Here is a 144,179-nt window from a genome sequence, read left to right on the forward strand (position 1 = left end):
TTCATTAACACAAAAAAAGAGCAGCTTCTCTGGTACCTAGGTAGTTCAATTTGGTTTTAGTAAAGATGTTAGGGAGGGTAGCATGTAAGTCAGGACTAGTCTGTACTCCAAATGCCAGTTAAGAAGTTTAGGCTTTAATTTTTCCTCTAAGTTCGAAGTTACACTTTCTAAAACTCAGTTGACTGAGAAAGCTATCCAATTTTGGACAAGCTTAAATGTGTGTTTTTACTCAAGAAAATTATCCACCCCTTGATGCAAAAACCAAAGGGATATTTTAAGAGTTTGTTTATTTTGCTATTTCACTGGATACCAAAGAAGATAATGTGAGTTGGAGCTTCTCTAAAATATTTTCTTATGACCAACAAACACCTGCTGTGAGATTGTGTTTATTTTTTATGTCTTTTCAGTCTGTTTACCAGTTTGCAGTTAGAAAACATAGCAACTAAAGCCATGTTGAGGCTGGAAGCACCGTAATCCTCACCTCCCTTTTAGATCAATATTGCTTCTACTGAACACACATATTTGCTTTGTTTTTGTTTTTGTTTTTATCCCATTCAAGAAAGGGATAAAAACCTTATTTATAAAACTTTCGTTAATGATCTGAAATACCACTACAGAGACTGGGTTTTTTGGTTTGGTTTTTTTTTTTTTTTTTACACTTATTGAGACAATCAATTTTTACTTGCAATGTAGGTATGTGGAATTGAGAATAGAAAATAATGGACATGTACTATTAACAGTTACATTGTGAGCCAGTAGATGTTAAAGCTCAAACTGAATCTCATCATATCAAACTAGAAAGTACCTGAAAGGGTGGATTTTTGACTGCCTTCCAGAACTGAAATAATCAAAGTAAAATCTCTTCACTGAGAAGTTCTAACACTACAAAGTGTTACCCACTCTATGCCTGAATGCTTATGTGAAGAGTGAACATGTAATTTATTAGGCAAAGAGGCATGGTTTTAACAGGAAAAAAAGGGGGATATTAATAATGATGGCAGGACAACCAATGTACACATGAACCAAACAATCTGGAATACACTGTCACCTGATATATGTGGAGATCCAAAGAAGCTAGGGAATCAAGTGTACATACCTGACCCATTGTCAACTTTAGCAGGGAGTGTGGCTTCTAACTTCTTCCAATTCCCTAGACTCTGATAAAATATCCTGGGTAGGGCTTGCTGATGGCAAAGTAGTTTGTGAGCTCCCCAAATTCTTATTCTGGTCACAACTTACACTGGTCTAGGGAGATATTTGAATTTCATGGATAGATACCTTTTCCTTAGAACTCAAACTCAAGGATAATATGATATTATTGTTCCAGATAATGAAAGACAGCAAGAAAGAAGGAATTTTATAAAATTCCCTATCTTGAACACTTTGTTTAAGAAATATGTTGATTTTGACTTCAAATATGGAAGTGACTCATCTCCACTCCTGCTTTAGGGTATTTATATGATTTATGAGGAACATGTTTTTGTTAATAATAGAGGAAAGATACTTCTTAGGAAATGCATCAGTGTTGGTATCTCTCTGCCCCTTAATATTTGGAATCTCAGGATGGAAGCACAGTATGATGGAAAGATGTTTTGGATAGGCAAATTGTATTTCAATTCTAGTGCTGCACTTACTAGCCAAGTGATTCTGAATTAAATACTTGAACTATCTGGATCTTAATTTTTTCTTCACCTCATAACATGCCCTGTGAGTCAAGCATTCTGACAAGCACTTTATATGATTCATCACATTCTAACTTGTCATAGCAGCTCTTTGAGGTAGGCATTATTAATAATCCATTTGCAGGTAATAAAACTGGCTACTCTCTAACCTCTTTCCATACTTTATTTGTTTTTATTGTTTATAGCATTTTCATTTATGTGTTTATATTTTTAAGTGGTGTGTAATTTCCAAAGGACAGAAATTGTGCCATTTTTGATCACCCAAGAAACATAATTTGACGTTCGATAAATATATGTTGAAAGAAAAAAAAATAGGAAGAAAGAAAAAAAAGGAACAGGGGAGGGAATGACAGAGGGAAGAAGGAAGGAAGGAAGGAAGGAAGGAAGGAAGGAAGGAAGGAAGGAAAGGAAAGGAAGAAGCTAAATAAAGATGATGTAAATATTCAGATGTGAATTAGGAGTTGAACCCAAATAATCTGAACCCACACTCCAGGTGCTTCACTACTCTATACTGTCTTCCCAGCTCATAGTGCCACTGTGAAAATTAAATGAGAAATTTCCTATAGTAGGAGCTCAATGAGTATGAATTCACTCCCTTTTCTTCATCTTAGATCTGTGATTCTTAGGTATACTAGATAATCACGTGTTAAAAAATAGAGATACATTGCCTTGCCCAACTCTCAAGGGACTCATTCTTACCAGAGAGCTCATTTAATGATTTAGAATGGATGAATATCTTTTTCCTTGGCAGAAAATCTATTTAAAAAAAATTAAGATCAGTTACTTGATGCATTTATGGGACCCGATCCAGGAAAGCCCATAAAAGAATTGCTTTGTCAGAGTCACTCTCCTTCAACAGTCTAAGGTACTTTTTCAACCTTTCTGATTAGAGCAGACCCTTGATGTATATTAATACTATTATCATTATCATTACTATTAATGAAAATAACATTAGCACTTTCAGAGAAGCATAAATGAGTAATGATATATAATTTGTAATATTTCCAAAGTGTGAATTTGAATCTTGCATGACAGGAGACTGGTATTCATGGTAAGAGTTTTAGCTATTAAAAAATGAGCAACATGAAAATGTGGAGAAATGGGAACCCTGTACGTTGCTGGTAGGAAAGTACAATGGTAAAACTACTGTGGAAACCATCTGAAAGTGCCATAAAAAGCTAAACACAGACCCAACAATATGACCCAACAATTCCAGTCCTAGGTATATATAACCAAAAGAATTAAAAACCAGGACTGAAACAGATGCTTGTATGCCAATGTTCATTGAAGCATTATTCAGTATAATGTTACTGAGTGTCTGCTTGGGGTCATGAAAAAGTTTTGGAAATAGATAATGGTGATGTTGCACAATATTGTGAATGTAATTGATTTCACTTAATTGTACATTTAAAAGTGGTTAAAATGGCATATTTTATGTTTTACGTATTTTTACCACAGTAAAATATAGAAAAAACAGGAATGTGTCTTTTCACTATCTTTTCATGCCAAATGTATTAATTCTCATAAAGTACCAACTTTATCTCAGAAGGAACCAGAACTTAAATTTTAGACAGTAAGGTCATCTGAAACTAGGCTCATCCTGGAACATCTGTTCCCACCTACTCTTTTTTTTTTTCTTTCCATTCACAAAGTAGAAAATGCTTGTGCTTATCCCCTGAGTGTGTATATTGCATTTCTAGTACATTCAGAAGCTGCCTCTTAACACTATTCACTATTTCCAAGGAAAGATAATCTGATTGGTCCATTTTGGGTCAGGTAGGATCCATCCCTGACTGAAGTATGGAGGGGATGTTTGGGCTCATACAGTGAAATGTATGGAGAGGGAAGATTTCAAAGATGTCAGATTAACAGATATAATTGCTTCAGGCTAATTGCTCTTCCCAAATTTGGTTACATGAACCAATAAATTATCCAATCCTTAACCAACCATTTAAAAAAATTGCTTATATTTACATTATTTATCCATTACTAAAAAAGGGAACTGTATTAGACATGGTAGGTCAGAAAAAGTAAAGAAGTTTCCTTAGCTATAGGGCTTGAAAGAGGTTTTTTTATGTACTAATACGTGTTTTGTTTCTTCAAGAGGGGTTATATCAGATACAGATATTCCCTGACTTATTTTTGTTACAGAATCCATCTCTGATTAGTGCTTTGTAAAACACGCTTTGGAATAGTCTGCTCTCTATGTAGCTTATGGCTTTTGTGTGTCTTCTGTCATGGGGGGTGGGACTGCAGCTCCATGCAACCCAAATCAATGTTGACACATGAATTCAAAATACTAAACAGAGATGTGTGTTCTGACCATTCTAAGTGACTTCATGAGGACATAATTTACCAATATTCATTTTCATTATTTGGAGAAGTCATGAAAGATAATGAAATTCTAACAGGAACATATGAGATTAGTGACCAGAAGGCTGATCCCATAGTTCTCTGAAGCTCCAGATGTGTACCTTACCTACTCTGCTCTTAACATCCACATGAAAAATGGTATTTTCAAGGATTTGTGTAACTTCACAAATGTATTACTATATTTAGACGGTATCTTTTATTTTTATTTTACTTTTTTTAATGTTTATTTTTGAGAAGGAGAGATAGAATGCAATAGGGGAGGGGCAGAGAGAGAGGAAGACACAGAATCTGAAGCAGACTCCAGGCTCTGAGATGTCAGCACAGAGCCCGATGCAGGGGTCGAAACCTCAAACCATGAGCTCAAGACCTGAGTTGAAGTCGGACACTTAACAGACTGAGCCATCTAGGTGTCCCATAGGGGATGTCTTCTGTAATATGAGTCTATAATCCACCCAGAAATTCTCTGAAATCTTCCCTCTCCATACATTTCACTGTGTGAGCCCAAACATCCCCTCCATACTTCAGTCAGGGATGGATCCTACCTGACCCAAAATGGACCAATCAGATTATCTTTCCTTGGAAATAGTGAATAGTGTTAAGAGGCAGCTTCTGAATGTACTAGAAATGCAATATACACACTCAGGGGATAAGCACAAGCATTTTCTACTTTGTGAATGGAAAGAAAAAAAAAAAGAGTAGGTGGGAACAGATGTTCCAGGATGAGCCTAGTTTCAGATGACCTTACTGTCTAAAATTTAAGTTCTGGTTCCTTCTGAGATAAAGTTGTATCAATTGACACTAGAAAAAATAAAACACAAATAGAGCCTTACAATTTTTTCTTCTTGTTTTTTCAGCTAGCATAAATGGGTTTCTAGCATTTCAAAGCACCTAAATGAAAACACTGAGAAAGCTCTAGAGAAAAAGTTGAATTTCTGAAAACATACAGAAATACAGTTGAAAATACTGATTTTGTTGCTTTTTGAAAAATATATTAATTATTTGAAATACAAAAATAGCAATCATTTGGTATGCATACTTCGGTACATTACTGAACCTCACTTTTCATCAATTTCCTCATCTATAAAAAAGTAGGAGTGATGAGATTAGTATCTATATCACAAAATTATACTGAGGATTAAATAAGTTGATACATATGCAGTACTTAGATAAGTATAAGGGATATACTAAATTTTCAGTATGTGTATTATTAATCGTATTTTCCGCAGGTCTGTGGAAAGCTTGAATATCATTTGTTTTGGGGTTTATTGAGTTTTCCATTCTGTGAGTTTAAAATTTTCATTAAATTTGGGAACATTTTGGCCATTAAACTTCAAATATACCATCCACTTGTTCTACATTATTTTTCTTCTTGGGCTTTCATTACAGGTATGTTGAACCAATTGATATTTTCCAATAGATACTAAGGTTTTCTTCATGTTTTTCAATCTTTTTCTTGTTTCTCTTTGTACTTGAGTTTTGATAGCTACTATTTTTCTATTTTCAGGTTCAATAATTTTTTTTTTCTGCAGTCTCTCACTTGAGGTTAATCTTATCCAATGACTTTTCCATTTCAGATATTGCATTTTTACTTCTAGAATTTCCCTCAGTTCTGTCACCTTTATATTTATGATGTCCTCTGTATTATTGAACATATTGTTATAGCTCTTTTGATATCCTACTCTGTCAAATCCACTACCACAAACATTTCTGGATCTATTTTTATTTACTATTTATTCTTCTGGATTGGGTCACATTTTCCTGCTGCTTGAAATGCTTAGTAATTTTTTATTCATGGCAGGAAGAATCATCCCATTCCAATGCATTACATCATTGTTTTATAGCATGGTTCTAAAGAATGTTGAGCTTTGTTCTATCAGGTAGTTAAGTTACTTACCTATTGGCTCAATCCTTTCTGAACTTGTTTTTAAGTTTTTAAAGGTATTCTAGTCCAGTCTTTACTTTAGACTTAGCCACAGCACTAAGACATGGTATTACTAGGCTCTCTCCCAAACCCTCTCCATATTCAACAAGGATTGTCCATTTGGGGAGGTTGGAAGTCAGATATTTTCAAGTTCTGTTTGAGCTCTCAGAATTGTTTGGTTTACTATTTTTTGATTATTTTTTGCCCAGCCTCATGGAGATTTACAGTCAAAGCTCCAAGAAACTCCTGTATAGGTTGTTTTCTGCATAACTCCTCATTTTCTAAAGATCTTTTCTATAAATTCCAGCTAGGTCATATTCTCTGAACTCTTATCTCTGTCTCTGCAACTCACGGAGACTGTCATTTTCCACTTACAAGCTCTCTCATGGAATCATGGTCCAGAAATTGCTTCCAGGCAAAAATCTGTTGCAAATTTATGGCTCTTGTTTACTTTTCCACTCTCAGGGAGTACAATTTGTGCTGACATCCACTGTCTGAAATTTTTTTTAATATATAATATTTTCTGTTTTTAGAATTTTTTACAGTCAATCCAGCTTATTGAATCAATGCTGGGAATTCCAGCATTTTTTATTGCTGCTTTTATAAGTGACAAGAATGGAAATACACTTTGTTCTGGTTGTTTTAACAGTCAACCCCACCAATATTGTTTCTGATACTGTCCTACTGCTGTTATTACTCTTGGAATACTAAGTAGTTTAGTGATTCCATTATCTTTTCTGGACAAAACTTTGTGTTTATCAGTAAATTACCTTTGTCATAAATTAAATCAGAGATACATGGGCTCAAAATAAACTTTCCTTCATAGACTCATATTGATATTAGTTACTTTGTTAGGTGCCTACTCTGTGCCACATTTTATATAAATGATCTTTAATTTATCTGATAGAGTGTATATAAAGTAGGTGTTATTTTTTCCCTGTAGATATGGAAAATTTTTATTTAAAACATTTAACGTACATAGCTTACATAGCTAATAAGGTTAAGGGCTTTCTATCTACTTATTCTACATTAGTTTTCTGCATCATTATCTAGTGCAAGAGAAAGAAGAGAAGCTAAGGAACTAAAGGTCCCACTCATGTGTCTTCAAATGATACTCAAAATGTGGTCTGTAAAGTGCTTCTCTTTGAGGCTGTTAATCCTCCATTATGAAATGAGACTCTAGCTTCTAACATGAACAAATTAAGCCACTAAACAGAGTGTTACAATACTACTGATTGTTTCCATAGCAAAACTCTCTCAAGGAAGGAAGCTATGAATTATTATTTTTTAACATTCTGTTGCAAGCTTATATAATCATAAAATAGTAAACTGTTCATGTGCTGGCAAACGGAACAGCACAGTATTTCACCCTCTGGCTTCATAGCATTGTATGACTCATGTAACTTTTCCCAACTGATAATAAGAGATTTGAACAAGAATAACTTGAACATCTTTTCTTGCTCTTAGCATCATTTAATGATGACAGACTATTTAGGAATAAACATATATAAGCAAATTAGTAAATGTGCCTTTTATTTTTCACATGAAAGCACTGAGAAGTATCTGAAAAAAATATTTAATATTTCTTATGGATATTTGAAGCAGTAGACAACTGAATCTCTAGATAGCACGGTGTTTAAAACACAGGTTCTTTTACCAGATCAATCTAACTTCACATCCTCTTTGCCATTTACTATCTATGTGGTCTTGAGCAATTTCTTTAATCTCTGATATTTAGTTTAAATTATTTGAAAAAGGGAGGTATTGATGCCCAGGTGAAAGAATTTTTGTGACTATTAAATAAGTACGTGAACATAAAGGGGTTAGTTCAGTGCCTGTTATGGTATAACTGATGAACAAATGTTATTGATCATTAAATAAATTAGCTGTATGTATATTCTGCTGGAATTATGTGACCCTTTTACTTTGCCTATCTTTCATTGCTCATATATCCTCAGCTTATGTACACTTATTTAGTTATGTTTAGCCTTAGAATTATATTATAAACTCCTTCAGACCAGGTGACATGGCTTAGACATATATATGCTAATAGATGATGTACAATTATTATGATTGAATAAATAAATAAATTAGTCAACACCCTAAATTTATAACCGTATACTAAGTTTTGCTGAGCTGCACAATAGTGTCACTCTCGAGGTAATTGCTTATCACCTAAGCACAGCACATTGACTTAGAGAATAATTGGAACACTTGATACAAAAACCTCGGGGTTTTTTTTTTTGTTTTTTTTTTTTTTTACTTTTTTTCCACCTGTATTAGTTTGCTAGGCCTGCCATAACAAAATCCCCCATACAGGATGGCTTACACAGCAGAAATGTATTTTCCCATAGTTCTGGAGGCTGGAAGTCCACGATCAAGGTGTTGGCAGGTTTGATTTTTCCTGAGGCCTTGCTCCTTGGTTTGGAGATAGCCATCTTGTGGTGTTCTCATGGTTTTTCTTCTCTGTGTATATCCTTGGTATCTCTCTGTATGTCCAAACTTTCTCTTCTTATAAGGACACCCATCATATTGAATAAGGCCCACCCTACCAACTGATCTTAATTTAATTGCCCCATTAATGACCTTATCTTCAAATATAGGTATATTCTGAAGTACTAAGAGTTAGAACTTCAACATATGAATTTCAGTGGGGAGATACAATTCAGCTCATAATATTGCCTTTTCCCCCTCTGCCTTGATTAAGTTTCTTAATTAACTTTAGCAATCTGAATGAATAACTTGCTGGCCATATCTTTCTGTGTTGTGTGCTTGTATGTGCACCTGTGGGAGTGAGCATGTGTAAAACAAACACCTAAGGACAAGTGACATAAAAAATTGAAAAATGAGGAAGATATGCAAGACTATTACATTTTCATCAAGTCACTAGAATATTCCTTCAGACTTCTGACAAGCTGCATTGCATGCTTTGGGAAGGGGATTTGCACTGAAGGTACCAAAAAATCAGTATTCAATGGGGAATGCTTAAAAACTTTAGGATGGTATCCATTTTACACTTGAAAATTTATGTCAAGAAATTTAGCTTCTCTCGAAGGAGCAAATCTCAAGTGATAGTAACAGTTAAGGTACCTTCAATCCTTTAGTTTTTTGCCTTGAGGGTGCACTGTCTTTCCAGCTGACAGACCTTTATGTCTCTTCTTTGGAATTGGATTTCACACAACCCCCTGAATCACCACAGAGAATCACCATGATTAATCAATGAAGGCCAAAGAAATGAGAGAATAACCACTTATCTGTGCTCAGCTTCCTTTGGTGCAATACATACAGTGAGCTTAAGTTTTATGGGTTTGAAAGCTAAATTTGATTATAAGCTGAACTTTTTTATATTAGGAGCTGCTTTATCTTTGCATTTAGAGCTCTAGTTACAAAGAAATTTGTTTAAAGTATATGGTAAGAACTAATCAGAATTAATGATGGAACTATAAAAATTTATTTTAAGAGGGACATGTGGCATTAGTACAGATACTCACTTATTTTATGGAGTGTTTAGTGAGTGGAAATATTGACTAACATTTTGAAGGTACCAGAATATGGTATCCCAGAATATATCTTTTTGGCTTATGGATTTTTTTGAGCTAGGCCTTTGAGAACCAGCAGATGCAGGAAAAGCTATAAAAATAGGTCACATGTTTTCCTTTTGTAAAGGGAAATTTACATTTATTAAGGAAATTTACATTTGTAAAGATGTATCCTCTCACACCAGAAAGAGGAGGGCTCTTAATAACTTAATCGGTGGAGAAGACACCAATTGAAATCTGCATAACAAACCTATTAAAAAACCCTTCTTTACCATACTTTTCTTGGTCATTCTCCCACAACCTGCCTCCTCTCTGCAGAAGCTCCAAAACCCTCTTTCCTTTGTTTAGCCCCAAATGATATATAAGCCTAAATTCTAACCACCATTTTGCGTTACTCATTTCCAGGTGTTCCAGGGTATACATGCATGATGCACATGTTAATAAATTTAGGTTTGCTTCTCTTGTTAATCTGTCTTTTGTTAGTCTAATTTACAGTCTAATCTCCAGCTGGAGAACTTAAGATGGGTAGAGGAAAAGGATTTTTTTTCCCTTCCTTTACAATGTTATGACCATCTCAATGACAGAAGCTCAACTGTTGGTGCTTTGTGATTTTAGTAAATTAAATAACATGCTTGCTGACTTCTGAAATGTTCAAACATATTTCTCATCCCAGTAAATGGAGTCTTTATGACATAGCAATACTTAAAATTCTCTTTCTGAATTTCCCAGAATAACTGGAAGAGCTTTCAGCAGTCACAGGGGAGAGAGAAAGAGACACCGAGAGACCGAGAGAGACAGAGACATACCATTAGAAGGGGTTCAGAAAGAGCCTCCACAAAATGTACCACTTTGTTATATGGATTATTTTGAGCTGAAGACAAGGCACAAAAGAGTCAGGAAAACTTTTTACCTCCCTCCTTAATTGCTTCTAAAATTATAGATGGAGGACCTGGCCCAAGAAGAGCGCTGTCATCAGAGATCAGTAAAAAGAATGGGCCATGTGTGGTAAACTGGGAGTAGGGGGAAGCTCATCAGGGTCTGTTTATTCAGATTTCTCTCTTTGTCCTTACTGTCTTTGCATGACATGATAAGCATTTATTTAACAAGCATTTGCTCTTCCTATCTTCCTTTTGAAGCCCTGGAACCCTACTCCCTTCTTAGCTCAGGGTGGCATGCAAGCCTCAATTACCTGTCATTGACCCTTTCATGTCTTTGTGGGGCTCCTGTATGTTTGAAATTAAATTTGTTTTTCTCTTGTTAATCTGTTTAATGACAGTGTAATTAATAGACTGGCTAATAGAATCTAGAAGGGTAGAGGAAGGGTAGAGGAAAAAATTTTCTCCCCTACACACTGTACATAGTTTATTTGTGATGGTCTTTTATATAGTTGTTACCCATCTTTAGATGCTATCTGAATCCCTCTACGTAAGTAATAGTAGTAGCTTTTCTAGAGTACTTATCAGAGTTTTATTAATAGATTTTGATGAAATCTGAGGAAAAAAATTTTTTAAACCTTTTACTTCATCAAAGGTGTCCTAACATTACCAAGTCTGAGTACAGTTTGAACTGTAATCTTTCAGCTTCTTTGGGTCAAGTGTTCTTCCATACTTGTTTCAAGAGTGTGTCCTCCATTAACTTCTCAAATTGTGATACAATGCAATTCCGTAGAAATGTTGAAATAGGATTTCTTCAGTTTTAACTGAGTGAGAAACCATTTGGAGAACCCTAAAATCTTGTGACACTCTCTGGGGAAATGCATATAGGTATTTACATGCATGCTTTTGCACACAAGTTAAGGGTAATGATTATTTGATGCCCTTTCAATGATTTCAAATTTAAAAAAAAATGCTTCATGATAAATTAATTTGGCCCTAAGAATTTCCTGGAATCAATTCTTAGGTGTGGTTTGTGAAATTCCAATGGATAGATATATCTCTGTTTAGTTTTTGTTAAAAAGTAACAACATCTACCCATAATACTGGACAAACTAATCTATGTTTTAAGCCTAGTACAAAGTATTTTTGTTTGAAATCATTGATATAAAAGCCCTAGACTCAGATCATCAGGTCTAGTGTCATCAAGGAAGTGGATTGTAAAAATAAGCACATGAAAAACTGAATACTGTCAGCATGCACGCAGAATAAAGGTATATAACTTTCCATTTAGATCCTTATATTCTGGCAAGTTGTGATCCATAGACTGACACACCTTACGGCATGGCAGTAATGGTAATTAGATAATTATTTATCACCATATATCAAATGCCTATTTTATATCAAGGGCTGATCCCGTTATTGGCAAAAGTAAATATGTATTTGACATGATCTAAGGATTATGGGTATTACATCAAGGCCATAAGTAAATTAGAGAATAATTACATATATCAAGTTGTGGAGTAATTAGAATAATCTTTTTGAAAAGGGACGTCATAGGTAGAATATTTTTGTAGAGATTACATTTGGATAAGTAAAGAGAAGAAAACATTTTCTGGTTTGGGTTATCCTAATATCTCACTGAAACAGATAAGGGGCCAAATTAAATGTGTTAATCATTCAAAAACCACCACGTCTGCAGCCTGGATGGCATACATGTGAAAGAAATTTGTTTGCTCACATGCCAAGATCAAGGTGCCAGCAGGTTTGGTTTTGTTAAAATCCCACCACTTGGTCATGTGCCCACTACTTTATGCCCACATTGAGAGAATGAACTTGGACACCAATCATATCAGATCACAACCCCACCCTTAAGACCTCTGTTAACCTTAATTACTTCCTTAGAGGTCCCATATCTAAATACAGCCACACTGTGAGTTAGTGCTTCAATATAAGACTTTTGCAGGGGGTTAAGAACATTCTGTCTATAAAGCTGCTTTTAAGTAAGTGAAGCCATAAGAGATAAAGAAAAGAAAGAGATTTAAAAAAATGTATAGAAACATTCAAAGACCTAGAGAATAGTAGATGTGTAAAACTTTTCTTTCCCCAAAAGTAGAGAAGCAAAATGCTACTTGGAGGGAGGTACTATTTAAAGGAACAATGCCCGAGAATATTCCTGAATTATTTTTTAAAGGTAAAACGCCAGGCCCCCTGGGTGTTTCAGTGGGTTAAACATCTGACTCTTGATTTCAGCTCAGGTCATGATTCTCCCTCTCTCTGCCCCTCTCCCTGCTCAGGCTCTCTCTTTCTCAAAATAAATAAATAAACTTATAAAATAAATAAATAAATAATAAAAGTAAAACACAAAATTTGTACATTCTCAGTGAATATCATACGGAATAGGTTAAAAACACATCATCAAATGAGAGCAGAACTAGATAAAGTAAAAATCTTAATAAAATACATAAACAATAAGTGAAGATTTGAAAAAACTCCAGGAAGAAGAAGCAGATTAGATATCCAAAAACAAGCAAAAGGCTAACATCAGCTTTATCATCAGCTACAGAACTGCAAGAAGAAAATGAAGTAAAAATTTTCAACTATTGAAAAAAAAAACAAAGAAATTTGAACACAGAATTATATATCCACCTAAATTAGCATTTTGATGTGCAAATGAAATATTAAATATTATCAAACATACAGGCCTTCAAAATTTTGCCACCTAGAAATGTTCTTTGAGGGGCGCCTGGGTGGCACAGTCGGTTAAGCGTCCGACTTCAGCCAGGTCACGATCTCGCGGTCCGGGAGTTCGAGCCCCGCATCAGGCTCTGGGCTGATGGCTCAGAGCCTGGAGGCTGTTTCCGATTCTGTGTCTCCCTCTCTCTCTGCCCCTCCCCCGTTCATGCTCTGTCTCTCTCTGTCCCAAAAATAAATAAAAAACGTTGAAAAAAAATTAAAAAAAAAAAAAGAAATGTTCTTTGAAATTATTCTCAGATGAAGTAATCCAGGCATCTATAAATGTTTTCTATGAAGTACAAGATACTAAATATTTTCAGCTTTGTAGGTCACTAAGTTCTCGGTGCATATTCTTCTTTGTTTATTTGTTTTTGCAACACTCAAATTATATAAAAATTATATTCTTTTTTTTTTAATGTTTATTTTTGAGAGACAGAGACTGAGAGAGACAGAGCATGAGTTGGGGAGAGGCAGAGAGAGAGGGAGGCACAGAATCCACACCAGGCTCCAGGATCTGAGCTGTCAGAATAGAGTCTGATGTGGGGCTTGAACTCGTGAATGGCAAGATTGTGACCTGAGCCGAATTTGGACACTTAACTGACTGAGCCACTCAGGTGCCACTAAGAAATATATTCTTAACTTGGATGTATACCAAAATAGGCTACAAACTGAATTTGGCCCATGGAATAGATAGTATAGTTTGAAGACTCCTGAAGGAATCAAATGAAAAGAGAAAAACAACCTAGGAAATATGAAAATATCAAATATCAAATAACTTAATAAAAAATTACCATAGAAACTTAGAACATAGAACTGAAATGATCCAAACTTCCTCGCATTATGGCACATGTTAGAAATAATTTAAATGTCTTTGAATGACATGCAAGGATAAATGGATGGGTATTAGTAGGCTGTCCCAATCACCAGAAGAATTTAATATTAAATATATACATTTTGTATCATTAAATTAAGAAATAAATCTTTATAAAGAAAGATAGAAAGGGAAAAAGGAAAATGTGGTAAAGAGAAGATGTGAAATAAGATGGGAAAATGTCCTAATTATACATTTGCGATTAAAAAGATCAACATGATAAGTAATTATTACCGTATATGTTAGTAATAATGTAGTCTCCTAATGTGTATTACAATGACTAATAAACCTGGGATGTAGGTAAGAAATTGAAAAATCAATTTTTTAATAAGCTGTTTTAGTAAATTCTCTCAGAAATGAATAAAGCACTAAGAAAATAAAATCCAGACTGTTTGAATAATGTGATTAATAAGATTTCCTTCTGTCTTTACCAAATAGTCCACAAACACTGTCTTAAAACAGGGAATAGAATCAACACAATGACCTTATGATCTCTGACAAAATGAAATATATATTATATTTGGAAATGCTAAAAATCTAAAACTAAATAACTTTTGGATTAAGGAAGAAATCGTAACTAAAATATAAAACATTTGGAATTGAGAGGAATATAAATAGTAACCAACAATGTTCAACTTAAGTAGTAAACAGAGAGATGCCAAAAATATAGAAATTTATAAATCTGAAGCTTCAACACGTAGGTGATACTAACAATGGTTATCCATGATGCTTTGGATATGCAAAACATTGGCATGGCCCCCAAGCCTTCTCAACATAAAATATAACTTTATGCTTATATAACAGGTCAAAATTAGAAAGTTAGATAATTCTAAGTGCAAGAACATAGGTAAATAGAAAAGTAAAAATTGGTACAAAAATTCTGTAGATCAATAGGGTGAAACTTTATGTACCCAATGGCAAGGAAATTGCCACTTGTGAAAATATATCCACTCCCATCACACAGATTACAAAAGATAGGTAGAAGCTAGAGCATCTTGGTGTTGATTTTGATGGTGGACATTGTAGGTACCTCACATATTTTTTTGTAAAGGAAATAAATAAGTAAAATGAGATGGATACATACCATGGGTATTTATATAAAAGTCATGAGCAACAAATTAGGTGTGCATTAATCGATATAAATATACCTTTAAAACATGAGACCTAGGGGCGCCTGGGTGGCACAGTCGGTTAAGCGTCCGGCTTCAGCCAGGTCACGATCTCGTGGACCATGAGTTTGAGCCCCGCGTCAGGCTCTGGGCTGATGGCTCGGAGCCTGGAGCCTGTTTCCGATTCTGTGTCTCCCTCTCTCTCTGCCCCTCCCCCGTTCATGCTCTGTCTCTCTCTGTCCCAAAAATAAATTTAAAAAGTTGAAAAAAGATTAAAAAAAAAATGAGACCTATATAACATAATATTTTTATGTAAATCAAAAACATGTGCATAAATTAATAACTTATTTCTTAAAAGACACATATTAAGCATATTATAATAAATGCTGGTGGATAGGAGAAGGAATGATATATAGAGGAAAAAAAGATATATATAATAGAACAGACCAAAACATCTCTGAACTCTAGGTCTAAGAATTTTAAAAGGAAATGAAATTGTAGGCTTATAATTAATTTTAGAAGAGTTAAATTTGCTTTCTGACAAATAAAAATATTGAAGATTAGCTAAAGGAATAATGATCTGAAATACAGAGGTGAAAAAACAGATACCTGGGAAATAGTTTGAAGTTTTGCCTTAAAGTTACTTCTGAGAGTAAATTTTGGTAGACAGGGCAGAATTAGGGGTTTTAAGAATGGAAAGACAATAAGCAAATAGAAAAACATCCAACATTATAATTTACTTGACAGAAAGAATGCATAATTAGTTAGGTATATAAGATTTTGTGCCTTTCTCCAGTACAACTCTACAGCCCCATGACAGGAGCAGAAAAAGCAGATAGGTGAGATAATTCAGAGACATAGGTAAGATTTCTAAAATATTCATAAGGTAAAATGTTCTTGGTTCTAGAGATATAAGTCATAGGTGAGGAGGAAGGCCTGTATTGCAGAGTAGATTAAGAGTTGTAGAGAAATAGGAGGGAAAGAAATGATTTAAAAATTTGCTAATACTTCCAATTAAACAGTTTTAAAATATCTTTCTGAAAATCAATTTAAAAACTATTCCATATTTTAAGTGTGATTTGTGATTTTGTCAGTCAGGTTTTGCTAAGTTATGCAGCAGTAACACTGTTAAAATCTCATTGGCTTACAAAAAAAAACCAGTCTATTTCTTGTTCTTGTTACATGGCAGTTGCTCCAGATCAGCTGTAGCTCTTCTCTCCTGTATGGGTTGTCTTTATTCCAAGATTCAGACTGAAGAAGCAGCCCCTATTTAAGATATGAATTTTTTGTAGCAGAAAGAAAGAGCAAAATGGCTGTCTCTTAAATCTTCACTGGTTCTTAAAGCTTGTGCTCAGTCATGCCTATGCTGTATCCAATCACATGCCAGTGTCAAACTAAGACACATAGATCAAGTCCAACATCAGTAGGATGGGGGATGTATATTCCTCCCAGTGGAGTCCAGTAAATCTCACAGCATCAGGGGAAAGTTCTTCAAGCCCAGAATCATCTTTTATAAAGAAAAGGTGGGAAGACAAAGCAAGACCTTTGATTCAACTTTTATTAAAAAGAAGGCTCTCTCCTTGGTATCTGTGATGATGCCTACTTATCAATTATGAATCCTTTCCCCTTTCTTCTCTGGGAATCTATTAGAAACTAGGAATGACAGACCAAGTAAGTAGCAGCATGCTGGTAAATTCACAAATAATTCATGAATGAATATAGCTAAACACAGGAAGTAAAGTGGTGGGAAATAGTAGGGGCTGGATGGTTATTGCAAAAGTACAGAAATAAAAGAATCTGGCATGTTCTTCACTGGTAGCTGTGTTGGCCCTGTTAAGCAAGACACCAATCTCATTGAATTATGAAGGATTCTACCTCAGTCTGGCAGTTGATATGATCTGACTTTTTTCTTTCAATTTTTGGTTGGCATACAGAACATTATATTACCAAGACTTTTCATTTCATTGTATTGCTACCAATGACAATAATGCTATTAACAACAATAACAAAATTAAGATTGGTATATTATCTCATTTAAAAACACTCTCCTAGGGGCGCCTGGGTGGCGCAGTCGGTTAAGCATCCGACTTCAGCCAGGTCACGATCTCGCGGTCTGTGAGTTCGAGCCCCGCGTCAGGCTCTGGGCTGATGGCTCAGAGCCTGAAGCCTGTTTCCGATTCTGTGTCTCCCTCTCTCTCTGCCCCTCCCCCGTTCATGCTCTGTCTCTCTCTGTCCCTAAAATAAATAAACGTTGAAAAAAAAAATTAAAAAAAAAAAAAAAAAACACTCTCCTATAATCCAATTTTTTTCTCAAATGAATCCTGTGTGATAGAATTGTTGGTTATTCTTATTTTACTCTTCTACTCCATCCACTGTTCCCCTTTCTGTGCCAGTCTGTGCTTTGCCTACCATGATATAGGCTGATTTATATAGATTGTTTTATCTGGACTCTGTGGCCTCAGATTAATAGTTGTGTTTGGCCAAAGAGAGAAGAAGAGGGAGGTCACATGGCCATGGAAAAAAGTTTGACCTTTATCAAGGGAGGTTTGTTTTTTGGGTTTTTTTTGTTTTTTGTTTTTTTTTTTAATTCCACAAACATCACAAGAAGTGGGCAGAGGGCAGAGCACTTTTCCATACATCAAAAAGAGGACCTGTAAGAGAGGAGTTATAATCTAACCCCCTCCTTGAGCCAGACAGGGAAAAAAAAAAATCATTGGGATAAATAGATAAGAAGGATTCTTCTGCCTCTGCTCTTCAGAGATTGTGCATTCTCTATTGAGAAAGAAAGAAACACCTAAAAAAGTATTTTATGAGGCCTCAAATGATAAAATCTCTATTCCCAGTTGCTTTGGGTAGGATTTTTTCCCTACATCCTTGCTGTACTGTCACCATCACTATCATTATCAATGTCATCGGCATGTGGCATGCTCTAAAGGGATGTTGTGAATTGTTTCAGTTTTTTGCAACATAAAAACTTATAAATCTGAAACCTCAACATGTAGGTGATACTCACAATGGTTATCCATGATGCTTTGGATATACAACACATTGGCATGGGCCCCAAACCTTCTCCACATACCCCAGCTGCCTTTTTAACCGTCTTATAGATGACCATGTCAGAGTCCTAGGGTGGGTCTGTTCAGGTCAGCCAAGGTCTACCCAGATCATTGCTTGGCTTTATCTTAAATTAATATCCTAATAGAACCCATGCTGTGGAATTTGCAACAACTTATTTGGGGAGGGAAGAGGAGGGTTACTTATGACAGCCTTCTACTCTTTTATGCCAACCAAAACATTGCAATATAAATTAGCCTGTCTAAACTGCTTACCCCCCCGTAATTATCTCTGCTCTAGGAATAGCTGTTTTATAACTGTTGCAAATCAAAGTACTATGCCACTGAAGTATTCACTTGCCAGGAGACCGTGACATCTCATCCATTAAAGGGATGATGTTTAGGATGATGTTTAAAAGCACCCTCTTCTTTTCTTTTTGAAAGATTGTTTCACTGAATGGACCTTGCCTTGAGTTGTATGGAGAGAAATGGGACTTGAATCAGCAGCACTGGTACAATGTACATAACTCCCCTGTTGCTCTCCTCCCAGGTGCTTTGGAATTTGCCTGGCTTAGCAGGCTGGAGCCTGCACTGATAGAACTCAGAGTGGGCTGACAGCACTGGAACGTCTAAGATTGTACTCGGCTCATAGTCTCCATTTTTCAGAATTTACCTCTTAAGAGGCAGACAGTGCTTTTGAGGACAAGGCTAATAGTTCCTAATTCCTTGGGTGTTCATTGTGAAATGCTATTATCCATGCTAAGGTAATTTGCTATTAATATGGATGTAATACACAATGCTATCAAAATTTTCACTGTAATGCAGTCTTCATAAACGTCTATTACCGTTTCAACAGCTCCTGATTCCACAGTTTGAATTAACCCCCTTGAAGAAGAGTGAAAGTTATTTTGCACAGTGCAGCAGTATATATAGTTAGTTGCAAATGGCGTGGGGGCCGAGAGCAGGGAGCATCGGTTACTCACATAGACTGCAACTTCCTCCCATGGGTGTATGATTCATGCCTGGACAGTATGCATCACACAAAATATGTCTCCTCATTATGAGAAATTCAATAGCAGAATAAAACTCATGCCTCTAAAAACTTGCTCATTATTTACTTCAAGTTAATGCTATCAATGTAATGTGTTGAGTATATCAGTTAGATGTTTCTGCTTTTTATGCCTGTAATGAGAGTAGCTTTATTTTGTCCCATCAGTTGTTACAATCAGGAGTTAAGAAATTTTCTGTACTTGAGACACAAGATAATGTTAATGATAAATTGCTGTTAACAAATTTGAGGGATTTTAACATGGGGATTTGGAAGAGAAGAATTAATCTTTGAATAAACACAATTTCAAAATGCAGATAATTAAAATTTTATCTTTGATTTTGCAAATAGCTTTGCAGAAGCAGGAGGTCCATGAAAAAAAAGCAGTCACTCTTGGCAAATGGCTCTTTTCCCCCCATTTCTTACTTGTTCAAATCCCATTCTTCATATTCATCCTGCACAGCTGATTTTTGTTCTTGCTATACAGGGGTCCATGATCAACTCCCTTATTGGACTGTGAGCTCAAGGTAAGAAAGTAAGTTCCATTCAACTCTATACCCCCTTCAGTGCTTAGCATATTTTGCAGAGTAAGTATTTAAAAGCTGTTTGTTGAATGGAAATACGATGTAAGTGGTGGTGGTTTGCCTTGGTTCAATATAATCCACAGTCTTCAAACAAACCAGTAAACATATTCTGATTTTTTTTTCTTAACAGATCCCCTACTCTATTTACTTTGGACCTCTCCTAATTTCTTAATGTGCATTTTCACCAGTGTTAGGATGCCTGCCCATATTAGGTAGCTCTGGTGCCTCTTTGCCTCATATTTATCATTCAAAGAAGGTTGCATAAAATTTCCTGTGCCAACCAAGCCTGCAAAAGTTGGTTAATAAACCAGATGATACTTTGCACACATAAATCCAATATACCAGCATCATGCAATTTTCAATATGCAGAATATACTCACACCCCATTTTTTTTTTTTGAGAAAAAAATAATTCTTGGTCTGCAAAGCAATGCAAATAGATGTCCTAAATTTGCAAATATTTGCCTGGCACTGACACTAGATTTATTTAATGCCATGACTTAAACATATTTTAATAGATTCTCAACATAAAAAAGACAGTGAAAGAGTTTGGCCTGCTCAAATAAAATGATGAATAAATAAATATAGCAGCTAATAATAGAAAGAAATATGACACAAATTACGGTAAGCTGGAAAGTAATTGTAGAAGTTTATGGTTATTGGGCTGAATCTAATATGATGTTAAATTTCTACTGGCATTTCAAGAGCTGTCCTAATTAATCAATTGGTAATTGCCGCTATGATTACTGGCTGTGATGATGATTAATTGCCAATTTTGATTGATCCTCCAATAATTCTGGCATGTTCTTCAATATAGAATCTCTGCTGCATTAAGTAGGATTTTGGAGGCAGAGTTATTAAAAGCAAATAATCAAACCCTTCACTCTCATTATGGATCTGTCCTCAGGGGACAAGATTTGTGATGGTAGAATCATGGATAGATTCACAGTAGGGGAAAGCCAAGAGAGGACAACATTATGCCAGAGATTATTTTAATAAAATAGACTCATTGTGGAGATGGAGTGTACATTTTATAATGATTCATTCACTTCAGGCTTACATTCATTACACCCCCTACTAGTTGAGCCTCCTTCATTATAACAGTATGATCTCTTCAGCCCAGTCCAATCACTGCTACCTTTTTCAATCCTATGGGGAGTGGAAATAAATATCTCTGTGCTTTTCCAACTGTCACATAAAAAGTGGTTCATTATCCAGTTCCTTAGGCAAGTACCATGAGCCTAAAGTCACAAACAGAGGAAATATTTCTGGGATTACATCATAAATAAGAAAGCCTTGAAAGTCATCTTGTCTAATATGTTATTAACCTGGTGCAGGAGGGGCTCCGCAACCATTTTAACAGGGAGCAGTCTAAAAAAGCAGCTTGGTACCGGGAGAGTCACCGCCCCCCTGCCCCAAAACCATAAATACAATTTCTCTTTGAAGAGCCTCATACTTCAGGCTAAAGCAGGGACTTCAGAAAGGTGAATTCGGGCGCCTGGGTGGCTCAGTCGATTAAACGTCCAATTTCGATTCAGGTCAGGATCTCGTGGTCTGTGAATTCAAGACCACATCAGGCTCTGTGCTGACAACTCAGAGCCTGGAGCCTGCTTTGGATTCTCAGTCCCTCTCTCTCTCTCTCTCTCTCTCTGCCCCTCCCCTGCTTGCACTCTGTCTCTCTCAAAAATAAATAAACATTTAAAAAGCATTTTAAAAAAGGGTGAGTTCATTGAAAATACTGAAACTCAGACTCATTTTCAATGAATAGGGAAAAGAAATCAGAATACATGTACCACAAGGGCAGAGTACATATTTTTAATGCTCTGCCGCAAACTGAGTACTTTTAAAGTACCCATACCAGGTAGAAATCCAAAAAATAACTAATGAATAAATGAAAAAATGAACATTTGTACATACTCCCAAGGGTAGAGACTTGCCATGTATTGAGAATTGACTCAATATACACATTTATATATTGTTTACATATATTTTATATGTAACATGTATTGAACGCACATATATTACATAATACATTACATTGCCTTACATACATTTAATCCCCCTAACAACCCTGTGAAGGAGGTATTATTACTCTTATTTAGAACTGTGAAAACTTAACATTAGAAAGGTAAATAACGCAGTTAAATCCATATAATGAATAGTTGGCAGTTGAACAAAGGACTTGAACTAAGCTCACTACAGCTCCAAAGCTCATGCTTTTAACTATTATGTTATTCGTCCCAATTTTCAGAAAAATCTAGAGGGCCAATTGCTTTGTCCCCATCTTATAAAACAATGGTTAGCAGAGTTTATAGAAGAGTTTGGACTTGATCCAGCAGTCTGTTGATGCAACACTGTCCTCCACCCACTGTCTCCCCCTCATCTTTACTTTCTGTGTGTTTGCTTCCCCAAGGAGCTATGCTCAGAGGGGCTGATCTTCCAGCTCTGAATGAAGCCACCCTCATTCCTAATTCTGTGGTTGGTATATAGACTTGTACCAGTTTCCTATTGCTATTGGGACAACTTACCACAAACTCAGTGACTTAAAACACCACACATTTATTGTTTTACCTTTCTAGACGTTCTAAGTCCAAAATCAGTCTCACTTAGCTAAAGTAAATATGTCAACAAGGTGGGCTCCATCTGAGGCTCTTGGGAAGGGTCTGTTTCCTTGCCTTTCCCTTCTAGGGGCCATGTACATTCTCTGGCTTATGTGCCTTTACTCCATCTCAAAGCCAGCAGCATAGTGTTCTTACATCCTGTCTTCTTTATCAACTTGCGTCTGTCTCCACATCATCTTCTCTGATTCTGACTCCCTTGCCTCCCTTTTATAAGGAGATTTATGATTATTATGTTGAGGCCACCCAGGCATCCAGGATAATCTAAAATAATCTTCCCATCTCAAGATCTTTAATTTAATCACATCTTCATAGTCTCTTTGGCCATGTAGGCTAACATTTTGAGGATCTAAGGATTAGGGCACAGACGTCTTTGGGGAGTTGTTACTCATCTGCTGTAGACCTATATGTAAACGCATCTAGAATGTCTTGCCCTTCAATTTACCCAAAGCACACCAATTTTCCTGCTCCTGGGTTTGGATTAATAATATATCCATCATCTAAAAAAGACTGAGAACCACAGTTCAGATGTGACCATGACAGTATTAGTTATTCTTGGCAAATCTTGGAAGCCATATCACTATCATTTATTAATGACTATTAGTTCTTGAAATAATGATGAACACAGTGCTGGAAGATGAAGACTTGTTTATATTGTAATTTAAAGAGGCATGATACAAGATAGTGTCAGCCTTGTAACATTTATGTATTCAAATAAGTCTAGAAGAAAATATAGGAATTTGAATTTAATTTATGGGAAATTATTTTATTTACCTTTCTGTAGCATTGTTATCTTATTTTCAGAGTGTCATCTCCTCCATGTTATTTCCATTACACACAGCCTTCACTGACTTTCTATCTTTCCTAAATTATGCCTTATAAAGTGCACCTGAAAATGCAGTTTACGTATAGTATTGTATGCTACAATCATTTCTACCCAGCTTGATTGTATGTTTTGGATTCCCAAATCACTTACATGTAACTGAACATTCAATAAAATATCTATAAATTATGTCAAACTCAACAAATATTTGTGTTTTAAATGTATACTATGCATTGTTACCAGGTGTCCTACTTTGGACTAGAACAATTTATGTTGGTCTTCCTGTAGTAATTAGTAAGACGGCCTCTTTCATTCACAAAAGTATCCTGATTTGAATGATAGATTATGTAATTACCCTAAATATATAGCAAGTGTTATGAGTTGGTCTTAGTAATAACAGTAAACTCCGAATCTCAACAAATGAGCCCTCGGCAACTTGAGACAGCATAGCGGGTAGAATAATGGTCCCTCCCCAAATGCCTACATCTTAGTCCTGTGAGCCTGTGAACATGTTACACTATATAGCATAGAGGAATTAAGGTTGCAGATACGATTAAAGTTGCTGTTCAGTTGACCTTAGAATAAGGGGATTATCCTGGATTATCTGGATGTGCTGAATACAATCACAAGGATCCTTAAATGGGGAAGACAGGGGTGGAAAAGAATAAGAGGGAGACGTGACTATGGAGGAAAGACACAGAAAGATGAAACATTGCTAACTTTGAAGGTGGAGGAAGGGTACCATAAGCCAAGTAATACAGGCCACCTCTAGAAACTGGAGAAGACAAGGGAGCAGATTCCCCCCTAGAGCCTCTGTAGGAAATGCAGCCCTTGCCATCACTTTAATTTTAGCCCAGTGATACCCAGGATAGACTTCTAGAATTGCAGGATAATACATTTGTGCTGTTTTAAGCCACTAAATTAGTTAGAATTTGTTATAGCAGCAATAGAAAATTAGTACATTTTTACAATTCCGCCTAGACTGGAGTAGAGGGGTGAAAAAGTGCGGTAGTCCTGGGGAGAGCAACCAGCCTGTGTTGAGGAGTGGGCTTATGAACAGCTCCTGACGTGCTGAGGGTGAGCCTGGAGCACAGTGGATGGTGAAGCTGCAGGCCGGCGGCAAGGCTGAACAAGCAGGCTGGGCCAGTATGCCAGGTTCACTGACCACAGGGTAGATTCCTTGTCTTTGCCTATTCCTTCATTGCTTTAAAATGACAAAATGGTTGGGACGCCTGGGTAGCTCAGTGAGTTAAACGCCTGACTTTGGCTCAGGTCATGATCTTAACGGTTTGTGAGTTTGAGCCCCATGTCTGGCTCTGTGCTGACAGCTCAGAGCCTGGAGCCTGCTTCAGATTCTGTGTCTCCTTCTCTGTCCCTCTCCTGTTTGCTCTCTGTCTCTCTGTCAAAAATAAATATTAAAAAAAAAGTTTTTTAATGATAAAATGGTCAATCAATTTTTTAAAAATTCTCCCTATTTCCTTTCTCAACAAGATAACTGGCACTAATGGGGACCAACTCTCCTGGTCTACCCAGGACTAAGGGATTCCCTGGGATGAGACACTTTCAGTGCTAAAATGAGGACAGTCCCGGGGAGACTAGAATTGTCATTCACCTTAAATATGGCACTATATTCCATTCACTCCAAAAAGATCTTTAGGTGAGAATGTTTAGCATAAAAAGCCATAAAAAGAAAATAGAAATAAGCAAAAGCAGCCTTTGACTATTACAGTTTTAAAACTTTGGTTCATGACTTCAAAGTATACAAAGGAATACTGTTAGATGTTCCTATAAAAACAGAAACTATATAAACTCAATCTTGACAAATAATGCCACATTTAAAATTTTGTGGGCTGTCTTAATCTAATAGAAGACACAGAAGGAAATGAGCCAAATTGGCTTAAAAAAATTTTTTTTTAAATCTTGGAGTCATGGAACTGTATATTTGAAGGGACTATAAATTTGTCAAAATGTGTTTCTGATAGGCCCTAGGGGCTGTGGGATACTTCAGAGACTATAGTCAGGAACAGGAAGAGGACCAAATGAGGCTTTCCCCCTCCACTCCTGCCTAGACTAGAGCTAACTACAGTCTTTATTTCACATTATCATTTGCAAAAGCATTCTTTGATCGGAATATGAGAGAGGCCACTGTTTTCTTCCAAACCTGTTTTTTGTCCCAAGTGAGGAAACGAAATCCCAGAGAGAGAAATGATTAGTCCAAAGTCATATAAGTTCAACTTAAGGCTCCTGACCCGACCCTATTTCCTTGCTACAGGCACCTAGAATTGTCTTAGGAATACATGTAAATGTGGTTTTTTTTTTGAAAATATCTTGCCTGATCATAAGACAGATACCAGCTACCTAATGATCTGGAAGGTCAGAACTTTTATAATGTTTTTTATTGTATGAAATCATAACATCATTAAATGTTAGAGCCAAAAGAAATCATTTTCCAGTTCTCTCCTTTTAGTTAGGATACAAGGAGGTTAAGTGAGACTTTCTGAGGTCATTTCAACTAATGGATGGCAGCATCAGTACTGAAATTCCCAGGAAATTTCATGATACCACACTTCTTTTGGTGTCAGTCGTCGCTACTGTTCTTTTATTTGCTTAAATGAACATCTGTGTATTCAAGTCCAGCCTTTTCTTTTGAAAATAACTATAATAAATATTGCCAGGATAAAATATTCAAGTAGTAAACCTTTAATTGCTGACTAAGAACTGAAAAAGGGAAAATAAGGACTAAATTTACTTATCAAGTCAAGTCAATCTGCAAGAGTCCTCAGACATATGATGATTTCATAAAGAACTGGTCTAATCCAAAGGCTGCTTTGACTTAGTCCAGCCATTTCTCTGAATAGAAACAGCACTGAGTGTAGTTTACTTCCTGAATAAATAAAAGCTATGCTATTCGGGATTCCAGGAGAGATGTTGTATGTACCACGTGTCTGATCAAAGTGCTGAACTCAGGTACAATTGTGGCTGAAAACTAAACTTGAGATTGCTGCTTCTTGAGGTGACAGAAGTGAAGTGGAGGAAGGAACTCCCACTCTGTATAGCCTCTTCTTGAAACTTTTCCAGATTTGACAACAGCCTTCTCCTTGAGTGAAGGGTTCTGGAGTCTTTGATCTCCATCCAACGAGATAGGTCAACCGCTTTCTCAGTGAAATTGTTCAGTAGTGAGAAGGAATGAGTGCTTCAAATAAGGAAAAGAAAGAGAGGAACATTTGGAAGGTCATGGGCTAGATACATGATATATCACATCTCAGTCAACACACAACACCCTAAGGAATATTTTTGCATTAGAATTCTTTCTATTGCAGTGAAAGAGTCATAATGCAAACCATGGTAAGCATATATGGGATTTGAGGGTCTCATGCAGCTGAGAATTCTAGGAGCTTTGGACCTTAAGAAATGGGAGCCTCAGATACTTTCCTTTCTCTCTCTTTCTACTTCTTTCTTCTCTCTTTCTCTTCCTAGTAGAGCATTATGCCATGCACAGCAGGATGGACTAGGCAATTGGGACTTCTGGGTTTAAATCACTTGAGTAACTCAGAGGATTCTGGTTAGACTTGCATGGGTCATGCGACCATCCTTGAGCCAATCTTCATAGCTAACGAGATGGATATTAAGACTGGTCAAATCTACATTACATGAGCAACCCTGTAACAAAGGAGGGGGTAGAAATGACTGAAATGGACAGACCCACAGAGGCCATGTTAAATGGGGGGAGGGGCAGTTTCCCAAAAAAAGAAGATTTATGCTAACAGAAGAGGCTACTGAATTAGCAAATGTGAAGAAGTGTTGATTAGAGTGTACTTTTCCTGATGTAGAAATGAGTAAACAAAGTATCAGAAAGGTTTCATTGTTCTTTTAAAGTTTGTAGGACTAATTCATAAATGATAGATGAGAACCAGACCATTTTATTGGACCCTGAAGTCTGTACTATGTCTGCTGTGCCCTGTGCCACTGCAATATTCATAGACGTTGAAAGGGATAGCTTTTTTAAACATTAAAATCACCATATTCAATTTAATAATAGAACTAAAAATTGTGCTATTGAGTTGTAAAAATGATTATTTGGGGGGAATATAAATGTTTCTCTGGAAATTGTTTAGCAAGGAGCTTGGCTTTCACTGTGTTCTAAAATGTTTTAAATGGGACATCATGATCTCTTAAGACCTCATTAGAGGAGTCTTTTAGTGGCTTAAAATGTTTTTTTTACATGATTCAAAGACTTTCCTCACCCATACAGCTCATCATCAAAAAATTACTATCTTAACTGTTCAAATGGGGTAAGACAAATCTTTCATTCCTAGACAATGCTAATAGGATTTCAAATTGGTTCACTTTTTTTGGCATGGGGAAATTTGGCCACAGAAATCAAAATCCTAAAAAAAAGATTTTTTAAATTAATTTAAAAAAAAAGAAAAAGAATCCTGCACTTTGGAATTCACTTTAAATGATTTCTCCTACAGAGGTACCTGGGTGGCTCAGTCGGTTAAGTGTCCGACTTTGGCTCAGGTCACGATTTCACTGTCTGTGGGTTCAAGCCCCCACATCAGGCTCTGTGCCAACAGCTCACAGCCTGAAGCCTGCTTCGGATTCTGTGTCTCAGTCTCTGCCCCTCCCACGCTCATCCTTTGTCTCTCTCTCAAAAAAGTAAAATGAAAACATACAAAAAATTTAAATGATTTATCCTACAGAAATAATCAGACAAGTACATAAGTTTGATTTCACAAGGAAACTCCAAAGTGTTAGAGATAATAGAGAACATGGAAACAACCCAAACATGTAGAGGACTAGCTAAGTAAATCGTGCAATAATGTCCAGTGTTTACTGAACCCAAGCAATGTGCTAAATATTGTATATAATATTCAAGTAACTTATTTATTTCATTTCATTTCTGACAATCAATGGTTTACAAATTAGATATTATCTCCCTTTTCTTCTTCAGTTAAAATAATAGAACAGGAGGAGAGGGAAGATGGCGGCGTAGGAGGACGCTGGGCTCACCGCGTGTCCTGCTGATCACTTAGATTCCACCTACACCTGCCTAAATAACCCAGAAAACCGCCAGAGGATTAGCAGAACGGAGTCGCCGGAGCCAAGCGCAGACGAGAGGCCCACGGAAGAGGGTAGGAAGGGCGGCGAGGCGGTGCGCACTCCACGGACTGGCGGGAGGCAGCCGGGGCGGAGGGGCGGCTCGCCGGCCAAGCAGAGCCCCCGATTCTGGCTTGCAAAAAGCGGAGGGGCCTGACGGACTGTGTTCCGACAGCAAGCGCGACTTAACGTCTGGGAGGTCATAAGTTAACAGCTCTGCTCAGAAAGCGGGAAGGCTGGAGGACAAAGGGAAGGAGAGCTGCTGAGCCCCCGGACGACAGAGCTCAGTTTGGTGGGGAACAAAGGTGCTCGCCAGCGCCATCTCCCCCGCCCATCCCCCAGCCAAAATCCCAAAGGGAACCAGTTCCTGCCAGGGAACTTGCTCGCTCCGCGCAAACACCCAACTCTGCGCTTCTGCAGAACCAAACCTCCGGCAGCAGATCTGACTCCCTCCTGCTGCCACAGGGCCCCTCCTGAAGTGGATCACCTAAGGAGAAGCAAGCTAAGCCTGCCCCTCCTGCCCCCGTGCACCTTGCCTACCCACCCCAGCTAAGGCGCCAGATCCCCAGCATCACAAGCCTGGCTGTGTGCAAGTAGCCCAGACAGGCCACCCCACCCCACAGTGAATCCTGCCCCTAGGAGAGGGGAAGAGAAGGCACGCACCAGTCTGACTGTGGCCCCAGCGGTGGGCTGGGGGCAGACATCAGGTCTGACTGTGGCTCCGCCCACCAACTCCAGTTATACACCACAGCACAGGGGAAGTGCCCTGCAGGTCCTCACCACGCCAGGGACTATCCAAAATGACCAAGCGGAAGAATTCCCCTCAGAAGAATCTCCAGGAAATAACAACAGCTAATGAGCTGATCAAAAAGGATTTAAATAATATAACAGAAAGTGAATTTAGAATAATAGTCATAAAATTAATCACTGGGCTTGAAAACAGTATAGCTGACAGCAGAGAATCTCTTGCTACAGAGATCAAGGGACTAAGGAACAGTCACGAGGAGCTGAAAAACGCTTTAAACGAAATGCATAACAAAATGGAAACCACCACGGCTCGGATTGAAGAGGCAGAGGAGAGAATAGGTGAACTAGAAGATAAAGTTATGGAAAAAGAGGAAGCTGAGAAAAAGAGAGATAAAAAAATCCAGGAGTATGAGGGGAAAATTAGAGAACTAAGTGATGCACTAAAAAGAAATAATCTACGCATAATTGGTATCCCAGAGGAGGAAGAGAGAGGGAAAGGTGCTGAAGGGGTACTTGAAGAAATAATAGCTGAGAACTTCCCTGAACTGGGGAAGGAAAAAGGCATTGAAATCCAAGAGGCACAGAGAACTCCCTTCAGACGTAACTTGAATCGATCTTCTGCACGACATATCATAGTGAAACTGGCAAAATACAAGGATAAAGAGAAAATTCTGAAAGCAGCAAGGGGTAAACGTGCCCTCACATATAAAGGGAGACCTATAAGACTCGTGACTGATCTCTCTTTTGAAACTTGGCAGGCCAGAAAGAATTGGCACGAGATGTTCAGTGTGCTAGACAGAAAAAATATGCAGCTGAGAATCCTTTATCCAGCAAGTCTGTCATTTAGAATAGAAGGAGAGATAAAGGTCTTCCCAAACAAACAAAAACTGAAGGAATTTGTCACCACTAAACCAGCCCTCCAAGAGATCCTAAGGGGGACCCTGTGAGACAAAGTACCAGAGACATCACTACAAGCATAAAACATACAGACATCACAATGACTCTAAACCCATATCTTTCTATAATAACACTGAATGTAAATGGATTAAATGCGCCAACCAAAAGACATAGGGTATCAGATTGGATAAAAAAACAAGACCCATCTATTTGCTGTCTACAAGAGACTCACTTTAGACCTGAGGACACCTTTAGATTGAGAGTGAGGGGATGGAGATCTATTTATCATGCTACTGGAAGCCAAAAGAAAGCTGGAGTAGCCATACTTCTATCAGACAAACTAGACTTTAAATTAAAGGCTGTAACAAGAGATGAAGAAGGACATTATATAATAGTGACAGGGTCTATCCATCAGGAAGAGCTAACAATTATAAATGTCTATGCGCCGAATACCGGAGCGCCCAAATATATAAAACAATTACTCATAAACATAAGCAACCTTATTGAGAAGAATGTGGTAATTGCAGGGGACTTTAACACCCCACTTACAGAAATGGATAGATCATCTAGACACACGGTCAATAAAGAAACAAGGGCCCTGAATGAGACATTGGATCAGATGGACTTGACAGATATATTTAGAACTCTGCATCCCAAAGCAACAGAATATACTTTCTTCTCGAGTGCACATGGAACATTCTCCAAGATAGATCATATACTGGGTCACAAAACAGCCCTTCATAAGTTTACAAGAATTGAAATCATACCATGCATACTTTCAGACCACAACGCTATGAAGCTTGAAATCAACCACAGAAAAAAGTCTGGAAAACCTCCAAAAGCATGGAGGTTAAAGAACACCCTACTAACGAATGAGTGGGTCAACCAGGCAATTAGAGAAGAAATTAAAAAATATATGGAAACAAACGAAAATGAAAATACAACAATCCAAACGCTTTGGGACACAGCGAAGGCAGTCCTGAGAGGAAAATACATTGCAATCCAGGCCTATCTCAAGAAACAAGAAAAATCCCAAATACAAAATCTAACAGCCCACCTAAAGGAAATAGAAGCAGAACAGCAAAGGCAGCCTAAACCCAGCAGAAGAAGAGAAATCATAAAGATCAGAGCAGAAATAAACAATATAGAATCTAAAAAAACTGTAGAGCACATCAACGAAACCAAGAGTTGGTTTTTTGAAAAAATAAACAAAATTGACAAACCTCTAGCCAGGCTTCTCAAAAAGAAAAGGGAGATGACCCAAATAGATAAAATCATGAATGAAAATGGAATTATTACAACCAATCCCTCAGAGATACAAACAATTATCAGGGAATACTATGAAAAATTATATGCCAACAAATTGGTCAACCTGGAAGAAATGGACAAATTCCTGAACACCCACACTCTTCCAAAACTCAATCAGGAGGAAATAGAAAGCTTGAACAGACCCATAAGCAGCGAAGAAATTGAATCGGTTATCAAACATCTCCCAACAAATAAGAGTCCAGGACCAGATGGCTTCCCAGGGGAGTTCTACCAGACGTTTAAAGCAGAGATAATACCTATCCTCCTCAAGCTATTCCAAGAAATAGAAAGGGAAGGAAAACTTCCAGACTCATTCTATGAAGCCAGTATTACTTTGATTCCTAAACCAGACAGAGACCCAGTAAAAAAAGAGAACTACAGGCCAATATCCCTGATGAATATGGATGCAAAAATTCTCAATAAGATACTAGCAAATCGAATTCAACGGCATATAAAAAGAATTATTCACCATGATCAAGTGGGATTCATTCCTGGGATGCAGGGCTGGTTCAACATTCGCAAATCAATCAACGTGATACATCACATTAACAAAAAAAAAAGAGAAAAACCATATGATCCTGTCAATCGATGCAGAGAAGGCCTTTGACAAAATCCAGCACCCTTTCTTAATAAAAACCCTTGAGAAAGTCGGGATAGAAGGAACATACTTAAAGATCATGAAAGCCATTTATGAAAAGCCCACAGCTAACATCATCCTCAACGGGGAAAAACTGAGAGCTTTTTCCCTGAGATCAGGAACACGACAGGGATGCCCACTCTCACCGCTGTTGTTTAACATAGTGCTGGAAGTTCTAGCATCAGCAATCAGACAACAAAAGGAAATCAAAGGCATCAAAATTGGCAAAGATGAAGTCAAGCTTTCGCTTTTTGCAGATGACATGATATTATACATGGAAAATCCGATAGACTCCACCAAAAGTCTGCTAGAACTGATACATGAATTCAGCAAAGTTGCAGGATACAAAATCAATGTACAGAAATCAGTTGCATTCTTATACACTAACAATGAAGCAACAGAAAGACAAATAAAGAAACTGATCCCATTCACAATTGCACCAAGAAGCATAAAATACCTAGGAATAAATCTAACCAAAGATGTAAAGGATCTGTATGCTGAAAACTATAGAAAGCTTATGAAGGTAATTGAAGAAGATTTAAAGAAATGGAAAGACATTCCCTGCTCATGGATTGGAAGAATAAATATTGTCAAAATGTCAATACTACCCAAAGCTATCTACACATTCAATGCAATCCCAATCAAAATTGCACCAGCATTCTTCTCGAAACTAGAACAAGCAATCCTAAAATTCATATGGCACCACAAAAGGCCCCGAATAGCCAAAGTAATTTTGAAGAAGAAGACCAAAGCAGGAGGCATCACAATCCCAGACTTTAGCCTCTACTACAAAGCTGTCATCATCAAGACAGCATGGTATTGGCACAAAAACAGACACATAGACCAATGGAATAGAATAGAAACCCCAGAACTAGACCCACAAACGTATGGCCAACTCATCTTTGACAAAGCAGGAAAGAACATCCAATGGAAAAAAGACAGTCTCTTTAACAAATGGTGCTGGGAGAACTGGACAGCAACATGCAGAAGGTTGAAACTATACCACTTTCTCATACCATTCACAAAAATAAACTCAAAATGGATAAAGGACCTGAATGTGAGACAGGAAACCATCAAAACCTTAGAGGAAAAAGCAGGAAAAGACCTCTCTGACCTCAGCTGTAGCAATCTCTTACTCGACATGTCCCCAAAGGCAAGGAAATTAAAAGCAAAAGTGAATTACTGGGACCTTATGAAGATAAAAAGCTTCTGCACAGCAAAGGAAACAAGCAACAAAACTAAAAGGCAACCAACGGAATGGGAAAAGATATTTGCAAATGACATATCGGACAAAGGGCTAGTTTCCAAAATCTATAAAGAGCTCACCAAACTCCACACCCGAAAAGCAAATAACCCAGTGAAGAAATGGGCAGAAAACATGAATAGACACTTCTCTAAAGAAGACATCCGGATGGCCAACAGGCACATGAAAAGATGTTCAGCGTCGCTCCTTATCAGGGAAATACAAATCAAAACCACACTCAGGTATCACCTCACGCCAGTCAGAGTGGCCAAAATGAACAAATCAGAAGACTATAGATGCTGGAGAGGATGTGGAGAAATGGGAACCCTCTTGCACTGTTGGTGGGAATGCAAATTGGTGCAGCCGCTCTGGAAAGCAGTGTGGAGGTCCCTCAGAAAATTAAAAATAGACCTACCCTATGACCCAGCAATAGCACTGCTAGGAATTTATCCAAGGGACACAGGAGTACTGATGCATAGGGGCACTTGTACCCCAATGTTCATAGCAGCACTCTCAACAATAGCCAAATTATGGAAAGAGCCTAAATGTCCATCAACTGATGAATGGATAAAGAAATTGTGGTTTATATACACAATGGAATACTACGTGGCAATGAGAAAAAATGAAATATGGCCTTTTGTAGCAACGTGGATGGAACTGGAGAGTGTGATGCTAAGTGAAATAAGCCATACAGAGAAAGACAGATACCATATGGTTTCACTCTTATGTGGATCCTGAGAAACTTAACAGGAACCCATGGGGGAGGGGAAGGGAAAAAAAAAAAAAAAAGAGGTTAGAGTGGGAGAGAGCCAAAGCATAAGAGACTGTTGAGAACTGAGAACAAACTAAGGGTTGATGGTGGGTGGGAGGGAGGAGAGGGTGGGTGATGGGTATTGAGGAGGGCACCTTTTGGGATGAGCACTGGGTGTTGTATGGAAACCAATTTGACAATAAATTTCATATATAAATAAAATAAAATAAAATAAAATAAAATAAAATAAAATAAAATAAAATAAAATAATAGAACAAACAAACTATGATTTGGAGAGAGCAAATTAAAGGTCAAGAATACTTATTTTTTAATTAGCTGAGAGCCTGGACTCAAGTTCAGGTTTATCTGACTCTAAAACCCTTGCTCTTAATTATTATACAATATTCTTATTTATCTATTCAATGGAAGAATATCCTGTGATTTAAAAAAAATAGTATATTTATCTATGTAAACATGAGAAGTATTTATGAATATTATTAGGTTAAAAAAAGCAGGTAACAACTGAGAATACATATTGGGTCCCAATAGTTATTTAAATTCATATTTACTTTATGCATGTAGATACACTAACTTGTTAAGCATGATTATCTTTGGGTAATGAATACAGGCCATTTTTACATTCCTGATTTTATTTTTCTATAATGAATTAATTATTTATAATAAGCATGAGATACTTTCCTAATTGTAAGAGTATATTAATTACTTCCATCTTGGAAAAGAAAAAAAGTATTTTGCCCATCATTTCTCAGCTCATTCCATCTAACTTGGTAATTCACCTTGTCAGATACTCTAGTCAGTGTGATTTAGATAATTTGCTATTTGTATCCAAACCTTCCCAACAGCAAAGTTTTGATATGTAGGATACTGGGTACCTGATTAACAGCATAACAAAATTGAATTCCTGGGGCAGAAGACTCCAGCTTATAACTGAATCTTTATGCTTCTACTTGGGAAACATCAGCAAGGGCTAAAAATAATTTTTAAAAAATGAGTTCATCAAATATTTTCAACCTCCAGAAAGATTCAGGACTCATTCGACTCTGGGAAATGATTAGGCTTTCTGTTTAATCCCCTGCTGAATTCATATCTTGCTAATCCTGTGCTGTTCTGTGAATGATTACAAAGCTCTGACTCACTAATGCTCCAATATAAAAAAAATAATCATTATTATTCCCTTGACCAAAAGGACTTTTGAAAACTGCAAAATATTCCTCTGCATTTGAAAAATGGAGCAAAAACTATAAAACTAAAGTTGTTTAAAAAATAAGACATGGCTTTAATTGAATAATTTACTTAACGATGAGACAATTTTGAAGGGTTTCCTGTCTTTTGTGTTTCTGAAATTATAAGCAGAAGTTCTGAATTGTTTCTGGCCTCCTTTCTTTCAATTGCAGCAATACTAGGAAGACAAAACAAGGCTTAGAATCACATCCAAATTCAACACCTTCCATTGACAGACAACTAATGGATAGGAAACATGTTTTTTTCATGATGTAAGAAAGCTTTCAAACAGGATGTCAAAATGAAGATGGGTCTTGGATTTCACAGTGACATACCACAACACCAGTCCCTTATGACTTCAGTCCATTTTTCTCCTTCTGATATTACAAGTCCACAGGGATTCTTGCCCCAAATCTGTGAATAACAAAATAGCTTTTAAAATACTCTTGAAGTTTTTGGCCTAATTGTTAAATCTGCTGCCATCATATGGTGACAAGTGAAAAGAATAAGGGCACTTATAGCTCTTAAAGCTAAGGTCCTAATTATATTTATGAAGGGACAGAAAACCCCCCTCTGCTTTTTCTCTAACATTGGTACAATTCCCCAATACCAGTAAACAGACTATACATCGTTTCTTTTACAGAAATATAAGTGCTCCCACCAGAAAACCAACAGAACAAATCCTATTCTACTCTGAGCTTCACAGTCAAATTCAAGATATGTTGAGAAAAGCGATGCAGGATAGACTGAACTGACAACTTCTGATAAGACAGAGGTAAAGTACAACTACTTTCTCCCAATCATTGATAAATTCGGGACTACAAACAGCATCTCCTGATCATCAGTCCTGCCACCCTCTTTTGTCTACTTGTCCAGCTGTGGCTAACCATTGATATAATGATATGTGTTATATATCGGTTTAACGATTTGCAAATCAAAACTAAATACAACTAGCACCCAGTTAAGCCCAATCTTTGTGTAGAGTCAATCCAAAGGAAAAAGAATCCAGCAGAAAACTATTACCAAAACAATTTTAATATTTACCTCATCTCTGGAGAAAATGGTAAAAGGTAGATGGCTGTGGGGGTTGGGGGTAGGGACAGTAATGAGCAGGGAAAAGGGAAGAAGACATTTTAATTTAAGCAGTGGTTCTCCATTTGGCCCCTCAGAGAATATTTAGCATTGACTGTAGACACTTTTGTTTGTTACAACTGAGGGCTGCTACTGGCTTCTAGTATAGGAAGTAGAGGATGCTTCCAGGCATCCTTACAATGCATATGACATTCCTCCACAGCAAAGAATTATCTAGTCCAAAATGTAAACAATGCAGAATTTGAGAAAATCTGTTCTTAGGTATATCTTTGAAAACTAATTTCCATCCGTATCAACTGTTGGCCTACCCCACCTTTTCTTCCCATCACTTTCAGTTTCTGTCACTGATTCTCCTAATGCTGAAAAGAACTCTTTTGTCTTATAGCTCTTTCTTTTAGCTTTCTATGCATTTTGATTTGAATCTTTGTCTTCATGTTCCATATCTGCAATTTCCTTCCTTTCTCAATATAACCCCTCCTTAACCATAGTACAAAACGCAGAAATCCTCTTGGAAAGACAAAGATAGGATTCTTGTCAGTAGGCAAAAGGGAGATTTACACACATCATCATACACATCTTAAATGATCCGACTGTGAGAAATCTCTATATTTTTATATTTCAACTCGTGTAATTGCAGACTAATTCCAGAATTTCCCAGCATAGAAGAAAGGAGTTTTCTCTTTGTATGTGGCAGAAACCAGAATGTGAAAAAAAGCAAGTGAGGGAGGCAGGGATTTACAGGAGACTTCAGACTGAGTGTAAGGACAAGCTGTCCAAGACTGTAAACTGTGGGAAATTCCACTGGTTCATAAGGGACCTTCACTGAGCTAGTTCCATTCCCAGCTCCATTTGGATTAGGATCAAAAGTTATTATCTGCAGGAATAATAAACTCCTTGATCCTATATTCTCATATAATATGAGAATAGATAAAGGGAATTTTATGAATTGATGCAAATGGACAATTGGAGGGAGAAATAAAAATTTGTTTGTAGAAGACAGGTATGTATTCTTTGCTTTTATCAATTGCAATACAAAACACTATGACACAAAGATCTTAAAATGTTTATGAACCATATGGGCCTACCAATAGGCAAGCGTTTTATGTGACCATTTTGCTATTTTATGAAAAATATGCTAGAGAAAATTTCATTTACCCAGAAAAATGATAGTCCAGGGAAAAGAATAAAAATAAGCCCATTTTTAAACCTGCTAACTTTTTGATATGTAGAAGATTCCAAAATGTATATTCATGTTCTATCTATACAATTCTAGATGTCAGGGCTTCTTGTTTTCTCTTCTTCTTTTTTTTTAAAATGTTTGTTTATTTATTTATTTTGAGAGAGACAGAGACAGCGAGCAGGGGTGGTGCAGAGAGACAGGGAAAGAGAGAAACTCCCAATCAGGCTCCAGCTGGCTGTCAGCGTGGAGCCCAATGCGGGACTCGAACTCACAAACCACGAGATCATGGCCTGAGCAGAAACCAAGAGTCGGACGCTCAAACGACTGAGCCACCCAGGTGCCCTACCTCTTATTAATCTTAATGGAAACTTTGTAATCAAGAATTTTAGAATAAATTATGGATTATTTGAATGTGAATATATAAGTACAGAAACTTACTTTTAACGAGCCCTTCATAAAGAAACTACAGATTAGATTATACCAAAATGTTTAATAAGCCATTACACATATATTTAACTGATTATTTTGCAGACACTAAAAAAATAACATTTTTAAGTATTTTAAAGAACATAGGAAAAAAGGCATATACAAATTATCTCATTCTTATTTTATTAAAAATAAACTTACATTTTTTTTTTAGAAAGAGAACTTCTATAAAAATTCGAAAATGGTGATTTTATCATTACTTCCATGATTGTGAACAATTTTTACTTTTTTCTTTATTTCTATGCTTCCAAAATTTGTTTCTGCAGTGAAAAGATTTTACTCTTTATAAATAAGGGGAGAAAATGAATGCTATTTTTAAATGGGTCCTACAGGGAAATTTTTCTTTTTCTTTATCTAATGCATTGCTAAAACCATTTCCATATCAGTTCCATCCACTGATCTTGGAAAACATGGAAGAAAATGTATCGGTAATAAACGAAGGCAGCAAACAACAAAATGTGGCCAAATCTATAAATCCCTTTGCTTAGCAAAGCAATTTTTTGCGGCTGCAACAGGTGGAATCTATTACTGTAGACTTTAATATCATAATGTCGAGAGTCTTAACTTCTGGAGTTGGAGCATGAGAAAGAATCTCTTGCACTGGGCAGAGGGGCTAAGAAAAAAAGACCAATTTGATCAAAAATGACTTCATTTCACGAATCGTTATGCTATTACCCTGTGCTTGAAGATAAGCTGTTTAGGTGGGGTCATGATTTAGCAGTCTCTTGAGACCCTGCTGTCTAATTAGCACGGCTCTGGAAAAACTGAGCTCAGTTCATTTCTCATTGGGCCGGTAGGAAAGGAAGGCGTGTTTTTCTCTACAGTCAGCATTATGCTAGTTTATTAGTCCTGGGTTATATGTGTTACAAATGGGAATTTATTTTTGACTCAGTAAAACTCAATGGGCAGAATTCAGCCAAGACAATATCTCCAAAAGAGTCAAGAAAAGCACAACTTTCTAATGCTCAGGACCCACGAACAGACCATGTCTGCTGCTTTAGTTTTGCAAACATTGATTTGCGTTGCTTTTGCAAAGCCTGTCAGCAAATCGTCAGAATCGTCATTGCAAAGGTCACCTGGTCATTTGAACTTTGAGAAATGTTGCTGCTAATAGTGATTGTCATATCATTCTTTGGGCCTAGGTAAAATTAGGCCAAAAAGCCTACAAAAAACTGCTTATAATGAACCAATCCATGTATGTGACCAGGACAGCAGTGCAGAGGTCTCTTTTAATCTAAAAGCTCTTATGTGGCGGCCTACTAGAAATCTCCATTTGAATGCCTCATGCACAAGTCAAATTAACATGCTAAACATTGAACACTGTTTTTCTTCTTTGTTCTTTCTCTTTTTCATTTTATTGTGGTAGAACACTTAAGATCTATCTTCTCAACAAAATTTTAAGAGCCTTTACAGTCTTGTTAACTACAAGCACAATGTTGTACAACAGATCTTGAGAATTTACTCATCTTGCATAACTAAAACTTTATGCCCTTTGGCAAGCAACTCCTTATTGAACTCTGGATCTCCTAATCTGGTATTTCACCCATCCCAATGAAAGCTCTTTATTATTCCTGAAGCAAGAAACTTTATAATTCTTGACAACTTCCCTTTTGTTAGCACCACATCTCACTTGCCAGCAAGTCTTTTTGATTCTATCTCCTAGATTCTACCTCTGAGATTACACCTTCTTTGATTCTGATCTAGTGGCTGTGCACTTCTCTCTGTCTCCACTTTCATTTCTTGGTTTGCGCCACTACTCTAGCCTTTCTAGGCACATAGGTGGACCTTCATTCTTCCCCCCTTCTACTCATTCCTCATACAGCAGCCAAAATGCTCCTGACACTTCCTAGAAAAGATTCAAGCACTCCTTTGGCCACAGCCTATCAACATGTCCTCTTTATAGGTAGATTAAAACTCAGCTCTTGAATACATGGCCTATCGTCACTTGCTTTTGGTCCTTTAAAAATTTCCCTGCTGCTACTTCCCTGTCTTACATGTCACACTCCAGTCACCATCAAATACAGCAATGTTTTCCAACATTAAGGCTCTTCTCCATGTAAGTTTACACCCCTTAGTTTTTCCTGGCTAAATATCTGCCTGTTCTTTAAATCACAGCCAAAATGTTGCTTTCTAGACACAGCCCAGCCTGAGTGCATAAGTGAATACTTCTCCGAGTTGCAGACTGTGGAGCGCTAACTTGGCATGGGGCTACAGAGGAGATTCCTCATAGATCTGCAGGAGCAAAATCAGGGTCTGAAACTCACACTTGAAGACTCTCTTGAGTGCCTGCGTGAGCTCACCCAGCTTCCTCTACTGCAACACCAGAGGTTTGGCCCTGATGAGTTCTTGGACTCATTTACCCTACCAGTATAGTTCCAATATGACTCCTCTTGCAGTTAGTAATCATTGAAAGCTCTTAATACACCATAAATCAAATCTGGATGCTCAAGAAAAGTATAAACTTTGGATACAAAGTATGGGTTATTTTTATAGGGTCCTTATTTTTTTCAAAATTGGGGCAGAGTGTTGTTTAATGGCTCACCTCCTACATTTAACCATAGGAATAAATATAAATTCTGCCTTAGCACCTGCTAAAATCCAGGCCATGATGTTACCTAATATTTGATTCACCATCATTAGTCGTCCTCATCGAAGAAGCTGCTTTGAGTTATACAACCTGCAGAGACTTATGCAGGCAGTGCTATAGACACAAACATATTTTTATAGTGTGTTTCCCTTCTGTATTATTTCAACTCCTACACTACTTACATATTTATAGAAGCCTCTGGTGATTCTTAATGATGTTGTTCAGTTTAGTTTCTTAATAATTTCCTTGGTTTTATGCTAACATTCCTGCTGTTGATTGTTCTTTTATTTTAATTATGCCGCATTCTAAGCAGTGCTTCTGGGAGTGGGTTGGGGTTTACGCTGCAGTACATTACAGGTGAAAATAACTTTTAAAATCCCATTAGGATGAAATCCCCTCACACTTTGGCAGGGGTAGGTGGGTAGGGCCCCATCAATGCTAAAAAGTTATACTGCTTGACTGTAAGGGGTGACAGGCAGCTCTAGTAAGTTAGCAACTACAAATGATGGTAGTTAACACATATTGGACACATATTACCTGCGGAGCCTGGGCTAGGTGCTCTATGTTCATTTTATCCTTTAATCCTCACCATAACCCTGTAAGGCATATGTTAATACGCCCATTTGCCTCCCATGGAACAGAAGCCTAGAGAATCTCAGCACTTTGTCCAAAGACACACAGAGCCAAGCAGTGGTAAGAAAGGAAGCCTTATCTGACTCCACAGCCCCTGCTTTCAACCACTCTGCTGCCCTACTGTTCAAGTAAAAGTAAACCTTAGCCCATCATAAAAGTTGGAAGGAAAAAACACACCTCTTAATCCAAACTTTTCCTTGCTTACAAGCACCAAGGATTTTAAAAACTGGGACACCTGGGTGACTCAGTCGGTTAAGCATCTGACTTGGTTCAGATGCATGAGATCATGGTTCGTGGGTTCGAACCCCGCATCGGGCTCTGTGCTGACAGCTCAGGGCCTGGAGCCTGCTTCAGATTCTGTCTGTCTGTCTGTCTGTCTGTCTCTCTCTCTCTCTCTGTACCTCCCTGCTTGTCCTCTGTCTGTCTCTCTCTCTCTCTCAAAAATAAACATTAAAAAAAACATTGTCTTACTGTGAGGGGTTAATCATTTAAGAAGAGGTAGTTGCAGTGTTCAAGGCGAAAAGAAATCAAGTCATTTTTATTCAAACTTGGATCAAATATCATGTTCAAAAGAATGTAACGTTGGAATCACAGAGTACTGATTTTGCATGCTGTATTGCTGTATACTCTCAATAACGTTGGGCAGTGACTTAAACTGTCAAGTCCTACCTCTGCAGGTAGAAATAATAATAATAATAATAATTACATAGATAACTTTGTAGGAGTGCTAACAGCACTGACCCCATCTTTGGCCCTCCATCTTGTTTATGCCTGTGCCATGACCTCCCTGAGGCTTTGATTTCTAGGCCCCTTGGAGGTTAATGTATGTCCCGACCAGAATGTAGGAAGGCTTGTTTTGATCTCTAAAGTGGCCTACAGAATGCGCCACTATAGATGACAAGTAGTGCTACCTGATGTACAGGTGGGGTCACTTTAGAGAACTAGTAGCAATGACTGCCACACAGGTGGCACCACTTTAGGTAACTACCCTTTGACCTCACCGCACTGCCTCTCACTCTATAAAAGCTGTGGGTTAAAGTCCTAGGTTGAGTCGGGGTACAGTTGCATAGTACCTAGATTGTTCATCTGCCTGATCCCCCCCGTCAGTAAGTTACCCTGAATACATCTCTGTAAACAGTATGGAGGGGCTTGATTTGTCTTTGTCTCAGTATGCCTTGTCAGTTTGGGGGATCCTTTACCCTCTCTCCTCCACCTTCTGACATAGCTGATGGGTAGATATCTAGAACCAAATGAGGTAATCTATAGAGGATGCCACACATAGTGTCTGTCACGTATTTGCCTAATCAATATGATTCTCCCTTGTCCTCTATTTCATCTATAGAGCAATAAATAATTCCATATTTTTGTCTTATAGATGTCACTTAGGAGGAATAGATGCCCAGGGGGTGGTCTGCCAATCACTTTACTGGCCCTTCAGGGCCTTTACAGGGTCTTCAGCTCTGCTGTCCCCGTTGCCACTTCTTTACCACATCAGGCACATCTCACTGTTGGGCCTCTTGCACTGGCTCTTTCTTCTGCCTGGAATGGTCTTCCCTAGACATCCACCTGAGTTACTGCCTCATTGTCTCCAAGTCATAGCTTAAAGATTGCCTTCTCAGTGGAGGCTTTTCTGACCATTTTATTTAAAATTGCACATATATACCTCTCCACCTTATTGCCTTCTGGGCTTGATTCCCTTGAACATATAATTTATGTTTTGTATTTATTATATGTGTCCTCCACCCCCTGTAATGTAAACTACATAAGGATAGAAATGTTTGCCCTTTTCCCCCCTACTGGCTTATTTTTATTATCTAGGACAATATGTGGTTTATAGTAGACGCCTTTTAAATATGTGTTGAATAAATTAATGAATAAATGGATGGTTTTCAAAATGAATGCTTTCAATAGAAAATTCAAAGAAGGTAAATATCACTGTGGAATGTGTTGAACTGAACATTCCATGGGATTGGATGGAAGATTGAAATATTACTATGAGTAGTGGTATCCTATTAGGATAGCTTAGTTTTCTGGACGGCAGTGGGAAAGCAGTGTAGCATGATTTTAAAAAAGCAAAACAGGGGCGTCTGGGTGGCGCAGTCGGTTAAGCGTCCGATTTCAGCCAGGTCACGATCTCGCGGTCCGTGAGTTCGAGCCCCGCGTCGGGCTCTGGGCTGATGGCTCAGAGCCTGGAGCCTGTTTCCGATTCTATGTCTCCCTCTCTCTCTGCCCCTCCCCCGTTCATGCTGTGTCTCTCTCTGTTCCAAAAATAAATAAACGTTGAAAAAAAAATTTAAATAAATAAATAAATAAAAAATAAAAAAGCAAAACAAAACAAAAAAACACCAATTATACCCATGATAGATAAATCGAAATGAATTTCAAAAGAAAAGGACTTGGACATCCAGTGATGTATCTACTCGTTGAAATCCCATAGCATTTTCTGTGACTACACTTAAAAAAGTGTAATGACTTATGCCTTGTTTTTTCCCCATTTCTATTTGTGTCGCATACAAACATATGGTATTGATTTAAGAACTTGAGCTCAGAATTCAAATAAAACTCAATTAGACTGAATCCAAATCTTGGCACCTCCACTTTCTTAAGTCCTGAAACTTGGAAAAGTTAGCAAACTTCATAGGTTCCTCTTTTGTAAATAGGGATAATGTCAGTACCTACCTCATAGAGTCATCGTGATGGATTAAAGTGGTAAACCTGTGTGAAGGGTTTAGAACAGGTACCTGCCCCACAATATGTGCTCAGCTGGTGAGCTATTACAAATTTTATTGTTCTTACTCCCTGGTAGACTATAAGCTGCAGGAAAAAAAAAAAATATACACACACACACACACACACACACACACACACACACACACATGCATGCGTCTATATGTGTACATATAGTATTAAATACATATATTTGATTTCTCTGTTCACAGATATTTTCCCATTGTGAAACTTGTTTGAGAGGGATTGAAAAGGGGTAGAATCTTCCTAGAGGATTCATCCATTAGTCTTAACACATAACATGAAGTGAAATGGATTTCTTAGATTACAATAATAAGGACTACTTTTCATTTGACAGCCTTGCAGGGCGTGAATGAAAACTGCTGTTTTAAAGTGGTTATGTTCTATGGATGAAACTGGTCTTATTGAATGCACTGATGAGTGTTTTATGGTTTTATTACAGATTTAATCATAAATCATTTTTATGAATTAATGAAAAATAGTATTTGTAAAGGTTAATAAATTTCTTGACAAAAAATGTATATATATATATATATATATTCAATATAATTATTGAATAAATGAATATAGCAGACACTACAATGGGAGGTAAGCCAGAAAAAACAAGGAGATGTTGTCAGTACTCAAGGAAATTAACAATATCACAAGGTAGAGAGGAAGTGATATGAAGAGGTAGGGAACATCTCAGTTTAAGGAGAGCCATTAAAAGTGGCATTCTAAGGGGCACCTGGGTGGCTCAATTGGTTGAGCATCTGCCTCTTGATTTCGGCTCAGGTCATGATCTCACAGTTAGGGAGTTTGAGCTACAAGTTGGGCTATGTGCTGACAGCATGGACCCTGCTTGAGACTCTCTTTCTCTCTCTCTCTGCCCCTCGCTTGCATTCTCTCTCTCTCTCTCTCTCTCACACACACACACACACACACACACACAAATAAATAAATAAGCATTAAGAAAAGTGGTGTCATAAAACAAAGAGTGATGAGATGAAATGGCTTTAGATCTCCAAAAAATCATCTAAGGATCCCTCCCGATCTACTAACCTATAAATTAGCATTTATAGGCATGGTGATTTTAAAATATGTACACAAATTCTTTGATATCTCCATTTGAAGAAGCAGAACATATTCTTTCTTGGATCTAGTGAGTTGCTTTTGATAAATAGAATAAAGTGGAAGTGATGATTTCCAGCTATTGAGACAAGGTCATAAAAGGCATTGGGACAAAAAAAAAAAAAAAAAAAAAAAAAAAAAAAACTACTGTTCTCAATCTAATCTTTAAAAACAAAATGATCCCTCTTTTCACATATTCATGTTTTTTTCACCTCCTAAACCCTAAATTCCTTGAAATGATAGCCCTTGCCCAGATCTTCTGTGTATGCCTTAGAATCTAGCGCATAGGTTAACCTGGCTGACTAAGCCCTAAGTCAGAGTATATTTGATTGGCTATCATCTCCATATTTTTATGAGGCTCTTCTTGATTAGAAAAATAACTTCATTATTTGAAATAATTATTTTTTTTAATCATTGTGCAGAATTTTACCGGGCTAAAAATAGAGATCCGAAGAAGAATGGCAGAGAACTCCTATGGGATTCTGAAGGCTCCATCTCTAGATGTGACCATGTTCTGATCAGTTCGACATTGAAAGAATCATCCAGCTGGTTCATGGTAAGTCCATGAGCTTGGTGGTACTGATCATATGATCTGAATCTCAGTTTCTTTTCCTGTTATGTGTGAATGATAAAAATAGGGTTATCTCGAGGAAACAGTAAGATAATCTCTGTAGAGTCCTTAATAAGTGTCAACAACTATTTTTATTTTTACCTTTCCCTTTTGTCCCATTTCCTCCACTAAAGGACATGTATTGACTTAGATGTTGCTTTAGACTTTTTTTAGTATTTCTTAACCATGGAAGACCTTTTGATACGTGGAGAGGGCCTTAAATATATGCTATGTAAGGAAGAAAAGAACAGGGATAAAGGTATTCATATCAGCCCTACATAAAATCTGAAACAATGCAACCAGGAAGATGATATTTAATGTATTTCAAAGCCATAACCAGTGACTGGAACAGACCAAGATGATACCAAGAGAAGACATGATAACACATGGAGAGAAATTTCAGAGGAAAAAAAAAATCTTGCCCAAGGTTCTTATTCATGCAAAGTTGTAATCCCCTGGTCACCAGCATCTCAGAGGGATACAAGTAAACATGCAGCATACTATAGGGATATTTGCATTTTTGTATGAACAATGTTTTAATGATGTCACTGAGAAATGTTAACTAATTGCATTTTTAATTAGTTTTAGGGTATAGAAGAATTAAAAGTGGTTATATTTAGAACTTATTTAATTAAAATGGATAAACTATATTTCACGTGCATAACATAGATAATCTCACTAGGTTCTACTCCTGGCTATACTACTGATTTAATTAATTGGGAGAACTGCAGCATATTAATGAGAAGAAAATAGAAACCATTGCCTTCTTCCTTTATTGTGATTGCAAGCCATTCCAGGTTCTGGATAAGTGGATAGTTGATATTGAAGGCAGGAAATGTTTATTATTCAGTGCAGCAGGCTGTGGTGACATTTCTTATCATTTCAGCATAACTGTGCTGGAGGGTCTGTAAATAGTATTTGCCAAAGGCAATTTTACACATTCATAATATTCTTTGATGTCTGGGCTGGGCCCAACTGACAGAGCCCCCGAGGCTATCTTTCTCCTCCTCCTCCTGCAGGCTGATAAACCAGTGTGTGGGTTTACAGAGAAACAAAACAAACTCAAGAAATTTCATTTAGTAATTTCTGAAATAAATTCACCTTAAGGAAGCCAACGCCTAGCAGATAGTGGCCGTTTAATAAGTAGTTATTGAGTGAGGGGTGGTCCACTTGCATCCAGGTTATGGAGAATCATTTCAAGAGGGAAAATTTACCTGCAGGAAACATTCTGGGTAAATTTGATTTTATGCTGCTTCTGCATAGGAAAGAGAAGATGAGAAAATGTGAAACCCTCATTCTCAGCAATATGAATAATAGTTAATAATGAATTAACATTTATTGCATTCTTACTCTGTTCACCAGTTGAGGAAACTTTTGTACATTTACTCATTTATCATAGCAGTAGACTTATATAAGATTGATGAGAAAACTGAGTCACAGATTAGCCAAGAGCACACAGCTAGTAAGTAATAGCACATTAAAAAAATAAAACACTAGGGGCACCTGGGTGACTGAGTTGGTCAAGCATCCAACTCTTGGTTTCGGCTTAGGTCATGATCTCTTGGTTCCTGAGTCAAGCCCCACATAGGGCTCTGCCCTGACAGGGTAGAGCCCACTTGGGATTCTCTCTCCCTCTCTCTCTGGCCCTCCCCTGCTCCTGCTCTTTCACTCTCTCTCTCAAAATAAATAAATAAACTTTAAAAAAAAATCATAGTCTATTAAAAAAAAATTAAATAGGGCTCCTAGGTGTGTCAGTTGGTTAAGCTTCTGACTTTGGCTCAGGTCATGATCTTGCAGTTTGTGAGTTCCAGCCCCACGTGGGGCTCTGTGCTGACATCTCAGAGCCTGCTTCAGATTCTGTGCCTCTTTCTCTCTCTCCCCACCCCCTGCTCACATTCTGTCTCTCTCTCTCTCAAAAATAAAGATTTAATAGGGGCGCCTGGGTGGCTCAGTCGGTTGAGCGGCCGACTTCACCTCAGGTCATGATCTCACGGTCCGTGAGTTCGAGCCCCGTGTTGGGCTCTGTACTGACCGCTCAGAGCCTGGAGCCTGTTTCAGATTCTGTGTCTCCCTCTCTCTCTGCCCCTCCCCTGTTCATGCTCTGTCTCTCTCTGTCCCAAAAATAAATAAACGTTAAAAAAAAATAAAAAAAATAAAGATTTAATAAGTAAATAAATAAGACACTAGACATATTTCCTATCATTTACAATACCACTATTTGTTCAGGCTCTAAATAACCCTATCTACCACCTCTGACCCAGGAAATACCCATAAAATTACCCTGTACATTTTCTTTCTAAAACATACAGTTTTCTGAAATTATTATACTTATATAATTATGTTTTTTGTTGTTTTTCCATTTATGTTTATTATTTGTCTCTATCAGTTAGGATATAGGTGATTTGCATTCTCATCTTCTGCACTTATTTATTCCATATCCCTCTGCGAGTTTAATTTTTAAAAGTCTGACATCCATAATGAGATAATAGTTCTGCTTTTTTTTTTTTTTTTTGAATGATGTCCAGTCTCTTCAACCTGGCACGCAAGGCAATCTGTCATGTGATACCTTTTTATCTTTTCAAACCTGCCTCCTTCTAGTGCAAAACATCCTTGCTGTCTCCCTGTTGATTAGTATATCCTCTGCCTCCTTCATCCATGGTGTGCACAGTCTTCTCTCTTTTGGCACCAACAGCCCTATTCCCACCTGCATGTTTGAACATAATTCTGCTTTCAAAGATGCAACCATAGCCAAGCTCTCATTCCTGTTGATTTCATTAATATTCGTCACCATCTTCTCCCTGAGCCTGTGGTTCCAAGTTTCTTTCCCTTCAGCCATCACTTTGTAGCTTCATGCCTTGTACTTTGGTAGTGCCACATGAGTAAATTTAAGTCTCAAACAAAATATCCTGTACCAGTTAGGTTTTCACTCCACTGTATCTCTTGCAGTGTTGGACATAGACTATGTTACAAGTAAATAATAGACTGATAGCTACCTATACTGCTCATGCAGTCCATTGCTAGGTAATGAAAAATTATTATTCCAATTAATATAAAGGATGTTGTGCTGTCCTGCCTGGACTTCGTGTCAGGAATGATGATTTTTTCTCCCAGCTGCTAAGAATGCAGTGGGAAGAGAACTTTGACTACTGGCCCATTTCAGAGATTGCCTCTACTGAAGAGACCCCACCCTGCCTGATCCTCTGTGCCCCTTCCTGGGATGCCAATATCCATGACTGCTTTACATGGGAGTATAAAAGCCGGACACCATCGCTCCACTGAGAACAACTCTGAAGCGTCATTCATGCTTCAGAGCTCCCCATAGAGTGACCTACAGCTACCACTGAGGCTGCATGGCAGCCCAAGTTCTTCTGTCAAATTCTGCTTCCTCCCCTTCTGCAGATTTTCCCAAGCCCACTCCTGAAAGAACTTCCTACATTTTAAACCTCTCAGAGTCCAGGGGGGGCACGTGGGTGGCTCAATTAGTTGAGCATCTGACTTTGGCTCAGGTTATGATCTCATAGTTTGAGTTCAAGCCCTACACTCACAGAGCCCACTTCAGATCCTCTGTCCCCTGTCTCTGCCCCTCCTCTGTTTTCACTCTCAGAAAAAAAAAATTATATATATATACACATACATATATATATATATATATATATATATATATATATATATATATGTATGTGTATATATATGGCTCTTCAGAGTCTGTTTTGCAGAGAACCCAAGTAGTAATACTCACTAATCATACATTCCATGATGACACATTTTTTTTTTCTAATAAAGATTAGGGGATATAGATGAAAAGTAGTAAGAGAGAGAATCAAAAAAGACAGGGGGAATCAGTGAACTTCTCTTTGCATATCGTGGAGAGTTTCTGTTTCATTTTCCTTACTCATTGGATCGTTTGCCTTAGACAATTTTGCTCTGCTTTCTAAAAATTATTATCCCTATATGTGTAGATGATGAACATTGTCTTTAGAAAATGATGCATAGGAATATATGAGAGGAAGAAAATTAAAAGGACAATTTAGGTTGAACTGCACAGTTGTGGTGAATGAAATGGGGACACAGTGCCAGGCCACTCAATCTCTAGCCTCAAGGAGAGCTGATTCTGTCTTTTATTTTATCCAAGAAAAAGTAGGGAACATACTAGAATCGCCTGAGAATGCTCCCTTTATTTATGTATTTTCAAAAGCCTAAAGTTGAACACTCAGAATGCCCTAAAATAGGAAGAGTATGTCATTCCTTTATCTGAGACCCAAATACCAGCTGTTTAGAAGGCTCCAGCAGCATACATCATCATGCATTTGCCCCCTCAGTGAAATCAGCTGTGTGCAGTCACTCTCACAGCCCCGACTAATTGGCTCCGTCCTGCCAATAAGGGCCTTTGCCAATGGTGCCACTCTTCAATTTTATAAACATTCAAAATATTAAGTCAAGTTGGCCAGCTTCTTAGCAACCATCCCTGCAAAAATGAACACCTTTGATGGTGAGAACAAGCATTTCAACCCCTTGAAAATAACAGTGAGGTGTTTTTTTTTTTTTTCCTACTCTCTCTCCCCAATGAATATTAAGCCTCTTTTTCTTGAAAAGAAAGAACAAATCAAGCACAGAATTTTCATTCCTCAACTTCATGTCAGTGACAATGGCGCATTGGTGTGTCTTTGGGGGCTGCCTTGATGCTTATTTTTTCCTTCTGAGCAAAACTGCATTAGACCAAAAAAAATGCCCCTGAGATTTAATTATCTTTCTATATTATTTTTCACTACAAAGACACTCTTTTATTGTGTTGCTATGTTGGAAAAAAAAAGTCTTTAATAGATGCAATTTTTTTTCTAATGGTAAAGGCAGTATCACTTCAAAGATGGAGAGCTTGCCTTTTTTGTGTTTGACAAAAGGAGCTTAGTGCTTTGAATAATTTCAAGGTGACATGAAAGTTGGTGGTCAAGATGGCTATAGAAAATAAAGGAGTCAGGAATTTGGGGTATTGTCCCTTCAGATGCCTCATAATTTTGCCTGTTTTTAGGTCTATAATGATTGCTGGTAACACAAACTGTATGTATTTAAGTTATTCAAAAGAGCTCTTTTCTATAAAAGTAATAAATTGTTTTCATGGACCTACAGGACAGGGATAACAATGGACATCAGAAAGAGATAGAAGCCAAGGACTGTAACATGACAGGGACCCGAGGAAATCCTCTTCTGGATCTTTGATCTCTGCTTCTCTTTGTACATCTGTTGTTGTTTTCATTTCTCTTTCTTACCAGGTTTCCCAGTGTACCTGGTGGGGTATAACTGCCATCAAACATGGCTAGGTTTATGATTTCACCACTCAGCCAGACTGATACTCTCCTATTCCTTCAGTTTTAAATTTTCAGGGAAGACTTTTGCTTGATCCCATCTAGAGTGTCTATTGTCTTCCTGTTGTCCAGAAATTATATCAGAGTCTGTCATGCTGGAAAATCATGGCTGGTCCCTTCTCAATCATGTGGATAAAGAGAAGGGGACATATTCAAACAAGTAACCAGGACAGTTACCTGAAAAGTAGCGGTTGTATTCGTGTTACTGTTTGTAGCATGATGGTCAACTATGAATCTGAAAATAGGAAAGACATAGGAAGAAATGTTTGAGGCAAAGGCTAAATGGCTCAATTTTTTAGTTTGAGCAATATATGTTTGAATTTGGCATTAGCCTATCAGGGGAAGCATCTGGATACTTAATTGTTAATTAATTCACTTTGTGTTCCCCTGTTTATTCATTCATGTATCTATTCACATGCTGAAAGTTCTTTTGTGTGTTTATTGAAGGGATACAGAATTAGAAGTGTATCGGAGCATTTACATAAGAAATACATCCAGAAAAAATCTCAAGGATAGTGAGTATGTTGGGCAGAGTATGCTGGCTACTAACGCAGACACATACGCACACACAGTCACAATGGCTCAACACAAAAACTCTTTATTAAAGATGGGGAGGCGTTTTCTTTATGCTGATACTTAGAGACTCAGGCTCCTTCTCATGGGTAGGCCATTCCTTAGACTGCCAGAATGTTCTGCTGGTCCTCTGCATCTGATCAGCTGATGAATGAAGACAGACAATGGGAGGATTTCATGAAAATCTTTAAGGACCAGACCTAGAAATGGCATGCTTTACCCCTTGCCACATTCCTTAAATAGCTGGACCTAAGTCCTAAGGGGTCTTTGATATGGAATCACACAGGAAGAAAAAAGATGAGTTCTGCATTTAGTCCCTGAGCAAGGGAGTCTCCTGCTCTGGGCCAGGCCTTTTATTCTTCTTCTTATTTTTTAAATATTTGTTTATTTATTTTTGAGGCAGAGAGAATGAGCAAGGGGGGGGGGCGTGGAGGGGTGGAGAGAGAGGGAAAGAAAATCCCAAGGAGGCTCTGCTCTGTCAGCACAGAGCCCAACATGGGTCTTGAACTCAAGAATTGTGAGATATGACCTGAGCCAAAACCAAGAGTCAGAGACTTAACCAACTGAGCCACCCAAGTGCTCCTGGGCCAGGCCTTTTAGACAGATAGTCTCAGGATTTCCTCCAGTTGCACCACCCGCTCTGGGAAATGAGACTAAAGGGCCAAGATCCATGGGTGCCTGGGAAGTCGGAGTTCTCAGGAAACAAATCCTTGTAATTATTTCCAGGTGCAGCTTGGTTGCTCTTCTCTGAGTTCACCTTCCAAAGGTCCCATCTACACATCCTTAGGTGTCAGGCATAGCCAAGTACTGGCCATTTGTGAGGCATTTGGACAAAACTTGCATGAGCAGAAATGGGTGTGCATGATGCCTCTTGTAGTGCAGGATGAAGCTTGGGCCGGCTGGAAAGGGGGAGGCGATGGTAGAGGGATGAGGGCCTGGGCCTAGGTCTTCCCATGTGTTTCTAGCATGAAACTCTGAGGAATTCCAGAAGTCTAAATTCAAACCTACCTTTCCATGTTTTTATGAATGTACTTGATAATGCAGGAAGCTAGAATATATTTTACTTGGCAGGTTGTCAGCTTGGTTTATAACGTTTAAACACTGAGATGTGTGGTATGTGGGCCTCCACTATGTTCTTGTCCCCAGCCTGGACAGTATTAAGGATGCTCCTTTGGTGAGCTGTGGCAGCCTCTGACACGGTGCATGACCAGGGTGATTTCATGCTCCGCTTTGTATGTTTCTCAAAGGAAGGAGAAACTTAAAATAGTTCACTTCTATTAGACAAAAATAAAAATTTAATTGCTGTGTTTCACCAAGTCTTATTCAATGGACCATTTCTGCCTGTATTACCCTAAGCACTAATAAACTCTAGAAAGTGACTAATAAACACTCTGGTTTCATTTAATAATAGCTACCCTTTTTTTCCCCTCAACTCCTGGTATGTGCTGGACACTGCTATTAATGTGTTATCTCATTTTATTCTAACAGCTTTTTTAGTTATTATCCCTATTTGACAGATCAGGAAACATAAGCTGAGAAAGGACCTCACAGATTTAAAATTCAAATCAGGTTGGCTTTCATGAAAAGTTTGCCTTCTTGGGGTACTTGGGTGGCTCAGTTGGTTGAGCGCCCGACTTCGGCTCTGGTCATGATCTCACAGTCTGTGGGTTTGAGCCCCACGTTGGGCTCTATGCTGACAGCATGGAGTCTGTTTCAGATTCTGTGTCTCCCTCTCTCTCTGCCCCTCCCCTGCTCATTCTCTCTCTCTCTCTCTCTCTCTCTCTCTCTCTCTCTCTCTCTCAAAGATAAACATTAAAGAAAATGTTAAAAAAAAAAAAAAGTTTGCCTTCTTTCCAGCAATGGCACACAAATGTTTCAAATTAGAATGCATCGCAGGTATGAGAAAGGCCAGTCCCCTCCATGCCCATTTTGATTCTTGGATCGTCTCTGTCACAGTCCAAAAATACTTGACCTGTCTGGATAGAGACAGTTCTGGTGACATGTTTCTTTATATATTAATAATTAATTAAATAAACACTAGGACCATTAGCATAGTAAAGCAATTTTTATTTTTATTTTTTTTATTTTAATCTTTTTATTTATTTTTGAGAGAGAGAGAGAGACAGAGAGACAGAGCATGAGCAGGGGAGGGCCAAAGAGAGAGGGAGACACAGAATCTGAAGGAGGCTCCAGGCTCTAAGCTGTCAGCACAGAGCCAGATGCAGGGCTGGAACTTAGAAACCGTGAGATCATGACCTGAGCTGAAGTGGGCCACTTAACCGACTGAGCCATCCAGGTGTCCCTAAAGCATTTTTTAACTTACAAGTTGGGATGCATTTATGTGTTTTTTTACAGTAAGAAAAAAAAATGCAGCTAAACCAATGGGACTTCTATGTAAATCACAGTTCATCTTATTTTTATTCCATGTAAAATTTTGAATATCCCAAGGCCAGTGGGTCATGCACATGAATGTCCATTTGGGAAAAATAACTGTATTCAAAATTTAAAGATCTAAACTTGGTAAATTGTGTTTGTGTTTCCTTTGTTTTCCTGGGTGAGTAGAGAGATTGAGGAGACAGTTGGGCAGAACATGGAGATTTTTTTTTTCCACATGCAGCCTTAAACCAGTCCTCTCTGGAAACGGGTGTGTGTGTATATGTGTGTGTTTGTGTGTGTGTTGTTACTATAAGTAGCAGAATCTTTTAATTTATTATCCAGACTAGGACACTTTTGAGAATGAAATGGGGTGCTATTGATAATTATGCATAAACTGAAATAATCCCGGGAAAATGGAGTCCTGGTCCATCCTAGTCATAAATAAAAATGAATGGGCCAGGTTGCTTATTTATAGGACATTCTCAAGAAGCCCAAATAAAGGGAGACACACAGATGAATAGCTGGCAGAGACAGAAGGTGGAGTGAATGGGCACAAAGGAATGTTTGGAGATGATGGGATTGTTCTATATCTTGATTGTGATCATGTGTTCATAACTGTATGTACTTTTCAGAACTCACAGAACTATGCACCAAAAGGGGGATTTTACTCTCTGTATAATTATACCTCAGTTACAAAAAGATAGCAGAGTGGGGCAGCTGGGTGGCTTATTCGGATGAGTATCTGACTTCAGTTCAGGTCATGATCTCACAGTTTGTGAGTTCAAGCCCCACATTGGGCTGGCTTCTGTAGCCTGTCAGCACAGAGCCTGCTTTGGATCCCCTGTCCCCTCTCTCTGCCCCTTCCCTGCTTGCACTCTCACAAATAAATACTAAACAAAAAGTAGAGTTAAGAGATCTATAAAAAGAATGGCAGAAACCTGAATTTAGAAAGATCCTTTCTTTTTTACTTTTGACTATAAAAAGAAAAAGAGCATATGCCCTCTCAAGAAGAAACAAAATAAATGTAATAGTTATAAGCTCTGCTTTATGGCAAAGTTAAAGAATTAGCACCACTCAAATCATTCTACAAGAGTAAAATCTGAAAAAAACAAAAACAAAAACAAAAGAGGTTTCTTCCTCTATGACCACACACCACCACGTGGTGGCCAGGGGACATCATGGACTAACAGAGTCACCCTTGCGCTGTTGTACTCTGTGATGGGACAGAAGTGAGGTGGTCCTAGAGAGATAGGAAGGACCGAGGCATATCTGAGAAACGTGGCAGGTGGATATGGTGAAACTCAAGAATAAATAGTGGGAAAGAGTGCTCAGTGAAATATCTGGACAATTCTGATTTGTCCATGAGAAATATTTCAGACATGCCCTGAGTAAAAGTGTGAATAGTTGGGAGGACTGTTTTTACAGATGACTAAGGAAGCAGGATAAGAGTAGTTCAACACAGGCTTTACATTAACGTGAAGGCATTGATATCCACAGATTGGTGAAGTCAGCAATGCTTGACTTCTGTAACACAGTACGTCAGGGAAGAGCATTTTAATTGTAGGACATCTTTCTAATAGCAGATATCATTTTCATGTTGGCAATAACACCACTACTCAATTTAAATAACAATAAGCTCCCTGATCCTTAAAAGAATGCTGTGTGTAATTAGCATTAGTTCAATTGTGACCCACAATTGCTTTATGCTATATTTTGTCCTATTTTTCTACTTCAAAAGAACCATGTCATTAATTTTCCTGTGGTGCACTGAGATCTCTGAGACCCATTACAGCTCTAAAATTCAAAGATGCTACAACTGAATTTGTATTTAAAAGTCCAAACCAACTTGGTGCCACCTACTGACATTAATGGAAGGCAACACATGTGGTATTGGAAGAGCTTTAAGTTCTAGCCCTACCTCTTACTATGGGAACTTAAGCCCCATTTCCACATGTGGAAATCCCTGGTATTTGCTTACTCTCCACATCTATTTTTTTAAAAAGAGGAAATCCCTGGTATTTTCCTACATGCGTAGGGGTGTTGTAGAGATAAAATGCAGAGATGAAATACTTATACTAGCCTTGGGTACATGGTGGATATTCAGTTGGTGTTGACTATATGGTGTAAGGCCAGAAATAAAGATTCAGTATTATATGTGGCCTTGATATCTGAAACCACGAGGGTATGTATGACTAATCAACTGCTGTTGACCACATCTTTCCAGCTTTAGGTGTTGGTGTGTGTGGTAAAGAAGAGGCAGTCAAATCAAACTTGTTACGGTTAAGTAACTGTACAGACTACAACAGGATACTGATCAATACAACTCCCTCTGGACTTGTGCTTCAAAACTTTACACTTTGATGATTTAGATTTCTACCTAAGAGGTTAGCTAAACATTATGGTTTACACGGAACTGTTTACGCCATGAGAACAAACTTTAACAGATTCACTGTGGGATACATTAGTCATTCCCAAAGATTATTTTGGGGAGCCTAACATACAGCTGCAGCTTCTCCCTAAATTTTGAGGACTTTGGGAATATTTATGAGGATTTTAGTAAGTTTATAGAAACTACTTAGGGATTTTTGCACATCCACTACCCACACGAAACTGAGTGGAGATTGAAATGATAATCGCTGGAGATCAATAAAGATGGGGGGAGATTGCTGTGCCCCCAATGACTTACACAAAATCCAGATATCCCCAAGCCACATCAGCTATGAGTGCTAATAATGTTCTGTACTCACACACGTAAATCATTGTACACTGTTGTGGCCCCCACCTGATTAACTCAGGTCCATCACAAAATCCCCAGTGAATTGATGGCTTAAGGATTCTCTGGGATTATGTGACATGATTTTATCCTTCTCTGCTATCATTTCGTAACTTTTCTTGGCCATTTAATATGTGATTGCTGCCACTGCTATTTCTGTCATTTTTTGCCTTGTTAATGCAAATTTCAAGGTTAGTAACTTCCAGTGTTTCAAACCCTTATTGTATGGATTTGAAACAGGCCTCCTTTCCCTTCTTTCTCTGGTGAAGTCCTACTAACTTGTGCAGGAAGACAATTTTGTTTTTTCCTCCCCCTCACTTTTTGCTTGTGTCCATCAGGCAAAAAGCACCTCAACAGCTCTCTGAGGCCCTTCTGACCACAGGTCTGGGCACCATCATGCTCTGCCCTTCGTTGTTTCTCCTTTCTTGGCAAGAATTGATAGTCATTTTCTTGTCACACTGACAAAAGTGTCCTAAGAAAACCAAATCCTCGATGTCAATCTATGCATTTTACCAAATGCACACAGACATGTCTAAAATTTCAATTAGTCTCAGGCCAGGATCTTTAATTTATAAGATTGGGGTGGGGAAGAGAGAGAGAGCTCTGCAGCCTATGTGTTCATTCCAATATTCATTTCATTCATTCATTCATTCATTCATTCATTCCGTCAGTAAATACATATTGAGACCCTTCTTTGTAAGTTCTTTGTTAGGCACTAGAACATATTGGTAAACACAAATAGATCCCTATGTAATTTATGGTCCAGGGCAGTGGTTCTGGAATGAACCAGTGAATGGCTGCAACAGGGTCAAGTAAAGTATTGGCCAAAAATGTGTATTCCTGGACCAATCCCTGACATACTGAATAAAAATCTCTCTCGTATGGGCAGGACAGGATCTGGGAAGTAGGGTTTCCTTATTGAAAACAGAAGACTAATTAGAAAAATATCACAATTAGAATAGTTATGGAGCTCTTGGACAGAAAAGCTAAGAAGATTAGAATAAATAGCAGAAGTGAGGAGTTAAAGAGGAGATTTGAATCAGCCAAGCATGTTAACCACAGGAGGCTAATGAATAAATGGGGTCCTTCAGAAATTTCCCAGCAGAATCTGAGATATTCACTGATCTCAAGGTGGAGCAGGCCTTGCTGAGGCTTGGCAGTTTTAGTCCAATAATCTGGTGCCTGCATCCTAAGAAGTGGGCTTTGGGAAGAGGTCTTGAGATCAGGCTTGTTAAAGCACAGAGCATCGCCTGCCGTAGTGACTCTATCAGATCTATGACCTTCCTGTTTAGGCCAAAGGAAGGAATAGAAGTTCTAGGGAATGTATTCTGAGAGCCATCACTGATGCTTCTCCCCTCACCAGCTTGCAGCCCTGGCTGCCTCTCAGGCAAGACACCTGACTGATTTTTCTATCACTCTTTAATAGTTAATCCCCACCTTGTCAGTTAAAATATTTCAGTAACTCCCTTAGGCCAGATAAATCCAACTAAGTTTAAATTAGATGCCTCAGCAACATCAGTCATTGAAAAAGCTTCCAGATAGAGTAAGCCACACCATCTCCCTCATTATAGACAGAGGGTCTTGAATGAAACCCCTTAATGGGCCTTCATCATGGCTCTGGGGCAGAATGGGATACATTTGTATTACACTTCAGTCAGGATTTTTTTGATAACCCTTGGGAAGGATACATTTTACATTAACATGAAGCCTCAACATTTCTCAACACAGCTGTAAAATTCTGCTTTTAGCAGAATGCTGTTAGCAATGCAGAAATCTGATCATGTCACGCCTCTGCTAAAACACTTTCAAGGACTCTCACCACCTACTGAATTGTGTCCTACCTCCTCTGGCTAGAATAGAAAACCTACTGTAATTTAGTAAGACACTACTTTGCCAGTGTCACCTCCCCTTCACACCCCAAGCACTTTTACACCTGCAGCCAAACAGCTCCGTGTACTACTTTCGAGGACCTGCTTTCCTGAATCCTCTTCCCTGCTGGGCTCCAGTCTGCCTTCTGTTCTTCCAATTCTGTTTACCCACCCTTCCGAATCTTTTTCAAGTACCAGCTTCTCCATTTTGCCTTTCCATACCTGAATGTCTCCAACCTATAAATTCTCATAATATCCTTTACTTCCATTATCTGATCGTAAGTACACAAATTGCAATTGAACAAAGCCTTCCTTCTTGGTCCTGATCATATTCATCTTTGTATCGATCAGCTGTGTCTAGATCAATGCCTTTCATTTACTGTCTTCTCAATAATACACTCTCATTTCATTGGATATAATTTGCCTTGTTCTTGCCTTTTTTGTCTCTTTCATATAGTGACTATTAAGTCCACTTGAGGTCCAATGAGAAAAGTGATCTTCAAACAAACGCCAAACCCTACTGTAAACTTTAGGGGAATAAAGTTTGCTTTTGGCTAGGAGGATTAGAGAATATTTGTAAAGCACTTGGGAAGGGAAAATCTCTATGCTCCTGTTAATTGCTGTTATTATTAGTGATTTCCAAGTTGCAGGAAGTCTTAGAGGCTTAACTAACACTCACAAGGGAGTCTGCATGGTGCACTCACAAATTTAGCTCGTGGGAACTGGTGAGGAAGTTTTAAATGGCAGAGTCTCCTTGAGTTTTGAGCTTAACCCTAAGGATAATGAATTTCCATTGTGGAAACCTGGTCAATGGCAGTGGCATCTGCTTTGAGGAAGAGGAAAACTTGTTATTACTAGTTCCTATCTGGGCTCAATTTTTGCTTGCTTTCACAAAAATTAAAGCATTTAACTATGCTTTATGTTAGTGGATTTTCTGTTTCCAAGTTTAACCACCTTTTGGTGCTTAATAGACACTTTATGTTTGCTAAAGCCAGCTTTCAAAAATGCATGATGATAAATGCATGATGCGAAAATCTTACCTCTACCTTGAGACCTATTTGTAAGTGGCCTCGGGGGGCCATTTTCTGAAATTGTGCAGTGAGTGTTGATTTGCAAACTGCATAGCCTCCCTTCCAAGGGAGTCAGTGCTAAAAAAGGGTTGAAGGCCCTTATTTATCTTCTACAAAGATAGTTAAACAGTAGGCATCAAGATGTAGAAAATGAGACTAGAGTGACCATGAAAACGTGCTTTCAATTCCTTTAGTCTAACTCAGGAGATTTCAACAGTTGAAAACATAGTAATAATTTTTCTCAAAATATAATTTCTGTCAGCATCTATTTTGCAGAAACTTAAGAGTGTACACAAGTAAAATCATAACACTTTGGGGACAACGGGAATCCAAACAGTGGAAAAAGTTATAAAGAAATTCATATGTACACTTGTATGAGTACCTGCATCCAAAATATTTTTGTAATTATTTTTAATTTTGTTTAAGGGTGGAGAATTTTAAGTAGGCTCTATGTGCAGCGTAGAGACCAATGTGGGGTTCAGTCCCACAACCCTGGAATCACGACCTGAGTCAAAACCAAGTGTCGGACACTCAACTGACTGAGCCACACAGGTGCCCCTAAAATACTTTGGTTTGTGATTAAACAGGGCCCAAAAATATATTTTTTATAATTAGGACTTTTTTTTTATAGTAAATGTGTCTAGAGTATTAGGTAATTATGAATCTCTTTAAGCAGAAATTTCCCCTTCCCAATTTCTAAAACTGTATCAATTTTTATAGAGTACATTGTACTTACAGTACAAAAATACATTTCAGATGAGAGCAAATTTAATAAGCTGCATTTTACATTTAAAGAGCTCAACCTAAATTAGTTTGTATATTAACTTATGTATTTAATTATGTTAATTCATTAACTTATTTAACAAACACACTGTAAGCAATGTGCTGGGTACTCAGATTGCCAAAAGAAAGAAAAAACCTACTATATCTTGACCTCAAAGGATTCATCCTATCTCTAATCTTAAATCCAACCCTTACTCTACACATACCCTATCACACACAAACTGTTAAGTCACATGTCACCACAATAATGTTCATGGTAGAAGGAAAAATGAGATATAAAATGACACAAAGGAATGAATGCCTTATGGGAGTTTGTATATTATCTACTAAAACAGTGGAGGAGTCCAAAGTGGAGTGAGCCAGCCACAGAGGCTGGCTTATATTTTAGGAAAACTACTTGGTGACCATGCGGAGAGTAAATGCAGGGAACTGAAAAACGGACAAAGATGTAGCTGAAAGATGATGCATTTCTGAGCTGAAGTAGAAGATTGACATGAAATGCGTCGCGGAGAATGAATGAGTAGGAATTAACATAATATGAGGCATGAGGGAAGAAGATGTCTGGAGAGACTCTGCCTCCCAGTTTCAAAGTTGGGTGCTAGAATAAATGATACATCATTAATGGAGATACTTAATACAAGAAAGGATTGGAGCTGATTTAAAATAAGAAGAAGCAGGAGTTCAGTTTAGCATTTGAGTTGGAGATGTGTGGGGGACATCTTTCTAAGTAGAAATGCTCAGGTAGCAGCTGAATAATTAGGTATTTTACTGAAGAGGGACCAGATGGTGACCAGATTTATGAGTGCTTTTAAACATAGATGCTAGTAGAGTTGTTTATCTTTTATAGGAGGAGGCCAATTTTAGATTTCTTGGAAGTACTTAAAACCTTTTGCATGGATAGAATAAATAGTTCCATAGTATCATTTCTTCGTGCCAGAAGTTAGTTTTTTTTTTTTCTGAAACAAATTATTTGTTGTATAGGCCTATATGCTGTTTTAAAATCTTAAAGGTAGGAATCTTGGGGTATACACATTTGAAAGAATGAACAAGATGGCCTAGCCATTTGGATGGCTGCAGCAATCCAAACAGAGCCAAATATAATTGTAAGATTACAGCCAGGCCCAGGGATAGAATAGCATTATGAAGGGTCTGCATTGAACTGGGATCATGATAAAGATTTAAGGCCAAGAAAAATCTGAGAGATATATCTAAACAAGGAGAGAAAAGGGACAGGCTTTCAACTTACGTGTCCTGTCTTCTCTGTACTGCCCACAGTTTGCTATGGCATGGGTTTTGATTACTGTTGATGTAATGAAAGCTGAAAGAATTACACACAGGAGAAAATGACATAATACCAAATGAGAAGCCAGTTTGTTGTGAACATTATTAATTGATGATCATTGGATTTTGAATCACAGAGTCATGTCTGTTACATCCTTCCCCTCTTGTAACTAAACGTTACATTGAGGGAGTGCTATAGCAGATTCCAGTAGCTATTAAAAACTTTTTCAAACAATTAATCTCCCAGGGCTGATGAGTATCAGTGTATTTGTATGGCACATCCTGGGCCTGTGTGTATGCATGTATGTGTCTGTAGTGGTAAACATTTTGAGAATGCGTAAATATGTGTGTGTTTGTGTGTGTGTGTGTGTGTGTATATACATATGTGTGTACACATATATTTTAATGGGATCACACAAATTTAAACTAACAAGTAGAATTTAATCTAACATGTAGTCATAATGTATCATTCGCCAATTTTTTCAATATATTTCTCATTTTTATTTTTATTTATTTTTTTAACGTTTATTTATTTTTGAGACAGAGAGACAGAGCATGAACAGGGGAGGGGCAGAGAGAGAGGGAGACACAGAATCTGAAACAGGCTCCAGGCTCTGAGCCACCAGCACAGAGCCCGACGCGGGGCTCGAACTCACGGACCGTGAGATCATGACCTGAGCCGAAGTCGGATGCTTAACCGACCAAGCCACCCAGGCGCCCCTATATTTCTCATTTTTAAAAGGTGCATAGTATTCCACACTAAGGGTATTATAATTTGCAAAACAGAGGCCCTTTATGTATGTCTCCAGTTCATTCACTATGATAAACAATGTTTTAGTGACCCAAGGGGTAGTGTTAAAATTATAACTTCCCAAGAGGTAAAGTCTATTATATGAAAAATACTTATTTAAATATATAACCATCAACATAAAACACTTCTAGTATGAGAGGAATCCACATACTAAAATCATCTGGGGGAAGAGAATATTATAACTGCCATCTCATGTTCATTCTGAGCAGGCAGAATCACCTGAAAATTTTATATTTTATTTACAAAATGTGTATGTGCATAAGCATGTGTCTATGAGTGTATGTATGTCTATGTGCCAATAATTGGATTTGTAGAAGTCAAATACATGGATGCATGTCTGATATGACTACTAAGCCTTAATTACCCAGAACTATGAGTTGGGGTAGGATACAATCATGTTGTCTGAACAACACCTAAGCTCAAGAAACTTAAGTTTGGAAAACACTTGATATTTTTCAGATGTTTTCTTTGCTGCCATTAACAACTAAACAAACTATCTTAAGCTATAAATATAGACTATAGACTTTAGAAATGACTTTTAGTGAGAGCCAGATTCTGATATTTAAGTAATGTTATCAGGCTTTGATTTTCTTTTAGTTTTCATCTCATGGAGACTTTCCTTGTGAGGGATGCAGAGCTTGGTTGCAAGTATTCTTTGGAAAAGTGAGTGGTGGTGAACTGTATTATACTCAGAAATAAAGAAGACCATTCTTTTTGCCAACATTGTAGAAAAATCCCATAATTGAGCCCCATAGCTTGAGTGTGGGTCACTGATCTATCATTGCACCAACTTTGTGGCCACAGACGGGCCAGGTATCAGTCTCTGAGATATACAGAGAAGGATACAATTTGGCCAAACACATCTGTATTGTAAAGCACAGATTTATGACTGGTAGTCTACTAGATGTTCTAAAAGATCTCAAGATGTGTATTATATCTTCTCTGTCTTAGAAGAATTCAACACCTAGTAAAGAAAGTAACAACTCAGACATGTACTGGTAAATTTGATATTATCTATCCCTTCTATTTCAAGAAACTTCTAACTAGTACACATCATATAATCTGCAAATTAAACCATATAACTCTGTCAAAATACTTTATCAAATTATTATTATAAAAAATAAAATGGCATTCAACAGTAAAGTGTTTTTATAATAAGTTCATGCATTTTGTTTTCTAGATTAAAAAAATTATGTTTATTTTTTGAGAGAGAGAACGGGACAGAGTGTGAGTAGGGGAGGGGCAGAGAAAGAGGGAGACACAGAATCTGAAGCAGCCTCCAGGCTCTGAGTTGTCAGCGCAGAGCCCGACACGGGGCTCAAACTCATGAACCATTAGCCAAAGTCGGCTGCTTAACCAACTGAGCCAACCAGGCACCCCTGTTTTCTAGATTAATCATTACTACATTTCTGTAAACTTCTCCAAAGGAAATTTATCCCAAATATCTAATATTGTTTATTTATCCAGAAGAAAATACAAACTTTAAAAAGTCTATTTTTTTTTTGGAGGATGTAAAAATAACACTGCAATGAGATACTTGAGTCAAAGCTGTGATCATGCACAGAGAACCATGTTATAGTTTATTCTTCATGGTGAGGCCATATGTTCTGACTTTACTAAGAGTTACAAGTTATAACTCACTCTTGAGGCCAAATGCACGCAGTTACTTGGAAAGCCAAATGGAACTTGGTTGCTTATCCTATCAACTTTTCCATCAGTTAAGGTCTTGGCTTAGGACGTTTTACTGATGATGCAAGAAGAATGTAGCATGGTTTGTCAGCAACTGGAATGAATGGAAATGATGTTTTGTCTATCATCAGAGTTTTTGTACTGAGAGGATTAAAGCTTCTAAATTGACCCATATGAAATTTCCCTTTTTTAAGCTCAAAACTGCCAAATATTGGGGCACCTGGGTGGCTCAGTCAGTTAAGCATCTGACTTCAGCTCAGGTCATGATCTCATAGTTTGTGGGTTCAAGCCCTGCGTCGGGATCTGTGCTGACAGCTCAGAGCCTGGAGCCTGCTTCAGATTTGCCTCTCTCTGACCCTCCCCCTCTCAAAAATAAACATTAAAAAATTTTTTGAATGCCAAATATCAACATATGATTCCATCTAATATGTACATGAATAGAGAGGACATGGTAAAAATAGATTCAACTCATTTCCCCTTTGTTGTTTATATTTCTGTGTAGGTTAGCCAACCCTTCACTGATAGTTCAAGCACAGCTATAGTATCACAAATATTTAATTAGTGTGGCCTAAATTAATGAGATTGAGGTTCTGCTGTATTGCCTTGTTAAACTCACATACATTGACTTCTTACGGGAGGGGAGCCTCACACAAGTATTTCTCCACCTCCACCCAGTACTCCAAATTCAAATAATACTGGCTTTAGCATCTCATCATGGGAAATTGACATAATTAAGCACTCTTCAAAGAAAAATAGACTCTGCTGCCTCTAATGCTATTAAATATTTACTATGCACATCATTGCAGTAAATTTCCTGACAGAAAGTGATTCTACCAAAGTAGATCAAATGAGAACATCACATCGCCTTGTAGCAACTGTATCCAGCTTTATAAATTATTAAACAATATATATCTATATGCATAAAATATAAATGTGGTAGCCGCATAGTGTGAGGCTGAAGAGTCTATAAAAGTATGTCTGGAATATGTTTCCCTGTACACCCAATTCTTAGTTCAGTCATGAGGCTTACTATGCTTATGTCTGTAGGCAGGGATTCCCTCATACTGAATGTTGGCCCCACGCTGCAATTAGAATCAAAGAGAATATAGTAACAATTGTAATAGTGCAGTTCCTTGTGAAAAAAAATAGGAACAAAGGAATTAAAAAAAGCTTACTGAATTAGAAAACCCACCCAAGTTATGTCAGGTCCAAAATTGGCCTTTTCTGATGTGAAAATCAAATAGGCACAGAAGAGAAAAATATCTGGCTGATGTGTGTTAATATGTTTTCACACTGTCCAGAAAGACTGGGGTCATCAGGAAGACAGACCTAATGAAAATGGCAAAGCTATCTTTTGTTACAATGCCATTAAATTGTAACCTTTGAGTGTCTCTGGCTTCCAGATGGGAGAACAGAGGTGCTAGACATTTTTCACAGTGACTTGATTAAAACAATAATTTGAAAAACCTAAGACATTTGGTAAAGACTAAAAGGAGAATTTGTAGTGAGTTAGTTTGAACACCTATAAACTATATTCTAATTACTTAACTGGATAAATATTACCCCAGCCATTCTCAAAGAAAACATACTGGTTATAAAGTTAATTAGTCACTGGCATCACATTTCAAAAAGAATTTCTTCAAAACACCAGATAAATACAAACAGACGTGGAAGGGAGAATTGAAATATGATTATTGACCAAACATGAACTGGATACAATCATAGTGCTTGCCTGCCTTACAATTTTTAATCAGCAAGAGGAATTTGAAGTAAGTAATAATACAATCACTTTCTAAATGAGCAACTGAGGTTTATACAGGGAGAATATTTCAGGCCTTGAATTCAAATCCAGATCTGATTCAAAGATTCATGCTCTCATTCATACATAACGTTGCTTCTCTAAAAATAAATTGAGACAGAATATAATTAAGTGACAAAATGGTGTATTGCAGAGTTCAGATAGAGAGATACAAAAATAAAATAATAAAAGCAGGAGTTTGTAGGATTTTTTTCCAAGAGATCTCTTACTAGGATATACCATACCTTTCTTTTCCATACTATCAGCTCCATTACATGAAGCAGGCAGAATTAGAGGTAAAACCGAGTCAATAAAGTCAAGATACTCTGTTTCGTTTGTTTATTGTTTCATTTTTTTTTTTTTTTTTTTTTTTATTTCTTGAACTCTAATTTCAAAATAGACCGAGCATTTTCTACTGATTATGGTAGATCGGCTCTGTTGTATTTTTTTCAATATAATCATGATATGACTGGTTCTATAAATTTCACTCTTAATAAATAGAAAGCACTTAATAATAATGATTCTTAAACATTCTAAGAAATCTCCAGGGATCTGAAAGCTTTATGAAATTCTTTATGAGATAGCTATATTTTTCTTTAGCTTACTCTAACTTTTATGATAAACTTTTTTTTTAATTTCAAAAAGAAAAATTCCAAAAAATTTCAAAAAAATATTTAAAAAATGGTTTACAGACAGAAGATAATTCCCTAAACCAGTTAAAAATCATTTGCTTAGATAATTGTTTACTCCTTTACTAGTTATCAAATAAATGAATGTAAGCATGTATACATATCAGATAGAACAAGAAAATCACCCATAAAATAATTGTTAGCATTTTGGTATGCTTATTTCTTATTCTTTCTATATTTACCTTTGTAAACTTAATTTTATATATATCCATATATAGATAGATACCCACACAAATTGTTTATCTAGCATTTTAATTAAATGTTTTAAGAATTTTTCTCACATCACTATAAATTTTTCATAAGCATAATAATTCAAGTTTCATTAATGTTTAAATTCTCAACCTGCAAATTATCACCCAACAGTCAGGTGGGTTTTGTTTGTTTGTTTCTTTGTTTACCTACTAAATAATACTTTGATCAATATCTTTTGACAAAATTATTTGTCCACACTTTTAATGATTGCTATATAGTTGCTTCCCAGAAGGGAACTAGTGAAATTAAAGGATGTGAAATTTATTTTATTTAATTTAACTTTTAAAGTTAAACTAACTTGGGGCGCCTGGGTGGCGCAGTCGGTTAAGCGTCCGACTTCAGCCAGGTCACGATCTCGCTGTCCGTGAGTTCGAGCCCCACGTCAGGCTCTGGGCTGACAGCTCAGAGCCTGGAGCCTGTTTCGGATTCTGTGTCTCCCTCTCTCTCTGCCCCTCCCCCGTTCATGCTCTGTCTCTCTCTGTCCCAAAAGTAAAAATAAAAAACGTTGGAAAAAAAAAAAAAAGTTAAACTAACTTAACAGCAGTTTAATTTTTTTAAATTTTATGTATTTATTTTCAAGAGTGAGAGAGAGCAAGGAGGGGCAGAGAGAGAGGGAGAGAGAGAGAATCCCAGGCAAGCCCCCCCACCAACCTCCCTGTCAGCAAAGAGCCTGACCTGGGGCTTGATCTTACAAACTGTGAGATCATAACCTGAGTCAAAATCAAGAGTTGGTCATTTGACTGAGTCACCCATGTGCCCCAGATTGTGAAATTTAAAAAGAAATCAGACTTTCATTCTGAAATTTTTCAAAAAGATGTAAGGGTAAAGAGCATAACGTAATAAACCATCAACTATCCCTTCATCCGTACACCACAGCTAACAATATTTTTTCCCCTTAGGTTTGATCTATTTCTTTTCTCTCTCTCTCTCTCTTTTTTTTTTTTGTTTTTATCTTTTAATCAGTTTTGCAGAAGCATTTTAAATCCCAAACTATCATTATATTTCACCACCAAGTTTTTCATTATGCATTTCTAAAACATAAAAAAGAAAAGAACACTTTACATAATGGCTGAATCATTATTGTACCTAAAAATTCATAGCTAGTTTTTGAAAATTAACCATGATTGCTTTATGTCATCAAGTACTTAATCCATATTCAAGTTAAGAAAGAAAAAAAAAAGAGGCCTGTTATCCAGTTGGTCAGTTGAAACCATGATCCATCAAGTCTCATCGATTGCACTTGTCATCCTCTATTGTTTCTTACATCTCATAATTTATGAGTGTCTGCTTTTCCATTTTACTTTCTGTGCCAGTAATTGTTTTAAGGAAACAAGTTGGTTTCTGAGTAGAGCTTCCCACATTTAGGATTCATTTGATTGCTTATTCATGGGTCCTTCAACTTACCTTTGTATCTTTTGTTCTTGTAAACTGGAGGTTGGACGCCCAAATCTTGGCAAGGTTAGTCTCTAAATGCTGTTTTGTCCTTCATATTACATCACATCAGAAACCATACAAGGCCCTGCTTTTAGTGATGGTAAGATGATCGATTTCCTAGTGTCATCCTGACTACTGTAAGTTGCAAGTTTCCCTATACCATCAGTAAGTCATTCATGGATTCATATTTTATTCTCTGTAATAAGCTCTTTGTTTTTTTTAAATATGTGAAATTTGGGGCGCCTGGGTGGCGCAGTCGGTTAAGCGTCCGACTTCAGCCAGGTCACGATCTCGCGGTCCGTGAGTTCGAGCCCCGCGTCGGGCTCTGGGCGGATGGCTCAGAGCCTGGAGCCTGTTTCCGATTCTGTGTCTCCCTCTCTCTCTGCCCCTCCCCCGTTCATGCTCTGTCTCTCTATGTCCCAAAAATAAATAAACGTTGAAAAAAAAAAAATAAATATGTGAAATTTATTGTCAAATTGGTTTCCATAGAACACTCAGTGCTCATCCCAAAAGATGCCCTCTTCAATACCCATCACCCATCCTCCCCTCCCTCCTACCCCCCGTCAGCCCTCAGTTTGTTCTCATTTTTTAAGAGTCTCTTATGCTTTGGCTCTCTCCCACTCTAACCTCTCTTTTATTTTTTTTCCCTTCCCTTCCCCCATGGGTTCCTGTTAAGTTTCTCAGGATCCACATAAGAGTGAAAACATATGGTATCTGTCTTTCTCTGTATGGCTTATTTCACTTAACATAACACTCTCCAGTTCCGTCCACGTTGCTACAAAGGGCCATATTTCATCCTTTCTCATTACCACATAGTACTCCATTGTGTATATAAACCACAATTTCTTTATCCATTCATCAGTTGATGGACATTTAGGCTCTTTCCATAATTTGGCTATTGTTGAGAGTGCTTGTAATAAGCTCTTTGTTTACTTTTCCTCTAGAGGCATTAGCAACCGTAGATGAACTTTACTTAAATCAATTATTTGGTTAGGGATTGCAAAATGAAAATATAAGCTTTTAATTTATGTTGCTTAATTGTTTTCCTGAAAGATTTTTATCAAATTAAACACTCATATCAATGTATAATTATATCTTTACCAACATGCCTTTGCTGCAGTATTGTTTTAAGGAAAGTATTTATTTACTTGATAAATAAATATATATATACATATATAAATATATATGTATATATATATGTAGTTATATGGACTTTTTCATCACAATTTAATAAATTTAAACTGTACTAATAGACACACCTTATGAGAGACTTTTATTTGTTCGTTATCTACCAAACATCTTTCTTGATTTGTGTTTGTTTTTGCATTCAATCTTCTAACTATAGTTAGACTATTTATACCAAACTGCATATTGATTACTGTGTTCCATGCTCTTAAAAGATTTTTATGTAATTTATAACCATAAAAATTGAGACTTTTTATTATTCTTTGCCCTCTTAATAATAGCTAATATGCTGAGAATATACTTTGTGCCACACAGTTCCAAGAACCTTATATTAATTACATCGTTTAATACTCAAGGCATCTTCACTCTCAGCCACATTTTGAACATGAAGACATCAAGGTACCATAAAACCAATGGTGTAATCTTCACCTCAAAGCCAGACTGTCTCTAGAACCTGTATATGTAATCAAGATACTGCACTGTTCCTTAGCTATGACACACCTTCGAGTTGTTTTCCTTAAGGGCTATTTAAATAATCAGAAACACTGGGGCACCTGGGTGGCTCAGTTGGTTAAGAGTCTGACTTGGGCTCAGACCATGATCTCACAGTTCGTGAGTTTGAGCTCCACATAGGGTCCGTGCTGACAGTGGGCTCTCTGCTGACAGCTTGGATCCTGGAGCCTGCTTCAGATTCTGTGTCTCCCTCTCTCTCTGCCCCTTTCCCACTTGCATTCTGTGTCTCTGTCTCTCTCAAAATAAATAAACGTTTAAAATTTTTAAAAAAGAATCAGAGACATAAAATACCAAGTGATGACTTATTGTCACCTTTACATATAAATGAAAACTTATCTGGGTATAAATTTCTTAAATCACAACATTTTCCCCCTCAAAACTCTGGAGAAAAGTACTTTTAAGTAATTTGCTTCTTGGAATAACATGTGTTAACATAAAATAATATATTTTATGATCAAACAAGGCAGGGAGTTAATAAATAAGTTATTTGATTTTGTTTCATTCAAGAATCAGTGAAATTTTCCTGAAAAGGGCCAGATTAAATATTCATTGCTATGTAGTCTCTGTTGAAACTACTTTATTATAGTGCAAAAGCATTCATAGGCAATCCATTACCTAATGAGTGTGGCTGTGTTCCAATAAAGTTGTATTTACAAAACAGGCAGTGAGCCATATTTGGCTTATACGTCATAGTTTGCAGATTCCTGATTTTATTCTTAGCTCTTGGGTATTCAGAGTATTTAGTCTGTTACCATACGTTACTACTTTATTTATTTACTTTATTTTTAAATATTTATTTATTTATTTATTCATTTATTTATTTATTTATTGAGAGACAGAGAGAGAGTGGGCACACATGGGCTCACACACAGAAGGGGTAGAGAGACAAGGAGAGAGGGAATCCCAAACAGACTCCTTGCTGCTGTCAGCATGGAGCCTGATGCAGGGCTCATCACCAACCACAAGATCATGACCTGAGCCAAAATCAAGAGTTGGACGCTCAACTGACTGAGCCACCTAGACACCCCACATTATTATTTTTGAGATAGCTCTGAGAGGCCACTTTTACACATTGTATAACATTTAGTTGAAAGGAGAAAGGAATACAGGTCAACAGAAGTCATTTTCCCAATTTTCATTATCAGTTCTCTACTCAATACCTAATCTTGAAGCCACTGTCACATATTTTGGGTGTTACTATTATTTTTTTGTATCTATCTATGTGGGGTTTATACCCCATATCTAGGTACAAACTTCTATCTAGTCACTTGTGCCTTATTGGCAAATAAGGCAAATCTCAGGGGCATAGAAAGAAAAAGACTGTGTAATCCTCACATTATAAAATGTCAGTTGAGAGTCAGTACTGAATTCATTCCTACTCAATTCTTGCACTTTTCCGTTGCCAAAATAATATCATTCTCCATATTGTAGCTGCTTCTTCAGCATAATCCTAGTATAAAGAAAATCTTTGGAACACAGCTGAATTAAAAAGAGCTGTATCTGAGCCATCATCAACTTGCAACTGGCATGTAACATATGTGAGAAATAAATCTTTGTTTGTTATAAACCACTGGGATTATGTGGTTATTTGTTACTATAGCAAAGCTTACAAATACCCAGTCTTTTAATAAATGTACCTAGTGAGAAAGGAGCCTATGGGAAATGAGAAAGGTAGTCTGGGGCAAATGGCAGAAGGGCATACATTTGGCTGTTGAGTTAATTTCCATGTAGTAGAACAATAAATATATATGGGTTTATGTGTGTTTGTTTGCATATATGCATTTGTGTGTACATGTGTATATATAGAGAGAAGGAAGGAAGGAATGGTGGGAGGGAGAGAAGAAAAAAAGAATTATTTTAGGGAAGCTCCCTTACCTCAGATTTAGGAACAGAATTATGGGAGGAGGTCAATGAACCAAACACTTTTTAGCTTCCTGTGGCCATGTGGACTATTCTGGTTCAGAAAAAAAAATTACATGTGTAGTATAAAAATATTCTTCTCAATCCATCTTTAGTGGTTGTATTGTTATTAGAGATTTCCCCTCACACCTTGCTTTATGGTCTTATTTTTCATTTGTAATCTGGTCGTTAGCTTTTGCCTTTTTATATCTTTGTAAGTATTTTTAAGGAAATTTATTGAAGAACATATTGAGAATTATTAGTGTTCTTCAATATTAAACTAGGTTTATTTTTCTAATAGTTTTGAGCTGGTGTTTTCTCTCTCTGTTTTTTTAACAATATAAATAGGACATTGCATATTTTTCCTAATGTGATTTGCTTACTTAGAAATAGAATTAACCTCTTGGAAGTAAGGAGATAGTAGTTTGGTTAGATTTCTTTGTGGCCATGATCATCTCAATTGTTGGCATGTTTTGGAACTATAACAGGAAAGACTAATTTTGGGGTTGGGGACAGATCAGAGCCTTGGTATTATAACTTTCCCTTTCTATCCTCAACACATGTTCCATTCATGGTAGAGAAGTGCTGTTTCCTTAGCCTTCTCTTCTATCAGAAGACAGTATCATACTGTATGTCAGGGAAGATTTATAGCCTGTTGAATTCACTTTTTTTTTCTTCTCTAAGAGTTAATATAAGCAATAAAGAACACAAGCCCATGAAAAGACATAACTCTTTTTGTCAGTTGTGTCACTACGATTCAATACATCTACGTACTAGAAGACAGTAGTGGTACAGCTTTACACACTCTTACCCTTCCCCCAGCCCACCTTCCCAGAGAAATAACAGGAAAAGTAGTACTTTGTCATATTAAAATTTTACCACAGCAGAAGACATATTTGCTGAGAAGCTAAATCTCCCACAAAATCCAACGCTGTCATTAGTTGATTTATAGTCTTATTTCAGTATCAAGCTCTTTTTTTCCTGCAGGGTGGGGAGAAAAGTTGGACTAGTCTTTTAAATTATTATTCTTTATTTTTTATTTTTTAATGTGGTTTTTTTGGAGTGGCCTTTTTAAAATCCACTCTTTTTAACTTGTTTCTATTTGCCACTCAGAACAAATGGTGATTTCAATAGATGAAAAACACAAATTATTTTCTTTTTCTTCCAGCAGGTACCTAGAAAAATCACTTTCTCACTGAGAGAGAAGTATATTTATTGCTGCCCTCACCTCCCCACCCTCCTTCTTCTCGCAAATAGAATTTTTTCTATTAAACAGACTTTTTAACTATTCTTACAATAGTTGTTTGGGTCAGTATTTCCCCTCTCATTGGTAGTGTAGAAAACATACCAATAAGGATCTGGCATTTATAGAGAAAGAACTATATGATTTCCCCAAAGTTGAACAAATTTCTTCTCTGCTATAATCATTAGGCTTCTGTGCATAAGATCTCACAGTGATATTTTTAAAATTAAATTTCAAAATTTATAATAAAAATAAGTATATTTGGCTGTTTTTTCCCTTAATGTCTTGTAGAATAAGGAATAGGCAGTCAACTATTGATAGTAAAGGCTGAAATTGGGAATTCATAGAAATATTATATACTAACGATAAAGAAAAGAAAGGAGAAAGAGAAAGTGAAGAAATTATACAGAAATGAGGCTGACCAAGAATTTCTGGTATTTAAAGAAGCACTTATAAATCTCAGAGTACAGAGTATGGCACATAGTAAGTGGTCTATAAGTGTGTGCTAAATAAACATAAAACCTCTCCTCCTCTGTACCTCTGAGCTGAGTGGTTAATGAAATTAAATCAAATAGCAAAATCTAATTGATATTGGGAACATTATTCTTCCCTTCACTCTCAGACAGCAGTATCATTAGCACATTGGAAGGAGTTTTCAATTTTTGTTCCCCTTTTCACTTCATCTTGACAGGTCCTATTGATGATGATGAATCATTTGTGCATCTGTTTCCCTTTTGGACCCTCATTGCATGCTGACACTGGCACATTTTTCACTGCCTCTTTTTTTTAATTTGGTAGCAATGAGTGAAGCCCTTGGTGTTAGCACAATTGCTTCGGTTTTGAAAAACCAAATCAGATAATGAGACCTCAAGAGTCACTGATGGAGAGGAGAGTAGATCAGATGGGGTGATGACTTTGTCTCCAGAGATTCCCAGTAGCTAAGAAGCTGCTTAAATGTTCATTCCATAATGAGTCTGATTTCCCTGGGTTTAAGCTGTGAACCAAGAGCAAATTTGGTGCTTGATAAAGTTTTTTAAAAGTCAGGGTACACGCTTACAGTCAAAGAAACTAACTTGATCTCTATAAGTAGAAACTGGCCAACAATGAGTACCTGGTTGGATAACAAAAACCATAGAGAAAGACATGTGCAGTTTTACCAGAGTAGAATGGACAGTCAAGATACTGGCATGTAATTACGTCTCTTACCAGTTACTAAATACAACAGGCCTTTTCAAAATTTGAGACCATTGCACAAAAGAATAAGTACCCTGGATGGTTGTTAATCTGTCATTTTAGAGTCTCCATTCAGTGCCTCCGATGCTCAGTTAATGCTGAAATATCCTTGTTCTAACATAGTAAAGGTGAAAAATGTGCATTGCTAATGTCTGAAAATGTACCCAGGCCCTTATTCCACACAGTTGTTTTTGGATACCTAGAAAATGTTTCTAACATGCATGGACCTTCAGCCATTACATGTGTATGAGATATGATGAATAGCTTTAACTGGGATTAGTCTGGGACACAGACTGACAGAGTTACAGATTAGCTCAGGGAGTGAGTATTGCAAGGACATGTGCAGCAAATGTGGCATATGATCTTGGCAAGATATAATGTTATTTAGTATTTACATCTTCGTTTTGTCACTTTTAATTACATGGCTTTAGCCTGCTGCTTACCCTCTCTGAGAGTAACACGGGTACAATAACATGTCTTTAACATGGGTACAATAAGAAAAAGATGATGATAAATGAATTGCCAACTGTGAAGTAGTGGATATACAAATGTTAGTCTTTATGATGCACTAATTTAATCATCATGTTTTAAATCAGTATAAAGCAAAAAATAAATAAATAAATCAGTATAAAGCATCAAGTTTTGTAATAAGAGCTGGAAATGCAAAGCTCACTAAGACTCAATGTCTGACCTCAAGGATAAATACATAATTATTAGTACAATACTCCAAATTCAAAGGTAGTCTTAGAAACTTCACTTCCAAGTTTCATAAACAGTAAGAAGGATGAAAGCGTGTTTAATACTTTGAGAGACAGGCCTATTTCAGAGATCTTGCAGGTTTGGTTCCAGACCACTGCGATAAAGTGAATATTTCAATAAAGTGAGTCAAATGAATCCTTTGGTTTTCCAGTGCATATAAAAGTTATGTTTACACTATACTGTGGTTTATTAAGTGTGCAACCTGTGGTTTATTAAGTGTGCAATGGCATTAAGTCTAAAAAAAAATGTGGATATCTTAATTAAAAGTGCTTCATTGCTATAAAATACTAACCATCATCTGAGCTGTCCATGAGTTATAATCACTGATCGCAGATCACCATGGCACATTAATAATAATGAAAAAGTTTGGGATATTGTGAGAATTACCAAAACGTGCCCCGGAGACACAAAGTGAGCAAATGCTGTTGGAAAGATGGTGTCGATAGACTTGCTTAATGAAAGGTTGCCACAAACCTTCAATCTGCAAAAATGCAGTATCTGCCGATGGCCATCAAGCAAGCACAATAAGGCGAGGTATGCCTGTATTTATATTTCTGATAGAGTAAGTGCTCAAAAGGAGTGGCTACTACTTCCTAAGGTATTAATTTCCCCATCCGTTTCATTTCTATGTGCAGACCCCGCCAGTGTAGACAGCATTCCCACCATTGCTGTAAAGTGGGCAGAGACCAAAAGACACTGTTCACCCTCCTCTTGTAAAACAACAAACACGAAGAACTCTTAGAGTTTCAGACCACATCTCTCCACTTCTCAAAGCCTCCACTGACTGCTGATTGTACTTAGAACAAACCCACCATATTTGCTGTGACAGTGCCTTAGGGTTCATCTCCAGTCCTTCGCCATGTCCACCTTGTCTCAGTCACACTGCCCCTTTCTGTTTGTGACACAAGCCTTCCCCGAGTGGACCTCTCCTCCCTCTGTCAGCGATGAAATCCCGGAGATATCCATCTGCACAAGACTCTCTTTTCCACTTTCCTAGGTCTCTTCAGAGGCCCCATCCACACAGAGGCCTTCCCTATCACAATACTTTCTCCCTTTTTATAGTTACACTCACTGGGGTACATGGGTGGCTCAGTCAGTTAAGCATCTGACTTCAGCTCAGGTCATGATCTCACAGTCCATGAGTTTGAGCCCCACGTTGGGCTTTGTGCTGACAGTTCAGAGCCTGGACCCTGTTTTGGATTCTGTGTCTCCCTCTCCCTCAGCCCCTCCCCCGCTTGTACTCTGTCTCTGTCTCTCTCTCTCAAAAATAAATAAACATTAAAAAAATTTATCGTTACATTCACTTATCAATTCTTGATATCTTATTTTTGCATTTTCCTTCTTCCATGCAGTTCCCTCTACCTATAACTTGCTATTGCCACTTAGGCTGCCTCTGGCATCTGAGGCTGGTGGAGTTAATTACCCATCACCTCTGCACAAGTACCACTGGAAAGTTATCTCTGGAAAAATAATCTAATCTCATTATATAGTTAGCTATGATTTTGTAAAAGGTAGAAAAAGGAAAGTGGATTTGAATGGCCTCTGTTGTTTTCTAGATTGTTTAAGGACTAAGTATATGTGCCATGGAGCTGAAGCAGACTTGATTTCAATGTTATCTTCCCCTTTGTGGTCCATAGAAAGTTTTTCCTCCTACAGCCAGTAGCCCTCCACCTAAAGATCAGATGCTTAATTTACATATGCCTTTCAACTGTGTGCCAGTCCCAGGCTATTCGTAGGAGGATCTCAATTGTACTGATGAGGAATCTGAGTTTCGGGAATGTCCCGTAACTTGTATAAGGCAAATGGAGGTGGGGGGCAGGGAATCAAGGTTTGGAATCCACCTCTCTATGATCTCAAAACTGCTACTCTCTAAATTATGTAATACTTTTTCTCCCTTCTTCATACTTCAAAATCATCACATTGTTCTGGCGACTCTCAAGGAAAGTACTAAAAACCACCACCAAGATAATGTACTGTCTTTTTATTGTCGTTAAATTGCTAGACCTTTTATAAAAATTAACCAGTTATACCCAGCCCTTCTACAGTATTTAATGTATTTAGTAAGTTGGTAAACTGAGGCAACTTGGAAAATGACAAGATATACCCATGCACGTATATCCCCCCAAAGGAAAATCAATGCTTCTCAGTAAATGCTGACATTGCCCATATAGCACTAAGCAGATCTGCTCCAGCAGGAAAGCACTTTTCTCCCCTCTACAATCATGACTGTAGAGGCAATAAACATGAAGAAAGATTATAGGACCGTAAGCATGTACTTTAATTAGCCGTTATCTGCTATCCCAACAGAAAACAAACTTCGACTACAACAGTCACAACAGAAGGCTGAACATGGAGCTCCCTTGATGAACGCAAACCAGAATTGTTATTCTATTTAAGACAAGTGGAGGTCAGCACAAGTGATTAGTAAGATGATTAGAACTGCTTTCTCCAGTGAGTCTGAGTTAGAATATATAGGCTTTGGGAATGTGCAATAGATGGGGTCCCTCACACTGTGTGCTGTGCAGGAGTGATTCACCACCCACTCCTGTTAGTTGCTATACTTCCCAGTTTAGGAAGGTGTATCATCAATGGAATGAGAGAAGATAAAATAAAAAGGCAGAGAAATAATAACTCATTAAGTAAAAATATCAACCATCAAGTGCAGTTTGGGAAATGATTTTTTAAAAATCTTTGCACCCTAAAATCAAGGAAATTCTGTATCAGTGACTACTTAAAACTTCTTACAAAGATCCTTAGTAAAAATTCTTAGAGAACTGACAATTGTCTTTAATTATTCCTCAATTGTAATACCTCTATGAGGAGTCATTTTACTTTTGATATACATATTAGTCTGCAACATTTATTGACTATTTAGTAAATGCCTGATATCATACAAACACCATTTAATTTAACCCCTATACCAACTCTATTTTTTAAATTCTTTTATCTCCATTTTGTGGGTGCAGAAATTGGGGCTTAAGTAGAGCGAAGAATGTACTAAATATCTTGTGATCAGTAAATGATAGAAAAATATATGAATTTAGGTACAGAGATTCTAAAGTCCTCACCTGAGCTCTGCATCAGTTAAAATCTCTTGGTTGTAGGCAATAGAAACTGGCTATGACTAATATAAGTAGAAAAATGAATTCCTGGAAAGATACGGGGATTAATATAAAGGAAGACTTGAGAACCAGTGAAGCTCTGGGTATCCAAGTTGCAGAAATTATTGGACAGCGTCTATGGTTTCTATCATTATTATGAATCCACTCCAAACATTTTACATCTTTTGGTCACCGTTGACAAATTTCAGAGAAAGAGCACACAGTTGTTTAATCTTGGGCCACCTTCCCACATTTTTTCTATTGATGGGCAGTGTGCCATACTTAATAGTACAGAAATAGAGCATGCAGTTGTCCAATCTTGGGCCACCTTCCTACATTTTAACTATTGATGAACAGTGTCCCATACTTACTAGTCCTCCCAAATTGAATTTAATGGTGGGTTGCAAGTGATACCCAAAGCAAACAGTATGTTGTTACTATAAGAGAGAATAGGTGTAGACATTAAAGATCAAATGACCATTAAAAAAGGTTTTGTTGATGGGGCGTCTGGGTGGCTCAATCCTTCAGCGTCCGACTTTGGCTCAAGTCATGATTTCACAGTTCATGAGTACCAGCCCCGTGTTGGGCTCTGTGCTAACAGCTCAGAGCTTGGAGCCCGCTTCAGATCCCGTGTCTCCCTCTCTCCCTGCCCCTCCCCCACTTGCACTCTGTCTTTCTCTCACTCTCTGTGTCTCAAAAACAAAATAAATGTAAAAAAAATTTTTTGAAATGGTTTTGTTGGAAGGGATCTCTTTTATGACAACAGAATTATATTTTTTCATAATAGGAGGATATGGATTTAAATTTGAATAAACAAAGATGAGGCACATTTTAATCCTAACTCTTTATTTACATAATGTCAATTTACAACACAGCAGGAAGCCAGCCCTCCTGCCACAGTCCTGACATTCTTCCTCTTCACCTAATGCTCTAGTTCTGCCATCTTGTTTGTGCTTGGACCTCACGGCAGGAATGACTACCTTCATAAAATATCCAATCTGTCCTTTACTTTCTCCCCTGGAATTCATTTTTATCTGTTAATTATTGATGATCTCATAGGTGGTAAGCAATGTACTCGGTTGTGAACGCATTTAATCCCTATGTTTATGGAGTTTGTATTCTAATGACCTTGGATAAGAAAACCCCAAGTAAACATGTAATTTTGAATTAAAATATTACAATGACTGATAGCTAAATTAATATCATCAGAATATATAATTCTATCCTTAAGTAGTTTGAATATTAATTTTTTTTCTTGAATCATATATTTCCATTTTTTTAATTGTTTTTAACATTTATTTTTGAGAGAGAGTATGCAAGTGGAGGAGGGGCAGAGAGAGAGGGAGACACAGAATCCAAAACAGGCTCCAGGCTCTGAGCTGTCAGCACAAACCCTGATGCGGGCTCGAACCCATGAACTGCGAGATCATGACCTGAGCCAAAGTCGGCTGCTTAACCAACTGAGCCACCCAGGAGACCCTTTTCCATTTCTTTACTAGCCTATTGACCTTAATTTTAACCTCTGGAGCATGTTATGTGTATGTTTATGTGTATATGTAACGTATCCTTTATCCAGATAAAGACCTGCAGATGGTAAAGAAAATTAGCAAGCTGCAGGTACTTCCAGAGTCATACTTTATAAATACACATACTTTTAAAGCAAGCTGTATGTAGCACCAAACTGTTCCCTGAACCAAACCATTGGCATTTAATTCAGCTCCAGTGCATAAAATGTATTACCATCTTTCATGAAGTGTTTTGTCAGACTTTTGACTGGATGACCTGCTGAGGGCCCCTGAAATGCTAAAATCATACTACAAATTGGAAAATCAGGATATTGAATCAGTTGACCTTTAAGATCCCTTCAAGTTTCAGAATTTCATGTTTCATTATCATTATTTATGCAATAGAGTGACTTAGCAAACTAAGTTCCAGTGAGACCACATATACAAGCAGATTCCTTAATCTCACAAGTCAAGGCAATAGAATGGAAAAACACTGTAAGTAAATGAATTAATCCATCTATCCATTCAGAAGCTGTTTATTGAGTCCTGTTTGCACAGTTTCCAGGACACACAGCGTGAGTGGACTCACACATAATTCCAAGAGAGGACAATTCTGAAGGAGTGAAGGCAATTCATTAGCTAATTTCCAAATACAAGGTATCAGGAGAGATTTATATTCACTGCGGTGTGTGTACAAAGTCTGGAAGTGCGTGCTCTCTATTTGTTAAAGTGATTTTGGTTAATGTTGCTAATTGTTTTTTGGCTCCTATCTGATAGAGGCTGTTCAGGAGGTCATAAACACCTTAGGGATGAAAGTCCCCTCCCTTTCTTTAAAGGGACACTAAAAATGGAAAGATTAGATTGTATTTTTTTTTTTAATGTTCCTGACTTAAGTCTGCTAACCAGTGAGGGAAAATCAAGTGCTATCAATTATTACATAGGAGAAGAATGGGAATTTCTAGTAAAGATGTCTTCAGAAAAAAAATAAAGAATGACTTTTCTTCTACCTGAGTGAGACGTTTAGCCATAGTATCCAACACTTTGTGGTTTCTCTAATAACAATTTAAAGGAAGGTAGTTTACCTTCTCCTAGAGTTTAAAACAAAAACTGGCCCCCGTGTGCAGTATTATTTCTCCTTGAAAAAATTATTACATATTTCATTGAAAACTTCTTAGCCTTAATTACATATTAGCTAGGGTGGTAATAAACAGGCTGACCATTAATAAAAACCTTTATTTAGCACTGGATATTGACTGCGCTTATGCTAGTATCAGGGCCAGAGATGGAATCCTGGGGTCCTGGAGTCTAGCCATTCTCTCTCTTCTTGTTAAATCATACTTGGCTCTGATGTGAGTGTAAGATGTTGGGCAGATGTTATCAAATATGCTTCAATGAGAGGGGATCATAAAGCTCTTAAGTCATTTATCCTTCTAAATGTCAAGTAACTAAATTGATATTCCCATCTGCTTAAAACCTTACTGGGAAGAAAGGAAAATGAGGAATGGAAATTCTAATTTTCTTTCAAAATGACTTCAGTGTGTTATCATGCCAGGGACATCTATTTTTGATGTTTCGAGTTTAGAAAAGAGGGATAGATAACTTTAGCGACTCTTTCAAATTTTATTTCTTTGAAATGCCAAATAATTATGTGCATTCTCTATGCCCATGATTGAGAGCAACAGCATTGTCTTTAAAGAAAAAAGTGATAAAATGTTAGGTTAAAAATGGCAACCGGTCTGCCATTGTTGTGAGTTTTTTACATAGTTGCCTTTCTTTCTTTTTCATTATCACAGCTGAGAGACCCTCTTTTTTCTTGCCTCTGCCTTCCCTACCAGCATGACCTCAATTTTCATAGCTGGGTGTGAATTCTAAAGTCTGTCAACCATCCTCCAAGTTTATGCAACAAATAATTAAGAAATGTAGATGTGCCCAGCATTTTACGTTTACATATTTATATATTGCATCTTTTGTAAATAAGATGTAATATGTAAATACGTGTTTATCTATGTATATACTGCATTTAATTACAAATTATATATTGCGTATTTTCAGTGTTAACAGGATAGAGACCAAATCACTGAGACAATTATTGCTGGCATCCAAGAAAGTGCTTAGAGCTAATGCATATTAAGTAATTGCCATAAACTAAACACTACTCTAAGTGATTAAGCTTTGCGTTAACGCTTTTAGTACCCTAATACTATGAGGTTGTTAGTATCATTATTCCCATTTCACAGATGAGGAAAAATGAGACATGGGGTGTTTAAGAGAGCTCTCTAAGATAACAGACCTAGCCAGTGGCAGAACAGGAATTAGAACTCAGGTCTACTGGCTCTTAGGTTTTATGTTGCTGTTGCTATATATAACAAATTAGTACAACTTCAGTGGATTAAACAATACAATTATATTACAGTTTGGAAGTCAGAATTCCATGGGTTGGGGAGTATGGGCGGCTCCATGGGTTGTGTGTCTGACTCTTGATTTTGACTCAGGTCATGATCTCACGGTTCATGGGATTGAGCCCCACATTGGGCTCTGTGCTGGCAGCACAATGTCTGCTTGGGGTTCTCTCTTTCCTTTGCACTCTGCCCCTCTCACTCACATGCTCTCTCTCTCAAAATAATAAACTTCAAAAAATTTTTTTAAAAATCTGAAGTGGGTCTTCCTGGGCTAAGATCACAGTGGTAACAAAACTGTGTTCCTTCTCAAGGCTTTAATGGATAATTCATTCCCGTTCCAGCTTCCAGAGGCCATTGCTTTCCTTGGTTCATGTTCTTTTCCTCTCTTTACAGCCAGCAACAGCAATGTCAAGTTGAGTTGTTCTTATGTTACCAGCTTTCTGGTTTTCTCTGCATATTCCTTCTTCCACTTTATAGGATCCATGTGATTATATTGGGTCCACACAAACAACCTAGGATAACCTGACTATGTTAAAGTCAGCTCATTAGAACCTTCATTCCATCTTCAATTTTAATTCTCTTTTGTCATGTAATATAATATTCACAGGTCCCAGAGATGAGGATGTGAACCCATTTGGGGTGCCATTATTCTACCTACCATAGTGCTATGGAGTGAAGATGTGTGTGCCCTCAAAATTCATGAGGTTGAAACTTAATCCTCAGTGTGAGGGTATTTTGGAGTTGGGGACTTTTAGAGGTGGTAAGGGCTCTACATTAGTGCCCATAGAAAAGAGACCCCAGAGTGCTCTGTTGTTCCTTCTGCTGTATGATGACACAATGAAAAGATAGCTGTCTACAAGCCAGGAAAAGAGTCACACCAGACCTTGAACTCCCCATCCTCCAGAACTGACAAATGCTTGTTGTCCATAAGCTACCAGTCTATAGCATTCTATTATAGCAGCCAAAATGGACTAAGACGTATAGCTTTTGCCATTATACTACATTACTTTCCTAAAGATTGCCTTAATAATATTAGCTACCTTTTATAGACCAGATTAGGTTTTATTACATACATTTACACTTGGTCCTCCCTGAAAGTAGGCAGGCTTCTCTCCTATTAACAGGTGACAAAATGGTTTCAGAGAATTGAGTCCCTTATGTATAGTAAATATGAGATGTGAGCTGGGGTTTGAACCTATATCTATCTACTATTATTCTTGTTCTTTGGTATACTGCGCAATTTCAGCTAACTTGTCTGTTCTTGTGTTAGGATTTTTAGATAATAAAGTTATTATGACCCTTTTAAAAAGTATAGTTTTAGCCAGTCTTTCTAAAATTCAAGACCCTATTCCTTGCTTTGGTAAGAATACTTGGCTGAAATTGCTATGAAATATTCTAGTGCAATGTCTAGTATATTAAAAGTGATAAGTGGCACTAGGTGGAGCAGATGGTTGAGTTTCCAACTCTTTATTTCAGCTTAGGTCATGATCCCAGGGTCATGGGATCTGTCCTTGTGTTGAGCTATGTGCTGAGCATGGAGCCTGCTTGGGATACCCACCCCCCCTTCTCTCTCCCTCCCTCTGCACCTCTATTCCTCTCTCTCTCTCTCTCAAATAAAAATAATTAGGGGTGCTGGATGGCTCAGATGGTTGAGCATATGACTTTGGCTCAGGTTGTGATCTCATAGTTCGTGAGTTCGAGCCCCTCATAGGGCTTGCTGCTGTTAGCACAGAGCCTGATTCAGATCTTCTGTCCCACTCTCTCTCTGCCCCTCTCCCACTTGCACTTTCTTAAATTAAATAAACATTTTTTTTAATGAAAAGAAATTTTTGGAGGCGCCTGGGTGGCTCAGTCAGTTAAGCGTCTGACTTCACCTCAGGTCATGATCTCACACTCCGTGAGTTCGAGCCCCGTGTCAGGCTGTGCTGACAGCTCAGAGCCTGGAGACTGTTTTGGATTCTCTGTCTCCCTCTCTCTCTGCCCCTCCCCTGCTCATGCTCTGTCTCTCTCTTTCTCAAAAATAAATAAAAACATCAAAAAAAATTTTTTTAAGTCATAGATAAAATTGGACTTTTCCCTGATGATGGAGGAAACAACACCATGTTAGGACTGCTGTCATGGTCCTTAATGATTATTGTACAGTAATGTAGAAATAGCTCTGAAGGCTTGAATACATTAGGCCATCCTTGTGCATCTTGCATATTTTGTGTTTCCTTATCTGTAAAATGGGTATGATAACATCTACCTTGAAGGTCTGTAAGAATTATAAATGATAGATTTAAAGGAAACTGCCTGTTGAAAGTTTGACTCTTAATAAATGGTAGCAATTAGTGGACTTTCAAAAAATATGTCTCTGGTTGTCTTGGCTTTTTGTGATTACATATACCTCCTAATAGTATAATAATAAACACCAAAATGTTTGAAAAGATGGAATTTATCAAGTTTGGGTTAAACTGTTTTGTTTTGTTTTGTTTTGTTTTGTTTTGTTTTTAGAGAATGAGAAAGACAGCACAAGTGTGAGTGAGGGGGAGAGGGAGAGAGAGAGAGAGAGAGAGAGAGAGAGAGAGAGAGAGAAGGGGGGGGCTCACCTGAAGCAAGGATCCTGCTTACCTGAAGCAGGGTTTGAATTTACCTGATACAGGACTCGAACTCACAAAACATGAGATCATGACCTGAACTCAAGTCAGATGCTTAACCGACTGAGTCACCCAGGCGCGTGTGGGTTAAATTCTTTATGAATAATTAACCATCCAGAAGGCTCAGAGGAGGGATCCAGGAAAACCATGGCAGAGACTGTCTTACTCAAGGGTTTGTGGGAATGGCAGAGAACAGTATTCCAGAAGACCTGTGGCTCAAAACTTCTGTTTGAAGTTAAAACCCTCAGAATTATGACACCCTGTAAGACATTCCCTACTAAAGTCTAATAGCTCCTTTGATCACTGTCATTAAGCATGCAAATGCCATATTGTACCAACTAAATCTTTTACCAAATCAATTCAACTCTATCATTTCTTACCCTGGAAAGGAGTCTTTTAGGTATTAAAGCATATCTGTAGGGGTGGTATATTCACTCATACCAAACACTTTACCATTATCTTGACCACCTGCCGATGTCAACCTCATCCCTTCTGTCCCCTGACTCTATAGGCAAATCTTAAAAAATTCCACCTTAAAGGACCTGAATGTGAGACAGGAAACCATCAAAACCCTAGAGGAGAAAGCGGGAAAAGACCTCTCTGACCTCAGCCACAGCAATCTCTTACTCGACACATCCCCAAAGGCAAGGGAATTAAAAGCAAAAATGAATTACTGGGACCTTATGAAGATAAAAAGCTTCTGCACAGCAAAGGAAACAAGCAACAAAACTAAAAGGCAACCAACAGAATGGGAAAAGATATTTGCAAATGACATATCGGACAAAGGGCTAGTATCCAAAATCTATAAAGAGCTCACCAAACTCCACACCCAAAAAACAAATAACCCAGTGAAGAAATGGGTAGAAAACATGAATAGACACTTCTCTAAAGAAGACATCCGGATGGCCAACAGGCACATGAAAAGATGCTCAACGTCGCTCCTTATCAGGGAAATACAAATCAAAACCACACTCAGATATCACCTCATGCCAGTCAGAGTGGCCAAAATGAACAAATCAGAAGACTATAGATGCTGGAGAGGATGTGGAGAAACGGGAACCCTCTTGCACTGTTGGTGGGAATGCAAATTGGTGCAGCCGCTCTGGAAAGCAGTGTGGACGTTCCTCAGAAAATTAAAAATAGACCTACCCTATGACCCAGCAATAGCACTGCTAGGAATTTACCCAAGGGATACAGGAGTACTGATGCATAGGGGCACTTGTACCCCAATGTTTATAGCAGCACTCTCAACAATAGCCAAATTGTGGAAAGAGCCTAAATGTCCATCAACTGATGAATGGATAAAGAAATTGTGGTTTATATACACAATGGAATACTATGTGGCAATGAGAAAGAATGAAATATGGCCCTTTGTAGCAACGTGGATGGAACTGGAGAGTGTGATGCTAAGTGAAATAAGCCATACAGGGAAAGACAGATACCATATGGTTTCACTCTTATGTGGATCCTGAGAAACTTAACAGAGACCCATGAGGGAGGGGAAGGAAAAAAAAAAAAAAGAGGTTAGAGTGGGAGAGAGCCAAAGCATAAGAAACTCTTAAAAACTGAGAACAAGCTGAGGGTTGATGGGGGGTGGGAGGGAGGGGAGGGTGTGTGATGGGTATTGAGGAAGGCACCTTTTGGGATGAGCACTGGGTGTTGTATGGAAACCAATTTGACAATAAATTTCATATATTGAAAAAAAAATTCCACCTTTAAAATACACCAAAATTCAACCCCTTCTACCACCAGAGCACTCCTTGGATCTACACCCTTTGTTTGTTTTCTAATGTTTATTTATTGATGTCGAGAGAAAGAGAGCACAAATGGGCAAGGGACAGAGAGAGAGCAGGAGAGAGAATCCCAAGGAGCTCTGCATTGTCAGCACAGAGCCTGACACAGGGCCCGATCTTGAACCTCGAGATCATGACCTGATACTAAGAGTCAGACCCATTACTGACTGAGCCATCCAGGGGCTCCTATACCCTTTGATAGAGTCAGTTTCATTCATAAGACCAACTGAAGTCCCTATGGTCATTTACAAGTCTACACAGGATGTGGTCCCAGGTCACTGCTCTGGGACCTCAGGTCATATTCTTTCCACTTTCTCACTGTGCCCCAGCCACACTTATTTCCTTGCTGCTTCTCAAATATACAGGCCACAGCTGCCTCAGGGCCTTTACATTTGCTAGTCCATATATCTATAATGATCTTCTTTGTATATTTGCATGGTTGGGTCCTTCACATCCTTCTGGTTTTTGCACAGACATCACATTTCCAAAAAGCCTTCACCCTATTTAAATTTATCCTTTCCAGAATTATAACTCTTTCCTGTATTTTGCCCCATGGTACACTGTATATTATCAAGTCTTAGACACCAATATTATGAGATACAGCATTTGTATATATACTGCAATAAAATAAAAAAAATTAAGTTAACATGTACTTGAATGTAAGATGTACCCTGATTTCAGAGGTATTAGAAATATACATAACAATGTGCATTTTAGGATTAACAAAATACAACTCTATGCATTTTCTTTTCTAGGATGCATATTTGTTTATTTTATTTTTTTTGAGTCCAATTCTATAATTTATTTATTTTTTATAATTTACATCCAACTTAGTTAGCACATGGTGCAACAATGATTTCAGGAGTAGATTCCTTAAGCCCCTTACCCATTTAGCCCATCCCCCTTCCCACACCCCTCTAGCAACCCTCTGTCTGCTCTCTATATTTAAAAGTCTCTTATGTTTTGTCCCCTTCTCTGTTTTTATATTATTTTAGCTTCCCTTCTCTTATGTTCATCTGTTTTGTTTCTTAAAGTCCTCATATGAGTGAAGTCATATAATATTTGTCTTTCTCTGACTAATTGCGCTTAGCATAATACCCTCCAGTTCCATCCACGTAGTTACAAATGGCAAGATTTCATTCTTTTTGATTGACGAGTAATACTCCATTGTCTATATATACTACATCTTCTTTATCCATTCATCCACTGATGGACATTTGGGGTCTTTCCATACTTTGGCTATTGTTGATGCTGCTGCTATAAACATGGGGGTGCATGTGTCCCTTTGAAACAGCACACCTGTATCCCTTGGATAAATACCTAGTAGTGCAATTGGTGGGTCGTAGGTTAGTTCTATTTTTAATTTTTTGAGGAAACCCCAAACTGTTTTCCAGAGTGGCTGCACCAGCTTGCATTGCCACTAACAATGCAAAAGGGATCCTGTTTCTCCGCATCCTCGCCAACATCTGTTGTTGCCTGAGTTGTTAATGTTAGCCATTCTGACAGGTGTAAAGTGGTATCTCATTGTGGTTTTGATTTGTATTTACCTGATGATGAATGATGTTAAGCATTTTTTTCATGTGTTGGTTGGCCATCTGGATGTCTTCTTTGGAGAAGTGTCTATTCATGTCTTTTGCCCATTTCTTCACTGGATTATTTGTTTTTTTGGGTGTTGAGTTTGAGAAGTTCTCTGTAGAGTTTGGATACTAACCCTTTATCTGCTATGTCTTTTGCAATTATCTTCTCCCATTCTGTTGGTTGCCTTTTAGTTTTGCTGATTGTTTCCTTCGCTGTGTAGAAGCTTTTTATTTTCATGAGGTCCTAATAGTTCATTTTTGCTTTGGTTTCCCTTGCCTCTGGAGATGTGTTGAGTAAGAAGTTGCTGCGGCCAAGGTCAAAGAGATTTTTGCCTGCTTTCTTCTCTAGGATTTTGATGGCTTCCTGTCTTACATTTAAATCTTTAATCCACTTTGTGTTTATTTTTGTGTATGGTGTAAGAAAGTGGTCCAGGTTCATTTTTCTGCATGTTGCTGTCCAGTTTTCCCAGCACCATTTGCTGAAGAGACTGACTTTATTCCATTGGATATTCTTTCCTGCTTTGTCAAAGATTAGTTGGCCTTACATTTCTGGGTCCATTTCTGGGATCTCTATTCTGTTCCATTGATCTCAGTGTCTGTTTTTATGCCGGTACCATGCTGTCTTGATGATTACAGCTTTGTAATACATCTTGAAGTCCCAGATTGTGATGCCTCCAGCTTTGGTTTTCTTTTTCAAGATTGCTTTGGCTATTTGGGGTCTTTTCTGGTTCCATACAAATTTAAGGATTGTTTGTTACAACTGTACATATTTTAATTATTTATTTTGCTTGTGGTGTGTCTCTTTCCACTAGGAGATAAACTTCATTAGGGAAGGATGTCTTATTTATTTATTTATTTATTTATTTATTTATTTATTTACTTACTTATTTATTTACTTACTTACTTACTTATTTATTTATTTATAGAAAAAGAGAGTGAAAGTGGGGGGGGCAGCGGGGGCAGAGAGAGAGGGAGAGAGTATCCTAAGCAGACTCCACACTGTCAGCACAGAGTTCAACATGGGGCTTGAACTCACAAACTGTAAGACCACAACCTGAGGCAAAACTAAGAGTCAGATGTTCTACTGATTGTTCTACCCAGGAGCCCCTTCTTTATGACTTTATACTGTTATTTCCCCCAGCATCTAAATCATTGCCTGAAACACAGTTAATGCTTAATAAATATTTGTTGAATCAATGAATGAGGGTGATTTCTAAGGGCATTAATCCTAATCTTGCCCTATGAGAATTCCCTGTATAGTATCAAGTGACAAAATAGGGTACATATAATAATAAAAATTTCCTTGCATATAACTTGTCATTTTCTCAAAGTAGCTCAACATACATTTTTTTTTTCCTTTGCATATTACCTCCATGTGTAACATGGTGTAGAAAAGAAAAGTACCTTGCCCAGGCATGGCCATGGTCAGACAAGGACTCTTAGTTTGACTCAGAGACTATCTTTTTTTCCCCCCTATATTATACATTATTGAAAGTTCCTATGGAAAAGAAGTAAACTGAATGAATTATATTTATGAATTGATTGCTGTATTGATTTACCTGGGTCAGTCTGCCAAAGTGGGCTGATACTGGTGGATTCAAGATCATGATTTACTGTGGTTGGTTGCTATAAAGTTTAACCTTTGGGCCTATCACATAAAATTGGCCAGAGAATTGATGAGATATGGTAATCATGAAGATCATCACAGGGCCAAGAAAAACTAAAGCCAGGACAGGCCTATAGGAAATGTTGGAAGCAGATTAGAAAGCAAAAGACTTATAAGAAAAATTAGATGATAGATAGATAGATAGATAGATAGATAGATAACATATGTCTATGGGTGTATATAAAACAAAAATACATATAAATATATGTTATGGTGTAACATTATGTATAAGGAAATAATATTTTCTGTACTTAAACATTTTTTAAAAGGATTTTGTAAAAAATAAAAATAAAAAAATTTAGATAGCTAAGTTCCCTACAACTTTTCCCATGCCCCTATATCTCCAGCAATAACAATGATCATTAACAATTGTTTATTACATTTTTAGACACGTTCTAAATGGACTCACATATGTATATACACAGTATGTAACAAAAATGGTATCCTACCATGCATACATTTTCATAAATTGTCTTAATCACTGAACTGGATCTTCTTCAAGAACATAACTTATACTTCTTTTTAAAAGCTGTTGCTTATTAAATAGTATGGTTGTATTATGATTAGTTTAGCTAGCCTGCATTATTTCATATGTGTGTTTCTCTCACTGCGTATAATACACAACTGTACATAAATATTCTTTAAATGTATATTGTTTCCCTCTTTTCAGTGTTTTCTTATGAAGTTCTCTTTCATATGTGTTTTTAGTTGTGCACTGTATATTCATTCATGTCCTGAGATGAAGGACAGAATGTACAAAAGGGAACATAGTCAGCAGCAGTAAATGTATGTTGAACTGAGAGCAAGCTTTTTTGTTTTTTTTAACTATCATTTATATATTTGTTGGTTTTTACACCGATAAAACCTGTTTCAAAAAATTGAACAGTAAAAACTTAGATTTGGGAAACTCTGACATGTTATCCAGCTTGACCACCCCACTTTATGAAGAACCCTTCCCAGTAGACCTTTGAATCTTATCATAAGCTTCTCTCACTGTGTGACAACCTTTGGCTCCTTCATCTAAATATCTGTACCCTTTAAAAGTCAGCTTCTGACACTGCCTCCAAGAATCATCCTCTAATTGTCCCAAGGAATTAAGATGTCCCTCTAGTACTCAAAAAGCACCCTGTGTTTGTATTTATCGGTACATTTTCCAATCACTGTTGTAATTGTAGATATGTTTACATGTTTTTTCTGCTAGATTATAAGTGGCCTCATTGGCGGGAAATCTGTCTTCTTTACTCACTTCTCTGTTTCTAAAGGCACAAAATGATGTCTAAAGGCACAACACTTCACTTCTTTTTTTTTTAGTAGAATAACCAAATGAGTGAATACATATACGATCATTTTTTTCCTTTTCTTGGCTAATATGTGTGTTTGATATTTTAATACATGTATATGGTGTATCAGTTTGAGGAATAGAATGCTGGTTGGAAAGATGGTACTTAACTTTATTTATTTTGAGAGAGGCAGAGACAGTGGGAGTAGAGGAGGGGCAGAGAGAGAGAGAAAAAGAGAGAGAGGGAGAGAGAGAGAGAATCCCAAGCAGGCTCCACACAATCAGTGCAGAGCCTGCCATGGGGCAGGAACTCACAGACTTTGAGATCATGACCTGAGCTGAAACCAAGAGTCGGAGGCTTAACCAGCTGAGCCACCCAGATGTCCCTTGGTACTTAACTTTAGATAACCCTATCCAATAAGTAACTGTGTTGTGAAAGAAGGAAAAAAGGTGGTTACTTTTGCAAGGAGAGCTCATTTGCATCAGCTTATTGATGGAGAAGGGTAACCTAGGTTTCATTCTGTTTGCTATTTCTATGTGAAACCATGCAGCTCATCTTTGCAGTATCTGTTTCTCATTGAAGAGTTGTCTTAAGGAAACAACTCAGCAGCTGTCAGGAGAATGTCAAAATGACTCATTGATTTGAAGTCAGGATGACCAATGCTAATGGATTCACCAGTTTTTCAGGGCCTCTCAGAGCTCACCTTCTTGTCACATCACGGTGGCTAACTTTGAAGTGAGGAATGTCCTGTCACTGGGACCCAAGCGGTCTACCCCTCTGTCAACAGGTTTTAGCTTCTAGGATAAGTTTGTACTTTTCACGCCAATGTGTGTTACTAGAGCTAAGGGTTAAGAAATTCTTCTTGATGTTTTCTCCAGATAAACTGTGATGGTAAAGACATTCTCATGTAAGCAGTTGAGGCTCCATTTATGTGGGAGAATGAACCCATTCAACCAAATAACCGGTAGTTCAACATAATCTGCAATGTTAATTATTTCTTGATTATGAAATAGCCAAGGGACCTGAAAAACCAACTAATCTTACTTCAGTGGAAATTGAAGCCCAAAGGGCTAAGAGTTTCTGTGGTCTCTCATCCAAAATCAGGTGAATCAAGGTTCAGATCTGAGACTGATACCCTTCTCACTTTGCTAGAAACAAATCCTTTCTTCTTCTTCTTCTTAATCAATAAGAAGTCCTGGAGATTAATATGACTGGTTGGTGAAAAATTAGAATATTCAGTGGCTTGTGCAGTTCTTAAGAAAGCCATCCTAGATCCTTTTTCCCTCTTCTCCTATTTTCAGAAGCAACATAGTACAGCCTTTAAGTGTAGCAGCTCTGAAGCTAGACTATACAGGTTAGAATCAAGGGTTCATCTCTTACTAACTAGAGGAATTGAGCATGTCGCTTAATATCTCTGTGCTCCAGTATCCTCAAAAAAAAAAAAAAAAATAGTATAGTCATAGCACCTACCTCATATGGTCATTGAGAAATTTAAAAGAGTTAGTCGGGGACACCTGGGTGGCTCAGTTGGTTGAGCATCCAAACTCTTGGTCTTGGCTCAGGTCATGATCTCATGGTTTGTGGGTTCAAGCCCCACACTGGGCTCTGTACTGACAGCATGGAGACTGCTTGGAATTCTCTCTCTCCCTGTCTTTCTCACCTCCTCTCTCTTTCTCTTTCAAAATAAATAAACTTTAAAAAAAGTTAGTCAAAGTTATGTACATAGAATAGTGGCTGACACATGTTAAGCTTTCACTAAATATTTGCCTGTGCTTATCATAGGAGTGTGTGGAAATGAAATGGGAACTTCAGGTTTCTTATGTCTCCCTTCATATTTAGAGTGGGAGTGAACTCTCATTTTACTGTATATTTCTCACATTTTCATCTCCATCTCCTTTGTTCCAGGAAAATCTTAGGTCCTTTGCTAATATATGAGTTATAAAGGGATTAAAAACCATTTTAATTTTTTGAGAGAGAGAGAGAGAGAGAGAGGCAGAGAGAGAGGGAGATACAGATTTCAAAGCAGGCTTCAGGCTCTGAGCTGTCAGCACAGCTCTAAGGGCTTAACAGAATGTTTTCTGTATCAACATATTCATCGTGATGTCACAGAGGACTAAGGGACCCACTTTATAGCAAAGGTGGTGTGAAAGTGTATAAAATGTGTATGAATTCACTTGTACTTTCATATATCACACCACCCAGAAACTGCTGGCCTAATAGAGCAACAGACTGAGCTGTTGAAGAGACAGATGAGGAACCAAGGTGAAGATAATACCCTGTGAAGATGGAGTGTGGTCCTCTAAAACATCACATACAACTTATACCAACATCCATTATACTATGTTGTGTCTCAAGTAGGTAGAATGGATGGATCCAAGAAATAATAGGTGGGGGCCAGAAGGACTGTACTTTCCATTATTTCCAGTGATCCATTTCAGAAATTTGTGATTGACACTCTGTGGACTCTGTGCTGTTCAGGGCTAGAAGTTATGCTTCCCAAAGAGGGAAATGCTTCCCCAGCAAAAGATCCATTGAACTTTGAGCTAAGACTGCCACTCAAGTATTGTGTTCCCTTCTTGCCAAGAGACCAACAGGGAAGAGTAAATTTCACAATCCTGGTAGGGACACTTGACCTGGATCATGAAGAGGAACACTGTCACACAATGGAAGCAGGCAGAAATATGTTACACATCTACTTGGATATCTCTAAGTTCTCCCTAGGCCAATATTGATGTTACATGGATAAGTTTAGTGGCCAGCTTAGGAAGTGGAAATACAGACTACTCAAGAGTGAGGGCCTTTATTCACCCCACATAGTGAGCCACCAAGACCAGCTATGAGTGAGGGAATCTATAATGGGTAGTAATGGATGAAGATAATTATCATCATTTGCGGCTTCAGGACCAGTTATAACAATGGGAACTGCAGTTCACTGTTTTTTTTCCCAGCAGAAGAGGCCCACGAAAGCTTCGCATTGATATGGTCCAAGTGGATTTAAGAGACAAAAAAGCAAAACTGTCATAAATTCTGTGTCATGTTGCATTGATATCTCTTTTAGGACTGATAGAGTCACCCAACTGCAATTAGGTTGCTGGCTGAAAACTTTCAGTTCAGTTGAAGAAGGTTGACTAACTCAAAAATCATACCCCTTTGCAGGGTAATCTCATAACCAATTACTGATTGTTGCTGTGGTATGAAGCCTGGACCTCTCAACCTATTTTGTGATAACTCTAAAGGACTATCCTAGCTCCAGGGCTTCTGGTAGGATTGGCCAAGGCCTTAGTTAATACTGTAATGTAGTCTGATTTCTCCTATTCAGTCATGCCTATTTTTTTTTTTCCTTCCAGGGTTTCAGACTAAGTGCTTTTCCAATAAACCTCCTGCATGCTAATCTTTGTCTCAGAGTTCCTGGGGACTTGTACCAATAATAATTCCTGTATAGGTGTGTATACACCTATATAAGCAGGAAACAAGATAGGCATAAGTCATTCATTTCAGTAGTAATCATAAGAATAACATTTCATTACAAAGTTGATCTGCTCATTGAATATCCACCTTTGGCACCCTCACAGTGCAGTACCATGTAACTATCAAAAAGAATAAAGATGTCTGTAAAGTATATGGAGATACTTCATATTTGTTTAATGTTTATTTCTGAGAGAGACAGACTACAAGTAGGGGTGGGGCAGACAGAGAGGGAGACACAGAATCCAAAGCAGGCTCCATGCTCCAAGTTGTCAGCACAGAGCCCAACACAGGCCTCAAACCCACAAACCATGAGATCATGACCTGAGCCGAAGTTGGATGCTCAAGTGATTTAGGCACCCAGGCGCCCCTGAGATACTTCATATTTTAAATAGAGAAAGAAAATAAAGCTGAAGAACAATGTATATAATATACAATCATTTCATATGGAAGAAAAGGAAATTAAAATATGAAAATAATTTTCCAATTTTGACATAATAGACAATAAATAATAAATGAAAATGGCTACATATAGAAGATTGGTATGAATAAAAAGGAAAGGAAAGAGTTAACGAGACTAAAATTTTCCAAATTTTAAAATATCACCCTTAAATACATGTAAACATTTCACAATGAAACAACAAAGATAACTTTGTAAAGAAAATACGATGAATCTTAAAATTGAATTCAAATACCAAGATATAAAGCATTTTAAAGTGACGACATAAACTCATAAGGACAGTAATTGTTTCAAGGAACTGTGGAACACAGTACTGTATGCCTAATAGAATGTATTCTCAGGGGAAAAGAAAAGAAAACAATTTATATTTTACTTAGTAGAATTATTAATCATAATTTTGATATTGAAACTGTTATGTGTGGGGCACCTGAGTGGCTCAGTTGGTTAAGCATCTGACTCTTGGTTTCAACTCAGGTCATGATCTCAAGGTTCATGGGACTGCACCCCGCATTGGGCTCTGTGCTGACAGTGTGGACCCTGCTTGGGATTTTCTCTCTCTCTCTCTCTCTCTCCTCTCTCTCTCTCCCCCTCCCCATCTTGTGCTGTCTCTGTCTCTCTCTTAAAAAAAAGAAACTGTTATGTTTATATCGGAAAATAGAGCAAATAGTTAACTGTTTTGATATCATTAGTAACAGTGGGAAAGAATATCCAAAAATAAAATAATAAAAGATATTTTGAAAAGCTCTGTAATGTTAACTTTGAACTAGATATATCTATGAGTTTATTTGAATATATTTGAATGTATATAAATATCAAATAAATATATACATGAGATATATTTTGTCTGTATATTTAAATAATACATAGTCTAAATATATTTTAGAGACATAAAATTAGTATAAATATGTAAATAATATATATTAAACAATGTCTATAGAATTCAAATATTCCCAATTTAAAATTAACATTAATTTAATAATAATGACTATTTTAAAATTAATATGTTAAATTATTCAAATGGTGTCAAGGTATCACCCCACAGAGTGTTTATTCATTACTAATTGGAAAGTATACCTTTACAATGGAAAGATGTGGCCGTTACCTTGTCGGGGAAGATTCTAAGGTGACCCCCATGATCCTTGCTTCTGGGTGTTCATGACCTTATGTAATTCTCTCTCTTTGAGTGTGGGCAGGATTTGTGACTTGCTTCCTAATAAGCAGAATATGGCAAAGGTGAAAGAATGTGCGTGATTAGGTGTATGTGATAACATTACATAATACTATAATACCTGTTCTACTGAGAACTTCTTTTCTTTCATGGCTTTGAAGTAGCAAATTGCCATGGTTTGAGCTGGCCTTTGGAGAAAGCCACATGGCGAGTAACTGAAGGCTACCTCTAGCCAAAAGCATCCAAGACACTAAAGGCCTTCAGTCTGGCAGCCTGAAAGAAGCTTAATGCTTACTACAATCATATGAGCTTGGAAGTAGATCCTGTCCCAGGTGAGCATCAGGTGTGACCATGTCCATGGACTTTGTCTTGATTGCCCCATGTGAGACTCTGAGGAAGACCAAGCTAAGCCATGCCCAGACTCCTGATCCAGAGAAAATATGAGATGATAAATATGAATTGTTTTCTTTCTTAACATTCATTTATTATTGAGAAACAGAGAGAGACAGAGCATGAGCATGGGAGGGGCAGAGAGAGAGGAGGAGACACAGAATCTGAAGCAGTTTCCAGACTCTGAGCTGTCAGCACAGAGCCCGACGCGGGGCTGGAACTCACAACCTGCGAGGTCATGACCTGAGCCAAAGTCAGACGTTTAACTGACTGAACCACCCAGGCACCCCAATATGCATTGTTTTAATCTATATTTGTGGTAATATTGTTAAGCAGTACTACTATGTAACCAATCAATATATCTCTCAACAAAGTGATAAAAATTAACATCACTAATATTAGCACATTTTAACAATATTTATACCCTGTCTTGATTTCATGTGACATTTCCAACATCACCTATAAAGTGAATATTCTCGCCAAAAATATTTAACTCAAAACTCATCAAGTCCTGAGGTGCCTGGGTGACTCAGTCAGTTGAGTGTCCAACTTCAGCTCAGGTCATGATTTCACGATTCGTGGGTTTGAGACCCATGTTGGGCTCTGTGCTAACAGTTCAGAGCCTGAAGCTTGCTTCAGATTCTGTGTCTCCTTCTCTCTCTCTCTCTCTCTCTGCCCCTCCCCCGCTTGTTCACACTTTCTCTCTCTGTCTCTCTCTCCCTCAAAAATAAATAAGTAAACTTACAAAAAAACTCAAGTTCTTAGATCTAATTTCTGGATTATAGAAAATACAGATGACAGAATGAGAAGGTTAAGTGAAACTGTAAGGAAACAGAAGAGTCTAGAATGTTGTACATTCTTTATGTCAGCAGACCTGGAAATGGAGGTGGGGAGGTGGCAGAAAGGTAATCTACATTATAGAAGCTGTTAGAGGCAAAGGGGTCAAAATAGAATGTGTAAACTTTCTTTTGCTCCTGGATCAATACAATAGAAATAAAAAATAAACTGTAGAAAACACTTGTTGACAATTGGAGAAATATAGACAGTAACTAGAGGTCAGATGATACTAGGAGATGCTTGGAAATCATCTTAGTTGTGACAACATTATTGTAATTATGTGATAAAATGTTCTTATGTGAAGGAAAAAATCCTCCTGTGGGTCTCCTCCTATCATCAGTACTTCACTTTGGTCACCAAATATGGGGGTTTTCCCCACACACCAAGCAATTCTGCTACACGAGACGGGTGTCCCACAATTTAACTCGATTGTTACAGTATCTACTGGGAACAAAGTCAACTCCCACAGGTTAAGGACTGAATCCTACAAAACTGTTTCCCTGCCCTCCACTTCAGATGCCAATTACAGATTCAGGTTGTTACCTGTTCTTCCGATTGGCTGGCTACAAATTACAGTTTCCTACAACCTCCCCCTGCCCCAAGTTTTGTTTAATTTGCTAGAGCAGCTCACAGAACTCAGGAAAATACCCTGTAACTTAGGAACAGCCATCTGGAAGAGATGCATGTGGCAAGGTATATGGGAAGGGGCATGGAGTTTCTGTGCCCTCTCTGGGCATGCAACCTTTTCAACATTTCTTTATGTTTACCAACACCACAGACTTTTGTTTAGGGCTTTTTGGAGTCTCCATTATATAGGCATGGTTGATTAAATCCCTGGCAGCTGGTGGTAATCCTAGCTCCAATCCCTGTCCTCATGCTGGAGACTGGAGGGGGCCACTGAAAATCCCAACCCTCTAATCACCTGGGTGGCTTCCCTGGCAACCAGTCCACACCCTTAGGGGCTTCCTAGAAGTAACCTCATTAACATAAATTCAAGTGTTTTTGAAAGATCATTATGAAAAACTGGAACTATTTGAATGCAAAAGACCAAATAACAAAAGATTCTCACATTGTTCCTATCATTTAGGGAATTACAAAGGTTTTAGGAGCTGTGGGCCTGGAATAGTAGGGACAAAGACTCAATAGTATTTCTTATATGTCATAATATTACACCTTGTTATTAGAAATTGGAAGTTGGAAGGAGCCTGGGTGGCTCAGTCAGTTAAGCGTCTTGACTTTGGCTCAGGTCATGGTCTCACTGTCCATGAGTTTGAGTCCACATAGGGCTCTGTGGTGACAGTTCAGAGCCTGGAGCTGCTTCAGATTCTGTGTCTCCATCTCTGCCCTTCCTCTGCTTGCACTCTGTCTCCTTCTCTCAAAAATAAATAAACATTAGAAATTGGAAGTTAGTAGGCTTGAAGTGTCATGATGATTGAACTTTTTTTTAAAGGTTCATCAAAGTATATGTGTGCATGTGTACGGAAAGATACACACACAGAATGTTAGCCATTGTTGAATATAGATGAGTACATGTTTTGCTATACTTTCAACTTTTCAGTAATTTGCTAGAGCAGCTCCCAGAACTCAGGAAAATAGAATGTAACTCAAGAACAGCTAAATGGAAGGGATGCATATGTATTAGAAATGCTTGAAACAAAAGTTTGGGAAAAACATAAATTGTTGGTGTTTAAGCATGATGTCAGAAGACCAGTTTGGCACAGCATGCTGTTAACAAGAGGCACTCAGTGAAACTGTAAAAAAAAAAAAAAAAAAGGTCCAGTACAGCCAGAGGTTTGGACCTATTTCCTTCTTCTATGTAACTTATTACCATGGATCAGTTCACAGACTTTGTAAAGTTATTTTATCTATCTCACTCTTCCAGAATAGTTTTTGTTTTTAATGCTTACCAATCATTTTGACATATTGATTGTATGTAATTATCAGGGTCCATCTTGTCTTGAAGGGTGAAATACTTAACTCTGCTTTGTTAAAGTTCCCAAACTGCCATCAAATCTAGCAATAGCATTTATTTTACTTTGGGCATTTGTGTACAAGGAAACACAAATGGGGGGGGGGGGGGGGCTAATACCACTTGTTTAGAGCATTTGTTTTGTGTAGGTAGGCTCTTCTTATAACACACCTGGGGAGAATACCTGCCAATCTCTTCTGATAAGTAGATTTATGGAAATTTGCAGAAAGCAAATGACTGTATTAATAAAATGTAAGAAATTCAGGTATGTTTGAAAATGGGGGTCTGGTGATCTAATGACACAGATGTGAGCATATAAAAAATTTAAAAGGTACTATGTGCTACTAACACATGGAGTTTATCATTCGCACCCATGAAATAAAAGTACATTTTCTTTTGTTTTCTGTCTGTACATCTTTCTCTTTCTGTCTCTCCTTTCCCTCCCTTCCTTTTCTCTTCTCTCCCTCCTTTCCTCCACAAACTGGCCTCAGGTTAACATTCTTATCTCAACTGTTGATGCCTTTTCAGAGAAAGTGAAGAAAAGGGATATTTCTTTTGTTCTATTTTGTTTGGGAGAGGAAACCTGACCTTCTCAATTTATTAGTTGGGCTTTGCAGATTGAGAACTGATTATAAAAATCGTTTAAAACTGGGCCAATGTAAGTTTTATAAACAAAAAGAATATTTGTTAGTGATAATAAATAACGATCAGATAGTTAAATGTAATGATTTTCTCAAAATTGGATTTTTTAAAGTGGACGTTCAAAAGTTAAGTGGCCCAGAAGGAGAATGTAAGTAATTATAAATTTTTGATTTTGGAACGGAAATTATTGAAGTAGGATTGTGCGACACGTCTTGGGATGGTGATACATCTATTTGGGAGAAAGGAAATAGGAATGGACTTCCTTTAATGGCTCTAAAAGAGAATTAATGTAGTATTAACTTGGCCGGATTCTAGCCCCAGAGTAGTAATAGTTTAGTTCTGTCACTACTTATTCTTCATTCCCCCCGCTGTGATACCCTCTGACTCTTACAAATGTAGGTGTTTCTGCTTTCAAGAGGTGCATGCCCGGGCAGGCAGGCAAGGCTGAGACATATTGATTAAAGTGCTTGGCATCTGTTAATAGAATTGTAGATGGGGACAGAAGTGTTTTGACTCAATTATGCCTCAACACCTAAGGAAGTGGCTTGTATTGATTCTCCCACTTGACACTTAAGGCTTCAGCAAATAGAAAAAAAAAAAGCAAAGGAAAAGCAAAACAAATAGGACAATAACAATAACAAAAACAACAACAAAAACACACCTTTTTTCTCCACTGCTGGATTCTTTCATGATTATTGTTTATTGAAAGATTGCCTCCTATGTGTCAAACACTTTGTGTTTATTTTCATAATGGGCAATATTATTGTATATTACATATATAATATAATAGTAATATCATAGGTAATAGATTGCTAATAAGATAGATACTATATTTCCCATTTGACAAATCAGAGAAATGGAAGAGATTAGCAATGAATTAACTCAGTCCTTCAGCACAGCAAATTGTAGAGTATATATAAGAACACACCCTAACCCAAAGCTACCTGGCTACCTCAGGAGAATGCTTTTAACTCTATCTACCTCAGCTATGACACAGGGTTGGTTGTATAAACACTTCACAGGTGACAGATGACATGATTGCTCTGAAGTGTAATAATCATGACAAGAAGCAAATAAATACTGCGAATGAAACTTGGAGTAGAGTAGATAAATTAAGGGATTAGAGTAATCTCTTTGGAATTTGGTATTTTTCTTTGCAAGGCTCTCAAAGAATTCAAGTAAGTAACTAAATTTGTGAAATTATAGCATTTTAGAATTAAAAGGACATTGAGGAGACTAGTTTAGTGGCTCAAAACCTGGTAGAGTATGATGATTCTTTGTTACAGTCAACCCACCAACTCAATAGAAATTGCACTCTTGCTGTATAGTCCTGTGAAAGTGTAAAATAGGGGGAACTGACCTAATCTAAGAGGTAATGGAAGACTAGAAAGGGAAATGTAATTGAACTGACATCTCTAAGAATGTTGAGAGGCAACCAGTCAAAGGGAGAGTAGAGATTGGGAAGAGAATTCCAGGCAGATGAAGAGAAGGTCCCCATGATAAGAGTGAGTAAGGAACAGCCAAAACACAGAAAGTACCAAACAGCTAATGTACAGAGCTACCAATGTAAAACTGAAAAGCAATTGGAGCCTGAACACCCAGAGCCTGTGGACCAGGTAAAGAATTCAATGCTTAATCCTAAATACAATGACAACCCTTCAAAATGTTGTAAGTATGGATGGGACAGGTCTAATTTGCATTTCAAAATCATCACTCTAGTTAAGGTTAATAATGAGTGGATGGCAGGTGCACCTATGGGAACTGCAAAGAGGTAAAAATATACCAATCATACTGAGGAAAATAACTGAAAATTTCAACAATTTTGAGATGTAATTTATACAAACTAAAACTCACCTATCTTGAATGCTGTGACAATGTAGCCACTACTATAATCAATTAATATACAATTTCCATCACTCCAGAATTTTCCTTATGATCTTTGTCAATCCATTTTTGTCACATTGGCTTTGTCACCTTCCTTTTATCAATGTTTTGTAGTTTTCAATGTTCAGATCTTTTACCTCTTTGGCTAAATTTATTCCTAAATGATTTATTATTTTTCATGCTGTCATAAATGGGATTGTTTTCTTGATTTCCTTTTTGGATAGATCATTGTTTATGTAAAGAAATGCAACCGATGTTCAAACATTTATTTTGTATCCTGCAACTTTACTGAATTTGTTTATTGCTTCTAACAGTTTGTGTGTGTGTGTGTGTGTGTGTGTGTGTGTGATCTTGAGAGTTTTCTGCATACAAGATTGTATCATGTGCAAACACAGATAATTTTACTTCTTCCTTTCCAATTTAGATGCCTTTTATTTCTCTTCTTGTCTACTTGCTCTTTCTTATACTTCAGTACTACGTTGAATATTGAATAGAAGTCATGAAAGTGGGCATCCTTGCCTTTTAGCAGATCTTAGAAGTTTTCAATTTTTTCCCCATTGATTATGATGTTAGCCCTGGGCTTTTCATAAGTGGCCTTTATGTGTTATCTGATTTATTTCCATATAATTGTTTATAATAGTTCCTTTTAATGTCTTTTTTTTCCTTTTAATTTCTGAGGCATCTATAACAATGCCTCATCATTCATTTCTGATTTTATTTATTTGAAGTTGTCTTTCTCTTTTTTTCATTTTTCAGCTAAAGGTTTCTTGATTTTATGTTTTTTCAAAAAAAAACAACTCTTAGTTTTTTTAAGAAAAACGTTTTCTCCATTTTTCTATTTTCTTTTTGATTATTTCTGTTCTGAACTTTTATCATTTCTTTTTTTTTTCTGCTAATTTTGGATCTAGTTTATTCTTTTTTTTTTTTTCTAGTTCTTGAGGTTAACTCAAGATCTCTTTTCTCTTATAACATAGGTGTTTATTGTTATAAACTTCCCGTTTAATACTGCTTTTGCAGCATCTCATAAATTTGGGTAAGTTATGTTTTGCTTTTATTTGTCTTGATATATTTTTTACTTATTTGTAAAAAAAAATTAAGTTTACTTCTTTTGAAAGAGAGATCCGGTGGGGGAGGGGCACAGAGAGAGGGACAGAGGACCCAGAGTGAGGTCTGTGCTGAGAGCAGAGAGCGGATGCAGGGCTCAAACTCATGAATCACGAGATCATGACCTGAGCTGAAGTTGGACACTTAACCAACTGAGCCACCCAGGCTCCCCTGTCTTGATATATTTTTTAATTCCCTTTTAATATTCTATTTGACACAGTAGTTGTTAAAGACTATGTTATTCAGTTTCCAGGTATTTGCCCAACTCCATTTGTTGAAGAGACTGTCCTTCCCCTGTTGAGTATTTGTGGTACTTTGTTGATTATCAGTTGACAATATATGCATGGATTTATTTCTGGGTTATTTGTTCCATTTGTCTATATGTCTGTCTTTATGCCAGTACAATACTGTTTTGACTGCAGCTTTGTCATATATTTTGAAGTCAGAAAATGTGATACCTGCAGCTTTACTCTTTCTCAGGAATCATTTGGCTATTCATTAATGGTATGTGTGGGTGTGTGGGTAGGTGTGTGGGTGTGTGGTTCCCTATGAATTTTAGAACTGGTTTTTCCATTTCTGTAAAAAAAATAATAATAACATGCCATTGGGATTTTGAAAGGCACTGCACTGAGTCTGTAAATGGTTTTGGGTAATATGGGTATTTTAACAATATTGTCTTCCAATCCATGAACACAGTGTATCTTTCCATTTGTTTGTGTCTTGTTTAATTTTTTCATCAGTGTTGTATAGTTTTCAATATAGTAGTCTTTATCACCTCCTTAATTAAGTTTATTCCTAAATATTTTATTCTTTTTGGTGCTATTGTTGATAGGAAGGTTTTCCTAATTTCCTTTTAGAATCATTTGTTGGTAATATATACAAATGCAACTCATTTTTGAACATAGATTTTATATCCTGCAACTTTAATGAATTTATTAGTTCTAATAATTTTTAATGGAGTCTTTAAAGCTTTCTATATATAACATCATATCATCTGCAAACAGAGAGGTTTTACTTCTTTCTTTCCAATATGGATGGATTTTAGTGCTGTTTCTAGTCTAATTGTATTTTTCTAGTCTAACTGGAATTTCAAGTACTATGTTGAATAGATGTCAAGAGTGGGTGTCTTTGTCTTGCTCATGAACTTAGAGGAAAATGTAGTTTTCCACCATTGAGTATAATGTTTGCTGTGGGCTTGTCATATGTGGGCTTTATTATGTTTATTTTACATAGAAGGAGATATACTCCTTCTATACCTAGATTATTGCTTGTTGAGAGTTTTTATCATTAAAGGATATTCAGTCTTGCCACATGATTTTTTTTGCATCTATTGAGGTAATCGTATAATTTTTATCCTTCTTTCTGTTAATGCACTGTAGCACAATAATTGATTTTTGTATGTTGAGCCATCCTTGTATCCCAGGGGGTAAATCTGGCTTGATCATGATGTATGATCCTGCTAATTGCTGTTGGATTCAGTTTGTCAGTATTTTCTTGAGGATTTTGCATCTATGTGCATCAGAGATTTTGATCTGTAGTTTTCTTTATCTGGCTTAGTATCATAGTAATGCTTCCCTTATAAAATGAATTTGGAAGTGTTTCCTCTGCTTAAATTTTCTCAAAGATTGAAAGAGATTAATGTTGTTATTTTTTCTTTGAATATTTGGTAGAATTAACCAGTGAAGTCATTTGGTCCTGGGCTTCTCTAAGTTGAGAGGGTTTGATTACTGATTCAATCTCCATACTACTTATAGGTCTGTTCAGACTTTCTATTTGTTACTAGTTTAGTCTTGGTAGGTTGTATATTTCTAGGAGTTTATAAATTGGCATTATCTAGTAAGCTTTAAATTATGTATAGCCTGGAGTTCCACACCAATACGTATAACTTACAAAAATGTTTGCCTGTTGGCAACAGGGGTTAAGTTCCAAAGTACTTAATTATCATCCTTTACAGTAGCCCCCAAATGGAAACAATCCAAATGTCCATCAGAAATAGTATGGACAAATTCATGTTTATACAACTGAATCCCAAATAGCAACCAAAATGAATTAAACATAGCTCACATGGCAATGTGGATGAATTTCCCAAGCAATGCTCATCAAAAATTCAGACATGCAACAATTCCCACTGGCCATTTTGTAATATAAAGTCCAATGAGGAAGAACTAATCTATAGTCTTTAAGGATACATATACAGGTGGTTTAACAATTAAAAAAAAGCAAGACATCAATTACTTTAGATGTCTAGATAGTAGTTATAGCTGAATGGGTGGCAAGGAGCTCTGACTGGATTGAGCTGAGAGAGAAGCTGCTGATGGAATGCTTGTGTTGGTTTCCTGACCTGAGTATTGGCTCTAAGTGCATTCCATGTATAAGAATATGGTTTGATGTAGATTTTCATGTTTTTCTGTGTGTATGTGATGTTTTATAGTTGCCATTTTAATTTCATATTAAAAAGCAAATTAAAGGTAGGAAGGGCAGTTAGGAGGCTACTGCCCAATTGTCCAAGGGAGAGAAGATGGTACATTGAAGAAGAAAAGACGTAAAAAAAGTTTAAGGGATCTCAAGAGGCATTTAAAGGGGGTTAGAGCTAGGGGAAGTAAATTAAATTCTTGTGTTTCACAGTCCAAGTAGCTAACACTACTGGGTCAGTTTTCATTCTTTTCTATATGGATACCAATTAGCCTAGCATCATTTATTAAAAACAGTTTAAACTTCACATCAGTCCCATGTAGTCGGATTTATTACAGTCCTGATTTTATGGGTGAACAAACTGAGACAAAGATAGTTAAACACCTTTCAAAAGAGCAGCATAATATAATATAGCAACTTCTACTTTCATTTGAAACTAAGGACTATTCATTTATTGAATAGCAATGTTTTGAGGCATGAGGTAAGTGCCTTAAATGCGTATTCACGTTTATTTATTTTAAATGTTTATTGAGAGAGAGAGAGAGAGAATGCGAGCAGGTGGAGAGAAAGAGAGAGGGGAGAGAGAGGGAGAGGGAGAGGGAGAGGGAGAGGGAGAGGGAGAGGGAGAGGGAGAGAGAGAGAGAGAGAGAGAGAATGCGAGCAGGTGGAGAGAAAGAGAGAGGGGAGAGAGAGGGAGAGGGAGAGAGAGAGAGAGAGAGAGAGAGAGAGAGAGAGAGAGAGAGAATATTCCAAGTAGGCTCCATGCTGACAATTCAGAGTCCGACATGGGGCTCAATTTCACAATTTGTAAGATCATGACCTGAGCCGAAATCAAAAGTCAAATGCTTAACAGACTGAGCCACCCAGGTGCCCTTATATTCTCTGAGAAACCTGTGAAGCTAGTCCTACACTATGTCCATTTACACCAAAAGAAACTGTCTTAAAGAGATGAAAAGCAAAATATTTGTAAGGGTGGAACCAGGTCTCAAGCAGAGATCTATTACTCTTTAAAATTTAGGCTCCAAATTATTAATGTGTACTGCTTTGGAAATAAGCTAAAAGTGATTCTAGATTTGAAATTATAATTTCTACTTTTCTATTATAAAGCATTCACAGGTTTTATTTGAGGATTTCAACATAAATAATCCTTGCTCCATACTTCTTCTAAATCACAGAGGAAAGAGATTGAAAACAATCAAAAAGCCCCAAATTTGTACTATTTCTTTTTAGACATCACCTGTTCATACACTATCTGTAAATATAACAGTTAACACCATACTGTGGATAGTTAATATTAAATTTATCTAAATTCTTTTGATTCTGATTTTTCTCTTTGCTGAAAAATTTTCTTATCATGGCTCAAGATGCAAATTCAGATTTAGCAGTTACTGAGAGTTCACTGTATGCTTCAGCTACAAAATGTTAATATGCACAATTAGACTTTACTGTTTCCTCTCTCCTATTTCATTGGTTTTATTCTATAACTCTGCTTCTCTGCCTGTTTTTCTCACAAAGTAAATACCTGGCATTCTGATAACTCACCTATCGTAATTCTTTACCATTAAATACATTTTATTTCCCAAGTGATGTTTCTCCTTCTGGAACTTTGTGACCTTTGAGACCCTGCTGAGCTCATTATTATTGCCAGTAGCAGATACCCAGCCCTCATCAGAATGCTCTGATAGACACTTCCTTTTTTGCTTGACATCAGACATTTCACTTCCTGACATCTACAATTTTGTAAGAATTTCAGTGGCTGCTGCCAGCTGGCATTTCATCCCCACTGATAGCATCAATGCTAAACATGCAAGAACCCCTCTCTCTGTATCATTAATGCATTACTGTGTCTGTTAAATACATCTTTGTTGGCAATGTTTGATGAGCCAACTTAATTTCACATAATTACTTAGGCTACAATATTAGATTATTTTTCTGGCAATATTAAATTATTTTTCCAAGGTGTCCATTTATATACATATTTGCATTGCATATGTCCCTTTAATTTATGTCTATTTTTTTGCTTCTGCAAATGCTTATTGAGCACTATTGTGATATAGCATGAAAATTACAAAAATGTAATTATCAACAAGAATAACATAGTAGGTGCTGTAAAAACATTTGTTGAATGAATAAATTCATGAACAAATACAATAATGACATAGATATTGAATAATTGTATACCTTGTCAAGAGTTTGTTTGATCTTCTCATGGGAGAAATCCAGAAATCCATCAGTTTAGGGACATTGGTTACTGGCACTGATAAGGGAATGGGTATCACTTAGCTCTGGTTCTGGGCTAAGGAGCAAAGGGAATTATTATCTGAACCCCTGTTGAGAGTGAATTTCAATATCTAAGACTGAAGAAGTGGAAAGAGAATAAGACAATGAGTTACTTGAAAAATCACCAAAATAGAACAGAAAAAAAAAAAAAAAGAGGAAAAGAAAAAGTTCGGGAATTATCTCATGATGGCAAGGTGTGCAGAGAAGGTGTTAGTAGCTGAGCTGGTAGAAGAATAATAACTGCTAATGTTGAAACTAGTTTAGAAGAAAGAAGCAAATTCCACAGGCCTTGTAGTTTCTCAGTATCCTTTATATGATGTATAGCTCTCTTTTTTTTTGTTGTTTTGTGTTATTACAGAGAGAATGAGCCATTACCAAGATGGCTGAAGCTTTAAAGTTTAAAATGGGATTAGAATCAAATAAAGGCACACGAAGCATAGTTGATTAGTTCACAATAAGGTGGTAGACACTACTCATAGTTAAAACACTAGATGTCCATTCCCATCAATGATTCTTTCCAAAGAGAGCATGTGCATAGCAATCACTTCTGGGCAAAAGGGCCAACTGTGTGTGGGTTAATGAAAATGAAATATGGTATCCTCCCATTCTAGAATTTAATCAATAGTCATGGAGAATATATATTCATGATTTATGATACTTCCTCCGATTGCATTCACTTCTAAACCTGCACCCTTCCAACACTGTTGAATCAGTTCTCATAATGGTTTTCAATAACTCCCTATTTGCAAAATTCAAAAACATCATTTCAGTTGTCATTTGCTTTGGCCTCTCCACAGTCGTCGACACAACTGACCATTTCATTTTTCTTAAAAACATTTGCTGTGTTTGGCTTCCAAAGCGCCAGTGATATTCATCATTCTTTTTGGCTTCTTAGTATCTGCATCCCCTTCTTCTGTCTGGAGAAGTCTCACTTTTTTGAGGTTGTGCCTTTCTTCCATTTTGGAAGCTGAAAATGCCAGTCAGCTCCCATGGCAGCAAGGAAGCAAAAGCATGCCCAATTCCTAAACTCTCACATATATCAGCCCTAGATTTTGAATCAGAATCAGTGATGCAAACCAGCGAAGAATACACAGAGTCAGTCTAGGTGACCAAGGACAGTAGGAGCAGCCTCTATGTGAAGGTTCCAGATGCAGTAATTGTAGATTTTCTCGTGGTGGAATCCAACGTCCTGTGGTGAGATTTTGTTGGTGCAAGCTGAGATGCCTGTGAAGGATTTCAATTAGGTCATCGCTATAAGTGTGGTATAATTTCAACCGTTGTTCATTTTTTTCTCCCAAGGTATGCGCCGCATGTCACACAAGTTATCTTTTTTTTTTTTTTTTTTTTTTTTTTTTAATTTTTTTTTTTTTTCAACGTTTATTTATTTTTGGGACAGAGAGAGACAGAGCATGAACGGGGGAGGGGCAGAGAGAGAGGGAGACACAGAATCGGAAACAGGCTCCAGGCTCTGAGCCATCAGCCCAGAGCCTGACGCGGGGCTCGAACTCACGGACCGCGAGATCGTGACCTGGCTGAAGTCGGACGCTCAACCGACTGCGCCACCCAGGCGCCCCTGTCACACAAGTTATCTTAGTGGACTCCAGGTAAAAGAATGCCAAAGCGTTATGGAACATTAAAATGGCTGCTTCTGAAAATCTATACAAAGAGAGTGACATTTCTCCTCTTTTCTGTATTCTTCTACCCTCCTCTCTCTTTCATTACACATTTTAACAATTTTTTTGTTAAGAATTAGATGATAAATGAGAAATGGTCAAGTATGCCTTAGTAACTCATTAAAGAAAGGGTTAAGAATCTAGTTTGGGTTAAGTGCATTGAATCCTACAGTTAGAAAAAATCTCCAAGTAAATTTAATTCCACCTCACATTTGGTGGTTAAGTCTCTTGTAATACCTCCAACACTCAGCAGTCCACCTTCTGTGCAAACACCTCAATTGTTATAATTAAAATCTTAGATCATGGAGTAAGCCTAAAAAACTATACCAACACCACACTTTTTCAGGAGAAGAAAACCAAGGCCAGGGGAGAATAAATGAGGACCCAATGGCTGCATATTCATTAGTGGTTGATCCCTGTCTTTGGGTTCACTGGTTTCTTCTCTGTACCTCTGTCCTTACTCTTGAGGCATCTATAGCTGACCCTGACTATTAGAACATTTTTCCTTATAATGAGCCCAAATTTATCTCTCTGAAACCTTCTTGGTCCATTGATTCCTAAACATGTAGAGACATAAAGAATGAGGTTAATCCCTCTTTGAGAAGACTGCTATTTACTTTGCTCAGAGTTTCTGATAAGTGGTCTCCAGGGTAAAGATTTCCCTAATTCCTACAACTTGGTCCTCACATATTGGCACCCTCTGAGTCACCCTCACCATTCCTGGCAGACTTCTGGGCATACTCCAGTTTAATTTATAGGGTAGTAGCTAGAACTATGCATGTTATTTCTGTTGTACTTTCACCAGCTTACTATTTGTCTTATTCGTGCTCATGAGTAGTAAAACATCTGAGTCTGAAGTGACTCATAAAGTCTTGGAAGGAATCTTGATATGTTGGAGGTGGTTTGGTAAACATGGTGTTTAGAGAACTGTCTCAGATGGAGGATAGTGGAAGCAGACCTGTAAAATACCAGCTGCCTGAGGCATGCCAGAAATCCTCTTCTAACAACTTACAGACTTTAGGGAAAGTCATTTAAACCCTTTGGGTCTGTGTTTGAACATGTGTAAAATAAGCCCTATGACTTCAGTGATCCCTAAGGAGTCAGCAAACTTGGTGGAGTGGAAAGAGCAAGAAGGTTTGGTTCTGAGGGTCACACCATTCATATCTGAGCTCTATTATTCCCTAGCTGTGTGAATTTGGGCCAGGAGCTCATGTATCTGGCCTCAGTTTCTTCCTCTTTAAAATGAATGTATGAATAGGGGAAACTGAAGAGAGGAAAGTTATTGGAATTTTATGGTGCTGAAGAATATATCTCAACCAGCAGACAAACAGAAAACATCTTCCTGTTACTATGCAATCCACATCCCTTACTCAGCTATGGTACTTTCAAAGTCAGAGCCACCACCTTGTGTAGAATAACTGAGGTCCTGATTTTATGAAAAGGTATCGTTTATTTCACAGGTATTCTGCTCTTCCTTGGCTTAATTAGTCTTTCACTGGAACTGATGGAATTGTATATTATGTAGTATTTCAACAAGCTTAGGAAGAGATTCCCTTGAGCTGCTGTCATAAAGAGCCGGAAACCAAGACTTCTCAACATGACCTCTTCCAGTAATGAGCTGTTTCTAACTTTATCCACTTCACAGGCACTCAGACCATTAGCTGGTTTTGAAGAGCAGGTTGGGATACCAAAGACCATTATATGTGATTATTGATTTTTCTAAAAGCTGCATCTGGGGATTATCAACCAAGCAAGTAGGAAGCAGACAACACTGGATGTCTTTCTTTAGTTGAACATCAAGATGACCCAGCTTGTAGCAGATTCAGTCAGCTGAAAGAGGGTGTTTTTGTATTTTTTTTAACAACTCAAAGCAACCTCCTCCCAACCAGCTCAAATTAGCTGCAGCACAGGGGAATGGTCCATGTATTATTTACAAAAAAAAGCACATGCAACCCACTCATCTTTTTCTTCAGCTGTGACTTGTCATGCTCCTTCCTAGAAGAAGCAGAGGAGGAGCAGTTTCAATAATATTGTGTAATAATATCCTCCAGGGATGGCCTTTGTTTTTTTTATTTTTTATTTATTTATTTATTTATTTATTTATTTATTTATTTATTTGCTTTGAGAAAATTGACCAGAGAGCTGAATCTTGAGCAAATATTGCCTTACTAACCTGTAGCTCCAAGAAGATCTTTCACAAGGCATTTGTTGGATGGCTGGTACAATTATGTTTCTTTGAGCCAAAAATTAAAATTAAAAAAGAAATCTCTCATGGAGATTAAGGTATGGGACACATTCTAAAACACTGATTCTTCAGTAATCACAATTAATTCAAAATGAGAACTGATATTAATTCAGCGAAGACCATGTGCCTGTCACCATGCTGGATGCTAGGTATGTTACATGTTACAATACATCCAATCTCCATAACCCTGACCTCACAACTGAGCACCTTTTATTCCCACCTTAAAGATGATGGAATTGGGGCGCCTGGGTGGCGCAGTCGGTTAAGCGTCCGACTTCAGCCAGGTCACGATCTCGCGGTCCGTGAGTTCGAGCCCCGCGTCAGGCTCTGGGCTGATGGCTCAGAGCCTGGAGCCTGTTTCCGATTCTGTGTCTCCCTCTCTCTCTGCCCCTCCCCCGTTCATGCTCTGTCTCTCTCTATCCCAAAAATAAATAAACGTTGAAAAAAAAAATTAAAAAAAAAAAAAAAAAGATGATGGAATTAGAGAGGTTTGCTAGCATTTCAATAGGGCCTGGTGTTTTACAAATTACTTTAATACAAATGATTATCTACAATTCTTTTGCATAGTCTATAATGCAGGCTTAAATGGCCTCATTTTATAAATAAGCAAACAAACTAGGAGAAATTTGGCCTTGGATAGCAAGACTGTGCCTAGGCATCTGTGATGCAACAACTTCAATGGCCATTTGTTGAGAAAGTTATTTCCCAAAACTTTTCTAAGGACCTTACCTATCTGACTCTATTGACCTTTCAACCAGTTGTGCCAAAGAGATACTTTCATTTTATAGATGAGGCAAGATGAAATATTTTGTGTAATGTTATCCAACTAATATGTGGCAGAACTAGGATTCCAGTTCAGTTTATCTGGACTCACTGTCTGTGGTTTTCCTCTAAAAATACCCTGTGCCCCATTGTAGGTAATGAAGTACTCCTTGGCTCCAACCATGACTTAATCTTCTTGGAATTAATGACACATTCATGGTGGTGGTATAACACATTCTCATTCTTCTGAAGTATAAGAGCAGATAATAATATTATCTACTGCATAGGGCTGTTGTGAGGATCAAATGAAATAATATACCTAAAACGCTTAGAACAGAGGCTAGCAGATAGAATTATAGAATGCAGGCTAGCTATTGTTTTTGCCAGTGCTATTGTTGTTCTTTGCGTCTAAAGGAACATAGACTACGCTAAAAGTCTCATTTTCTAAAACCCTCCTTGAATCATGTAAGGACTTCTTTGGGATCAAAACTCATTACATTCCTGTGGACAAATGCTAGAAATACAACCCACATCCTCCAACTTTCCTTCCTGGTATTCCCAGGTGGTCCAAACAGAGAAGTTCTCAAGGTGGCCTTGTTATCTGCAGCTCTTCTTTTTCACAGCTCCTTCCTGAGTGTCCAGTTGTCACAGTGACACTGACAAGCACTGACAGGCTTGTAGGCTTCCCTCAGGAGTCTCTCTGTAGCCAGCCTGGCCCCACCATTAGCAATCACTGTGTGAGTGCTGTATGTTGGCTCTCGCCTGCTGGTTACAAGTCAGACAGGCCCTTGCCTCACAGCCAGCATTCCCTGCAGTCTGCAAATTGACACAACAGAATAGAATACCTCTCTCTTGCCACAGCCTAATCAAGCCAAAGGCCCTAACTATCAAATTAGGATTCTTCAGGCCTTCAGCAGAAGAACTTATTTTCTCCGCTCACTCTAAGGCATTAACCTGCTTGTCACATTCATCTGCATATGATATTTTCACTTAAGTGTCAGGAAGATTCTTTGGGAAGAGCTGAGTCAAACTGAAGGGAAAGAGGATGAGTGTTTGGGATAGTAATAGTCAAGACAGAATGTCATTTACTCAGGGAGGTAGTAGGTTTTGCTCTTAAAATCGTGGAGAATCCTGTCGAAACTGGTCACCGTTGATGCCATCTAGAACTTGATGCATTGCAGGGGCGCTTGGGTGGCTCAACTGGTTAAGCACCTGACTCTTGGTTTCGGCTCACATCGTGATCTCATGGTTTGTGAGTTCAAGCCCCGCTTTGGGCTCTGTGCTGACAGTGCAGAGCCTGCTTGGGATTCCTCTCTCCCCCCTGTCTCTGCCCCTACCCTGTATGCACACATGCTCTCTCCCTCTCAAAATAGATAAACTTAAAAAAAAATTAGAACTTGATGCATTATGACCTAGGTAATATGAAGTGCCAAATTATGTAGGTCTAAAGAGAAAATCTAGTATCTTCACTAGGGATAGTTGGAAAAGCTTTTTGTGACATCTCAATCGATGCTAGGCAATAGCATAGACTTTTTACCTGCACATCACGTAGAAAAAGTTTGAAATTTAACATAAATTACGTGAAGTTGAATCCTTTCTAACTCCTATAAGATAGTAAACTTGGGTCAGATATTTTAGCCCCATAAGCCTTTGTAAAATATATATATCTCATATTAGCTTGAAGGGTTGTTTTGAGAATAAAAAAATGATGACGATGATGATTTCAAAGAAGTTAGAAAATGCTATATCCTCACGTGATGGGCTCAAATAACCTCACTCATTACAGCCTTCTCTGATCCCACCTCATGTTGCCCCTTTTCCTTTTTCCTGTTATTTATGATTTCTCTGTTTACGTAGTTCATGGAAATGATCACTATGTGAAACACTCTTGTTTTAGCTATGTGTTTGTTTTAGCTTGCTTATTGTTCTTTCCACTTGGCATCTCAGTTTTTCCTGGCATTCAGAGAGATGCCTGATAATGATCAGCAATAAAGAAAAATTGTGAATGGCTAAATGATTGTATTAGTTTCTAATGGCTGCTGTAACAAATTACCACAGACTTGATGGTCTACAACAACACAAATGGATTCTGCTAGAGTTCTGTAGGCCAGATGACCGAAATCCATATCACTAACCCCAAATCAAGTATAGGCAGGGCCATGCTTAATCTGGGCTTTTAGGGAAAAAAATTATTCTTTGTTCTTTTCATCCTCTTATGGTTGCTTGCCTTCTTTGCTTGCAGCCACATCATTCTAATCTCTGCCTCCATGGTCACATTGCTTTCTCCTACCCCTTTTGCCAAATTCCCCTGTATCTCCATGTACTAACGATACATGTGATTGCATTTTGGGCCCACCTGGATACTCCACAATAATTTCGCCATCTCAAAAACCTTACCATAATATATTTCGGCAAAAACCTTTTTAGTCATATAAAGCAGCACTTATAGGTTCCAAGGAGTAAAGATGTAGATATCTTTTAGGGGAGGAGATCTTTTATTTTACCATATGACTATTTTTTATTAATTTTTTGACAACCCTTCCTTTTATCCTTTCAACCCTTACCTTTGGACTTTGTGCTATCACTACTTATCATCTCTGCTCTTCCCTAACCCTTTTTCCCCCCTCTTTGTCTCTCTTTTCTTGTTTCTTAGCTTTCTCTCTTTCTTCATTTATTTCCCCTTCTTTCCTAAAGGAACGATTAAAATTTAAATAATCAGCTTAAGCCCTTATTTGGTCTCAGTACTTTCCCACATGCAGTATAAAATGAAACAATACACAATATATCCCAGTCAAAGCCCTCACTAAATTTTGGGGCAGTTAGGTGGACTTTCTTTTATTTCTTTTGATTTTAGGGCTATGATTACCATTCAATTTACCTTTAAAGACCTCTTCTTAATAATGTTCAGTGAATCCATAAGTAATTATCAAGGACAATCCGTGTTTTGGTAAAGAGGGCCAAAATAATTATGGCACTAATCTAAGATACCAATTGCTAGGTAATTATTGAGCTACCACCTGATAATTAACGTGTGTAACTTGTATGATCAACCAGCTAACATTTCAATTAGAACCTGATGTAGGTCGCTTAGTGTCCTTGAAGGCTAGAGCAAAATGCAAAAACCCAACTACCCCAAAGAGTCTTTATTGATATTTAATTGATTAATCATATTAGACTTGACTCATAGGACTCCAGGTCATTTGGATGGCAGGTATCTCAGCTGATTTCAATTAATTAGCACCTTTTTAACCTTGAGTAAACACAACACAGAGTAAAATATAATCAGCATTATAAGAAATATGCCAAAATCAAGACTATCTTTTGCATTTAGCATGCTGAAGCATTTTCCTCATATAGAATGGTGGCAAGGAACTCCTACGTAAAAATCTGATTGGTCCCAATATAAATGTTGATCACCAGTTTGTGTGTCCTCTGGCCAGGATTTCTGGAAGGTGGCATCATTTGATGGCATATAATTAAGCCCACAAAAGTTTCTGAAAGGCAGCTTAATATCACTCAACAAGGCTAAGCTGAATTGGATTTGTCTGTCTAAACACGGGGCTTAAAATGAAAGTGCTAATCAAGCATCTTTTAGGTAAGCACCTCTTTCTCCTGTTTATTTTTGTCTGTGGGGAAATAGAGCTGCAGAAAGCAAAACCGAAGAACTGTTGTTGCTTGATGAAATGTCAGGGGCCCTGAAGCTGCTCTCTTGTTAATCCAGTGTACTTATTTCCATTATAAGGGACTTACTTGGGAATGGTAGGCAGTGAGAATGGGCAGCATGGAAAATAAACTTTAGCCTAAGGCAGTTGCATTGAACATAGAAGAAATGGAGGCTTTGGGTTTGCTGAAACAGAACTCTGAGAAGGATGGGGCAGCCATCGTTTAGTTAGTTCCTGACTATTGCCTTTGATCAAAAGGACAAGAGGAAATGCATTGTTAAGGTCACAGAGGGTTCTAAGGGAAATAGGAACCTAAGGTTATTATCCAGGCAATTCAGGCCAATTTTCCTCTTGAGTAATATAAATTAAAGCTGTTTAATTCTATTTCTCTCTCACCTCTCTTTTTAAATAATATCTAGCATGGCAAGCAGAAAATAATAGTATCTATCATGGTAAGCAGAAAAGCAAAACAAACGACACCAATAACAAAGTTTATAAGACTATAAACATATCTGAATTCTAAGCACAGAATTCTAGATCAAGAAAGGTGATTGTGTGCATTTTACACAACATCTCTGAGCCTCAGTTTCCCAAGCATGGGTTCTGGTGCTGGAACACAAGTTTCAGATTCCAGCTTTACCTCTTACCAACTGTGTGACCTCAGATAAATTATTCAACCTTGTGGCTTCTTCATTTGTAAAATGTAGACGACACTAATACCTATCTCACCCATTACTGTGAGGAGTAAATTAGTTAATGTGTAGAAAGTTAATACATAAGACCCACTTAAGGGGCGCCTGGGTGGCGCAGTCGGTTAAGCGTCCGACTTCAGCCAGGTCACGATCTCGCGGTCCGTGAGTTCGAGCCCCGCGTCGGGCTCTGGGCTGATGGCTCAGAGCCTGGAGCCTGTTTCCGATTCTGTGTCTCCCTCTCTCTCTGCCCCTCCCCCGTTCATGCTCTGTCTCTCTCTATCCCAAAAATAAATAAAACGTTGAAAAAAAAATTTTTTTTAAAAAAAAGACCCACTTAAAATGAGTATAAATAAAAGTGCTCAATAAATGTTACCAGCTATTGTCATCCTTGCCGTTATTGTCATTATTTCCTCATCTGTCAAAGAAGGAACAATTTCTACCTCCCTGAATTGTGACATACATGAAATATTGATCTGAGTATCATAGAGCAATGATTTAATCCATGACATGTACTGAAAAATGTATACAATCATCCCTCCCCATGTATGTACTTTCTCCTGGCTTTGTGCCCTCAAAGAAGTCAATATTCAGAGAAACTATGAATCACTTTATGGCCAGAAGTACATGTATAGCTGTACATCTTTTCTAGTTCTCTTCACCTTTCTTGAAAGAGTGTTTCCATATAAACTTCTCAGAGAAGGTCAATTGATACAGTGATCTGGATTCACCTTAAGTTGCCTGGAAGCCATAAGGCTATATATTACAAAATATATGCCCACATTTTAAGTTGAGATTGGAGAGGAGGAAGAGTTGAATAAAGACTTCAAGTTCCTCCTCCCAGTAGCTATAACTCAAAGTATATACTGCAACTCCCATTTGCCTGCAAGAAAGAGTTGCTGATGGATTGGAAAAGCAAATTGAAGAGCAAAGCAAGACAGTGGTGATCTATCCCTCCATGTTTGCTTAGTCTAGAAAACGTGATGACTTTTCCAGTCCTCTGGACTAGTTCCAAAAGAAGCACAGCTATTTAGCTGTGGAGACCCAGAAGAAATTCCAGCTAAGTCCATTTGGGAGAAAAATGACGATGTTTCAACTAGTCTTGAATAAAACCAAGTTAAGAAGAGAGGGAGGATATAATGTTGAGTAGTGACAACAACATAGTCTAAGAATGGAGGGCACAATGATGCCTGCCTTTATTCCATCTTCATCTTGGAGAACTAGTTATTATATTTTTTTTTTTAATTTTTTTTTCAACATTTATTTATTTTTGGGACAGAGAGAGACGAGCATGAACGGGGGAGGGGCAGAGAGAGAGGGAGACACAGAATCGGAAACAGGCTCCAGGCTCTGAGCCATCAGCCCAGAGCCTGACGCGGGGCTCGAACTCACGGACCGCGAGATGGTGACCTGGCTGAAGTCGGACGCACAACCGACTGTGCCACCCAGGCGCCCCTATATTTTTAAATAAAGTGTGAAGGAGGGATAGAGACAGATGTTCCTAAAGGAAGCCTGGCTGGATTAGAAAGCTGCCATTGGATTATGTGGACACCATGGAAAACAATTTCCACAATCACCACTCTCAAGGAGTTTATAGTCTAACATTGAGTACAGATAGGCAAAAAAGGAAGAATGAAAATAGATTATGGATGTTAAGAGAAAGCAAATACAGCATAACAAGAGAACCAGACTTGGCCTATGAGTCAGGCAAAACCTTTATGAAATAATTCATTTAAATTAAAGCTTTATTAAAAAGAACAGGTAAATAAAACCTTGGTCTCCCATTGATCATCTTGGATGATATCTCTATTTAGTCATACATTAGGCATTATGTATGAAAATCATGTAGGTGTATATATACACACTTTTTTTAAATTAGAGAAATGAATTCCTCATGATAAATCCGAGGGGTAAGCAAAACTCTAAAAAGCTGGTGTCCTTAGATAAGTAAAAAACTAAAAGTGGATGAGTGCTGATGGGCTCATTGGAAATAGCTGGTATAAACAGTCTCTAAAGTTTCTTCAAACATTAAAATTCTATGATTCCTTAATTAGTGCATAAAACATGACAATCATTTATGGGCATTTGCATATCATTTTATAGGAAATACCTCTATTCTTTTTGCTTGATTATTTCTTGAAATCCTCTCACCATTAGTACACTTACAAATTCCTGTGAGTTTTAGGGAATGGCCAACAATTGTTCAGTTAAATGGAGATGATATAGCAGAATGACTCAGCATCTCTCTCTAGAGTCAAGCTGTAGAGCTAGCATATAGATAGCAACTATTATTCAGTCCCCCTACCAGCTCTGAGCAAAGTGCATCTGTCTCCTCTACAGATGAGGAAACTGAAGGTCTTGGGTTGTTCAAGTTCAGCAACTCATTCAAAGTCATGGAGTACAGGAAAAGAGGGATGCAGAATCAAGTCTTCTGCATCCAAGTGCATTGCTCCTTCCTTAGAAGAATAGCTGTGCCTATCACAGAGTTATGATGATGTCTGGTAAGATCAGGCATGCAGAAGCCCCCCCAGCCTGGTACTTGTTGCATGCTCCTCACTGTGTAGTGTTTTACTGAATTGAATGGGAAAAAGAAGAACCTCTTCTCTTGTTCTGAAACATTAAAACCCCCAAAGTACTCTGTCACGATGTCACAATACAGGAAAATGCCTTGATCTACTGGGAAATGTGTCCAAATAATTCATTACTGATAATAGCCAGAGTGGTAAAATTTATGACTATCACGCATTATTTTAAAGGAAGCAGATTCAAGGTTATCTACATACCAACCTCTCTCTCCCTCATTTGCATTCATATATACTTTCTTGAGTAGTTGCAAAGGGGTGGTGTTTGAGCTAATTTGGGAACTTGCAAATGAGCACCACACATACAGACATCATCTGTCAGGTGTGTCCGATGGAGAAAAAGAATGAAGCATTGCTGCTCTAAATGGTGGCAAGTGATGTCAACCTCAGTTCTCAGCCTACCACCCAACAAGTACTTTTCACTGCTTTTCTTTGCTCTTTGGGATGAGTGCCCCCACTTTCATCTTTGGTGGGTTATGTGAACCCTCAGAAAAGCTATGGCCCGGGGCTGCTTACTCTGATCAAGCTGCTGCTGCAGTCTACCAGAATGATGTCCTTGTCAAAGCTCTGCAAGATGGGCACTCCCTGAAGACTCATAAGCCTGGCACCCCTCAGCTCCCTGCAAGCCTGACCTGCAATGGCAGAAGCCTCTGGAAAAACAGCAGGGGCAGGGGGGAAAAGGGGAGGGGGAAACAGAGTGTTACACAATATGCACCAACTCAACTCCTTGAAATCCCGCTCACAGGTTTCTAGAACGAGATTGAAGTGACAAGGAGGAGGCTGCTCTGACATGTATCCAGGAGGTGCCTTGATGGTGACTGACAACTTGTTATGCAGAAGCTTAATTGAACCCGATGGCCTCATAAATGAAAGCCAAGTGCTCCAAGCCAAGGGGAAAGGAAGTGGCTGTTGGGCTTACTGTCTTCATTTCCCCAACAGTGGCCAAAAAACTGCCATTTTACAGGGGCACCTCCTGCCAACTAGTTTCCTGGGCTTTGCTGTTCCTATAATTAATTCTTGACCCTGGAGCCTCTGGCATTTACTATGCAAGGTTCTCTGCAAGAGGTATATTATGTTAAATAAAGTTGTAAGGCCAGGGGCCTTGACTGCAGCTGCTTTAAAGGACTATGCACGAAGAATAACCCAGATCAGAAAGACATTCCAGATTCCTGAACCAGAGCCTTTCTGTAGAGGAAGCTTTTGGAAATTAGAGGCCCGAAGGAAAATCTTAGAGTAATCCTTTCCTCTCTAACAATAGCCACCTAGCATTTATTAAATAATTGCTGGAATTATGTTAGGTTGCTTTACATAAGTGATCTCCATCACAAAGCTGGAATCTGATCATTCTCATCCCCATTTTAGAGTTGAGGAAATTCAGACCTAGCATAGATGCCGAGGATATTTACCCAACGATAGTGAACAGTGGGATGAGGACTTGAACCCCTATCTGTTTGAGTTCCAAAGCTGTGTGGTTTGTTCTAAAATAAACTGACAACATTTATAAAGTATTTGCTCTGGGCTGAGGATTCTGAGAAAAACTGTTAACAAGGACTCAAAGATTCCATTGATCATGTTGATATTAGTAACTGTAAGGATGAGGATAAAAAGATGAGTATAATGGGGCGCCTGGGTGGCGCAGTCGGTTAAGCGTCCGACTTCAGCCAGGTCACGATCTCGCGGTCCATGAGTTCGAGCCCCGCATCAGGCTCTGGGCTGATGGCTCAGAGCCTGGAGCCTGTTTCCGATTCTGTGTCTCCCTCTCTCTCTGCTCCTCCCCCGTTCATGCTCTGTCTCTCTCTGTCCCAAAAATAAATAAACGTTGAAAAAAAAAATTAAAAAAAAAAAAAAAAGATGAGTATAATAATAACCACGATAATAGTAGCATAATATTTTGAGATAGTAACTCACGTTTGCTTTACTCATTTTGAATTTCTCGTTCCTTTACCCCTCTTCCAGCAGCAACTACCTCTTGTGCTTTTTCCAAACGTGCTGAAAACAGAAATCTTTACACCTTTCATTTTAAAAACTAAGAACCAGAGAGGGGAGAGGATTTAGGATACAGATAAAAATGTTTTAGATAGAAACAGGAAACACAAAATTGCTCCACTGTATTAAGTAAGGGAGAGAACAGAGAAAGCAGAGTCACTGCTTTAGTGTGTGCCAGTGAGACCCCAGAGAGGCAATAGCCCCTTAGGGTATGGAGGATGGGAAAAGCAGCCTTGAAAAGAGTTCCCTAGTTGTATGGAAACCAATTTGACAATAAATTTCATATATTAAAAAAAAAGAGTTCCCTATACTCAAGAGTGACATGGACATTGCAGAGAGTAGAGAGTCATAGTACATGTCCTGGTGACAAATGAGTAACCAATGACCTGGGACCAGAGGGGACACCTCCCTGACTCACTCCAGCTACTTGTTAGCAATCAAAGTTTAGAGCCACGGCCCAACCATGGAAGAGGTTTGTGAACATAAAGTCAGCTTCAGCTCTGAAGGTGAAATCTAAAAAATAGAATTCCACTGTGTTATATTTTTTAGCTAAAAAAAGGAAAATGATATTTGCATGTTTTTCACATTTGCATATATAGACTCATACTAGCTTTAAAAATAGCCGTAATTGCATTATTATTATTGATCACTTAAAGGTGTATGACTACCCTCTGAACCCTAAATTAAGTACTTTAAAAATATCCCCTCGTTTACCTTCCACAAGTCTATAGAATAGATGCTTTTATTAACCCCATTTTATGAAGGAGGAATCTAAGGCTTAGTAACTTGCCTAATGTTATACTGATGCGACATGCACTTATGGTGGCAACATTTGCCCCTTGCCATGGCCTAGCGATTTTTCTTTCTTGACTAATTCTTTCAATACAGGCAATGCCATCTTTACTGTACCATCATAGTTTTCCTGATTGTATCTGTAAGACACATGTGAAGCTATTTGTCACGTGAACCTGAAGAGTAAATAGTGAGATAGAAGTAAATGTGTTGGAAACAAGTCGAAGTGGAATGCTAGAAGGGGCAGAGGCATGATTAAACTCTAGAGGAGTCCATCTTTGATCTGAAGAAAGTAAACGAAAGATTTTAACTCCACACTTAATTTTCAGCCTAATCGTTGAAAGAAAAGAACCAAGATTACATAAATATGATGATATGATTAGGATAGATCAGATCATCTTCAGCAAGTAATCTCTCTCTCTCTCCTTCCCTCCCATCTTTACGAGAGGAATACACTTCCCTGTTTATTGATCAATTGATATTGGGCTTGGTCATGTGTCTTTCTCTAGCCAATGAGATATAAGCAGGCATGCTGCAAGCTTGTGGAGTTGGTTTCACTATCTTGGACTTGAGTGATTATCCCTGAGAAAAAAATTACCCCTTCCCACATCTCACGGTGGCCACTACCCCTTGAGCTGTGTCCAGAATGAACAAAAAACAGAATGAATCAATCTCTATCCTAAACCAAGCCTGGATTAAACCTTTAACCTAAAAATAACACCACCCAACATGATCCATAGATACAGGAGCAAGAAGTGAATGTTTATTCTTGTATATCACTGAGATTTTGTGGTTCTCTTTTATAGAGCAAAAACTGATGACAATGATCAATATGAAAGATTGTCCAGATGGTCATCTCTTCATTTTTAGTTTGTCTCTCTGGAGTCAAAGTTTGGTGAAGAAAATCATGAGATTGATTGCCTCCAATTTTCTGATATAGCTAATTTTTTAGAGTGCAATGTACCTCATGAACTGGAAGGTAGAAGAGAAAAGTTTGACTTAGGAGCCTGAAACTATATGGAAATCTATATCTTCTTAGTAAGTCCCAGAGAAGAAAGCAAAGATATCTTCATTGAGCAATGAATGTGAGCATTAATTTCATATAGTAGGTGAACTTTCAGAATAGGAAGAATTTGGAGAAAAGTGTTAGTGCAAACATTTGTGGGGGAAATGTTTAAGGTACTCTTTAGGCTTCAATGTCTTCATCCAAAAAATGTAAAAAATGTCTACTTTATGGGAGTGTTCCTTGTTCATTCATTTTACAAATATTTATTAAGCATTAATATTTGTTGATTCACAATTTGCTATGGTATGTGTGGAAGATAGGAAAAACAGGAAAAAGGAAAGTAGGAAATTAAGCAAAAGAAATTTCTCATCCCATGGCGTATATTGTCTGGTGAGCTAGATGATGTTCACAAAACCAAATAATCACAAGAGTTAAATAATGTATAATTAAAAACTTCAAAACATATTATAAAATACTAAAATACATATAGTAAAGTATTTAGTGCTAAATTATTGGTTTTTTACATAGTAATGCTCAACAAATGGTGGTGGTAGTCAGGGCAATGTGGCAGTTCTGATTGTCACAGTAAAATTCTTATATAGGTCAAAGTTCTCATGAGACTTGGGTTTTTTTTTGTTGTTTTTTGTTTTTTTTTTTTGTCTCTCTCTTTCCCTCTCTTTCACTCTGAGTTTGATTCAGATAAACATAATAGCAGCAACCAGTTTTTAAACTGCTGGTGTGTTAATGATGAACTACATGGTCTTAGCTCTCTGGGTTTGTCTTTCTTTCTTTTTTAAAAAATTTTTTAATGTTTATTTTTAAGATACAGAGAGACATAGCATGAGTGGCAGAGGGGCAGGGGCAGAGAGGGAGACACGTAATCTGAAACAGGCTCCAGGCTCTGAGCTGTCAGCACAGAGCCCAACGCTGGGTTCAAACTCATGAACCATGAGATCATGACCTGAGCTAAAGTCAGACGCTTAACCGACTGAGCCACCCAGGTGCTCCTGGGTTTGTCTTTCTTTTCTTTTTTTAACTTTTTTTTTACACTTATTTGTTTTTAAGAGACAGAGAGAGACAGAGCACAAGTAGGGGAGGGGCAGAGAGAGAAGGAGACACAGAATCCAAAGCAGGCTCCAGGCTCTGAGCTGACAGCACAAAGCCTTTCTTAATACTTCACCCAGAGGTTCTGTACCAAATAAGGCGATGGTCTTCATGGAAGAAGGTATCTATGTAAAAACTTCGAAGCCTGCCATTTCATTTTGAGCTTAAGAACCAGTAAGGAAGGGGATCACCATAGGAGCAGTTGTCTACCATGTCTCTGACATTTCCTTGCCAGTGGTGTTTAATGGAAACCATAGGGCTTATAGCAGATGCCCCAGCAGTCTCATGGAACATAGATTATGCTCAACTGTCTTGGGTCTGATAAATTAATATAATCAGGGAACAATGAAAAGGAGCAGTGGAATGCCTACATTTGAAGGTACTGTTTCTATTCTTACTTTTTATACATAGGCCACTATCTTTAGTTAAGTCACTTAGTAGTGCTGAGTTTATTTGTTCTCATCTATAAAATAATGGGATTTAAGTCGAGATGAACAGTTAGGTCCCCCTCTCTCCAACCATCTATGACTATATGACTCTATTTCAATAACATCTAAACTGGCCATATAAGTACCAGAGACACATACTTTAGAAAAAATTTAAGATAGGCAGAAGTCTAAAGATTCACACACCATGTCTTCCTAATGTATTTTTGCCATGAAAACCTTGATTTCCATGATGACATTGATACTGAAATTTCCCAAGGAGAAGAACTTTCAGTTAGCGTGCTATTTTAAGTTTAAGACTACATGTACATCCATTATAGAAAGTGTATTTCTGTGGCAGCTGAACTTCTAAGTCTAAAAATCAATGAGGCAAAGCTGCTTTTATTGAGTTATTCCAATAATACCTATTTGCTTTTTTAAAAATTTTTTAATGTTTTATTTATTTTTGAGACAGAGAGAGACAGAGCATGAGCAGGGGAGGGGCAGAGAGACAGGGAGACACAGAATCCGAAGCAGGCTCCAGGCTCTGAGATATCAGCACAGGGCCTGATGCGGGGCTCGAACTCACGGACCATGAGATCATGACCTGAGCTGAAGTCGGACGCTTAACTGACTGAGCCACCCAGGCACCCCCCTATTTGCTTTTAAAGGGGCCTTTGTCTAACGATAGAATAGCTGAGAAGAGTAATAGACTTCATCAGATTTAAACCATTATTTCACAAATGGGAGCATTCGTATCTCCTTTTATCCTGTGCCAGCTTGGATTTGTTTTAACTTGAGATTGTATTACTATATTGCTGTCACTATTGTTACAGGATGAAGGGAATGAGCATTTATTGACCACATACTATGTTAAATACTGTGACAGACAATTCCATATCATCACATTTTGTACCTCACAGTTTCAAAGCAAAGTAAGTATTAATATCACCATTTACAGAGGAGGGAACTGAGATTCAAAGTAAGTTGAATAAGCAAACTGTCTTTGTTGGTAGCAGAGCCAGAGTTTGAAGGTGTCCATATTTATTGTATCTATTTGCTCTCCAAAACCTGTGTGTGTGTGTGTGTGTGTGTGTGTGTGTGTGTGTGTGTATTAGTAATTATTATTTTCCCTCTGGAGAGAAGAGCTTTTAGCTTTGATTAAATTTTCAATGGGGTTAATGGCACACTTAATATTCAAGACCCTTGAACACTCATTCATATTATTATACTTGTTAATATCATTATTAACAACTACCTTATTGCAAAAATAATTTGGAAAAAATTTACTGCATGTATCAGTTAAGCTGGGCTGTATGATGCCTTCCATAGCCCAGTAACTTAAAATAACAAAGGTTCATTTCACGCTCAGTCTCCGTGACCATGTGAAGAAGGTGATAGCTTCTGGGTGGCCTGCATTCAATAAGCCAGAGTGGCTGAGTCTCTGCTATCTGGAATATCACTGGCTAGGAAGACTGAGAGAATGGAGAATCACTTAATTGGCTCCTACATGAACCCATAATCTCTGTTCATGTTTGGTTAGCCAACATTAGCAATATGGCCATACCTAACTATGGGAGGCATGAGGCCATAATGTTTTTGGATGCCCAAACTAGAATGGCAGTGATGTATACCCCACTAGAGTGGAAATACAAAGAAGGAAAGAAAGAAATACAAAGGAAAATTTAATATAGAAAAGAGGAATGTGTGTAACAAGTTTCTCAACCATTGTTAGTGTTGACAAGAATATTTGACTGAGTTTCCTTGCAACTAAAGCACAAAAAATATATAATCATTTAAAAATTTATATTGTCTTTGGTGGTTGGCAAACTCTTTCTGTAAAAGCCGAGAGAGTAGTTTTTATCAGCTTTATGGGCCATTCTTCTCTGTCAAACTACTCGCCTCTGCTGTTGTGGCAGCCATAGACAAGAGATAAATGAATGAAAATGATAATTTCATTTGGCCTAAGGGCTATAGTTTGTGGGCTCCTCACCTATAGGATCAGCATGCATTGGTTGCTTAAAAATATCAAAGCTTTTTCTAGGTTAATGTCAAAGACAAATTTGTCCATTGTCTGTGCATAATGGAACTTCAGTGATGAACTGGGCATCTTCAGTGAAATTCCCATAACCGACACATTATTGCATCCTAAAAAGTCATATGGCTCTTTCTAAATGAAAGCTAAGGCATATCGTAATTCTATGAGGTGAAAAAAAGTGCATAAGTTCACAAGCTTCTGGTAGCCTTGCTTAATCTAGGGAAAACATCAGGAATAAATAGAAGATGCATAGAATATCCTTAACACACATTGATACATCAATATTATTTCTTGCAATTTAGCACTTGAATAAAAACCAAAAGAGGGCAGCTGATGTCTAGCAAGAGTGTGGAGTACAGATAGTCTGAGTTGTAACAATATCACAAACTTAAAGAAAAATTAGAATTTCCTGGGAAGAGTGAGCTGACCTGCTTTGAAGATCCTCTCCTGAGCTGACAGTGACTGAAGTGATGCATGTATTTCATTAGAAAGATTGTTGATCTAGAACCTAGGTGTTCCTCCTCCCATGTTAGGTCTCTTCTACTCAGCCCATGAACTTCCCCATAACTGCATGGGATGACATGTAAGAGAGTTTCAAAACTGTGCCTCTGGAAACAGGCATACCTGTTATGCTTCATTTTGTGTTTATCTTGTCTCCCTCGCTTACTTGCCCTGTGAACTTGGGAAAATTATTACAATTTTACAAATCCCGGTTCCCTTATTAGATGAAATTAGGATAATAATACAACCTCCTATGTAGAGTTGTTCTTAGTATTCAAAATGGTAAGTCACATAAAATGCTTAGTCCGATTTCTGACATATAGTAACTGCCCAACAAAGTAGAGCTACTATATTTTACTGTTACCATTAGACTCATCTTCTTTCTCCTTATAAAATAGCATATGTTTGAATGCAATCAATCTGCAAGCTCTCTGCTCCTCACTTACGCAAATAAGTGACTCCTTCGCATAAACAAACACTCTTCACTGCCTGGAGTTTGAGTGAACACAGTTTTGGGGGGATAGTGACGATTTACTTTTAAATCACTTTATCTCTCTGGACATAGACAGCAGAGCAAACCAGAGCATTCACTTCAGCCCTTTTCATGGATAAATAAGTAACAATAACAGGAGTGTTAACTTTTAAGTTTCTCAACTCAGCATCTGTTACCAGCTTTAATTTGTTCAGAGAAAACAGGTGTGTACTCACATGCTTACAAGCTCGCATGTACACACACACACACACACACACACACAGAGCACTGAGGTCAGAGAAAAGGTCTCAAATCCTTAAGTCCATTCAGATACACAGTGGGACATCCCTGCCTTAGCTTTAAACATCTTTTGAATAGTTAAGGAGCACTGTCAATTTTTTGTGTGGGCCACCCACTAGGTTAGACAGACTTTCCACTTATTATGCCTAATGCTTGGCTTTGTGTGTGTATGTGTGTGTGTGTGTGTGTGTGTGTATTTATATATACATACATATATATACATATGTATATATACATATATATGTATATACACACACATATATATATTTATATATATAATATATATATTTGTGTGTTATATATACTGTGTGTGTGTTATATTATATATACTGTAAAATCTTTGTGAGCATAATTTGTTCTGGAAACATGCTTGTAACCGGAAGCACTTGTATATCAAAATGAATTTTAAGAACCATTGGCTCAGTTGTGGTCATGTGACATTTGGTTTCATATACTACTCGTATTACAAGGCATTGCTCGTTTATGAAGTTAAAATTTATTAGAAATGTTTGCTCATCTTGGGGAACATTTACAGAACAAGTTACTTGCTATCCAAGGCTTTGCGAAAATGTTAAATGGAAAGGAAACAAAATACTCCTGTATTTTACATAGAAATTGATGGTCAGATTTTTCTTTCCTCTAACAATGGTTTAATCACTTTCCTGATGCAAAATGTAACTGGACACACAAAAAAACAAACTTAAAAGTTGTCTTTGCCAAATACCATTTGCCTTTGGACAAGGTGAAGACAGGTTTCCTTCCTTCGTTCTTCCCTTCCTCCCTCCCTCCTTTCTTTCATTTTAGGAAAATAAGATGAAATATTTATACTGATCCTCCTCCCATGTTTCCAAATCCTCTGTAATATGGTCTCTGCCTGCTTTTTAACATTATTACCCATTTCTCTTTCTCATGACGTTGCCCCTCTTTTCACACTGAGCTATTTCTTTCTTTGTTTTGTTGCTAAGGTCTCTTCTTCGTGTATTACTCCTCCTCTTGCCCTGTCACCAACTGAATAGATCTTATGCATTTAAATTTTTTTTAACATTTGTTCGTTTTTGAGAGTGAGAGAGACAGAGTATGAGCAGGGGAGGGGCAGAGAGAGAGGGAGACATAGAATCCGAAGCAGGCTCCAGGCTCCGAGCTGTCAGCACAGGGCCCAACGCGGGGCTTGAACTCATGGACTACGAGATCATGACCTGAGCTGAAGTCGGACACTTAACCGACTGAGCCACCCAGGTGCCCTGTACAGATCCTGTGCATTCACAACAGTGAGTTACAACTGTACAAAATAGTCACTAAGCAACTACAAGCTGGATATGTGGAAATGGGATAAATGAGTTATTTTCTCTTCTTAAAGGAAAGGATCTCATCCTTTCACTGTAAACTCCATACTTTTTAATATAAAGTACTTAATAATGGTTGGAGGATGTAACATAGCTGCCCTAAAGAGTTCAACAGTGAAAGAGTTCAGAAAGTGGGGGCCTCTGATTTGTGTCTCAACTTTAGGGACCACCATTCTTGCACCTTCCCTAGGAGGCGGGAGAGGAGGAGTCAGTTGGGCTGAGGAGAATATTCACCCAAGTCACACTCCAAACTGCCTTAAACCCACCACCTCAGTGACCTCTTTGCTAAGTCTGTCCTCCTCAGGGTGGGCTTCACTGTCAGTGTGTGTAGCCTGGGTTCAAGGGATGGCATGGATGGAGAGTGGACATCGGTGGAGGCAGTGTTGTCTCCACAGGTACATGTAAGGCCCTTCTTGCCACAAGTTGGGACCAGGGATAAGAAGAAAAGGAGCATGAAGCTCCAGGAATCAACCATTCTAAATTAAATCATTACTTTCCATGTTGTGGCAAAAGTATATTTGTCAAGGTAGATGCAACATGGTTTATTTAAATTTGTTAGTCTGAGGTAGACATGTGTGGCTCTCCTTTTGTGTTCTTACCCCAGGCCTACAAATGTTAGGCCTGGGAGGGATCAAGTGCTCTCTCCACTCTCCAAGAGGTCTTTCTCGATCTTCTCAGCCACCTCGGAACTCCCCTTTCTGTAGCTTGCTCACTCCAGATGCCACTTTTAGTTGTGAATCGGGGATACTTATGAACAGACATTTCCATACCAGATTATAAGGTTTTCAAAGCAAGCTCCACATTCCAGATTCACCTTTGCATCTTCTCTACACCCATGGCAGTCTGTCTTACAAATTATAGATAATAAATGTGTTGAATTCATAGAAAAATAAATATCTCAGAAAATGTGTCAATTTTGCCTTCTTCTAGAATGTACCAGGCACATAATAATTGCTCTCATCAAAGCCATTTGGCTGCAACACACACACTCAAGTTAATACAATAAAGAATTCAATGAGACACCCAAGATCTCAAGGGGATGGACGAGGACTGGGACTCACAGCCACTGAAACTGAGGGTTTGGGGATGTGAGAGTGGGTTTTCTCTAGGGCTAAATGACTGCTCTTCTCGCTGCTGCTGCTCTACAGAGACTGACTTCTCCTGCTCCCCAGGTTTGTACTCTACTTATAGCTCTATCCTTGGTCCTTTTGTTTGCCTTTATCAGACAGAGTTCAACCAGAGAAACAGAGCCACTAAGAGATACATATCAAGAGATGTATTGCAAGGGATTGGTTTCTGTGGTTGTGGGGGCTGGGCAGGCAAGTCAGAAATCTGTAGACCAGGCCATCAGGAGGGGCAGGCTGAGGCTGCAGTCCACAGGGACATTTCTTCTCCTTAGGGAGCCTCAGTTCAGCTCTGAAGGCCTTTCAGCTGATTGTATCAGGCCTGCCCAGATCCTCCAGGATAATCTCCATTATTTAAAGTCTACTGATTTTTGGACTTTAATCACATCTACTAAATACCTTTACAGCAACAACTAGATTAATTTGATTGAGTAATTTGGCCTGTAGCTTAGCCAAGTTGACACATAAAGTAGGCCATTACGCTGCCTCTGGCCCTTAACTAGCCAGACCCTTTGCTTAACTTCCCACATTGAGACAGTCCCATTTTTATAGTTAAAATGATCAAAAGGATTATATTAAGTTCTAGAAATTAATGGTGTCATCCCTGGTGAGATAAAAGAGGCAAGAAAATACGAGTGCATGGATCTGCTCCTTCCAGATGCTGGCATGGAAGGGTTATTTTTTTTACATTTATTTATTTTTGAGAAACAGAGTGAGACAAAGCATGAGAAAGGGAGGGGCAGAGAGAGAAGGAGACACAGAATCTGAAGCAGGCTTCAGGCTCTGAGCAAGTGGTCAGCACACAGCCTGATGCGGGGCGCAAACCCACGAACTGTGAGATCATGACCTGAACTGAAGTCGGATGTTCAACTGACTGAGCCACCCAGATGCCCCTGGAAGGGTTCTTTAAAAGCAGTGTGTGCATGGCTAACAAGAAGCCTGTCTTCTAAAATGTCTACCTTTCCTTGGCTTTTTCCTTAATACCATGGAAGTCAGGGGCAGACTATGAGAGGCAAGGCATACTCACAGTTTCTGAAACATCCTTCCCCCAAACAAGAGTTTTATATTGATGAAATAAATTTGAACCACACATCAAAAACAAAAACCAAACCTCATTCATTACAAGTATTAAATATAAAGGCAAACCAATAGAACGTAGCATGGTCATAAAATTTCTAATTTGCTTCATACATCATCATCATCATCATCATCATCATCATAGTAATAACAATAATAAAATATGTGAGTGAATCTTGGCTATTTTTCCCTGTGTGTCACTAATACAGCTTAATTTTATCATTTTTTTTTCACTCAGAATTATATTTATTTGCAGGGTAAACACCAACTTGGCTTCATAATTCTGCAAGTATATAACTTTGATAGAGATGATAAAATTTTACTCACCAATGGCAGGTTTTCCCCTCAATATATCCAATTAAGTTTTCATCCTAAAGCAAAGTCATACAGATCACAGTGGAAACAAACAGTTGTTATGGGCTGTGGCTGAACTGAATGCTAATCATGGCTGGCTTCCTTCTCCATGAAATGTATTATTTTACAGTGACATTCAGAATAATATAAATGAGTCATAAATTGCATTTTCATTTTCTAGGCTCCATTTTGCAAATTCTGTAAATGAGTCATGCACCTATTGGTTTGCTTTTGATGCCACAGATTGCTGTGTTCTGTGGTTTTAGATACCCAGTCTCTCTTGCTAATAAGCCTCCTTGTCCTAAGTGGAAGACAGAAAGGTCAGAGGTACAAGGAGTGATTCTAAAAACAAAGAGGAATCATAAGAAAGAATATTTAAGGTGTGTGTTCAGTGTCACTCATTTATGACTGATTTGTAAGGAACCCCTATTTCATTTTCTTTTATTTCATTTTATTTTTTTAACGTTTTTTCTTTTTTGAGAGACAGAGTGTGAGCGGGGGAGGGGCAGAGAGCGAAGGGAGACAGAATCTGAAGCAGGCTCCGGACTCTGAGCTGTCAGCACAGAGCTCTATGCCGGGCTCGAACCCACAAACCACGAGATCATGACCTGAGCCAAAGTCGGACACTTAACCGACTAAGCCACCCAGGCACCCCAGGAGCCCTATTTTATAAAAGATACTGTGTTAGGTACTCTGAGTCCTATATATAAAATACAGATCAAGTTCTAAAAATCCACTATCCAATCTTAGGATAAGACATGTTACAGAGAGTATGACAATATTATTTAAAGCAGGAATAGAGAAAAAACATGCACTGTTTTATAGATGTCCAGTGGAGGACCAGATTGCATCCAGTGGAGAGAAAGCATGACATCATGGAAGAGTTTTGAAGGACACTGAAGATGGGACAGCCAAAGCAGTGCAGAGCTATGAACAGCTTAGGCAGTGGCAAAATGTGGGAAAGCAGGTGTGTGTGGGCACAAGAAGTCATCCTGTGTGAATAGAGGAGGGCACAGCCAAAATAATATAGCAGGACCCAGATTATGAAAGACCCTGGATGCTAGGATAGTATGTGTTTTTATTTCCAAGGAATGCAGCATATAATCTGTGAACAAGTATGATGAAGAGTTGATGGCAGAAACACATGCACTCAGGGGCTTTGCTGCTTACATATCACCTTCCACCCTTACACTGTGGTCCATGGACCTCTGCTGGTTCTGTTTGCTACTGGTTCATACTGACATAAGTACAGAAAATGAAATTATGTATTTAAGATTTTTTTTTAAAGAATAATCTCTGAAATACATGATATTGTATTTTCTAATACATAATGGATTGAAAAAGGATTGATTCTCCACCAGAGGTAAACTGAGAGATATCCCAGTGCTTCCCCTACAGGATGCTTAGCCTACAGATATATTCACTTTACAATTGCAGTCAAAATTTTGTGTCTGTTTTTCTCTTGTTCCTAAATTCCCTCATCTCATTGGACATTTTTCTTAACTTCACTTTGATCTTGACATTTTAATACTGCATCTTAATCATGACCTGTTAAAAGGGAAGATTTCAGAGCACAGAAATTCACCCCACGTAATCTAAAGTAGGGGTTTAAAACCTCACGCCAGTCAGAGTGGCTAAAATGAACAAATCAGGAGACTATAGATGATGGCAAGGATGTGGAGAAATGGGAACCCTCTTGCACTGTTGGTGGGAATGCAGACTGGTGCAGCCACTCTGGAAAACAGTGTGGAGGTTCCTCAAAAAATTAAAAATTGACCTACCCTATGACCCAGCAGTAGCACTGCTAGGAATTTACCCAAGGGATACAGGAGTGCTGATGCATAGGGGGCACTTGTACCCCAATGTTTATAGCAGTACTTTCAACAATAGCCAGATTATGGAAAGAGCCCAAATGTCCATCAACTGATGAATGGATAAAGAAATGTGGTTTATGTACACAATGGAATATTACGTGGCAATGAGAAAGAATGAAATATGGCCTTTTGTAGCAACATGGATGGAACTGGAGAGTGTGATGCTAAGTGAAATAAGTCATACAGAGAAAGACAGATACCATATGTTTTCACTCTTATGTGGATCCTGAGAAACTTAACAGAAGACCATGGTGGGTGGGGGAGGAAAAAAAAAAAGGTTAGAGAGGGAAGGAGCCAAAACATAAGAGACTCTTTTTTTTTTTAATTTTTTTTTTCAACGTTTATTTATTTTTGGGACAGAGAGAGACAGAGCATGAACGGGGGAGGGGCAGAGAGAGAGGGAGACACAGAATCGGAAACAGGCTCCAGGCTCTGAGCCATCAGCCCAGAGCCTGACGTGGGGCTCGAACTCACGGACCGCGAGATCGTGACCTGGCTGAAGTCGGACGCTTAACCGACTGCGCCACCCAGGCGCCCCAAGAGACTCTTAAAAACTGAGAACAAACTGAGAGTTGATGGGGGGTGGGAGGGATGGGAGGGTGGGTGATGGGCATTGAGGAGAGCACCTTTTGGGATGAGCACTGGGTGTTGTATGGAAACCAATTTGACAACAAATTTCATATTAAAAAAAAATAAAAATAAAATAAAGTAGAGGTTTAAAAAGTATATCCCCTGGACTAAATCTTGTTCTCTATTTTGTAAATGAAATTTTTATTTGAACACAGACATGCTTATTTATTTCCCTTTTATTTAGATGTTTTTGTGCTACCACAGACTAGATGCTATGACGACTGTGTAGCCTTCCAGTCCTAAAATATTTACTAACTCGTCTTTATAGTAAAAGTTTATATGGAAATTGATTGAGTCTTGGAATGGAGATTATTCACTAGATACCCCAAATTCTTCCTTTCCTCAATGACTAGCCAGGAACAAGTTTGGGACTATGCTGAGTTTTCGAAAGGCATTGAGAAACAAGAAGGCTCCCAAATACAGATTTGCACACCTGCCTGGGACAGGTGTGAAAGGAAGCTCAGAGGACAGGCTGCATCAAGTAATCTCTTATACTGATTTTTCAGTTTAGCACAGATAAGGATGTGAGCTAATGAAATTTTATGGGACAGATGTCATCCCTTTTACCGAGTTTAAAAGATCATGTCAGGTATATATGCCAGAGATTATATTGCCCACATAAACACACAGGAGAAGTTGAGATCATTTCAGCTAAGAATTTCTTCAGAAATGTATTTTAGTTTTTGCTTAAGCTTCGAAAAGCATCAGGACAATCAGTAGAGGAATTTGACCTGAAGAGTAGGTTCTTATATTTGCATAACTGGAATTATATAAAAAGGGAAAGATGTTAAGTAAAACTATGTTATTTTCTTCTCTCTATATTTCTTGCTACATATTTGTGTAGTTGCCATTGTGCAGCAGATCCACTGCCATATAATCTGCTACACGGCACGTTTTTTCATACTCAGCTATATTCTCAGAAGCAAAATCACTCTGCAACTAAGAATAAGAGGAGAACTAAGTCTTCGTGTAAATCCTTTGTAAAACGAGAAAGGGTATGCTGTTAATCTGCAAAATAAACCCAAGTGGTAGGAAGTCTTACCCCCCCCCCCCCCACGTTATGAGTGAAGATGCTGAGATGAGAGAAGTTATATAACTTGCCAATGTCCCCTAGGTAGGAAGTGAAGGAAACTGTCTTTAAATCTCATATGTTCTTCCACATTCTCCTGGGTACAGTTTGATAAAAATAAATACTGTGTCAGAATACAAATTCAAGTGGAAGAAAAGAAAAATGATCAAGATTGGGGTCCATAGGGGTTAAAAATTCCTCCACTCAATATAGACAAGATCAGGTGGGAAAAGAATGGAAGCAAGTTGATTATGTAGATGTGAAGAAAAGGTAGGAGTAAAAAGAGTGATGTTGGGTAGAGACAAGGGTTAGAGGAATATTGAATATATTTTGAATAATAAAGCAGGTTCCAAATTTTCAAGTCTCTGCATACATATATATTTATGAATACCTATTATGAACAGTGAAACAGAACATCTGTATCCCACACATAGAGGAATACAAGGAGGTGGAATTAGTCCTGTGGCTCACTAGGATCTATTGGCATTCAGAAACAAATTCATATTTCAATGTTTTGTGGCTCACAAATCCAGCCGCAGGTGAACAATGTTTGCAAATCACTAATAAGTTACAAATGTATACTTACTGTGTCAGTACCTAGACTATTCAAAGTCATTGCAAGGGTATATTTCATTCAACTAATTTTTAGGAAAATGAATCTTTTTCTCTATTCAACTGTCTTAGGAAAAGGAATCTCTCCTCCCCCACCCCACCCCACCCCAATACGTCTTTTCACACAAATCTTAATCAAACCTTAATACCCATTTCTGTGTGTGAGTAAAACAGCAAAATTTGTATAATGATTCTATAGTTCATGATTTTTAGAGAAGTTTTTGACTTAGAATACCTTTAAAAGATGGGTTGTGTTTCCTTATATGTTTCTGTATTATATTAACAACTGCTTCTTATGCTCTGTAGGCCAATTTCAATATGAAAAGAAACAGACTGCCAAGCTTAGGGGTGAGTCATCCAGGAACTAATCTGCTCCTGAACATCTTCCCAGGAACTACAGAATTCAGACACTAGCCCAGTGTCCCATAAGAATGTGAAACCGTAAGAATTCCAGAGCTATGGAGGCCTGCCAGTCACCTGCTGGCATTCTAGTCCTCCTAGATATTCTTCAGATTCTACCACACGAACATAAATCCCCCACTGTGTGTGTTCCTCTGTTCTAGAGAAAGAGCCTCCCATCCACTCAGTTTTTGAATCTATACAACAGGATTTCATCCTTACCTCTCCCTCTTCATCACCATCAACACGTAGTTTCATGTTTTTAGCCAGTTCCTAATGACTACCTTTCTTAACACATCTATTCTGCCTATTTCGGATGCCCTGGCCTTGTGTGGGTGACCATTTTCCCAGAAACTGCTGCAATTGCCTCAGACTGATCTCTCCACTTCTATTTTTGTCTCTCTCTAATCTGTTCTTCATGGAAAAGCCTGGGTGACGCAGTCAGTTAAGCATCTGACTCTTGGTTTCTGCTCAGATCATAACCTCACGGTTTGTGAGTTTAAGCCCTACATTGGGCTCTGCACTGACAATATGGAGCCTGCTTGGGATTCTCTTTCTCTCTCCCTCTGTCTCTGGCTCTCCCCTGCTCTCACACTCTCTCTCAAAATAAATAAATAAACTTAAAAAAAAAAAACATTCAGCTCTAGAGGAAAGGCAAATATCTCAGTGGCAAGATGACTGTGACTTCTCCATAGCATGTTGTCCAATTTGATCAAAAAGAATAGTTTTATTTTCCTTTGTTAAAATACAGATGTTGATGATTATGGTGTAGTCTTATTCTGTGAAGCTGAGAGGGGCACGATCTGACTAGGCCCCCTTGTCAGTGTTGGATCTTTACCTGAGTTATGATGTCTTAAGGTTTCTTTCTAATACCTATGAATAAAAGTTTGACACTCTTATACAGTGTGATGAAATAAAACGGTGACCCATATTTCACATAGAGCTGATTTTTGTCTACTGTCATATACTGCATGGATTCTCAACATTGGCCCTGCTAATATTTTGGACTAGATGAGTTTTTATTAGAGAAAAACTGTTCCAAACATTGTAGAATGTTCAGCAAGATCCATAACCTTTACCCCCTAGATGCCAGTAACAGCTCCTGAGTTGTGACAGCCAGTAATATCTTCAGATGTTGTCAAAATGGTCCCAGGGGGTAGGAGATAAAACCATCACCAGTTGAGAAATACTGATACAATGAATTACATCATATTTAAGACCGTTGCATCATTTTTCCCTTGAAGGCTCTTGGATATTATGGGAGGGAGAAGCTTTCATAATGTGTGTGTGTGTGTGTGTGTGTGTGTGTGTGTGTGTGTGTGAATGTGTGGGTATGTTTTACATTGTGACGTAGAGGTGGCATAATTTCTGAGCCCCCTGCTCGAGGGTACTTTGGCTGACCATAACAAGCATCCAAACTAGAGAATTCTGCCTCTTGTTCCTTTTTTCACTCTTTTTCAAGAATTAGAATTCTTTTATGTCTCACTAACTTTTCTCAGTTCTTATAACTATTATTTGCCTGTGCTTATTATGGCATAGAAGTCATTATGACAGATTTATAGACAGAGCTCTTCTCCTCTTTTCCCCCTTTTATCTTTCAGTGTGCTAGTGAGGGAATTTTGATAGCCTCTTAAATGAACACATTTATGTGCATGTATCATGTAAAATAACAGCTGCTTTTAAAACATGACCCAGAAGAGCCAATCCTGTCCTGGGTGGTTCCTCCTATTCACTGCACTTCCTGTGCTAGGAGAAACAAGTGATTGATTCTGGACCATGTTATTTGCTTATGCTGATCATCTGAAGAGCAACACAACTGCCCAGTAATCGGTTTTATTGGCTTTTCCAGAGTTCTGCATGGAGTGTAAGCATCAAAGAGTGTCTCTCTGTTTCCAGTGAAAATTGCTTTTAATTTTTTGGTTGCCTGATAAGCTAGTGAGAGAGAAATGTGTTAAGCACATAATCCTGGGGTCTATTGTTAGGAGTGATTTTATTTTCTTATCTGTTGACATCCGTTCCCAAGCAGTTTGTGCCTTTAATCAATAGTTTATCATTCCATAGCAAAGAAAAATCAGGACAATTTTTGTTTGTTCATTTATTTGGATCTACTTCCATTTCTTTGCAAGATAAACTTGTTGGCTTGGTCTTTGATGTACATAATTTCTGGGAACTACAAAGAAAATTTGACCCCATCTTGCCCCCAATGTTTTTCTAATGTTCAACTTAGAAATTTATTTCTTTGACAAAAGTTTTGGAATATTAATCAAATCTGGATAATCTGCCTTGACTTAATAACAATTTTGTACAGCAATGTGTAATCAATAGGAGTAAGAAAAGAGCATAGATCAATTACTGGTAGGAATAGGGAAGAAAGTTCTGGAGAGTACTGAAGATCATTATTGCCTATGTACCAGTTTGTCCCCAGTGAGTCCCAAGTATTATCGTACCTTTCATTAGGCTAAATTAAGTAAGTGTGAGTATATCTTTCTGTAGCTTTCATAGGTACATTTGAGTAGTGACCATATACTTTTAACGGATGGGTTTCTTGTTTTGTTTACATATGAGAATTATATCCAACCACTCTTACTAGGAAATAGAAAAGTTCTCCATAAAAGTAGGTTATTTGTCTGTTTTTTCTCACTATTTTGTATTTAAAGTTCTTAGTAAGTTTATAATGAATGAATAAATTCATGAATGAATAAATGAGTGATAAGAAAAAAGAGATGTGGTAATTGTTCCTCCCTATTATCTTTAAATTGCTGTTAAATTTGGGAAACCCCTGGCCAGGAGGGTCGTCCATCAAAGTCCCATTTCAGATATACAGTGCACCCGCAAGACTTTACTGGTGTTCACAGTAGTTGTACTCCAGGGATCTGCATTGTGTTTGATGTCCTGGGCCTATAGGCGTAAAAGGCTGGAAAGTGGAAGGTGTCTAGGCTTTTATGTCCTTTGATATTACTCTGTATCCTACATGTACCTCTCACTAGCTTCAGGACCTTAGACTCCCTGAGCCTCCATTGCCGCCTGAAAATACAGAAAACTAGCATAAGCTGTTGATTCCCTCTTCCAAACAACCTCAGAGAAACAACAGATCAGGGAAGGTTTGGATCTAAGGTTTTTTGTGAAAACTTCCCTGGGGATACCAAACACTTATATGAACTGACGTGTGGCAAGTGGCAACTTTGCAGCCCTAATGGTGGGATACCAGGAGCAGAGAGGTTACAGAGAGCATTGAAGGTCTTTTATGCCTCCTCACCACTTGGCTTGAAGGATTTCTGACTGCCCTGATGCCCCAGGGAGTCAATGGTCAGTAGCAATTTCTTGGTCTTTCTGGTGTCAGCGGAGCTGAAGTCCAGCTCAACCTGATGGGAATGTGTGGATGACTTTACCCCCCTCTAACATTCATTCTTCCATCTCTTCCCCTTTCGAAGTCCCCAGCCATGGTACATTACAATCTAAAGAGAATATTTCTGGGGCACCTGAATGGCTCAGTTCGTCGAGTGCCTGACTTCAGCTCAGGTCATGACTTCACACTTCTTGAGTTCAAGCCCCGTGTCGGGCTCTGTGCTGACAGCTCAGAGCCTGGAGCCTGCTTCAGATTCTGTGTCTCCCTCTCTCTCTGCCCCTCCCCCACTCATGCTCACTCTCTCTCTTTCTTTCTCTCTCTCAAAACCAAATAAACATTAATTTTAAAAAATAATAATAATAAAGAATGTTTTCTCCCTCTGCTAGCTTGATGTTCAAAGGGTTTAAAGGAGAATCCGTGGTGATATTATTTGTCTAATGGAAAGGCAACAAAGGAGGTGGCTGACAACAGTTCTGAGGCACATTCCTTCTGACCCCCTTAAATTCACAGGAAGAACACAGACTACTAGGACCTTGGGTTCAGCTGCTTCTCTATACCTAATAACACCCAGATTTTTCTGAAACCTTCTGGGTGACAGGAGTTCCTCACCAAAATAACCAGATGCTTGGGGAATACAACCATTAAAAGAAAACATTAGAGAGAGAGCAACAGTTACTACATAGATTTGAAAAAAAAAAAAAAAAGATTTAAATTAATTAAATTTAAATTAATTAAAAAGTATACGCAGTGACATAAGGGAGAATGTTCATAAAATTAAGAAAATTTTGAACAAATTAGTCATCAAAAGTATAGTAGTTATTGTCATAGTCAAGAGAACTCTAAAGAGAATTGATGATTAAATGTAATGTGGTATTCTGGATGGGATTCTGGAACAGAGAAAGGAGATCAGGTAAAAACTAAGGGAATCTAAAGTATGGATTTTATTTTTTAAAATTTTTGTTAATGTTTATTTATTCTTGTGGGGGAGAGAGAGAATTACTTTCCCCTCTCCCTGTAAAAAGCACAAGGAGATTTTTTTTCCTCCAATATTTGCTGTAAAATCTGATCAGGCTCCTGGAGATAAAATTCACAAAAGTGTGGGGGCCCTCCTAGGACTGGTGTGAGTGTCAGCAGAGGAGGGGCAGAGAGAGAGAGGGAGACAGAATACAAAGCAGGCTCCCGGCTTCTTGCTGTTAGCACAGAGCCCAACGTGGGGCTTGAACTCATGAACCACGAGATCATGACCTGAACCAAAGTTGGATGCTTAATCGACTGAGCCACCCAGGTCCCCCAAATATGGACTTAAATAATGTGTCTATATTGGCTCATTAATTTTGACTAACATACATTACTAATGTAAGATGTTAGTGATAGGGAAACTGGACGTGAAGTATATGAGAATTCTATATACTATCTTTGCAACAATTCTATAAATCTAAATCTATTTTAAACTAAAATATTTATTAAAAATAAGTAAGGACTTACGGTTTTCAGTCCAACATGCAAGGAGCTCAGAACCAGACATCCTAACAATAAGCAAAAAGCTGAACAAACTGAAAAATCAACAACTGTTCTTATATCTTCCAGAAAAATAAGATTGCAAGGCAAACCACTGAGTCTAAAATTGGAGAGACAAAAAGAAAAACGCAAGTAGTCACAATTTACCAGAACAGAAACCCAAGAGCAGAAATCTGCGTGAGAACCAGTACCAGGGTAAAAAAAAAAAACAAACAAACAAAAAAAACATAAACTGTAACATATTTCTTGAGGCTCAGTGTGGACAAATCTGGGAGTTAAAAATTCCAGAGCAAACCAGTCCTGGGAGGGCCCCATACTTTTGTAAATTTTATCTCCAGGAGCTTGATCAGATTTTACAGCAAATATTGGAGGGAAAAAAAAAATCCCCTTGTGCTTTTTACAGGGTGAGGGGGAAAGTAACCATTTATAAATATATCAGATTGTTTTGTTTTGTTTTGCTTTAAGATTCACTCTCAGAAGAAACTATTTTATCATAGCCTAAACTATCAGAGTTTCATCAAAGCCTAACTGATCTGGGGGAAGGGAAATATCCAGCCCCACTCCAGCTATCCTGTCCCATCAAAGGGAGAGAGGGGTGGAAAAGCCCTTGTCAAGTTCACAACCCAAGGGCACAGACTGATTAAAAACTAAGACCTAATCATAAGACCATAGAATGCATCCCTTCCCCCCATATCTTACCATCACATTACTAAGGGTCTATTTACAGCAAGTTTTTAACCCAGTATATAATATCAAGCCATCAAGAAAATATTACAAAGCATACTAAAAGCCAAAATTACAGTTTGAAGAGACAAAGCAAACTTAAGAACCAGACTCAGATATGTCAGGGATGCTAGAATTACCAGACCAGTAATTTAAACCAACTGTGATTTAATATACTGAAGGCTCTAATGGATAAGTAAACAGCATGTAAGTATATATGGGCAATGTAAGCAGGAAGATCAAAATTCTAAGAAATAACTTAAAAATTGAGATAAAAAACACTGTAATGCATTTGAAGAATATGTTTAATGGGCTCATTAGACTAGATGTGGCTGAGAAAAGAATCTCCAAGCTTGAGGATAGCTTAATAGAAAGTTCCAGAACAAAACAGCAAAGATTAAAAAAAGCAACAGAATATCCAAAAAATGCAGGCCATATATGTAATAGGAAACTAGAGGAGAAGAAAGATAAATAGAAGAAATATCTGAAATAGTAATTACTGAGAATTGCCCCCAAATTAATACCATACTTCAAATCCAGGAAGTTCAGAGAATACCATGCAGGATAAGTGCCCCCACAAAACCACACCTAGCCATCATATTCAAACTGCAGTAAATAAAAGATGAGTATCCTGAAAGAAGCCATAGGGAAACAATACCTTACCTACAGACACAGTAAGAATTTCTGGGGGCGCCTGGGTAGCGCAGTCGGTTAAGCGTCCGACTTCAGCCAGGTCACGATCTCGCGGTCCGGGAGTTCGAGCCCCGCGTCGGGCTCTGGGCTGATGGCTCAGAGCCTGGAGCCTGTTTCCGATTCTGTGTCTCCCTCTCTCTCTGCCCCTCCCCCGTTCATGCTCTGTCTCTCTCTGTCCCAAAAATAAATAAACGTTGAAAAAAAAAATTAAAAAAAAAAAAAGAATTTCTGACCTCCCCTCAGAAATTATGTATGCAGGAAGAGTGGAATGAAATATTTAAAATGTTGAGAAAAAAAATCCAACAACCTAGAACTCTGTACCCTGTGATATTACCCTTACAAAATGAAGGGGAAACTAAGACTTTCTCAGGCAAATAAATATTGAGGGACTTTTTTGCCAGTAGACATTCCCTGAAAGAAATGTTAAACATTTTTCAGAGATAAGGAAAGTGATTCAGGTCAGGAAACTCAAATATACATTAAAAAGAGAGCATCAAGGAAGGAATAAGTAAAAGTAAAATAACAATCTTTTATTTTTCTTAATAAGAAAAATAATATTCAAAATAATAATAGCTTCAGTATATTTATATATATACACATATATGTGTGTATATTTGTACATACATGCGTATATGTGTGTATATGCTTAAGTATGCTTATTCATTTATTTTTGTTTTTTAAATTTTTTAATGTTTATTTATTTTTGAGAGAGAGAGAGAGAGAGACAGAGTGCAAGCAAAAGAGGGGCAGAGGGAGACAGAGACACAGAATCTGAAGCAGGCTCCAGGACAGAGCCTCATGCAGGGCTCGACCTCACCAATTGCAAGATCATGACCTGAGCTGAAGTGGGACATTTTACTGACTGAGCCACCCAGGAGCCCCAAGTATGCTTATTTAGTAGTGAAATAAATGACAGCAAGAGAAGGAAAAGAAGGGAAGAATTAGAATTATTTTATTATTATAAGGTACTTGCACTACTCCTGAAGTAGTATGTTAATTAAAGTTGGATTTAGATTAATATTGTCAATGTATATTGCAAAATTTAGGGCAATCACTAAAAAACAAAAGAAGTATAACCGACATACTAAGAAAAGAGTGAAAATGCAATCTATAAAATGCTCAGTTAAGACCAAAAAAGGCAGAAGAAGAGTAGAAAACACAAATAAGAACAAAGAACAAGGGTAACAAATAGAAATCATTGATAAATAGACATTAATTCAACAATATCAATAATCATTTTATTTTATTTTTTTATTTTATTTTTATTTTTTAAATTTACATCCAAGTTAGTTAGCATATAGTGCAACAATGATTTCAGGGGTAGATTCCTTAATGTCCCTTACCCATTTAGCCCATCCCCCCTCACAACCCTTCCAGTAACCCTCTGTTTGTTCTCCATCTTTAAGAGTCTCTTCTGTTTTGTC

The 144,179-nt window shown here is 37.8% G+C and overlaps 1 long non-coding RNA gene across 2 annotated transcripts; it reads right to left on the bottom strand.

Annotated features, from left to right (window-relative positions):
- Nucleotides 1-45,391: 45,391 nt before the first annotated feature.
- On the bottom strand, nt 45,392-97,461 carry LOC147576544 (uncharacterized). 2 transcript variants are annotated; one of them, XR_015241421.1, is made up of 4 exons: nt 97,374-97,461; nt 96,173-96,280; nt 46,814-46,854; nt 45,392-45,601 (listed from the first exon to the last, which is right to left on the bottom strand). It is a non-coding gene; the product is annotated as an uncharacterized LOC147576544 (long non-coding RNA). The 2 variants fall into 2 exon arrangements; XR_015241422.1 differs by lacking the exon at nt 97,374-97,461 and adding an exon at nt 96,534-96,656.
- Between the last annotated feature and the right edge of the window lie 46,718 nt (nt 97,462-144,179).

This window comes from Puma concolor, chromosome D1 (genome assembly GCF_028749965.1).
Source record: "Puma concolor isolate L17-30 chromosome D1, mPumCon1.1.hap2, whole genome shotgun sequence".
NCBI lineage: Eukaryota > Metazoa > Chordata > Mammalia > Carnivora > Felidae > Puma > Puma concolor.